The sequence below is a fragment of the Oncorhynchus masou genome, chromosome 5, assembly GCF_036934945.1.
Source record: "Oncorhynchus masou masou isolate Uvic2021 chromosome 5, UVic_Omas_1.1, whole genome shotgun sequence".
In the NCBI taxonomy this organism is placed as follows: Eukaryota; Metazoa; Chordata; class Actinopteri; order Salmoniformes; family Salmonidae; genus Oncorhynchus; species Oncorhynchus masou.
The window spans coordinates 69,785,782-69,929,960 of NC_088216.1; the positions used below are offsets into that span (position 1 = coordinate 69,785,782).

Below are 144,179 nucleotides of genomic sequence, written 5' to 3' on the forward strand. Positions count from 1 at the left end.
AACAAACATTGAACTTCAATCAATTTCAAAATAATGGGTGGGTTCTGGCATGTGTCACTTCGCACAGATACCATATGCAGTAAACAGTAGCTATCGCTGTGTAGGCTAGGCTACGCAGTGTAGGCTACTCACCATTAACTATCCAAGACTCAATAGCCAAAAATAAGTCCAATTGCCATTTTCAAGAGACTGTGCATAAAAGAGGATGTTAGCATATTTGCCAAGTTAAATGATATCAGTGATTTTCACTGATTGCATTGATCTAATGGAGGGCCTTAAAGACCGTTTCAATACATGCAGAGACAAATACAGCGTTGTAGTGCTGATAATCTTTTCAACACTTTTTGAAATCATGAAACATGCTTCTCCACTTCAACTTGTACTCTCTTCCTCACTCCGCTAAACATAACCATCAGTCCAGTGAAATTGCAACAACTGGTCTATTAACAGTGTCATCTTGTAGCCTAGCCTCAAGATTTGAGTCCATGTTATTTATAATAAGGGGTAGGCCTACAAGGTGAAAATCAGACCTCTCTGCATGAAACAATATTTCCAGTCAATGTAAATTTCCTATCACACTTGATCTCCCGCGACCGACTGGGAATTGCACCCCCCTAGAACCACTGTTCTAGTCTATATAGGTTATGGCTGCCTATTGTGATTATTACTGTTATAGCAGGGCATTATGTTCTAGTCCCATAGTCTATTAACTATAGGCCTATGGTTTATTGTGTGTAGGTCTATGTGAGTCACATGTTAACTGCAAGAGTCATTGATTTACAAGACTATTTGGTCTGTAATGTGAAATCACGTTAGATGGTTTGTTGTGTGCGATCAATTACATTAGTGTATAGGGTAGGTTTTTATGATAATTGAATGAATATTTTGAGTGCTCAAATTTTTGCCACACCAACATTTTTGCTGTCCCTGCCATCAGCGGATTTCTGCCTACACCACTGGCACGTACTGCAGCATACAAGCCTATGAGTTCTCTGCCAGTTCTCTGCTTCCATTCGAAAGTCTCTGACTCACCCATCCTTTCAGTCCTCCATTATTTTAACCATCTGAGTCACATTGTTCCGTGGCTTAAATTTATGATGAAGAGGTAGTAACCTGACTCTTTCCTTCTCCTCCCTTACTGTCCATCACTCCACTCCTGCTCCATGGGAGGTTTCTGTCCTCCCTGAGTTCGCCTTAGGACACATGCGTTACCGTTTGACAGGTGTACCGCCCCAGTCAAACTCCCCACCTACCACTCTTCTCTCTTATTAAATGTGTACTCGTTCTCAAGCACCCTCTTCCTTCTCTTTCATCCCTTCCACATTTCCTCCTTTGTTCTCCTTACCTTGTTGAGTAGGTCTCGTAGCCCGTTAGCCATGATTCCCTTTCAACGTTGCGGTCAGCGCTGGTGACCCGGAAGGGCTTAGGCCGACGAGACCTGACAAGGAGCTGCTGGGTCATGGAGGCACTGGCACACTGGCTGTCACACACCTGGTGGAGACACATGCAAACACACAGAGTCAAAAACTGTCAAATGTATTGGAAAGTTATGCTGATCTTGACTCTAAATGTGGTCCTCTATAGCTCAGTTGTTAAAGCATGGCGCTTGCTACGCCAGGATAGTGCACTCAGAAAAAACTGTTCCAAAAGGGTTTGGTCCCAGATGGCGCCGACAGAGATGGTCGCCTCGCTTCGCGTTCTTAGGAAACTATGCAGAATTAGTTTATGTATTATTTCTTACATTGTTACCCCAGGAAATCTTAAATCCTATTCCATACAGCCGGGAAGAACATTTGGATATAAGAGCAACATCAACTTACCAACATTACGACCAGGAATACAACTTTCCCGAAGGGGATCCTCTGTTTGGACCACCACCCAGGACAATGGATTGGATCCCAGTAGACGACCCAAAACAACGGAGCTGCAGAAGGGGCAGACGGAGCGGTCTTCTGGTCAGGCTCCGTAGACGGGCACATCGCTCACGAGTATACTACTAGCCAATGTCCAGTCTCTTGACAACAAGGTAGACGAAATTCGAGTAAGGGTTGCCTTCCAGAGAGACATCAGAGTCTGTAACATGGCTCTCTCTCTCACTGTTTCACAGAAACATGGCTCTCTCGGGATATGTTGTCAGAATCGGTCCAGCCACCGGGCTTCTCCATGCATCGTGACGACAGAGATAAACACCTCTCTGCGAAAAGGAAGGGCGGTGTGTATGCTTTACGATTAACAACTCATGGTGTGATTATAACAACAGACAGGAACTCAAGTCCTTCTGCTCACCCGACCCATAATCCCTCACAATCAAATGCCGGCCATTCTACCAACAAAGATAATTCTCGTCAGCTGTGTACACCCCTCCCCTCAAGCAAACACCAAGTACTTCACTCAACTTTATGTAAACTGGAAACTATATACCCCGAGGCTGCATTCATTGTAGCTGGGCATTTTAACAAAGCAAATTTGAGATCAATGTTACCTCAATGTTATCATCATATTGATTTTGCGACACGTATTGGCTAATACTCTCGACCACTGCTACTCTAACTTCCGCGATGTATGCAAAGCCCTCCCCCGCCCTCCCTTCAGCAAATCCGACCACAACGCTCATGCCGGCTTATAGGCAGAAACTCAAACAGGATGTACCAGTGACGAGAACCATTTAACGCTGGACTGACCAATCGGAAGCCACACTCCAAGATTGTTTTGATCCCATAGACTGGAATATGTTCCAGAGAATGATATTGATCTATACGCTGACTTGGTGACTGAGTTTATAAATAAGTGCATTGGAGATGTTGTAAGCACTGTGACTATTAAAACCTACCCCAACCAGAAACTGTGTATGGATGTCAGCATTTGCAAAAAAACTGAAATCGGGATCCTCCGCATTTAACCATGGGAAGAGATCTGGCGATATGGCTGAATATAAACAGTGTACTTATTCCCTCCGCAAGGCAATCAAACAAGCGAAATGCCGGTACAGGGACAAGGTGGAGTCGCAATTCAACGGCTCAGACATGAGAACGATGTGGCAGGGTCTAAAGGAAATCCCGGACTACAAAAACAGCCACATCATGGATGCCGACGTTACGCTTTCAGACAAACTAAACATCTTCCTTGCCCACTTTGAGGATAATACAGTGCCACCGTCGCGGCTCGCTAACAAAGTCTGTGGCCCCCCCTCTTCTTCTCAGTGGCTGACGTGAGTAAAACATTTAAACATGTTAACCCTCGCAAGGCTGCTGGCCCAGACGTCATCCTTAGCCGCCTAATCAGAGCATGTGCAGACCAGCTGGCTGGTGTGTTTACGGACATATTTAAATCGCTCCCTATCGCAGTCTGTTGTCCTCAGATGCTTCAAGATGGCTACCATTGTTCCTGCACCCAAGAAGGCAAAGATACCTGAACTAAATGGCTACCGCCCTGTAGCCCTCACTTCCATCACCATGGTGCTTTGAGGAGTCTAGTCAAAGATCATATCACCGCCACCTTACCGGCCACCCTAGACCACTTCAGTTTGCATACCACCCCAACAGGTCCACAGATGATGCAATCACCATCGCACTGCTCACTGCCCTATCCCATCTGCGGCATCAGGCACTTACTTGGAGAGAAAAGCAGAGGACAGGAGACTGAGGGACTTCATGGCATTATCCATCCTTTGGATCCACTGCTACCAGGATCCACCGCTAACAGCACCAGGGGATGAACAGGGAACAATTCACCAATGTAGTCTTTACACTGCAGTTACAACAACATCAGCAGCAGTGAAGGCTACCATCACACTGACTGAACACAATACTGGGGATCTTTTTACAAATATTTAAAACATTTGTATGAGAGAAACATGACTGACAAAGACAAGCAAACCATAATTACAGCTCCAAACAGCAATATTTCTGGATAGAAAAGGCAACCCTTAACAGCCCACTAAAAGACAGAATACGTCTTGTCACATACAATGGACACTTGAAATATCAGTATCCTAATGTATCCGACCACAGACAACACTTCATTATAATAGTCTCGTGACTGTCTGTCCAAAAGGAATACATTTTTACAAAAATAATGTATAGTAATTATTCACTATATACACACAATTAAATAAAAATGGTGCTAATGAAATCCATTTAACATTCATACATTCACAGCTATAATGTTATGTCATTAAATCTCCTGTCTACAGTCGTGGCCAAAAGTTTTGAGAATGACACAAATATAAATTTTCACAAAGTCTGCTGCCTCAGTTTGTATGATGGCAATTTGCATATACTCAAGAATGTTATGAAGAGTGATCAGATGAAGTCCCTCTTTGCCATGAAAATGAACTGAACCCCCCCCAAAATGGCCTGGTGTCAAGAAGGGCAGCAAAGAAGCCACCTCTCTCCAGGAAAAACATCAGGGACAGACTGATATTCTGCAAAAGGTACAGGGATTGGATTGCTGAGGACTGGGAAAAAGTAATTTTCTCTGATGAATCCCCTTTCCGATTGTTTGGGGCATCCGGAAAAAAGTTTGTCCGGAGAAGACAAGGTGAGCACTACCATCAGTCCTGTGTCATGCCAACAGTAAAGCATCCCGAGACCATTCATGTGTGGGGTTGCTTGTCAGCCAAGGGAGTGGGCTCACTCACAATTTTGCCTAAGAACACAGCCATGAATAAAGAATGGTACTAACACATCCTCCGAAAGCAACTTCTCCCAACCATCCAGAACAGTTTGGTGACGAGCAATGCCTTTTCCAGCATGATGGATCACCTTGCCATAAGGCAAGTGATAACTAAGTGGCTCGGGGAACAAAACATCAATATTTTGGGTCCATGGCCAGGAAACTCCTCAGACCTTAACCCCATTGAGAACTTGTGGTCAATCCTCAAAGAGGCGGGTGGACAAACAAAACCCCACAAATTCTGACAAACTCCAAGCATTGATTAAGCAAGAATGGGCTGCCATCAGTCAGGATGTGGCCCAGAAGTTAATTGACAGCATGTCAGGGCGGATTGCAGAGGTCTTGAAAAAGAAGGCTCAACACTGCAAATATTGACTCTTTGCATCAACTTCATGTAATTGTCAATAAAAGCCTTTGACACTTATGAAACGTTTGTAATTATACCTCAGAATTCCATGGTAACATCTGCCAAAAATATCTAAAGACGCTGAAGCAGCAAACTTTATGGAAATTAATATTTGTGTCATTCTCAAATCTTTTAGCCACGACTGTATATTGAGTTTTGGTTACCTTTTCTGCCACGCTTCTCCGTCTCTGTGAAACACAGGTCCAATTTCTGACAATTTAATAATCGACGGATCCTTGATTTCACTGTCTCCCTTTTTGCTCCCTCTCTTTCCTACATCACTGGTTCTTTTACTTTGGTTTTAATCTGTCGACTGTATACAGTCAGTTATATTCAGGAACTCTCTCAAACTACCAAAAATAAAATGTAACAAATCCCAGTGCTGAATCAATAGATGGCAATAGTAGTGGGCCTACTGATGTCAGTCCAACCGTGGTGTTGTTTTCTGACCGATGTCTCATACACATCCCTTTAATAACACATCATAGAGTGGGAGTGCCCTGCCTTTTAACTTCTATCAGACAATCCACATTGCACAACCAGGATTATATCCACACCCCTGATCATTGATCTGACCAGGCCTGAGCAAAAAATGTATCATCTTCAACTGAGAATAGCAGCACACTAGACACGCCCACCGTGGCTTTCACGTGTTACAGAATTTAAAAAATACATTTCACAGAGCACAGTGTCAAAACCTCCTGCAGTCATTTAGTTTGGTGAGAATTTACTCTTTCACAATTTATTCTCTGTCTGTGACCCTCTAGCTTTGACATACATAAATGCCCCACAGCAATACAGAACATTGACAAGCTCTCTGGACCACAGGAACATTAACAACATACACACTCAAATGAAAAACACAATTCAACTGCATATCAAATCTAAAAGACAAGCAAACCACACATCCACCCACACCCCCTCTGGGAGCCAGCCAAATAAGGAAAGTGCATAAACAGATTAAGGACAGAGGGATAAAATGCTTAAATGCACTACTGTTTATGCAGTCACAACTCACACATCAGCATGCAAGACTGAGGCACATTATTAAACACAGTGGCATTACAGGATCATCTTCACTATTAACCCTGACTCAGTAATACTGCTAGGGTAAATCGGATCAACCTCACAGTACCAGGTTACCACTTGCCTTCTTGCAGAGGGTCAAAAATAGGTCAAGTGCCAGGGTCAGGACAAGACAGAGCTCGACAATGTAAGCTACAGTACATTAGAAGGGGTGCCAATGGCATCATGGTTGTGTGCAGATGCACAATAAGACAAATTTAATTATATACACACACAAGGTCAAACTCAGGACAATGTCCAGTACATTCATGTTTCAACTCACACCGTGTCCTAGTCACATAAAGAGGCAATGCCTTCAATCGAGTAGGCAAAGCCACGCACATTTATTTACACAGAATAAACTAAACATCCCTTGTTTGTCACACATGTTGAATACAATTATATTTTAACTGACTCTGTCGATTGATTGTCTGTGGTGTTGGTCAATCAGCTGGTTGAACATTTTGTCAAACTATGTGCAGAAATGTATTATTAAACGGACTTCAAAACGTGGGTCTATGTGTGTGGCAATCAAAATGTTTGCTCATGACTGAAGGCACTTGGACAAGATGCAGAGTACACGCAAGCATACTAACAGGTGTTTACATGGTTTTTCCCATGTGCCAGGTCAACGTCAGTAGCAGCATTCTAAAAAGTCGGGACAATAAAACTTTTCTGTGTATATTTTGTCTTAAATTTTGAGATTCTGAGGTGACCAACCAAACAGACAATCGGTAGAGTAATTTTATTCAACATTTTGGCTTATAAAAAGGTACAATTGCACGGTTTTGCAGTGGTTTGTTTAAGACTGTATACCAGTCAAAGTCTGATTTATTAACTGTGGTGAAGTTAGCTTTATATTAAAGATTCGGATTTTGCTCTTCAATACTTCAACTGAACATGACAGGATGATGGAAATGTCATATTCTAAATCAGCTGACGATAACGAACAAGTTATACCCCTTGTTTTTCCAATTCTGTGCTATATTTACTTTTTGGAGGGGAATGTAGCTTAAACGTTGCGCTCCTAGTGTTAAAGGGCCATCTTAAAACTGCAACGCCTACGATTGCATGTTAATTAAAAAAAAAGTCAGTACCTTCTCAAAACAATTGACGTTGTTCAGAGAGACTTCTTCTCTCATATCAACGGCAATTAGTATTTTTATTTACTTGATATTTTCCTTTTATTCACTTTACAAAAAAATACTGCCAAAAAATGTCAATAGCTTCAACCTCATTTCACTTTCATGATTACAACCAACTGTTATTGCTTCAGGGACCTCATCCTTCCAATCAAAAGCAGTAACTTTGTATTTTTTACTCTTTAAAAAACGATTTTAATTGAGTTTACGTTGAAAGTAAAGTAAACGGGCACTCAGAGTCTAGAGATGGAGCGCGGTCAATAGGTCCACAGTTGGGAGAACGACTGCCCCCCGTAACTTCACTTCCTGGAGTAGCTGAAACTGGGCATGTTATGTCTCCATGAGTCACCATCTTAACCGACTTCATTAGGCTACAATGCACTATCGAGTCTTTACATAGGAAGGAATGGTGTCGTGATCAATGGCTTTGTCCATTCTTTTATACACATTGTTAGGAGTGTATAGTGGGGACTGAACCTTGTAACCTGTTGGAGGTTACCAGGTTCAGAGAGCGTGCTTGGGACACCAGATGCCTGTGGTTCCTGGCAGTGGGTCTATAGAGGTCTTAGTGGTGGGGGCTTAAGTGTGGGTGCCCCGATTCGTGAGGATCTGGAGGTGAATGAGACTGACTGGAATGCAGTTATGGGTAATGTCCAGGGAGAGGGGTGTTGCCTGTGCAGGAAGAGTACATGTGTAGGTCTGGAGGTCCAGGGAATAAGCTAGACTCTCAGCCCCAGAGGGAGGGCAGGCAGAAAGGGCAGGGAGTGTAGGTCCTGGAGATCTGGACTTAGATTGTGGAACTCCAGTGTAAGGAGTGGAGCTCCAGAAAGGGTGAGGCAGCAGTGAGGGCCAGACAGGGGTGGCTTGACTGGGGGAATAGGTCACCTGGTCAGTGGGGGACTTTCTGGTCCTCCAGAGTGGACCGAGGAGGGTGAGGCAGGAGTGAGGCCCTGACAGTGGTGCCTCGAGTCACAGAGAGGTCACCAGGTCAGTGGGGGCCTGACTGGAGGTCAGGTAGGCCCCAAGGGGAAGGCTCATTTGAGAAGGTGTTATGTGACACCTTACTCAGTGACACTGTCCTTCCGGGCAGACTGGCGACATTAAATTCTTCCGCTGCTTGGTCATTCGCTAGTTACTTTAGTCTGAGACTGCCATCATTGAAGTCAGTTGTGGTGACGTGGGGCATGAGGGATGTTGTACAAAACAAAGTCATCAGCGATTGGATAATCTCTAACCAATTAGAGTATCAAAGCTAATGACATTTTCAGAGTACAGATTTACCCATGTGTGCTCTGGCTCTGGCCCAACCTATCAGTTCCTGGACCAATCAGATGACCTTGAACGTGTTCGCATTCAGTGAAGGGTCAGGGAGATACTCCGATCCAGACTCATTGCGGAGAATAAAATGAACGTCCTTGGGCATGGCATAGCGTTTGGCCGGAGCAAGGAGTCTGGGAAGCCAGGCAAGTGTGAAAGGGTTGGCTGAGGCCTACGGTAGGTGACGGACACTGTCCTTCTCGGGTGCAGAGCAGGGTTCCTTGGGTGGTCCCCCAGTGCTCCCTGGCACTTTCCCTGGGGCAGGGAGCTGGCTGGAATAGTGACCCTGGCATCCTTGGCTGTGAGTCGCCCCCTCCCCTCCCTGGGTGGCCCCAGCCCTCCCTGGCTCTCTCAATTTTTTTTCATGTAAATTCAATTAAAATTAATTTCAAAAAATTGACAAAGTAAAAAAACACTCAAGTAATTGCCTTATTAAAGTTGGTTTGAGAGTTCTCTCATGAGATTTCAAAACTGTTGAAATTTCAGTCAACATAGGGATCAAATTGCACCTTTCAGATGGTCCCTAAACTGCAGTACAAGGACAATCTGCCATTGAAATGACTTTGAAGATCACTTTTTGTAAACAGAACTGTACTACCGGTGTAGCTTCTTCGCTATCGTCAGCCGATTCAAAATGCAATTTATACCATCCTGGCATGTTCTGTTGAAGAGGTATTGATGAGCAAAGTCTGAATTTTTAATATAAAGGTAACTTTACCGTAGTGATTTACAGGGCAAACGAGGTCCCAGCTCCATTAGGCCTACTACTTAGAAATATTCAATGAATGTCAGGGGCAAATGTAAATCTACCAATTTACAATGAAAACAAACTTACTTGTTGGTATACCTTTGAGTCAAAAGCCTCTCGTTATGGCTGTCTGCTGAGTGTCATCCACCAAGCCATCATTGGCAGTACCTTTTTAAATCACGTAATAAAACATAATTCCTGTTCTGAATGCTATAAACACTGAAATTCACTAAAGGTGTTCATAGTATTTTTATAATAATGGTATTTTTGCATGGTTTATAAATTGCTCCAATGCTTCATCCAACTTTGTGTGAATAAAGACATCATGTGGAAAAATGATGAATGACCTTGAGACACCCGTGAGGCTGCTGTCGGTCGGGCACGGCATCATTTGGGCAACGAATGAATCCCGTGGCGGTCGAAGCTATCAGATGTGATCTCAAGTATGACCTGTCACAGCACAGAAATTGTTCAATTCACTACTGCTCTGATGCACCTCAGACCCCGTCGGGGTAGTATACAAATGGTAGACCACATGATAAGCTGTCAACTGCGGCTTCGGTTATGCAGGAAAGTGCCCTAGAATTTGGCCCCAGGGTTCAGTGACTCATCTGTATTTTCTTTTCAAATATACATTTCTATTTCTTAAAATAGCTGTTAACTAACTTATGTTGTCTATGTTGGCGGTGTAGTAGTAGTAGACAACAGAAGCCAAATGGGGGAGTGAGACCTTCTTAAATAGTTGGTTCATTAAAGGCATTTATTTTATTCTTCAGAAATATATGATATGGGCCTGGCCAAAGTAATCATACAGATTGTGCTGACAATATTTCTGTATAGCCTATGGTAGGCTATTATAGAAATAAATAAATAAATACACATATATACACTACCGTTGTAAATTACTATTGTAGCTGGAAATGGCTGATTTTTAATGGAATATCTACAGAGGCATACAGAGGCCCATTATCAACAACCATCACTCCTGTGTTCCAATGTCGCGTTGCGTTAATTTTAAAAGGCTAATTGATCAGTAGAAAACACTTTTGCAATTATGGTGGCACAGCTGAAAACTGTTTTTCCTAATTAAAGAAGCAATACAACTGACCTTCTTTAGACTAGTTGAGTTTCTGGAGCATCAGTATTTGTGGGTTCGATTACAGGCTCAAATGGGCAAAAACAAATACCTTTCTTCTGAAACTCATCAGTATATTCTTGTTCTGAGAAATGAAGGCATGCAAGAAATTGCCAAGAAACTGAAGATCTCGTACAACGTTGTGTACTATCCCCTTCACAGAACAGCACAAACTGTCTCTAACCAGAATAGAAAGAGGAGTGGGAGGCCCAGGTGCACAACTGAGCAAGAGGACAAGTACATTAGAGTGTCTAGTTTGAGAAACAGACGCCTCACAGGTCCTCAACTGGCAGCTTCATTAAATAGTGAACAGGCGACTTCGGGCTAAACTTTGAACCTCTTTGGACTAGGGGGTAGTATTGTGACTTCCAGATGAAAAGCGTACCCAAAGTAAACTGTCTGTTACTCAGGCCCAGAAGCTAGGATATGCATATAATTGGTAGATGTGGATAGAGAACACTCTACAGTTTCTACAACTGTTAAAATAATGTATGTGAGTATAACAGCACTGATATGGCAGGTGAAACCCAGAGGAAAAACCATTTAAAAAAAAAATTCAGCCTACCACTGTTTCCAACGGCTATCGTGTTTATTATGAGGTGAAATCCTCCCAGATTGCAGTTCCTAGGGCTTCCACTAGATGTCAACAGTCGTTAGAAAGAGTGTCAGGCCTGTTTTTGGAAAGATTTGCTGGAATTTATAGTTTTTCTAGGTGGCTCCCATTTTGGCTGTAGTGTTTTCATGTGCGTGAATGAAAGCTCGTTATTTGTTGTTTATCTCCGGTAAAGACAATAACAATTCTCCGTCTTACATTTGATCGTTTATTTACATATTAGGGTACATGAGGTTTGATTATAAACGTTGTTTGACTTGTTTGGAGAAGTTCATTGATAACGTTTGGGATTCATTTTGTATGCATTTTGAGGAGGGAAACCGGTGGATTATTGAATAAAGCGCGCCACCTAAACTGAGTTTTTGGGGTTATAAAGAAGGACTTTATTGAATAAAAGGACCATTTGTGATGTAGCTGGGACCTTTTGGAGTGCCATCAGAAGAAGATCTTCAAAGGTAACGCTTTTATTATATCGCTATTTCTGACTTTCGTGGCGCACCTGCTTGGTTGAAAAATGTTTTTCACGCTTTTGTATGCGGGGCGCTGTCCTCAGATAATCGCATGGTGTGCTTTCGGCGTAAAGCCTTTTTGAAATCTGACATAGCGGCTGGATTAACAAGAAGTTAAGCTTTATCTTGATGTATGACACTTGTATTTTCATGAATGTTAAATATTTCTATTTCTGTAATTTGAATTTCGCGCTCTGCAATTTCACCAGATGTTGTCGAGGTGGGTTGCTAGCAGAACGCCTGCACCAGAAAGGTTAAAGACATGATAGATCAGACACATAGTATATAAAGGAGAAATCTGTAGAAAGACAGATTGGCTATGGAAGTTTACATACAGTCAATTAGTATTTGGTGACATTGCCTTTAAAATGTTTAACTTGAGTCAAACATTTCAGGGAGCCTTCCACAAGCTTCCCACAATAAGTTGGGTGAATTTTGGCCCGTTCCTCCTGACAGAGCTGGTGTAACTGAGACAGGATTGTAGGCCTCCTTGCTGGCACACACTTGTTCAGTTCTGCCCACAAATATTCTATAGGATTGAGGTCAGATCTTTGTTTTGGCCACTCCAATACCTTGACTTTGTTGTCTTTATTAAGCCATTTTGCCACAACTTTGGAAGTATACTTGGGGTCATTGTCCATTTGGAAGACCCATTTGCGACTTCCTGACTGATGTCTCATCAGACCAGAGGACATTTCTCCAAAAGGTATGATCTTTGTCCCCATGTGCAGTTGCTTGCAAACCATAGTCAGACTTTTTTTGGTCGGTTTTGGAGCAGTGGCTTATTCCTTGATGAGCGGCCTTTCAGGTTATGTCGATATAGGACTCGTTTTACTGTGGATATAGATACTTTTGTACCTGTTTCCTCCAGCATCTTCACAAGGTCATTTGTTGTTGTTCTAGGATTGTTTTGTACTTTTTGCACCAAAGTACGTTAATCTCTAAGAGACAGAACGCGCCTCCTTCCTGAACGGTATGACGGCTGCACGGTCCCATGGTGTTTATACTTGCATACTATTGTTTGTACAGATGAACGTGGTCCCTTCAGGCGTTTGGAAATTGCTCCCAAGGATGAACCAGACTTCTGGAGGTCTACAAAAATCTCTCTATATATGTGTATATATATTTGTATACCTTTATTGAACAATTGATAACAGGCTATATTTCCTTCATAAACACATTCTTTGATGAACATGATTGTTTTTGTACCATCATCTTAGGCGTTTTGTAGGCCATATTGCCTCACAAACTGCACCACCTGCACACCATCCAGTACTTCCAGGAGTCCAAATGAATGTTTATTTGTAATTTGCTTATGCATTTATCTGAGTTAAGTAATGGTCTGTGCTGTGACTAAAAATTACTCTCAGCATTGCTGCTTTAATTATCCAATTGACTTGGGATCAAGCATTAATCAACGAGATGGATGATCTCTAACAGGGACCTCTGTCTCGGGTCAATTTCCTCCCTGTGCCATAGTCCTGTTATCAGTCTTCTTGTTGGGAATGATGCAGGGTGATATTACTTATCCGTTAGTGCTTTATTGGTTACTGATGCTTGTAATTAATAAACGCCTCTGACGTCAATGCAGAAGAAATAAGCTGTACACAAAGAAATGAGGTTATATTATCTGATTTTATTTTCCAACCTTTCCTTAGTTTGTTACACATACAAATAAAAAAAATAAACAGACTCCAAATGGTTCCCTGCCTATTACTATTTCAGAAGATTATCTGCCCACAAATTATACATTTTGCCCACTGTAGCGGAGACAAAAGACCAGCTTCATCTTATATTTGATGTGACATTTAATTAGCGCAATTTGTTCTATCATTCTTTTTATATAATGTTTCTGTACAGGCAGACAGTGGATCTTTATGGCATAAAATGAGGTAAGAATTATTCAATAGAAATATAAAACAGATAAAGGGCTAAACTAATTAAAGACTTCAAGATGTCTTTTCCTCTAATAACAACCCTTCCTTCCCATAACCTATCCATCCCTTAACCTGATTTTGAAAACCCACCCTGGTGAGTTGAGAATTGCCCCCCTTAGCCTTTGCCCATACGACCCCATCCCTTATTTCCTTTTCCCAATGCGTGCCATCAGCTCTGCATTGGCAGCAGCCTTGGCTCTCATGTCGTGGTTCTTGGCAAGATCTATGAGGACACTGAGGATGCTGGTGGGGACATCCAGGGACAGGGTGAAGCGGGACCCTTGCTGGGCTCTCTTGGAGACCTGGGAGGCCGGACGTGGGACTCTGGTCTGCCGGGGTGTTGGATGGAACTCTGGGGGGAGCAGAGGGCCCAGGATGCCACTGCGATTTACGAGTTTGACAGCCAACAGGTCTCCCGTGTCTTCTTTTCCCAGCTTGGCACTGGCAGAGTCCGTTCTCTGGCACTGGTTGCACCATGGCAGCAGCAGAGCCAGACACAGACTTAGATGCATTCCTCGCATGGTAAGCACACTTGATCTGAGGGAGGAAAGGCAGAGAGAAAACTTTTTATAGTGAAAATCATACAATTTTGAAGCAGATTTGTTAATTTGCTCTAAATATAGCATGGTTCCCTCATGGTCCTTGTAATGATGGCATGGCACACCATTAATGTTTCCTCAACGGTATGTAATTGCCATGACTAATGGTTACCCACTGTGATATATTTACATATCAGTGGTTCTAATAGATTACTTAACTCCCGAACATTCTTGACTTAGTACACTACTGGTCCAAAGTTTTAGAACACCTACTCATTCAAGGTGTTTTCTTGATTTTTACTATTTTCTACATTGTAGAATAATAGTGAAGACTTCAAAACTATGAAATAACACATATGGAATCATGTAGTAACCAAATCAAAATATATTTTACCTTAATATAACTAGGCAAGTCAATTAAGAACAAATTCTTATTTTCAATGACAGCCTAGGAGCAGTGGGTTAACTGCCTTGTTCAGGGGCAGAATGAGAGATGTTTACCTTGTCAGCTCAGGTATTCAATCTTGGAACCTTTGGTTACTAGTCCAACGCTCTAACCACTAGGCTACCTGCCACCCCCAGATTCTTCAAATAGCCACCCTTTGCCTTGATGACAGCTTTGCACACTTTTGGCATTCTCTCAACCAGCTTCATGAGGTAGTCCCTTGGAATGCATTTCAACTAACTGAACATGTGTGCCTTCTTAAAAGTAAATTTGTGGAATTTTCTTTCCATCTTAATGCGTTTGAGCCAATTAGTTGTGTTGTGACAAGGGGGGGGATACAGAAGATAGCCCTATTTGGTAAAAGACGAAGTGCATATTATGGCAAGAAGAGCTCAAATAAGCAAAGGGAAACGACAGTCCATCATTATTTTAAGACATGAAGGTCAGTCAATATGCAAAATTTCAAGAACTTTTAAAGTTTCTTCAAGTGCAGTCGCAAAAAAACCATCAAGCGCTATGATGAAAATAGCTCTCATGAGGACCCCCGCAGGAATGGGAGACCCAGAGTTACCTCTGCTGCAGAGGAGAAGTTCGTTAGAGTTATCAGCCTCAGAGATTTCAGCCCAAATAAAAGCTTCACAGAGTTCAAGTAACAGACACATCTCAACTTCAACTGTTCAGAGGAGACTGTGAATCAGGCCTTCATGGTTGAATTGCTGCAAAGAAACCATTACTAAAGGACATCAATAAGAATAAGAGGGCTAAGAAACAAGAGCAATGGACATTAGACTGGTGGAAATTTGTCCTTTGGTATGGAGTCCAAATTTGAGATTTTTGGTTCCAACCACCGTGTCTTTGTGAGACACGGTGTGGGTGAACGGATGATCTCCGCAAGTGTATTTCCCCCCATAGAGCATGGAGGAGGGGGTGTTATGGTGTGGGGGTGCTTTGCTGGTGACACTGTCTGTGATTTATTTAGAATTTAAGGCACACTTAACCAGCATGGCTACCACAGCATTCTGCAGCGATACGCCATCCCATCTGGTTTGCCCTTAGTCCCACTATAATTTGTTTTTCCAACAGGACAATGACCCAACACACCTCCAGGCGGTGTAAAGGCAATTTGACCAAGAGGGAGAGTGATGAAGTGCTGCATCAGATGTCCTGGCCTCCACAATCCCCCGACCCCAACCAAATTGAGATGGTTTGGGATGGTTGGAACGCAGAGTGAAGGAAAAGCAGCCAACAAGTGCTCAGTATATGTGGGAACTCCTTCAAGACTGTTGGAAAAGCATTCCAGGTGAAGCTGGTTGAGAGAATGCCAAGCGTATGCAAAGCTGTCATCAAGGCAAAGGATGGGTATTTGAAGAATCTCAAATATAAAATATTTTTGTAGTTACTACATGATTCCATTGTGTTATTTCATAGTTTTGACGTCTTCACTATTATTCTGCAATGTAGAAAATAGTAAAAACAAAGAAAACCCTTGAATGAGTAGGTGTTATAAAAATGTTGACCTGTAGTGTATAAATGTTGCTTTGGTCTTCAAACTCTATTTCAGGCGTACATCTGACCATTCAACATTTGTCCAATTGATAATTAAAGACATTATGGTTCCTTAAAGTTTCTTTCACAATCACATTTACTATGAAAGTTGTGGATCATACTTGGAAAGTATAAAACATGTAATCATCAGTAATAAGGCCTTACCCAATGTCACAACTTAGGAGTGGTAAGGTCCCCAAAAGGCACTTATCCTGTTCCTCTTAGATGCAGGGTGGTGGTAAAGTATTTTTCTTCTGGTTCTCTCTGTATCTCTCAGTCAGTCTTTGCCTAGCAAGTAGAGAAGTGACCACTGTAATGCAAGCACAGATGTTCAACTGGACTTCTCTCTCGTTACCTAAGACTCTTATCGTCCTCCCTCTCTATCGTCTGAGTGTTAGTGCACCGTCACATACAGCTCTCCCCTACTCTCTGTTTATCTTGTACATCTCTCCATCCCTTGCCCTCCCCTCTCATCTTGTCTCATTTCCCTTTCTGTCATTGTTTGCTATCACCCTCTTCGTCTAAAAATAACATGATGGTAAGTGCAATTTTGTCTCTGTCTAGATTAGATATTACCCCCATCTTCACTCACAAAGAGATAATAAATACATATTTTCCCATGCTTTAGACATGCTAGATTATTCACATGCATTTTGAGTTTTCTTGATCAGTATGAGAAAAACATAATGGAAAAAACATTAGGTCCACCTGTATCAAGTAACAACACTATGGTTGTGGTTGTAACATCTGGTTCAAATTGGTGAGCAGATCCCTATATCTGATTTTGAAGTTATCATGATTAACTTTTTGCCTATGTGATTGTCTAATTTTCAGAGTATTTATTATTTATTATACTCAGATCAGATTGACTTCACATGAAGGGCCATTCACCTGTCACAGCACTTCGCCTGCCACTCATGATCATGGTGTTGTTGAGTGCTGTGACCGCAAAGCCGTTCTATTGACAGATTCCGTCTGTCAGTCCTGCCAACAGTATACTGGAGGGTGTATGCAACTAGACTTTCACTGTAGCTGAATTAATCAATTTATCAATGAGATCAACTGATCAATTACCAATGTCTTCTGTGTGTGTTCAGGACGTGTTGACCCATTTATCATCCTTGTCTTGAACTGCACCAGTACCGATAACACGTGAAGAAGAAAGACGAGAAACAAAAAGGCAGTGGCTGCGAATACGAAGTTTTCATATTGTATTGGAGCAAAAATAATCTGTTTTATGTGATGAGTTAGTCTCATTTTTGTAGTTGCTACCATAGTGTAGCCATTAGCCAGAGTTGCTGAAAAGGGACATTATTACTTTGACTGCCTGTCTGCCTCCTGCTTAGCCATTGTGACGACTAGAAAATAACATTACATGGCTAATTAGACTGTCTTTGTCTTGTTTGTGTGTGATATGCTGCATGTAACTCCCCACTTGAGGTTTGTATTACGGTACGAACATGTTGATCATGTCTTTTGTGGGGGCGGAGCTAGCATGTTGGAGTGAACGGCTGTGCGTGAGAGGCTCCTGCAACTTTTTTGCGAAATAATCTAATTTAACCTACTTTATGGCACTTTTTACAACAAACATTTCTTTCTAATACAAGATTGTAACTTTTTATATGAAAATGCCGAGTAATAAGCGACCAAAGGACAATAAATCCACAGCGGAGGCCTACTCCCCACTAAACAACGAGACAGACATGGCGGGAGGCACCTGCAACAACGTGACACTTACAGAACTTACCCGGGCTTTGGGGGAGCTACGTGTTGCTATAGCTTTTTTGGCATCGGCCAGACAATGTGTTTATTATTTTTATTTTTTATTTTATTTTTCTCTCCTGTCTGTGCATGCCTGTTAAATATGGGTTGATGGGAGGGTAAGTGTTGGGGAAATTAGGGGAACAGGGTGGGAAGTAAAGGTGCTTGCAGGGGGGGAGGGGTGGGTTGGATACTGCTCGGGTGTAGGTGCTACATATGCTCATCGTGATGGTTTGGTGCGCTTTCTTAACTTTTTATCAAGTTACATGGTATGCAGGCCACCATAGGAACTACAAACGAGAGGAGGGCGGGGCTTACATTCACTTCCTGGAATGTCAAGGGTTTAAACGAACCAATTAAGAGGGGCAAGGTCCTAGCCCACCTGAAAGCACTCTCGTCTGATATTATATTTTTGCAAGAAACCCATCTGAAGAATAACTCTCATAGCAGACTTAAGTGTAGGTGGGTGGGGCAAGTGTATCACTCTAACTTATCTGCCAAAACGAGAGGCACAGCGATTCTGGTACGGAAAGGAATTCCCTTTCTACATAAAACCACCCTTGCGGATAAAGAGGGTCGGTATGTGATCGTAATAGGAGAAATCCACTCTACCTCAGTAACTCTACTAAATATCTATGGGCCAAACATTGATAACCCCTCTTTTTTCAAAAGAGTCCTTGCCCTGATTCCAGATATCTCCCATACTAACCTGGTCATTGGAGGGGACCTTAACTGTGTGCTAGACCAGTATTTGGATAGATCCTCTACCCGGCAAACCCCTACCTCCTATTCAGAATTCGAACTTATTTGATATATGGAGGATCGCTAACCCTACGGGTAGGGAATAATCCTTTTACTCTCATGTTCACAATGTTTACACTCGAATTGACTACTCTTTGTTGGATGCTAGACTACTCCCCTATACCTGTAATGTGAGGTATCATGATATTATAATCTCGGACCACAGTCCACTCACCTTCTCCCTGAGATTGGGTGACATTGTACCAAACAAGAGGGTCTGGAGGTTGAATCCTCAGCTCCTCACAGAACCAACATTCTGTGAATATCTTAAAGACCAAATTACATTTTACTTAGATACCAACAACAACACAGAGACCTCCCCAGCATTATTGTGGGGTACACTGAAGGCTTATCTGAGAGGCTGTATTATCTCCTTTCAGGCTGCCAGGAGTAGGCGAAACAGAGGAAAACTGGAAGAACTGGAGGGACAAATTCACTTACTGGATAGGGAGAATGCTAGCCACCCATCTATGGAGAAACATAAAAACAATACCTCTTTAAAATTTGAATATAATCAGATTCTCTCAGCTAAAATTGCTAAATCTTTTCTCTATGCCAAGCAAAAATATTTTGAGTTTGGTGACAAACCACACAAATTACTCGCCAGACAACTTCGAAAAAATGTGAGTGACCGAATGATTCACAAAGTTAAATCTGCATCTGGGGAATTACTCTCTTCCCCCAAAGACATCAATGACAGATTCCGGCAGTTTTATGAGTCTCTATATACATAACCCCTTAATTATGCAAACATTTTTGGAGGACTGTAATCTTCCTGCCCTGAACCAGGAAGTTTCGAACTTCCTGAATAAGGAAATATCTCTTGATGAAATTTTAGAAACAATTAAATCTCTAAAGAGTGGCAAGACCCCGGGCCCAGATGGATACCCTGGTGAATTCTATAAAACATTCAGCAACATGCTCTCTCCCTACCTGCACAAAATGTTGGTTCAGGCCAATGAGGATGGAGCTCTCCCTTCTACTTTGGACGAAGCGTTTATTACAGTTATACATAAGAAGGGTATAGATCCAGAAGAGGTAGGGTCATACAAACCAATATCTATCCTTAATACAGACCAAAAGATTTTAGCAAAAACTCTGGCTAACAGGCTTAGCACTTTAATTGGCAAATTGGTCCATTCGGATCAGACCGGCTTTATCCCTAACAGAAACTCATTCTTCAATCTCAGGCGCCTCTTCAATATTATGTATTCTCAGAGGTTACTCAACGTGGACCTTGCCGTCATATCTCTTGACGCCGAAAAGGCCTTTGACCAAGTTGAGTGGCCCTATCTATTCAAGGTCCTACAGAAATGTAATATTGGAGATGAGTTCATAAATTGGATCCAGCTTTTATATAGGAACCCCTGTGCCAGAATACTCACTAACCAATCATTGTCACCCCGATTTAACCTTAACAGGGGGACAAGGCAGGGTTGTGTGCTGTCGCCTATGCTCTTCGCCCTAATTATCGAACCCCTCGCTCAGACGATTAGATCTCATGCAGCAATACACGGCTATAATACTAAAGATACTCTAAATAAGATTTCCCTATACGCAGATGACATCCTTCTCTATGTAACAGAACCCCAGGCTAGTATCCCAGCTATTCTTGATGTGATCAATTTGTTTGGTACCTTCTCGCGATACAGAATAAATTGGAACAAGAGTGAATTAATGCCCATACGGTCGCACAACACCTCCTGGCTACAACATCTCCCATTTAAGTTATCTTCAGAAAAATGTACCTACCTAGGAATTGTAGTTACCAAACAATACTCCTTACTATTTAAAGTAAGGAGTTTGAATTTCCCCTCTCTGATACAAAAACTCAAAGCAAACATACTATTTTGGAGAACTCTCCCAATTTCTCTGCTCGGAAGAATTAATGCCATTAAAATGGTCTTCCTCCCACAACTGCTCTACCTATATCAGAACATCCCAGTATTCATACCTAAATCCTTTCATAAACAACTGGACTCAATTATCAATCCTTTCATCTGGGATTATGAAACACACAGGATAGGTAAAAAAAACACCTCTGTAAAACCAAGATGGAAGGAGGATTTTATATTTTATTACTGGGCCGCTAACCTCCGCGTTGTTACGTTTCTGCTGGATGACACACTTCCGGCATCCACCTGGTTTACTATGGAGCGTGAGGAGTGTCACCCCTTCTCTATTGGCGCTGTGATTTTGTCGCCTGTCAATCTGGAGATGTCACTTTATTGTAACAATCCTATTATACATAGCACAGTCCGAATCTGGAAGCAAATTAAAGTCCACTTTGAGCTTGGACCAATGTCATTCATGCTCCCTGTCGCCAGGAATCCCTCCTTTGCCCCCTCTAACCTTGATAACACTTTTGAGCGATCGGGAGAGCTGGGGATAAGTACCATAGGGGATTTATACAAGGGACCTTTGCTTCCTTTGAATTGCTGAGGGAAACTTATAATCTTCCCAGAAGTAATTTTTTCAGATACCTACAAATTAGAGACTACGTTAGAAAACACCGCGTCTATATGATGCTTTTCAATCTGTTAGCACACCTTCTACAGATGCCATCAAGGCAAAATGGGAGGAAGAACTAGGGACTGACATTTCTGTGGCAGACTGGGAAGAGAGCATGGAGTATATCCACACATGCTCCATTAATTCCAGACATTGTCTCATACAATTCAAGATATTACACAGATTACACTATTCCAAAACTAAACTGCATAGGATATTTCCTGATACATCCCCTACATGTGATAAATGTCAGGCTGCGCAGGGTACACTACTCCACTGCTTTGCCCTATGCTCTAGCTTGCATGGTTATTGTTGTGGAATTTTTGGGATCCTCTCTGAAGTTTTGGAGACTTCAATAGATCCAGACCCGCTTCTGATAATCCTGGGAGTATCTGAGTCCCTAAACGGATTAACCAACCCCCAAAAACAACTAATCTCGTACGGTCTCATTTCGGCAAAAAAACTCATCTTGTTGTTTTGGAAAAGGAGGGAAGCGCCCTCTACCAAATTATGGCTCAGTGAATTGGCAAACATTGTACACTTAGAAATAATTAGATATATTCTGAACAATAAATGATCAACATTTGATCAAATCTGGCAGCCTTTCCTCTCCTACTTGGACGAGTCGGCACTGTGAATTTGTACTTATTAACGCACTCTCAATTGTAATATTTTAATCTACCTTTGGGCAGCATGTGCTAGCCCTGCCACCCGAGCAGTTGGGGGGGAATAAGTGTGTATGTGTGTGGGGGGGGACACACATCTTCCCTCTTTCTTTCTACGTGTCCTTGTTTTATATGTCGTGTTTTGTATTATTTGTTTTGCACCCAGGGCTCTGGGTCTTGCTGTTCCTGAATGCTCTTTTATGTTTAGATAAGAATTGTATACCTGTCTTGTATACCTATACACCATTCTTGTGTGTGTTTAATAAAAAATATTTGAAACAGATCATGTCTTTTGTGCACAACATATAAAATAAAGGTAACTGCCAAAATAATGGAAACACTTGAGTAAATGAGGGATAAAAAGTATATAGAAAGCAGGCAAGCACCACACTGGTGTGGTTCCTGAGTAAATGAAGCAATTAGCATCTCTTCATGCTTAGGGTCATGTATAGAAATGCTGGGCAGGCCATTATTTTGGCTCCACAGCTAAGCCCCCATAGGATGACAATGCCCCCATCCACAGGGCAGGAGTGGTCACTGAATGGTTTGATGAGCATTAAAACAATGGAAAACATATACTATGGCTATCTCAGTCACTAGATCTCAACCCAATTGAAGACTTATGGGAGATTCTGGAGTGGCGCCTGAGACAGTATCTTCCACGGCGGCACCACCATCGACAAAACACCAAATGATGGAATTTCTTGTGGAAGAATGGTGTCACATCCCTCCAACAGAGTTCCAGATGTGTAGAATCTTTGCCAAGGTGCATTGAAGCTATTCAGACTGATGGTGGCCCTATGCCCTATTAAGACACTTTATGTTGGTGTTTCCTTTATTTTGGCAGATACCTGTAACTGCATGTAGCCTTTCTCCTGAAAAAAGAACATGAAATTGCGCTTATGCTTAATAGCCTACTGAGGTATAGAATGCAATAGTTTGAACATATCGTCCCTGTCCTTTGTGCACAGCATGAAGTTTGTAGGCTACACCAGACAAAGACGCTCATCTGCGAAGCAGCAGCAGCACCTGCATGCGCACATGAGCAGAAATCTATCTTTAGCGACTGCAAGTCGGTTTCCAGAAAGTCTGGAACCACTCCAAAAAAAGAAATAGGGATAGAGAGAAGAGCCGCTGGAGAGAAAGTCCTCAGGAAGAGGGAAAAGGGAAATTAGCTGTCCACCTCGGAAGTAAGAGAGGAAGATAAGCCTCTCTCGTTTCCTTTGTGACGTCTAGCCCATCAACCCATTATCCTCATCTGGCTAATGATAACCATGGTCTTACTTACACAGCCTGAGCCAAGGGACTGGACCCTGAGGGCCACAGAGACAAGGCCCCGCCTCAGTCAGTGACCCCTGTATGGGGGTCATGTATGCATCATACACCGTAGTCAGATAAGTGGAGGCGATACATAAGCTAGCCCCTAGTCTCTGTACCTACAGAAAGGGACAGCCTGAAATAGAGACAACTTGAACCTAATTCTAAAACCCAGAAAGAATATCTTGAGTTCCACCAGCAGACCTAGTCATAGATCAGCGGTTCCCCACCTAAATGTAGTCAATTTTATCAGTGACTATAACAGATTAAAGGTGTTTTATTATTATTATTAATATAAACTATAGTATTTGCATTGTAAAAATGAAGGTAAAATTGCTTACACCGTTAATACTAATACTCCCAACTGTTATTGTTTGAAGAGACAAATTCTTCAAAATAAAACATTTCTAAAATAAATGATGGAGCACCTGTCGAACTCCGGTTGACCACAGATTGAAAACCACAGTCGTAGATAAGAGCATACTTTATGTCGCCCTCATAAGGATGTGAGATTATGTCACGATGTCCATATCATTCAGGAGCAGATTTGTGTGTCCTTACACAGCTCGGGGTTTGACAATGATGCTTTAAATGGGCTTTATTCATGGTTATGTCAAACAAGATAACCCCAATGAGCTGTTTGCCTGCAATTTGTCCACAACTCATCAGTAATGAATTCATTTCTCTGACTAACCATCCAGACATGTTCTGTTCCTGGAGATGACTGATTTGAAGAACATGCTCACAGATTACATGCTGATATATTTTTGTGTGCATGGAATGGTTAGGTTGCGTTAAGGGTTCATTAAGTCACATTCTGTTAAAGGTCCCCAAAGCACACACATCCCTGGGTCGCTCCTATTTTCAGTTTGCTGCAGCTAGCGACTGGAATGAGACTCAATCATGGACACTGTTACTGATAGTTGTGGCTGCTTTGTGTGATGTATTGTTGTCTCTACCTTCTTGCTCTTTGTGCTGTTGTCTGTGCCCAATAATGTTTGTACCATGTTTTGTGCTGCTACCATGCTATGTTGTCATGCGTTGCTGCCTTGCTATGTTGTTGTCTTAGGTCTCTCGTTACATAGTGTTGTGTTGTCTTTCTTGCTGTGATGTGTGTTTTGTCCTATATTTATATGGTATTTATTTTTCCTTTTTTCACCCCAATTTCGTGGTAACCAATTGGTAGTTACAATCTTGTCTCATCGCTGCAACTCCCGTACGGACTCGGGAGAGGCGAAGGTCGAGAGCCATGTGTCCTCTGAAACACAACCCAACCAAGCCGCACTGCTTCTTGATACAATGCCCATCCAACCCGGAAGCCAGCCGCAACAATGTGTTGGAGGAAACACCGTACACCTGGCGATGGTGTCAGCGTGCACTGCGCCCGACCTGCCACAGGAGTCGCTAGTACGCGTTGAGACAAGGATATCCCTGCCGGCCAAACCCTCTCTAACCCGGAGGACGCTGCGATGCAGTGCCTTAGACCACTGAGCAACTCGGGAGACCCCTATTTTTCATTTTTAATCCCAGGCCCCTGTACCCGCAGGAGGCCTTTTGCCTTTTGGTAGGCCGTCATTGTAAATAAGAATTTGTTCTTAACTGACTTGCCTAGTTAAATAAAGGTTCAATTAAATTAGATAAAAATAAAAAGGGTTCAGGTATTGTTTAGTCATACAGCCAGTCATGTCTGGACAGTGAGAACGGTAGATTTACTGTCTCAGGAGCAGGTAAATCATGGTCCAATAATGTTGACCTTACCTAGTGGTATGTACAGTATAAGGAAAAAGGGGATAAGGGAGATACAGTTAGGGAGGGGGAGTTGACACACACATAAAGGGAGAGGAGATGAGGTTAAGAGAGCGTGTTTGTGCATCTGCATTTCAGTTTCCTCTTTTGTTTCGCCAGTAGCAATTGGGTAAAAAAACAATTTATACTGCATCAGGGGACATATCAAAGGATGTCGACATAGCCAACTATGGTCCTCTGTAAAGAAGTGTTGTACAACAGAAACATCTCCGGTCCTGACATGTCTCCATCCGTCTGATCCTGCCCAAGCTGATGGTATTTGGGTGTTAAGTAGACAGTGCATTTGGAAAATATTCAGACCCCTTAGCTTTTTCCACGTTGTTACATTACAGCCTTATTCTAAAATGGATTAAATACTGTTTTTTCCTCATCAATCTACACACAATACCCCATAATGACATTTATAGAAATAATTTTATTGAATCCATTTTAGAATAAGCCTGTAATATAACAAAATGTAGAAAAAGTGAAGGGATAATTTCTGAATCACTGTATAACAGTGGAGGTCGGTGCTGCTTAAAACCTGTTGGGATAGGGGGCAGTATTTTCACGTTCGGATGAAAAGCATGCCCAGAGTAAACTGCCTGCAACTCAGGCCCAGAAGCTAATATATGCATATTATTAATAGATTTGGATGGAAAACACTCTGAAGTTTCTAAACCTGTTTGAATGATGTCTGTGAGTATAACAGAATTCACATGGCAGGCAAAAACCTGAGAAAAACCAACCAGGAAGTGGGAAATCTGAGGTTTGTAGTTTTTCAAGTAATTTCCTTTCGAGTATACAGCGCAAATGGGGTCATTTTGCACTTCCTAAGGCTTCAACTAGATGTCAACAGTCTTTAGAACCTTGCTTCAGGCTTCTACTGTGAAGGAGCGAATAAGAGCTGTTTGAATCAGGTGTCTGGCAGAATGCCTTGAGCTAAGTCACGCGCGTGGCCGTGAGAGCGAGCTGCGTTCCTTTTAATTTCTAAAGACAAAGGAATTGTCCGGTTGGAATATTATTGAAGATGCTATGATAAAAACATCCTAAAGATTGATTCTATACATCGTTTGACATGTTTCTAGGAACTGTAATAGAACTGTTTTGACTTTTCGTCTGGACTGCCCGCGCCTTGTGAATTTAGATTGGTGAACTAAACGCGCTAACAAAAAGGAGGTATTTGGACATAAAGATGAAATTTATCGAACAAAACAAACATTTATTGTAGAACTGGGATTCCTGGAAGTGCATTCTAATGAAGATCATCAAAGGTAAGTGAATATTTATAATGCTATTTCTGACTTTTGCTGACTCCACAACGTGGCGGGTATCTGTATGGCTTGTTTTTGTGGTTTAGCGCTGTACTCAGATTACTGCATGGTGTGCTTTTTCTGTAAAGCTTGTTTGAAATCTGACACAGCGGTTGCATCAAGTAGAACTATATCAGTAATTCTATGCATAACACTTGTATCTTTTATCAAAGTTTATGATGAGTACTTCTGTAAATTGACGTGGATCTCTGCAAATTCGCCGGGTGTTTTCTAGGCACAACATTACTGAACATAACGCACCAATGTAAACTGAGATTTTTGGATTTAAATATGAACTTTATCGAACAAAACATACATGTATTGTGTAACATGAAGTCCTATGAGTACCATCTGATGAAGATCATCAAAGGTTAGTGATTAATTTTCTCTCTATTTCTGCTTTATGTGACTCCTCTCTTTGGCTGGAAAATGGCTGTATGTTTTTCTGTGACTCGGTGCTGACCTAACATAATCGTATGGTGTGCTTTCACTGTAAAGCCTTTTTGAAATCGGAAATGATGAAGTTAAGCTTTAATTTGATGTATTGCACTTGTGAATGTGTGAAAGTTAAATATTTAAAAATATATATTTTAGAATTTTGCGCTCTGCCATTTCAGCGGATGTTGTCGAGGGGTTCTGCTAGCCTTAAGAAGTTTTTAAGATGAGAGAGGATATCTTTTGTTTATGAACATGGCCTTATTTCTATTATTTAACTTTAATACAGTATATTGGATGACAGTCATTCATATTCCATTCACCCAGCTCAATGTAACATCAATAGATTTAGGCTATTACATGACATTAAAAATGTTCCTATACCCGTCATGAGGTTGCTACTGTATAACCTAGCCTTCAAATGAAAGTTTACAATGTAGGTGCACAGGTTGAGAGAAATGTGAATAGTCAAGGTGACAGACAGTGACACATTCAATACCGCCTTGCACACTCTTGCCTGCATCTTGCTGATTTAGGGTGTAATCATTCGTCCAACAGTTTGAAACAAGAGTTTCTATTGGACAAATTCAGATATGTTTAATCCCGTTTTGTTCTGTTTGCTTCTGTTTAAGAAAAGTTTTTCAACAGAATCGACAAAATTAATACACCCCTAATTACCGCAAACACAGTTCACTTTCATAGCAGTCACATCAATGGTGACCGTCAATCAGGGCACCTGTTTTGAAAAAAACCCTTGAATGAGTAGGTGTGTCCAAACTTTTGACTGGCATTGTATATGTGTATACATTTTATTATCTATCTCTCACTTCTCCTTAATTTTTTTGCCTCTAGACCAACTATAGGTGCTGTTATTGTGAAGTGGAAATGTCTAGGTACAACAACTGCTCAGCAGCGAAGTTGTAGGCCACACAAGTTCAATGAACTGGACCACCGAGTGCTGAAGCGCATACCACGTAATAATCGTCTGTCCTATGTTGCAACACTCACTGCCGAGTTCCAAACTGCCTCTGGAAGCAATATCAGCACAAGAACTGTTCGTTGGGAGCTTCATGAAATAGTTTTTCATGGCAGAGCAGCCGCACAGAAGCCTAAGATCACCATGCAAAATGCCAAGCGTTGGCTGGAAAGGTGTAAAGCTCGCCTCCATTGGATTCTGGAGCAGTAAAAACATGTTCTCTGGAGTGATGAATGTTGCCTGTCCTAATTCATAGTGCTAACTGTAAAGTTTTGGTGGAGGAGGAGTAATGGTCTGGGGCTTTTTTTTTCATGGTTCGGGCTAGGCCCCTTAGTTCCAGTGAAGGGAAATCTTAATGCTACAGCATACAATGACATTCTAGACGATTCTGTGCTAACACCTTTGGGATGAATTTCAACGTCAACTGCGAGCCAGGCCTAATCACCCAACATCAGTGCCTGATCTCACTAATGTCCTTGTGGCTGAATGGAAGCAAGTCCCTGCAGCAATGTTCCAACATCTAGTGGAAAGCCTTCCCAGAAGAGTGGAGGCTGTTATAGCAGCAAAGAGAGGGACCAACTTCATATGCCCATGATTTTAGAATGAGATGTTCAACGAGCAGGTGTCCACATACAAAATGCAAAATGCATAATACAATAACTGAAATCACATTTACATAAGTATTCAGAACCTTTACTCAGTAGTTTGTTGAAGAACCTTTTTGCAGCATTTACAGCCTTGAGTCTTCTTGGGTATAACGCTACAAGCTTGGCACACCTGTATTTGGGGAGTTTCTCCCATTCTTTTCTGCAGATCCTCTCAAGCTCTGGCAGTTTGGATGGGGAGCGTCACTGCACAGCTATTTTCAGGTCTCTCCAGAGATGTTAGATAGGGTTCAAGTCCAGGCTCTGGCTGGGGCACTCGGACATTCAGAGACTCGTCCCGAAGCTACTCCTGCGGTGTCAGGTTTCCTCCAGATGTGACGCTTGGCATTCAGGCCAAAGAAGTCAATCTTGGTTTCATAAGACCAGAGCAGCTTGTTTCTCATGGTCTGAGAGCCCTTTAGGGGCCTTTTGGCAAACTCCAAACGGGAGGAGTGGCTTCCGTCTAGCCACTCTACCATAAAGGCCTGATTGGTGGAGTGCTGCAGAGGTGGTTGTCCTTCTGGTAGATTCTCCCATCTCCGCAGAGGAACTCTGGAGCTCTGTGACCATCAGGTTCTTGGTAAATTTAATACATTCTAGAATAATTCGGCAATTCTAGATCACCAAGGACAACAACCACCCGAGCCACTGCCTGTTCACCCCGCTATCATCCAGAAGGCGAGGTCAGTACAGGTGCATCAAAGCTGGGACCGAGAGACTGAAAAACAGCTTCTATCTCAAGGCCATCAGACTGTTAAACAGCCACCACTAACATTGAGTGGCTGCTGCCAACACACTGACTCAACTCCAGCCACCTTAATAATGGGAATTGATGGGAAATTATGTAAAATATATCACTAGCCACTATGCTACTTAATATAATGTTTACATACCCTCATTTATCACTCCAGTGTTAATCTGCAAAATTGTAATTATTCGCCTACCTCCTCATGCCTTTTGCACACAATGTATATAGACTCCCCTTTTTTCTACTGTGTTATTGACTTAATTGTTTACTCCATGTGTAACTCTGTTGTCTGTTCACACTGCTATGCTTTATCTTGGCCAGGTCGCAGTTGCAAATGAGAACTTGTTCTCAACTAGCCTACCTGGTTAAATAAAGGTGAAATAAAAAAAATAATAATAATAATTCATCTCATATGTATACGTATATACTGTACTCTATATCATCTACTGCATCTTTATGTAATACATGTATCACTAGCCACTTTAACTATGCCACTTTGTTTACATACTCATCTCACATGTATATACTGTACTCAATACCATCTACTGTATCTTGCCTATGCCGCTCTGTACCATCACTCATTCATATATCTTTATGTTCATATTCTTTATCCCCTTACACTTGTGTCTATAAGGTAGTAGTTTTGGAATTGTTAGCTAGAATACTTGTTGGTTATTACTGCATTGTCGGAACTAGAAGCACAAGCATTTCGCTACACTCGCATTAACATCTGCTAACCATGTGTATGTGACAATTAAAATTTGATTTGAATAAGGCTGTAACGTAACAAAATGTGAAAAAGGCAAAGGGTCTGAATACCTTCCAAAGGCACTGTATTGAGGTAGTTTTGTACCTACCCCCCAAAAAGACATAAAATGTGTGTAAATATATAAACTCAGCAAAAAAAATGTCCCTTTATTAGGACCTGGTCTTTCAAAGATAATTTGTAAAAATCCAAATAACTTCACAGATCTTCATTGGGTTTAAACACTGTTCCCCATGCTTGTCCAATGAACCATAAACAATTAATGAACATCCACCTGTGAAACGGTTGTTAAGACACTAACAGCTTACAGACGGTAGGCAATTAAGGTCACAGTTATGAAAACTTAGGACACTAAAGAGGCATTTCTATTGACTCTGAAAAACACCAAAAGAAAGATGCCTAGGGTCCCTGCTCATCTGCATGAATGTGCCTTAGGCATGCTGCATGGAGGCATGAGGACTGCAGATGTGGCCAGGGCAATAAATTGCAATGTCTGTCCTGTGAGACGCCTAAGACAGCGCTACAGGGAGACAGGATGGACAGCTGATCGTCCTCGCAGTGGCAGACCACATGTAACACTTGCACAGAATCGGAACATCCGAACATCACACCTGCGGGACAGGTACAGGATGACAACTGCCCGAGTTACACCAGGAATGCACAATCCCTCCATCAGTGCTCAGACTGTCCGCAATAGGCTGAGAGAGGCAGGACTGAGGGCTTGTAAGCCTGTTGTAAGGCAGGTCCTCACCAGACATCACCGGCAACAACGTTGCCAATGGGCACAAACCCACCATCGCTGGACCAGACAGGACTGGCAAAAAGTGCTCTTCACTGACGACTCGCGGTTTTGTCTCACCAGGGATGATGGTCGGATTTGCGTTTATCACCGAAGGAATGAGCGTTACTCCGAGATCTGTACTATGGAGCGGGATCAATTTTGAAGTGGAGGGTCCGTCATGGTCTGGGGCAGTGTGTCACAGCATCATCGGACTGAGCTTGTCATTGCAGGCAATCTCAACCCTCCCCCTCATGTGGTACCCTTCCTGCAGGCTCATCCTGACATGACCCTCCAGCATGACAATGCCACCAGCCATACTGCTCATTCTGTGTGTGATTTCCTGCAAGACAGGAATGTCAGTGTTCTGCCTTGGCCAGCGAAGTACTCGGATCTCACTCCCATTGAGCACGTCTGGGACCTGTTGGATCGGAGGGTGAGGGCTAGGGCCATCCCCCCAGAAATGTCCGGGAACTTGCAGGTTCCTTGGTGGAATAGTGGGGTAATATCTCACAGCAAGAACTGGCAAATCTGGTGCAGTCCATGAGATGTTTTGCCGTACTTAATGCAGCTGGTGTCCACACCAGATAGTTACTTTTAACCCCTCCCCCTTTGCTCAGGGACACATTATTCAATTTCTGTTAGTGACATGTCTGTGGAACTTGTTCAGTTTATGTCTGTTGTTGAATCTTATGTTCATACAAATATTTACATGTTAAGTTCACTGAAAATAAATGCAGTTGGGAGGACATATTTATTTTTGCTGAGCTTTCTTATATCAGTCACTTAAACCTTAATCCAAAAATAAATGGTCTTTTCTTTGCAATTCATGTTATTCAATGTGTTTGTGGGATTTGGTTCAAAAGGCCAATTTCAATATCGTATCTAATGTTTTATATATTTTTTTACACCAAAAGGGGTTCTAAAATGTAAAATCAAATAGCTAAATGATGCATGGTTTGACAATCTGAAAGCAATTTTGTCCGTTTATAATCCCTTCCCCCCTTTTTAAATGCAATGTTCCAAAGTGGCGCATTGGTGGCTTGTAGGCCTGGAGATGCTAAACATGTTTGTCAATTACAAAACAAGGATATAACATATTAAGTCTTACTAATCTAATTATGTGTGTGGGACAATGACTCAAAAACAAAGTGTTTTACAATGTTTTATTTCAATTTGTCGGAATGAGAGCTTCTGTTATGTACAATAGGACAGAAACAAAATACTACATCAATTCATAAATACTTCTGCTCTAGATTAACTGGTTGTACAGTGCCCTGATTTTACTGTATATGCATGTATCACTGAATGTCTTCAGGTGTTCCCCTCTCTTCCCCAGAACAGTACCAGGTGCATGAAAAGGCTCAGTGACATTAACAAAAATCTTCTGTATTACAATCTTACTCGAACAAGTCATTATTGATAATTACAGGGAAACAGAACTCAGAACTTATTCACCCCCTCAACAGTGGTTCTCTCCCTCATAACCAACTAAAACTAACATAGCAGGAAGAGCGGTGAGAGCGAGAGATGGAGGGGGAACTTTGATGGAGCCGATACAGATCTGTGCTGATGAGCTGAGGCAGTCCTCAGTTCCTCAATCTTGCAGTGATGGGAGAAGTAAGGGAGTGGAGGAGAGTGAAAGGAAGAGCAGACATTGGACATGCAGAGAGCAACACTATTGGGTTCTTAGAAGCGGAGCCAGTACATGGCACTGCGCATTCTGTTGTAGTCAGGCAACTGCTCAATGGGGCCTGTGGAACAGAGAGAAAGACAGCAAGACGAGATGAGAGAAGGATTGAGGAATAAGAACATTACCAAGCTAGGTAGCCACTAGCTGGACTTTTAGACTATATGCTATCTTTATCCTGGACAAGAGGACTAAGGTGCAAAGGCTGCTTGGAAGGAATACTGATGTATGGTAACTTACCAACAGCAGACACAGCGGGACACTTGTCATAGATATATTTGGAGCAGACGTCACGCACCATCCTGGGCGTCACAGCCTGAGGGGGAGAGGTGGTGAGAAATGTGGGGTGAACGCAGTAAGGGGTGGGGGGGGAGAACGCCGGGTGAGATCAGAGAGAGACAGAAAAAGCACCCTCTAGATCAGTGGTATTCAAAGTCGGGTCTGGGGGAAGTGTCTGTAATAAAGCCCGTTTTGGGGGGAGGGAAACATATTCTTATTGACTGTGCCTGGCTCGCCAGTGGGTGGGCCCATGCCCTCCCAGGCCCACCCACGGCTGCGTCCCTGTCCAGTCATGTGAAATCCATAGATTAGGGCCAAACTGTTTTTCTTCGATTGATTGATTTCCTTCTATGAACTGTAACTCAGTAAAATCTTTGAAATGGTTGCATGTTGCGTTTATATTTTTGCTCAGAATCTATTTTTTTAATATAAAAATTAACCGTACAGATTATTGTATGGGACAATATATTAACGTTGAGAAAGATGATTATAAAAATGGCATTTTATTGAATATAAGTATTTCTTTGTTAAAACACTTTTTTAAAGAGATGAAAATGCAATGAATTAAAGGTTAATGGGGGGGGGGGGTTGAATACATCTGCTCTAGGTGGTAGAGGAGGGTGTAACAGCTGTATGTGTGGTGCATGGAAGGCGGTTGTACTCACATCGATGCGGGCGTCCCACTCAGCCAGGGGGATACGGCGGCCGTAGTTCAGGACGTGCCTGCCAATGTCATCACATATTGGTGTCGTTCCTACACAAGAGCAGTACGGCAGTGTTAGTGTTGAACAGGGAAAGGTATTTGTGTGTGTGTGTTTAAGTGTCTGACAGGCTACATGAGGAGATGGAGCTCTTACCGTCGAGCTGTCCCACCAAGCTGGCCTTGAGGGCGTTCTTGGCTCTGGCAACATCACTCTCTGTCACTGTGGTGCACAAGTTCATCCTTCAGGGAAAGAGAAAGAAAACGAGGGAGGTCAATACTATCAAATGAAATATGTAAAATGACACAGGCTGAGGATAAGTATCGGACCAGGAGTGTATCCATGTTTTGTGTTTGTGAGTGTATGTATTGGAAATCACAACTAACCATGCGTTCTGTGACCAGTGCATCATATCATCGATGTGGTGTTTGTCGGTGACAAAGTAGATGCCAAGCAGACCAGTATCGCTGTAAGATGAGTGGAAGGCCTGAAAGCTGTGGCACAGACTCTCCTCTGAGGCCAGACGAGCAAGACGGCTGCTCAGGTGCTTTCCACCACCAAAAGTGATGTCATAGCTGCCAATGATGGAGTTGGCCACCATGAGAGGCACAATGTCTGGGCTGGTGGCACTGGCACCCTCCACTGCGATAGCAATATGTGCAAGGGGGATATCATCATCACGCATGCGGATCTACAGAGGGCGAGAGGAGACGACAACAGGGTTAACCATATTAACATTCCAAATAAAAAGAAAATGGGATACCTGTGTCCTTGTTCAAACATCTGTCAATTAGGACACACTGAAACAGGGGCGCTCCTCACCTCGCTGCCAGAGAAGCGGCAGGGGGACAGAACAGGCACGGCATCATCCTCGTACTCAAAGGAAACTCCGCTAAAGTGCTGTTTGGCCAACCCAACCAGTTCCTCATGAGTCACACCTACACAGGAGACAGGTAGTGAGCCATTACAAACAGACAACAATTACACTCAAATAAAATAAAATAAACTTTCAGGGCCAGTTGGTATTGGCATGTAATACCTCTATATACAGCCTTAACATTCCAGTGCTAATGTATGGAAGACATACCTCCAGCAGCTGCCAGCACCATGCGGGGGGCCTTGTAGTGGCTCCTGATGAAATCTACCAGATCCTGTCGACTCAAAGTCCTGAAGGGAAGAGACAGACCTTTACTGCTCAACTAACTGGGAGTGTTGTGAAATGTAACAGGAGTCTATAATATGTACGAGTTTCCCTGGTGTTTGGGTTTGGCCTAGCTTGCTCTGACCCAATAGAATTCCCTGGTAGGCACTGTGTGTGTGTGTACCTGGCGTTTTGGGACGGTCCCAGCACACTGTGTCCCAGGGGGGTACCCTGAAAAGCTGTGGCGTGCAGCAGGTCCAAACAGACGTCCTGTAGACTGCCCTCTACCTCCTCCAGCTCTCTCAGCACCACACTCCTCTGCTGCTCAATGTCAGCCTCACTCAGGACATTGCTCTGCACTACCTCTGACAACAGCTCCACCGCTGGAGAGCGTGAGAGTGGCACTTCAGTATACATAGCAATTGACAAGAACTACTGGAGACCATGGGAATGGAAGTTCAACACAGGCATGAGAAACTAATTCACAAAAATGAAACAGGAGCTTTACAACTAGATACATAAACACTCACTCAACCTCTGTGGAATTAGAAGGGCTTATAAGAACCCAACCCATTGTACACACACTTGAATTGTCATATCCCCTTATAAACAGCCTCCATGCCTTATTTCTGCCTCATTGAAGTGTCTGCTAATCTGGGTAGGTGGTTTGGTTGGCTCACCTTTGGGCAGATCTTTGGCCATGGTCTTCATGTAGTAGGCAGTGTGCTCCCGGGAAGTGTATGCACTCAGGTGAGCACCCATGGACTCCACCTGCTGCTCCAGGGCCATCTGGGTGTGCTTTTTTGTCCCCTGGGGAAAAGAAACATGGGAAAAAAGGGGGGTGGAAGAGAAACCATGTTGGGCCAGTCTGGTGCAGTAGTAAAGTAAGTGTGAAGTCCCTTATGAGACTGAAGGTAGGTTGCATAGATGTTAGGGCTGTTGTGTACCTTGAAAGCCATGTGCTCCAGGAAGAACCCAGCTCCATTGTTCTTCTCAGTCTCATAGCGACTTCCACAGCCGATCCACAGCCCAACCTGAGAGACAGAGGTGGAACTTAGCTAGATACCATGACACGCCAAACAAAGTCAGGTTCATCTGAAATGTGACTACGTGAATGTCTGCACTAGGCAATGTTTCCCAAATCCATCAAGATGACTGCTTGGATTGTATGATCAATGACACAGCAGGTCCTTACAGTGCATGTGCTGTGTCCGGTCTCCTCCGATGCGATCCTCAGGCCATTGTCCAGGGCAGTGAGACGGGTCTCAGGAGCTCCCAGAAGGCTCTGGGCGTAGGTCACCGTAGCCTGACCACGCCGCAGAGACAGCAGGATGGGCTGGAAAGAGAGGATAGTTAGCCTACAACACTGTGACAAGAGATTCTACAGCAAATAAACTCAGCAAAAAAAGAAACGTATCTTTTTCAGGACCCCGTCTTTCAAAGATCATTTCTAAAAATCCAAATAACAGATCTTCATTGTAAAGGATTTAAACACTTTCACACACTTGGTCAATGAACCATAAACAATTAATGAACATGCACCTGTGGAACGGCGTTAAGACACTAACAGCTTACAGACGGTAGGTAATTGAAGTCACTGTTATGAAAACTTAGGACACTAGAGAGGCCTTTTTATTGACTCTCAAAAACACCAAAAGATGCCCATGGTCCCTGCTCATCTGCGTGATCGTGCCTTAGGCATGCTGCAAAAGAGGCATGAGGACTGAAGATGTGACCAGGGCAATAAATTGTAAATGTCCGTACTGTGAGACAGTGCTACAGGGAGACAGGACAGACAGCTTTTCGTCCTCGCAGTGGCAGACCTCGCAGTGGCAACAACACCTGCACACGATCGGTATATCCGAACATTCCACCTGCAGGACAGATACAGGATCGCAACGTCAACTGCCCGAGTTACACCAGGAACGCACACTCTCCATCAGTGTTCAGACTGTCCGCAATAGGCTGAGAGAGGATGGACTGAGGGCTTGTAAGCCTGTTTGTTGTAAGGCAGGTCCTCACCAGACATCACCGGCAACAACGTCGCCAATGGGCACAAACCCACCGTCGCTGGACCAGACAGGACAGGAAAAAAGTGCTCTTCACTGATGAGTAGCGGTTGTGTCTCACCAGGGGTGATGGTCGGATTCGCGTTTATCGTCAAAGGAATGAGCGTTACACCAAGGCCTGTACTCTGGAGGGGGATCAATTTGGAGGTGGAGGGTCCGTCATGGTCTGGGGCGGTGTATCACAGCATCATCGGACTGAGCTTGTTGTCATTACAGGCAATCTCAACGCTGTGTGTTACAGGGAAGACAGCCATGTGGTACCCTTCCTGCAGGCTCATCCTGACATGACCTTCCAGCATGACAATTAGAGGTCGACCGATTATGATTTTTCACCACCAATACCGATTATTGGAGGACCGAAAAAAGCCGATACCAATTAATCTGACGGTTTTAAAAAAAATGTATTTGTAATAATGACAATTACAACAATACTGAATGAACACTTATTTTAACTTAATATAATACATCAATAAAAATCCATTTAGCCTCAAATAAATAATGAAACATTTGGTTTAAATAATGCAAAAACAAAGTGTTGGAGAAGTAAAAGTGCAATATGTAAAAGTGCAATATGTGCCATGTCAAAAAGCTAACGTTTAAGGTCCTTGCTCAGAACATATGAAAGTTGGTGGTTCCTTTTAACATGAGACTTCAATATTCCAAGGTAAGAGGTTTGAGGTTGTAGTTAATATAGTATTAATAGGACTATTTATCTCTATACATCTGTATTTCATATACCTTTGACTATTGGATGTTCTTGTAGGCACTTTAGTATTGCCAGTGTAACAGTATAGCTTCCGTCCCTCTCCTCGCCTCTACCTGGGTTCGAACCAGGAACACATTGTCAGCAGCCACACTCGAAGCAGCGCTGCCCATCGCTCCACAAAAGCCGCGGCCCTTGCAGAGCAAGGAGAATAACTACTCCAAGTCTCAGAGCGAGTGACATTTGAAACGCTATTAGCGCGCACCCCGCTAACTAGCCATTTCACATCGGTTACACCAGTCATTAGGCTTGAAGCCATAAACAGTGCTGTGCTTGCGAAGAGCTGCTGGCAAAACGCACGAAACTGCTGTTTGAATGAATGCCTACGAGCCTGCTGCTGCCTACCATCGCTCAGTCAGACTGCTCTATCAAATCATAGACTTAATTATAACATAACACACAGAAATACGAGCCTTTGGTCATTAATATGGTAAAATCCGGAAACTATCATTTCGAAAACAAAACGTTTATTATTTCAGTGTAATACGGAACTGTTCTGTATTTTACCTAACGGGTGGCATCCCTAAGTCTAAATATTATTGTTACATTGCACAACCTTCAATGTTAAGTCATAATTACGTAAAATTCTGGCAAATTAGATCACAATGAGCCAGGCTGCCCAAACTGTTGCATATACCCTGACTCTGCGTGCAATGAACGCAAGAGAAGTGACACAATTTCACCTGGTTAATATTGCCTGCTAACCTGGATTTCTCTTAGCTAAATATGCAGGTTTAATAATATATACTTCTGTGTATTGATTTTAAGGCATTGGTGTTTATGGTTAGGTACAGTCGTCCAACGATTGTGCTTTTTTCGCAAATGCGCTTTTGTTAAATCATCCCCCAGCATTGCATCGATTATATGCAACGCAGGACACGCTAGATAAACAAGTAATATCATCAACCATCTGTAGTTATAATTAGCGATAGATTATTTTTTATAAGATAAGTTTAATGCTAGCTAGCAACTTACCTTGGCTTCTACTGCATTCGAGTAACAGGCAGACTCCTCGTGGAGTGCAATGAGAGGCAGGTGGTTAGAGCGTTGGACTAGCTGTAAGGTTGCAAGCTGACAAGGTGAAAATCTGTCATTCTGCCCCTGAACAAGGCAGTTAACCCACCGTTCCTAGGCCGCCATTGAAATTAAGAATGCGTTCTTAAGTTTGCTGAAAATAACCGTAGTTGACAGTGAGAGGACGTTTATTTTTTTTCCTGAGTTTGGTTGATTTTGTTGTGTTGATAGTTCTGGTGTAAGAATATGTATGAAATTGCTAAAATAATCTGTAGTAATTGAATGAAGAGACATTTGGCAAAATATTATGCATTTTAGAAATTTATGATCGCCTCTGTCATTGTTAGGAGCTAGTATTTCACTGCATCCACTATATCTGTTAAACTGTGTACGTGGAAGTGAAAGAAAAGCACACCTGTTTAGGTGAGGTGCTGGCTAGCAGAGTAAAATACTTGGAAAAGAAAAAGGAGAGCCGCACACTAGGAGCTCAGATACAATAACTGAATAACCTCATAACCAACGTTGACAGACGAGCTGTCTTCATCAGGGTATAATGACAAACACTGCGGGTCACTAGTTTATATACTGTCAAAGGACACACACAGGTGTCTAATCTTGGCCAGGTGTGGCCTGATATCATTGGTTAATTCTCAGATATAAACAGAACACAGAAAAAACATGAATGGATAGCATATCATCATAGATACAATTTGGCTACATAGGTCTACAAACATCCTGAGTGGTGCAGCAGTCCAGGGCACTGCGTCGCAGAGCTAGAGGTGTCACTAATGACCGGGTTTCGAACCCAGGCTGTATCACAACCGGCAATGATCGGGAGTTCCATAGGGCAATACACAATTGGGCCAGCATCGTCCGGGTTAGGCCGTCATTGTAAATAAGAATTTGTTCGTAACTTCTTTGGGACTGGGGGGGCAGTATTGAGTAGCTTGGATAAAAAGGTGCCCAGGGTAAATTGCCTGCAACTCAGGCCTAAAAGCTAGAATATGCGTATAATTGATTTGGATAGAAAACACTCTGAAGTTTCTAAAACTGTTTGAATGATGTCTGAGTATAACAGAACTCATATGGCTGGCGAAAACCGGAGAAAAATCCAACCAGGAAGTGGGAAATCTGAGGTTTGTAGTTTTTCAAGTGATTGCTTATCCAATATACTGTCTCTATGGAGTCAGATTGCAGCACTTCCTAAGGCTTCCACTAGATGTCAACAGTCTTTAGAAGTTGTTTCAGGCTTCTACTGTGAAAGGGGAGCGAATAAGAGCTGTTTGAACCAGGGGTCTGGTTGAAAGCCTTTAGTTTAGTCACGCGTGCAGCCATGAACACGAGCTCCGTTCCCTTTCATTTCTAATGACAAAGGAATTGTCCGGTTGGAATATTAGGATAAAAACATCCTCAAGATTGATTCTATACATCGTTTACAGTTTGTAGAAACATGTCAATGGAACTTTTGACTTTTCGTCTGGACTTAGTGCCCACGCCTTGTGCATTTGGATTACTGGACTAAACGCGTGAACAAAAAGGAGGTATTTGTACATAAAGATGAACTTTATCGAACATTTGTCTAACATGGAGACCTGGGAGTGCCATCAGATGAAGATCATCAAAGGTAAGTGATTAATTTTAACACCATTTCTGACTTTTGTGACACCTCTCCTTGGCTGGAAAATGACTGTCTGGTTATCTGTGGCTAGGCGCGGACCTCACATAAATTGCATGGTGTGCTTTTGCCGTAAAGCCTTTTTGAAATCTGACACAGCGGTTGCATTAACTTCTTGGTGACAGGGGGCAGTATTTTCACATTTTGGATATATATATTGATGGAATTAATCGAACAAAAAGGACCATTTGTGATGTTTATGGGACATATTGGAGTGCCAACAAAAGCAGCTCGTCAAAGGTAAGGCATGATTTATATTTTTATTTCTGCGTTGTGTCGCGCCTGCAGGGTTGAAATATGCTTTCTCTTTGTGTTTACGGAGGTGCTACCCTCAGATAATAGCATTTTCTTTCCCCGAAAAGCATTTTTGAAATCTGACATGTTGGCTGGATTCACAACAAGTGTAGCTTTAATTTGGTATCTGACGTGTGATTTCATGAAAGTTTAATTTTTATAGTAATTTATTTGAATTTGGAGCTCTGCATTTTCACTAGCTTTTATCCCAGAGAGGTTAAGGAGAAGTTTATTTTATCGTATGTTAAACACTTGTATCTTAGATCAATGTTTATGATGAGTATTTCTGTAATTTGATGTGGCTCTCTGCACTTTCACCGGATGTTTGTTTGAGACAATGCATTTCTGATCATAACACACCAATTTCAAATGAGGTTTTTGGACATAAAGATGAACTTTATCGAAGAAAACACACATTTATTGTCTAACATGGAGTCCTGGGAGTGCCATCTGATGAAGTTCAAAGGTTAGTGATTAATTTAAATCGCTATTTCTGACTTTTGTGAGCCCTCTCCTTGACTGGAAAATGGCTGTATGGTTCTGTGACTAGGCGCTAACCTAACAATCACATGGTGTGCTTTCACAGTAAAGCCGTTTTGAAATCGGACACAGTGGTTGGATTTACAAAAAGTTTATCTTTAAAATGGTGTATAATACTTGTATGTTTGAGGAATTTTAATTATGGGATTTCTGTTTTGAATTTGGCGCCCTGCAATTCCACTGGCTGTTGTCGAGGTGGTAATGTAACAATAGCGAGACTATATACAGAGGGTACCGGTACATAGTCAATGTGCGGGGGCACCGGTTAGTCGAGATAATATGTACATGTAGGTAGAGTTATTAAAGTGACTATACATAGATAACAGAGTAGCAGCAGTGTAGAAGAGGGGGGGGGTGGCAATGCAAATAGTCTGGGTAGTCATTTGATAAGATGTTCAGCAGTCTTATGGCTTGGTGGTAGAATCTGTTTAGAAGCCTCTTGGACCTAGACTTGGCGCTCCGGTACCGCTTGCCGTGTGGTAGCAGAGAGAACAGAGAGAGAACCATTTTTTAGGGCCTTCCTCTGACACCGCCTGGTGTAGAGGTCCTGGATGGGAGGAAGCTAGGCCCCAGTGATGTACTTGGACACTGTGCCAACAAACCTCCAAACGAGCTTCAATGCCATTCCACACTCCTTCCGAGGCCTCCAACTGCATTTAAATATGTAAAACTAATTGCTTGCTCTTTAACCGATTGCTGCCCGCACCCTCCCATCCGACGAGCATCACTACTGGACGGTTCTGACTTAAAATATGAGGACAACTACAAATACCTAGGTATCTGGTTAGACTGTACACTCTCCTTCCAGACTCACATTACACATCTCCAATCCAAAATTAAATCTAGAATCGGGTTCCTATTTCACATCAAAGCCTCCTTCACTCATGCTGCCAAACATACCCTCGTAAAATTGACTATCCTACCGATCTTCGGCGATGACTTGACTTGGGCGATGTCATTTACAAAATAGCCTCCAACACAGTGCCATCCGTTTTGTCACCAAAGCCCCATGTACTACACACCACTGCAACCTGTGTGCTCGTTGGCTGGCCCTCACTACATATTTGTTGACAAACCCACTGGCTCCAGGTGATCTATAAGTCTATGCTTGGTAAAGCCCCGCCTTACCTCAGCTCAAAGGTCACTATAGCAACACCCACCTGTAGCACGCGCTCCAGCAGGTATATTTCACAGGTCACCCCCAAAGCCAACACTCCATTTGGCCACCTTTCCTTCCAGTTCTCTGCTGCCAATGACTGAAACTAATTGCAAAAATCATTGAAGCTGGAGTCTCCCTATCTCCCTTTCTAATTTTAAGCATCAGCTGTCAGCGGAGCTTACTGATCACTGTACCTGTACACAGCCAATCTGTAAATAGCACACCCAACTACCTCATCCCCATATTGTTACTTGTCCTCTTGCTCTTTTGCACCCCAGTATCTCCACTTGCACATCATCATCTGCACATCTATCACTCCAGTGTTAATGCTAAATTGAAATTATTTCACCTCCATGGCCTATTTATTGCCCTACCTCCATTCTCTTCTACATTTGCACACACTGTACATATATTTCTCTATTGTGTTATTGACTGTACGTTTGTTTATGTGTAACTGTTGTTTTGTCGCACTGCTTTGCGTTATCTTGGCCAGGTCACAGTTGTAAATAATAACTTGTTCTCAACTGGCCTACCTGGTTAAATAAAGGTGAAATGAAATAACATTTAAAAAACTGGGCCGTACGCACTATCCTCTGTAGTCCGAGCAGTTGCCATACCAGACAGTGATGCAACCCGTCATGATGCTCTCAACGGTAAAGCAGTTGAACTTTTTGAGGATCTGAGGACCCATAAATCTATTCAGTCTCCTGAGGGGGAAGAGGTTTTGTCGTGCCATCTTCACGACTATCTTGGTGTGCTTGGACCATGTTAGTTTGTTGGTGATGTGGACATCAAGGCACTTGAAGCTCTCAACCTGCTCCACTACAGCCCCGTCGATGAGAATGGGGGCGTACTTGGTCCTTTTCCTGTAGTCCACAATCATCTTTGTCTTGACCACGTTGAGGGAGAGATTGTTCTCCTGGCACCACACAGCCAGGTGTCTGACCTCCCTAGAGGCTGGCTCATTGTCGGTGATCAGGCCTACCACCGTTGTGTCATTGGCATTGGCCGTGCCATCATGAGTGAACAGGGAGTACAGGAGGAGACTGAGCACGCACCCCTGAAGGGCCCCTGTGTTGAGGATCAGCACGTTGAATGTGTTGTTACCTACCCTTACCACCTGGGGGCGGCCCATTAGGAAATCCAGGATCCAGCTGCAGAGGGAGGTGTTTAGTCCCAGGGTCCTAAGCTTATTGATGAGCTTTGAGGGCACTATGGTGTTGAACACTGAGCTGTAGTCAATGAATAGCATTCTCACATAGGTGTTCCTTTTGTCCGGACAGGAAAGAGCAGTGTGGAGTGCAATAGAGATTAGAAGTCGACCGATTAATTGGAATGGCCAATTAATTCGGGCTGATTTCAAGTTAACAATCGGAAATCTGTATTTTTGGACACCCATTTGGCAGATTTTTTTTTTTTTTTTTACACCTTTATGTAATCTTTTGTAGCTCACTAAAGAACTCTAAAGCCAAAGATGTGATTGTAGTTTTTAAGAAAGGTAGAGTCCAGCCCAAAGAGTCACTCATTGGCCCAATTACTATGGTCACCAACACATCTATTGGTCTCGGGGTGTTTCCAAGGGTATGGAAGTGGGCCATAATTAACGGCCATCTTTAAATCAGGCGACTCTGCTGACGTGAGCAACTACAGGCCCATTCGTATACTACCTGTGGTGTCAAAGGTTGTTGAAAAGTGTAGCAGAACAACTGAATGGCCATCTCAACAACAGCCCCTTCACATTACACTCGATGCAGTTTGGCTTTAGAGCGAAACACTCCACAGAAACGGCCAACTGCTTTCTTCTGGAAAATGTGAAGTCCAAGATGGACAAGGGGGGTGCTGTTGGGGCTGTGTTTCTGGACCTAAGGAAGGCTTTTGATACTGTTAACCATGAGATTCTCATCACAGAATTGTCCAAGTTCAACTTTTCCCCCTGATGCCTTGAGATGGATGAAATCATACCTTGAAGGCAGAACTCAGTGTGTCAGAGTGAGCAATGAGCTGTCGCCCACTCTTAGCTATGATGTGGGTGTGCCCCAAGGGTCAATACTGGGGCCCCTCCTGTTCAGCCTGTACATTAACCTCTTGAAACTCTAGGGGCGCTATATCATTTTTGGATAAAAAGACGTGCCCGTTTTAAGCGCAATATTTTGTCACAAAAAGATGCTCGACTATGCATATAATTGATAGCTTTCGAAAGAAAACACTCTGACGTGTCCAGAACTGCAAAGATATTTTCTGTGCGTGCCCTAGAACGTGAGCTTCAGGCAAAACCAAGATGAGACGGCATCCAGGAAATGAGCAGGATTTTTGAGGCTCTGTTTTCCATTGTCTCCTTATATGGCTGTGAATGCGAGAGGAGTAAGTCTGCCCTTTCTGTCGTTTCCCCAAGGTGTCTACAGCATTGTGACGTATTTGTAGGCATATCATTGGAAGATTGACCATAAGAGACCACATTTACCAGGTGTCCGCCCGGTGTCCTGCGCCGAAATTGGTGCGCAAAAGTCAGCTGCAAGTATTTTTCCACAGAATTCAGAGGAGAATGCAGGCTTCCACGAACGATATATCAATGAAGAGATATGTGAAAAAACACCCTGAGGATTGATTCCAAACAACTTTTGCCATGTTTCGGTCGATATTATGGAGTTAATTCGGAAAAAGTTTGACGTTGTAGGTGACTGAATTTTCGGGTTCGTTTCGGTAGCCAAATGTGATGTACAAAACGGAACGATTTCTCCTACACACAGACGCTTTCAGGAAAAACTGGACATTTGCTATGTAACAGAGTCTCCTCATTGAAAACATCCGAAGCTCTTCAAAGGTAAATGATTTTATTTATTTGGTTATCTGGTTTTTGTGAAAATGTTGCGTGCTAAATGCTACTCAAAATGCTAAGCTAGCTTAGCATACTCTTACACAAATTAGTGAATTGCTATGGTTCAAAAGCATATTTTGAAAATCTGAGATGACAGTGTTGTTAAGAAAAGGCTAAGCTTGAGAGTAGGCGCATTATTTTCATTTTATTTGCGATTTTCAGAAATCTTTAACGTTGCGTTATGCTAAGGAGCCTGAGGCTTTATTCACGATCCCGGATCCGGGATGGGGAGTTTCAAGAGGTTTAATGACCTGCCTTCTGTCTGAACTGGGTCTGAAGTTCAAATGAATGCAGATGATACAGTGATATATGTGCATGCAAACAACAAGCTGCACAAGAACTCACTACTGTAATGGTCCAGGTTACAAAGTGGCTCAGTGACTCGTGTTCGCATCTCAATGTGAAAAAAACTGTTTGCATGTTCTTCACAAAGAGGGCAACAGATGCTACTGAGCCGGTGTCAGGGGAGAAGCTCCAGGTGGTATCTGATTTTAAGTACCTTGGCATCATACTTGATTCCAACCTCTTATAAAAAGCATGTGATAAAAGGTAATTCAAATATCCAAATTCAACCTAGCTAATTTCCGATTTATACGAAATTGTTTGACTACAGAGGTAGCAAAACTGTACTTCAAATCTATGATACTCCCCCACTTAACATACTGCTTGACTAGTTGGGCCCAAGCTTGCTGTACAACATTAAGACCTATTCAGTCTGTCTATAAACAGGCTCTCAAAGTGCTTGATAGGAATCCCGATAGCCATCATCACTGTTACATCCTCAGAAAGCATGAGCTCCTGAGTTGGGAAAATCTTGTGCAATACACCGACACATTTCTTGTATTCAAGATCTTAAATGGCCTGGCTCCCCCTCCACTCAGTATTTTTGTTAAACAGAAAAACCAAACACATGGCAGCAGATCCACAAGGTCTGCCATGAGAGGTGACTGTATAGTTCCCATAATGAAAAGCACTTTTCACCTTTGACTCAGAAACCTCCCTTAGGTTGAGTGTCATTCACTAGCACTGAGCCCAAGAAACCAGTGGAGGGGTTGTGTCAGTACCCTGACAGAGTCAATAAAGTAGGAATTGAAGACAACTGCTATTTCGACTGCATCCTGTGTTAGATTGTTACTCACCATGATTTCTAGTCTTTTTGCAGTGTTACTATGGTCTTTCCCTGTTAACTTTTTTAGATTCTCCCAGATCAGTTTAGAATTTCCCTTTGCTTCACCAATTATGTTAATACAAAAGTTTGCCTTGGCCTGTCTGATTTCTTTCATCACCTTATTTCTCAACATGGTAAACCTACGTCTGCCATGCTCTAATTTGGATCTTAGAGCTATTTTTAGAGTATAATCTCGTTCTTTCATCAATTTCCAGATTTCTCCATTTAGCCAAGGAAGAGTGCTCTTTTGGCCAGGTTTAGATTTGATTTTCTTTAGGAAACCTTTTATTGTAGTCTGGATTGTGGATAGAAAAACTTGACTATCAGCCTCCACGTCTGTATAGGGCAAGAGATCGTTCCAGTTAATTCCCTTAATTACGTTTTCAAAATAGCTTAATTCATTCAGTATTGTTGTAATTGTCATTATTAAAAATAAATAAATTGGACGATTAATCGGTATCGGCGTTGAAAAATCATAATCGGTCGACCTCTAAGAGATTGCATCGTCTGTGGATCTTTTAGGGCGGTAAGCAAATTGGAGTGGGTCTAGGATTTCTAGGATAATGGTGTCGTGAGCCATGACCAACCTTTCAAAGCACATCATGGCTACATATGCGAGTGCTACGGGTTGGTAGTTATTTAAGCAGGTTACCATAGTGTTCTTGGGCACAGGGACTATGAAGGTCTGCTTGAATGATGTTGGTATTACAGACTCGGACGGGGAGAGTTTGAAAATGTCAATGAAGTGACTTGCCAGTTGGTCAGCGCATGCATATAAGTAGTTTTGCTCGTCTGTTAGGCAAGATCATCCCAGAGGCCGTAAAAAACCTTCTCGCGGGCCGGATGTGGCCCGCCTTGTGACATATGTGGTATCGTGTGTCACATGCAGGGATATAAACTGGTGAGGGCCCAAAAAGGTGACACTTTAGCACTCACCTCCGTCATCATGAAGTGCTTTGAGAGACTAGTCAAGGACCATATCACCTCCACCCTACCTGACACCCTAGACCCACTCCAATTTGCTTACCGCCCAAATAGGTCCACAGACGATGCAATCTCAACCACACTGCACACAGCCCTAACCCATCTGGACAAGAGGAATACCTATGTGAGAATGCTGTTCATCGACTACAGCTCGGCATTCAACACCATAGTACCCTCCAAGCTCGTCATCAAGCTCGAGACCCTGGGTCTTGACCCCGCTCTGTGCAACTGGGTACTGGACTTCCTGACGGGCCGCCCCCAGGTGGTGAGAGTAGGTAACAACATCTCCTCCCCGCTGATCCTCAACACTGGGGCCCCACAAGGGTGCGTTCTGAGCCCTCTCCTGTACTCCCTGTTCACCCACGACTGCGTGGCCACGCACGCCTCCAACTCAATCATCAAGTTTGCGGACGACACAACAGTGGTAGGCTTGATTACCAACAACAACGAGACGGCCTACAGGGAGGAGGTGAGGGCCCTCGGAGTGTGGTGTCAGGAAAATAACCTCACACTCAATGTCAACAAAACTAAGGAGATGATTGTGGACTTCAGGAAACAGCAGAGGGAACACCCCCTATCCACATCGATGGAACAGTAGTGGAGAGAGTAGCAAGTTTTAAGTTCCTCGGCATACACATCACAGACAAACTGAATTGGTCCACTCACACAGACAGCATCGTGAAGAAGGCGCAGCAGCGCCTCTTCAACCTCAGGAGGCTGAAGAAATTCGGCTTGTCACCAAAAGCACTCAAACTTCTACAGATGCACAATCGAGAGCATCCTGGCGGGCTGTATCACCGCCTGGTACGGCAACTGCTCCGCCCTCAACCGTAAGGCTCTCCAGAGGGTAGTGAGGTCTGCACAACGCATCACAGGGGGCAAACTACCTGCCCTCCAGGACACCTACACCACCCGATGTTACAGGAAGGCCATAAAGATCATCAAGGACATCAACCACCCGAGCCACTGCCTGTTCACCCCGCTATCATCCAGAAGGCGAGGTCAGTACAGGTGCATCAAAGCTGGGACCGAGAGACTGAAAAACAGCTTCTATCTCAAGGCCATCAGACTGTTAAACAGCCACCACTAACATTGAGTGGCTGCTGCCAACACACTGACACTGACTCAACTCCAGCCACTTTAATAATGGGAATTGATGGGAAATGATGTAAATATATCACTAGCCACTTTAAACAATGCTACCTTATATAATGTTACTTACCCTACATTATTCATCTCATATGCATACGTATATACTGTACTCTATCATCGACTGCATCCTTAGGTAATACATGTATCACTAGCCACTTTGTTTACATACTCATCTCATATGTATATACTGTACTCGATACCATCTACTGTATCTTGCCTATGCTGCTCTGTACCATCACTCATTCATATATCCTTATGTACATATTCTTTATCCCCTTACACTGTGTATAAGACAGTAGTTTAGGAATTGTTAGTTAGATTACTTGTTGGTTATTACTGCATTGTCGGAACTAGAAGCACAAGCATTTCGCTACACTCGCATTAACATCTGCTAACCATGTGTATGTGACAAATAAAATTTGATTTGATTTTTTGTGTGCACTGAAACATGCAAATAAATCCCTGCTAGGGGGAAATGCAGGTTAACAAATTAAACAAAGAATATGATCTACATGATCAGTCTCTGTAAAATAAAGTGGTTAATGTGAACCTAACTCAAAGCTAAAAAAAAATGTAAAGAAAGCAAATCAATGTTATTTGTTGCCGAGACTTTACTGCAAATGACAAGTCTTGAGAAAAAAAAAACAATACACTAACATTGCAGTTAGCCATGACAGCCTTTATAATATAGCGCTTGTGACCACACACAAATATTGCACTTGGGGAAAAAAACATCTAAACTTCTTACGGATCATTGGGCGCTACCGTCCCACCTGGCCAACATCTGGTGAAATAGCAGAGCGCCAAATTCAAATTACAGAAATCGTATTTTCATGAATGTTTAATATTACAAGTGTCATACATAATTTAGAAGCTTAACTTGTTGTTAATCCAGCCGCGTTGTCAGATTTCAAAAAGGCTTTACGGCGAAAGCACACCATGCGATTATCTAAGGACAGTGCCCCGCACACGAAAGCATTACATACATTTTCCAACCAAGCAGGTGCATCACGAAAGTCCGAAATAGAGATAAAATAAATCACTTACCTTTGAAGATCTTTATCTGGTTGCAACCACAAGGGCCCCAGCTACATAACAAACGGTCCTTTTGTTCGATAAAGTCCTTCTTTACTTCCCAAAAAAGTCTGTTTCATTGGCGCGCTAGACTCAGTAATCCACCGGTTTCCCTCATTCAAAATGCATACAAATTAATCCCGTAAATTACCAATAAACTTCTTCCAAACATATCAAACAACGTTCCTAATCAATCCTCAGGTACCCTATTATGTCAATAAACAATAAAATTCAAGACGGAGAATACCGGAAAACATTACGGGAGATAAATAACGAAGTACGCACATGCCCCGGAAAGCGCTACAAACACTACAGCCAAAATGGGAGACACCTAGAAAAACTACAAATTCGAGCTCATTTTTCTATAAAACAAGCCTGAAATTCTTTCTAAAGACTTGACATCTAGTGGAAGCCCTAGGAACTACGATCTGGGAGGACCTTTTATATTCCCATTTCCAGCCATTGTAATAAGAGGTGAGCTGAAAAAAAAAAACATTTCTGGATGTTTTGTCCTCAGGTTTTCGCCTGCCATCAGTTCTGTTATACTCACAGACAGTATTTTAACAGTTTTGGAAACTTTAGAGTGTTTTCTATCCAAAACTACCAATTATATGCCTGAGTAACAGGCAGTTTACTTTGGGCACTTCATTCATCCAAACTTCCGAATACTGCCCCCTAACCCAAAGAAGTTAAAGTAGAAATAGAATGAAACAAACAGGCATTCTATTTTTTGGCTCTATTATAGTGGCCACGATAGACAACGATCAAGTACACAAGGCTACATGTGTGCAAAAATAACATTCACTGAGTAAAATATACAATCCCCCCCCTCACACATTACTCCCCTCACACATTACTGTCAAGTTCAACATAACAAAAATCATGTATTTCAACTACACATTATTACATTGTACACTTTCTGCCCGTAGACATGTACAGGCAATGTGCCAGCAAAAGTGAGAAAGATAGAAAGTGTGTGGTGTTCCTTTCACCTCTATAGGCATCCAGTTTAAGCTAGGCCCATCTCCAGCTACACCTGATCCCTGAATTCACTTGTTTAACACCCCATTTTAATCTTAATTCTCTCATTCTGAAAAATAACCACATACTATAGAGGGAAAACATGAGTTAACATAGTGGTTAGTTCGTTAGCTAGTTAACATTTAACACAGATTGCCAGGGTCCAGTAAGCAAATAACGCGTTATAATTTGCAAAACGGTGCTGTGTCGAAAAACTTCCCGTCAGAATTCTCCCACCATTCTAATTTCCTTAATGTTGTGGCTAGAGTCAAATACGTTCTGTGGCACACATCAGAGACAAATACTTTCTATATAAACAAACTTCACGTCAGGCTAGGAAACCGAAATGAATCATTAATGTAGACTAGACTAATACAAATCAGTATCAGGTTCAGGTATGGGCAGCATCTTTCCCGGGGCGGACGCGGGCGTTGCAGGGGGGTTCGCACAGGGTGCCATATTGAAATAAATAGCGAAAACTGCAGACAAAAATGCTTTCTGCTACTAAGATCAGTGAAATGTAGGCTAAACTGACAACGGAGTGAAGAGCAGAAATCTCAACATTCAAGCAAGTCGCAGCAATGAAGGCGGCGAATGTGGGGATAATTCTGACGGGGAGATTTAGAGTCGTATAATAGCGAATTGGTTAGGTTACTAATGTTAGCTCATCTGGTGTTGTAACGTTTGATAGCTAATGTTTGCTGTCTGACTATTAGCAAGCTATTTTTGACGCCATAAACTCAATTATTTGATCAGATATGCTGAGCAACATTAGCCAACTTTTCTCTGGCTGGAGAATTCGGAGAATTCGATCTAGCGAACAAGACAGTTAACAATGCTAATACTTTCTCCCTCCCCTCAAACTTTCCGAATGCCAGTAGTTTTTCGGTTACAGCTCATGAAGTACTACGCTTCATCACCTTCTCACCCCCGTCTCCGTTGTCAGGCTTCTCACCTAACGTTACCTCTTCGTTATCGTTCAGGGGACGCGCTGCTGTAACTGGCAAGTTGCCTTTCCAGAGCGCGCGCTGAGGCTGTAACTAGTAAATCCGTTGTCTCTTCTCTCTTCAGTCGCGTGCGCACTGCATTCTGTTTTGTAAACGATTGGCTGAGCCTTGGATACAGCAGCCAGCATTGCTCCAAACGCGTGTCACTTGTCTGTTTACAGCCAGTAGTGATCCAAACACCCCGCCTCTCCCAAACTTTTTTCATCGGATCTACACGAATCACGTAGGATTCAAAAACGGCGAATTTCGCCGAAATGTGACTAGTTTGCATCCCTGTACTGTGAGAGGATCAGGGAGAAGATCAAGATATTCAATAATAGAGATCATACTGCTGGCGTCCTTTACAAAACTGTGTATGTGACCAATGATTTGATATCATGACCAAGAAAAAGAGAGAAAGTGGTTGTGGGGTGATCTGCTGACTGTTGATCCCACACAACAGTGACAGCCACCAATTCACACATACCACCAGTCGACCTTAGCTAGCTAATAAGTTGGAGGTAAGGAGGGGCTATTTTTATCTTTACTGAGGGTCCATCAACAACACTTCACCAGCTAGCCAAGCAGCCCAACACCACAGTTTAAGTCAAACGACTCAAAGGAAACACACTTTCAAGTTCACTGAGGTCACACAATTAACGACTAACTACGTAGAGAGTTCAATTTAACATAGCCACGCATCCAGTTGGACAAGACAGAGGTAGGTAGCTAACCAGTTACCTAGCTAGCTAACGTTAACGTTAGGGCAAATAGAACGCGGAAGTATGGTCAAAATGACCTTGTTAGTTTTAAAAAGCGAATAAGGCAACGCAGATAGAGGTTGACTAAAGTGTTAAACATGGATGTCAAAATGCCCACTCATGTCACGGTTTTTTACAGTGAGACATTGCGCCTTTGCTGACAGTGAGTTGACCTTGCGCTAACTCCAAGCTAATGCTAACCGCCTAGCCATCACTGTGCTCTGGTTACACAACGTTACCAGTGTTAGCTACATACCAATAAGATAGCTAGGACTACGAGCTAACGAACTACAGGAGGCCTGCTTCTCGGTAAAAGTTGCCGACGTGAAGGAAATGCAGATCCCAACCAACAACCCAATTATTCTTACAGACCCCTGAAATACCAATATGTTGCTGAATACTTACGCTACGGGATTTGGCGAGGGCTCTACCCACAGAGCTCCCGACTCGGCACATGGACGCTGCCATCTTTTCCTGTCGAATACAGAAAACTCAGCTGCGCGCACGTTCCCCAACGTGGATGCCCAAGACGTACATAAAAATGTGACGTCAGCGCATGCTACCCTTCACTCATGCAGCAGTACCAACAAGTTCAGCCTGGTCTCATAGACTAGACGTAACATAGTAAAACCAGGACACTCTAATTAGTATGGTGTGTTATGTTTGGTATATTACATAAGACAGATGGTTACTTAACCTGTTGAAACTCTAGGGGCGCAATTTCATTTTTGGATGAAAAACGTTCCCGTTTTAAACAAGATATTTTGTCACAAAAAGATGCTCGACTATGCATATAATTGATAGCTTTCGAAAGAAAACACTCTGACGTGTCCAGAACTGCAAAGATATTTTCTGTGCGTGCCCTAGAACGTGAGCTTCAGGCAAAACCAAGATGAGACGGCATCCAGGAAATGAGCAGGATTTTTGAGGCTCTGTTTTCCATTGTCTCCTTATATGGCTGTGAATGCGAGAGGAGTAAGTCTGCCCTTTCTGTCGTTTCCCCAAGGTGTCTGCAGCATTGTGACGTATTTGTAGGCATATCATTGGAAGATTGACCATAAGAGACCACATTTACCAGGTGTCCGCCCGGTGTCCTGCGCCGAAATTGGTGCGCAAAAGTCAGCTGCAAGTATTTTTCCACAGAATTCAGAGGAGAATGCAGGCTTCCACGAACGATATATCAATGAAGAGATATGTGAAAAAACACCTTGAGGATTGATTCCAAACAACGTTTGCCATGTTTCGGTCGATATTATGGAGTTAACTCGGAAAAAGTTTTACGTTGTAGGTGACTGAATTTTCGGTTCGTTTCGGTAGCCAAATGTGATGTACAAAACGGAACGATTTCTCCTACACACAGACGCTTTCAGGAAAAACTGCGCATTTGCTATGTAACGGAGAGTCTCCTCATTGAAAACATCCGAAGCTCTTCAAAGGTAAATGATTTTATTTATTTGGTTATCTGGTTTTTGTGAAAATGTTGCGTGCTAAATGCTACTCAAAATGCTAAGCTAGCTTAGCATACTCTTACACAAATTAGTGAATTGCTATGGTTCAAAAGCATATTTTGAAAATCTGAGATGACAGTGTTGTTAAGAAAAGGCTAAGCTTGAGAGTAGGCGCATTATTTTCATTTTATTTGCGATTTTTATAAATCGTTAACGTTGCGTTATGCTAATGAGCCTGAGGCTTTAGTCACGATCCCGGATCCGGGATGGGGAGTTTCAACAGGTTAAGGCAAGTGTGAAAGTAGGGCGTTTGGTCGCGGTACAAAAACGAACATCTAGCAAGCCAAAGGTTGCTAGTCATCATGGAAAACTTTAGCATTTTAGCTACTTTGCAACAACTTAGCATTAGCTAACCCTTTACCAAACCCTATCCTTAACCTAACTCCTAACCTGAAAAGAGGAGCGACCCAGGGATGTGTGTGCTTTGGTAATACCCTCTTGAAGCTAGGGGGCACTATTTTTATTTTTGGAAAAATAACATTCCCAAAGTAAAATGCCTATTTCTCAGGACCATATGCTAGAATATGCATATAATTGACAGCTTTGGATAGAAAACACTAAAGTTTCCAAAACTGTAAAAAATATTGTCTGTGAGTATAACAGAACTGATAATTGCAGGCGAAATCCTTACAAAAATCCAATCAGGAAGTGACACTTATTTTGAAACCCCTGTGTTTCTATGCATCCCTATTGCCCATTGAAAGGGATATCAACCAGATTTTTTTTCTGTGGCTTCCCTAAGGTGTCTACAGTCTTTAGACTTAGTTTCGGGACTTTATTTTAAAGAATGAGCGTAAACGTCCACATTGATAAGTGGTCAGTTGTTGGCTCTGTGTGATTTTTGCGCTAAACAGAGAGGTAGCCATTTTTCCTCCCGGTCCTAGTGAAAAACCAACTGTCCCGGCTGATATACACTGCTCAAAAAAATAAAGGGAACATTTAAACAACACAATGTAACTCCAAGTCAATCACATTTCTGTGAAATCAAACTGTCCACTTAGGAAGCAACACTGATTGACAATACATTTCACATGCTGTTGTGCAAATGGTATAGACAACAGGTGGAAATTATAGGCAATTAGCAAGACACCCCCAATAAAGGAGTGGTTCTGCAGGTGGGGACCACAGACCACTTCTCAGTTCCTATGCTCCCTGGCTGATGTTTTGGTCACTTTGAATGCTGACGGTGCTTTGAGTTTGAGTTTATTTTTATTTTTACAGGGACAGTGCACATTAATCAACGTTTCAGTAAAAGTGTCGGTTTTAGCCAGCCGGCTAATTTTCAACCGCAGTCCCTGGGCAGGTTATTAAAAACAATTACAATATAGACAATAGCAACATAGAACAAGCAAGACATAGCATACAGACAGAGCAACATAGGACAAGCAAGACGTAGCATACAGACAGAGCAACATAGAGCAAAAAGCAGCAAGACAAAATTCATAAAAGCAACAAAGTGTTTCCACACCTCACAAGCTACAGACAACATGGAAAGCGGCAACACACAGCTAGGGACCATGTTCACAAATCTGATTGACCTTTAGCCATGTCTTCAAGAATTTTGTGAAAGTGTGATATGTGGTGCAGTTATGTGTGTCTGATGGCAGTGTATTCCAGACATGGGAAGCTCTCACAGAGAATGCAGATTTACTAAAGGTGCTTTTCCTTAGGGGAACTATACGGTCACCTCTCATGGCAGACCTTGTGGATCTGCTGCCATATGTCTGGGTTTTCTGTTTAACAAAAATATTGAGTGGAGGGGGAGCCAGGCCATTAAGGATCTTGAATACAAGACATGCGTCGGTGTATTGCACAAGATTTTCCCAACTCAAGAGCTCATACTTTCTAAGGATGTGACAATGATGATGGCTATTGGGCTTCCTATCAAGCACTTTGAGAGCCTGTTTGTAGACAGACTGAATAGGTTTTAATGTTGTACAGCAAGCTTGGGCCCAACTAGTCAAGCAGTATGTTAAGTGGGTGAGTATCATAGAGTTGAAGTACAGTTTTGCTACCTCTGTAGTCAAACAATTTCATATAAATCGGAAATTAGCTAGGTTGAATTTAGTTATTTGAATTACCTTTTTCACATGCTTTTCAAGTATGATGCCAAGGTACTTAAAATCGGATACCACCTGGAGCTTCTCCCCTGACACATAGACATCTGGCTCAGTAGCATCTGTTGCCCTCTTTGTGAAGAACATGCAAACAGTTTTTTTCACATTGAGATGCAAACACGAGTCACTGAGCCACTTTGTAACCTGGACCATTACATTAGTGAGTTCTTGTGCAGCTTGTTGTTTGCTCTTTGCATGCACATATATCACTGTATCATCTGCATACATTTGAACTTCAGACCCAGTACAGACAGAAGGCAGATCATTAATGTACATGCTGAACAGGAGGGGCCCCAGTATTGACCCTTGGGGCACGCCCACATCATAGCTACGAGTTGGCGACAGCTCATTGCTCACTCTGACACACTGAGTTCTGCCTTCAAGGTATGATTTCATCCATCTCAAGGCATCAGGGGAAAATGTTGAACTTGGACAATTTCGTGATGAGAATCTCATGGTTAACAGTATCAAAAGCCTTCCTTAGGTCCAGAAACACAGCCCCAACAGCATCCCCTTTGTCCATCTTGGACTTCACATTTTCCAGAAGAAAGCAGTTGGCCGTTTCTGTGGAGTGTTTCACTCTGAAGCCAAACTGCATGGAGTGTAATGTGAAGGGGCTGTTGTTGAGGTGGGCAATCAGTTGTTCTGCTACACACTTTTCAACAACCTTTGACACCACAGGTAGTATACTAATGGGCCTGTAGTTACTCACGTCAACAGGGTCACCTGATTTAAAGATGGCCGTTATTATGGCCGACTTCCATACCCTTGGAAACACACCGAGACCAATAGATGTGTTTGTGACTTTAGTAATGGGGCCAATGAGTGACTCTTTGTAGTTTAAAAAAAAGGTAAGAGTCCATCCCAAACACATCTTTGGCTTTAGAGGTCTTTAGTGAGCTAATCACCTTGTTCACCTTTGACTCAGAAACCTCCCTTATGATGAAGACAGGTTGAGTGTCATTCACTAGCACTGAGCCCAAGAAACCAGTGGAGGGGTTCTGTGTCAGTGCCCTGACAGAGTCAATAAAGTAGGAATTGAAGGCTATTGCTATTTCGACTGCATCCTGTGTTAGATTGTTATTCACCATGATTTCTAGTCTTCTTGCAGTGTTACTATGGTCTTTCCCTGTTAACTTTTTTAGATTCTCCCATATCAATTTAGAATTTCCCTTTGCTTCACCAATTATGTTAATACAAAAGTTTGCCTTGGCCTGTCTGATTTCTTTCATCACCTTATTTCTCAACATGGTAAACCTACGTCTGTCATGCTCTAATTTAGATTTTAGGGCTATTTTTAGAGCATAATCTTGTTCTTTCATCAATTTCCAGATTTCTCCATTTAGCCAAGGAAGAGTGCTCTTTTGGCCAGGTTTGGATTTGATTTTCTTTAGGAAGCCATTTATTGTAGTCTGGATTGTGGATAGAAAAACTTGACTATCAGCTTCCATGTCTGTATAGGACAAGAGATCATTCCAGTTTATTCCCTTAATTGCTTTTTCAAAATAGTTTAATTCACTCTTAGGTATTCTGAGTTGATCCGGCTTTCTAACAGTAGAGAGGTTAAACCTGCTCTTAGACAGCTTTCTGGCTATAAGTGTCAGATTATGATCAGACAGCCCAGTAACCATATTGAATGATTTAGTCACTCTCTCTGGTTTATTACTGAACACCAAATCAATCTGTGTTTTAGAGCAACAAGTCACCCTGGTTGGCCCTTTAACTAGCTGTGTAAGGTCAAAGGTATTAGTGATCCGTTTGAGGGTTTTCCTACAACACTTGTCTTCATAATTCATGTTAAAATCTCCCATTAAGATGACCTCTTTCCAAAATCACATTCCCTAAGCATGATATTAAACTGATCAAAAAACACACTTGGTGGAAGGTGGCCTATACATTCCAATGAGGGTAAAAGACATTTGGGGAGACAGTGTAACGTTCAGGCCGATACATTCTAGTTCATTATCACATGACCACTCAATTTGTTTACATCGGATATGTTCTTTAATGTAAATCATCACACCCCCTCCTCTTCCTTCAATCCTGTCTCTCCTGAAAACATTGTAGCCAGGCACAATCAAAGCAGCATATGGAGAGTGTTTATGGAGCCATGTCTCTGAGAGGCAGAGAAAGTCAAGGTTGGAGTCTGTGAGTAGATGTTGAATTTGATCACTTTTTGGAATGACACTACGAATGTTCAAGTGCCCCCCTAGTCGTCCCTTGGGTTTAGCTCGTGGGTCCCACATGACTCGAGAGTGATTGACACATTGAAAAAAGTTAAATTTTCTGGATTGAGTTGTACATCCCCGGAGAGCAGGAGGGTAGTGAACAGGTAGTTTAACAGTTTCCGATAAATGTTGGACTTGTGTTTGTTACGCCTAAGCGGTTCAGTAGAATAAGGAGCGAGGTAGACTTGGCCATTATTCAGAACATTATGGTATGCTGTGTACTGACCGCTCCCGTGGAACGGTGAACCAATGTGTTTGGTGTTGATATTCTCCTGTAGTAGACTGATTGTGTCATCCCAGCAAGGACGCACTGAGATTATCAGTAGAGCAGCTACATAACTGACAATCATGGCAGAGTACTGGAGATAAAACACATAATTGCGCTTTAACTCTTTGCATGAGTTACTTAGCTGGGATCGGCGTACACCTGATGGTTTAGATAAAATTACAGCATTCGAATGAGAAGCGGCACTTGCCGCACCACCCTGTCTTCCGTCCGCCATTTTTCCGGTTGTGAGGAGCTACCTCCTTGCTACCTCAGCCTAGTGGAAGCATGAGATGGAGTCTACAACCCACACAAGTGGCTCAGGTAGTGCAGCTCATGCAGGATGGAACATCAATGCGAGCTGTGGCAAGAAGGTTTGCTGTGTCTGTCAGCGTAATGTCCAGAGGATGGAGGCGCTACCAGGAGACAGGCCAGTACATCAGGAGACGTGGAGGAGGCCGTAGGAGGGCAACAATCCAGCAGCAGGACCACTACCTCCGCCTTTGTGCAAGGAGGAGCAGGAGGAGTACTGTCAGAGCCCTGCAAAATGACCTCCAGCAGGCCACAAATGTGCATGTGTCTGCTCAAACGGTCAGAAACAGACTCCATGAGGGTGGTATGAGGGCCCGACGTCCACAGGTGGGGGTTGTGCTTACAGCCCAACACCGTGCAGGATGTTTGGCATTTGCCAGAGAACACTAAGATTAGCAAATTCGCCACTGGCCCGCCCATTCCCCAGACCTGAATCCAATTGAGCACATCTGGGACATCATGTCTCGTTCAATCCACCAACGCCACGTTGCACCACAGACTGTCCAGGAGTTGGCGGATGCTTTAGTCCAGGTCTGGGAGGAGATCCCTCAGGAGACCATACGCCACCTCATCAGGAGCATGCCCAGGCATTGTAGGGAGGTCATACAGGCACGTGAAGGCCACACACACTACTGAGCTTCATTTTGACTTGTTTTAAGGACATTACATCAAAGCTGGATCAGCCTGAAGTGTGGTTTTCACTTTAATTTTGAGTGTGACTCCAAATCCAGACCACCATGGGTTGATACATTTGATTTCCATTGATAATTTGTGTGATTTTGTCGTCAGCACATTAAACTATGTAAAGAAAAAAGTATTTAATAAGAATATTTCATTCATTCAGATCTAGGATGTGTTATTTTAGTGTTCCCTTTATTTTTCTGAGCAGTGTATTATTGAATAGATATTTGAAAAACACCTTGAGGATTGATTATAAAAAACATTTGCCATGTTTCTGTCGATATCATCGATATAATTTGGAATTTTTGTCTGTGTTGTCGTGACTGCTATTTCCGGTGGATTCCTAGGCATTACGCATCAAACTGAGGTATTTGGATAAAAAATAGCTTTATGGAACAAAAGGAACATTTGCTGTCTAACTGGGAGTCCCGTGAGTGAAAACATCCGAAGCCCATCAAAGGTAAAAGATTAATTTGATTGCTTTTCTGATGTTCCAAGAGGTTTTAATAGAATGTAACTAGAAGAATGGGTGTTGTATGTGGAGGATGAGGGCTGCAGTCGGTATCTCAGGGGAGAAAGAGGGCAAAGAGAGTTTTATAAATAAGCATCAACCAGTGGGTCTTGCTACGGGTATACAGAGATGACCACTTTACAGAGGAGTATAGAGTGCAGTGATGTGTCCTATAAAGGAGCATTGGTGGCAAATCTGACGGCCGAATGGTAAAGAACATCTAGCCGCTTGAGAGCACCCTTATCTGCTGATCTATAAATGATGTCTCCGTAATCTAGCATGGGTAGGATGGTTATCTGAATCAGGGTTAGGTTGGCAGTTGGGGTGAAAGAGGAGTGATTACGATAGAGGAAACCAAGTCTAGATTTAACTTTATCCTGCAGCTTTGATATGTGCTAAGAGAAGGACAGTGCACCGTCTAGCCATACTCACAAGTACTTGTATGAGGTGACTACCTCAAGCTCTAAACCCTCAGAGTTAGTAATCACACCTGTGGGGAGAGGGGCATTCTTCTTACCAAACCACATGCCCTTTGTTTGGACGTGTTCAGAACAAGGTTAAGGGTAGAGAAAGCTTTTTGGACACTAAGAAATCTTTGTTGTAGAGCATTAACACAACATCCAGGGAGGGGTCAGCTGAGTATAAAAGACTATCATCTGCATATAAATGGTTGAGAGAGCTTCCTACTGCTTGAGCTATGTTGTTGATGTAAATTGAGAAGAGTGTGGGGCCTAGGATCGAGCCTTGAGGTACTCCCTTGGTGACAGGCAGTAATTGAGACAGCAGATTTTCTGACTTTATACACTGCACTCTTTGAGGTAGTTAGCAAACCAGACCAAATACCCCTCAGAGACACCAATAATCCTTAGCCGGCTCACAAGAATGGAATGGTCTACATATCAATAGCTTTGGCAAAGTCAATAAAAATAGCATCACAACATTGCTTAGAATCAAGGGCAATGGTGACATCATTTAAGACCTTTAAGGTTTCAGTGACATCCAGATTGCATAATATAGACATCAAGAAAGCCAGTCAGTTGACTATTGACAAGTTTTTCCAACACATGCCTATAACAGTCAGGCTCAGCTTGATCTCCCCCTTTAAATAAAGGATGAACCGTTGCTGCCTTCCAAACAATGGGAGGAGAGACAGGCTTGGCAATGATAGGGGCAGCAACCTTAAAGAAGAAAGGTCTAAACCATCTGTCCCAGATGTTTTTTTTGGGGTCAAGTTTCAGGAGATCCTTTAGCACCTCAGACTCAGTGACTGCCTGCAGGGAGAAACTTTGTAGCGGGGCAGGGGAAAAAGAGGGAGAAGCATCGGGGAATTCGCATGAGAAGGGGTGGGAGATGAGGAAATGTTGGAAGGGCAAGGAGGCATGGCTGGGTCAAATAGGAATCCTGACTTAATGAAGTGGTGATTAAAGAGCTCAGCCAAGTGCTTCTTGTCAGTAACAACCACATCATCAACATTAAGGGACATGGGAAGCTGTGAGGTTTTATTCTCCAGGTCTTTAACTGTTTTCCAGAACTTCTTGGGGTCAGACCCACAGAGAGAGAACTGCTCCTTAAAGTAACTAACTATGGCCTTCCGGATAGCCTGAGTGCACTTATTTCTCATTTGCCTGAACGAGAGCCAGTCAGCCTGAGTATGCATGTGCTGAGCCTTTCGTCAAATGCAATTCTTGAGGTGGAGTAACTCTGCAAGATCACGGTCGAACCAGGGACGGAACCTGTTTTAATTCTCATTTTCTATATGGGTGCGTGTTTGTTAACGATACCACTGAAAATATAAAAAAATAGACGGTCCAAAGCATCTTCGACAGAGGGGATCAAGCTGATTCTATACCATTTTACAGAGGCCAGTTCATGAAGGAAGGCTTGCTCATTAAAGTAAATAAAAAATAAGCATCTGTGACAAATCAGGACAGGTCGTTTAAATGAGCAGCCATTATGTACACAGGCTGTAAAACAGTGATCAATAAGGTATTTACAGAAAACACCAGACTGATACCTATCAGGATTATTTGTGAGGATAACATCGAGGAGAGTAGCCTTTTCTGGCTGTTTGTAGTCATACCTTTTGGGATTGGTAATAATCTGAGAAATATTATGCATACAATATGATAACCATCTCAGATTTCAGTACAGAATAACACAAAATGCTCTGAGACCAGGTTGCCAAGTTGGACAAAAAAGACTACAGCACACAGTTATCTAAATAAATCAGTATAAAGGGAAAAACATACCAAGACTGAAATTCTAAGTGGATACAATACTGACTTTATTATGATGAGGTAGGCCTACAATGGCTGGGTGCAAAAAGACAGCTTTCAAAATCAGGCAGTGTCAGTGAATGGTTCAATAACCGATCCATGTCACGAGCTCTTGTGAGTTCCTCTCCCTACACATGTGGTCCTGATCACCCTACGATGGAGGTTCTGTTGCCTGAAAAACTTCTGGAACCTGAACTCAGCATGTTGGACCAGAGGAGTGGGCACAAGCAGGGCACTGGGCTCCCTGTCTGGGTCTTGAAGGCTGATGACCTCCAAGGGAAGGACAGGGCCTTTGTAGATATCAGGGGTAGCAAAGGGGCGTGCTCGCCCTGACCAGGGCACAATAACCTGGGGTCTCCGCCAGCAGTCCATAGAGCGTGACTGGGCCCTGGGGGGCAGCTGGAGGGAGTCAACCAGGCCCAGACGCTGCAGCCTCCAGGGAGCCCCAGCCAGATGCCTCTCAGTAGAAAGTGGGGTTTGGACTCTGAAGCCAGAGAAGGTAAGGTGTCGTACCTCAGACTTCAGACCCTTCTTAGAGGGGGCTGGCTTGGGTTTCTCTGCCACAGCCTCGTACTCCTGGCTTTGAGGAGGGCGTCTGGGCGCTGGTTGGTTGGTACGACCCTTAGAGGGTTTGGAGGCTTTTTGAGGAGGAGGGCGGGGCCGTCTGATCTGGGAGCCCTCAACAAGCAGGTTGACCCCTACATACTGAGGCACCTCCACTGCTGCCTATAGACAGAGACAGAGAGATGACATCTGTACAACCTCTTATTCAGGGGTACATTAAAACTTCCCTTTCCTAACTTAAAGGCATACACAAACACACCTCACCTGTTTGTATATAAGCTGAAAGCCCCCAGTGTGTGCCCCTCGGTCCAACCGACGGTCCAGGACCACCCGTAGAGTGTCCTCCTGCACGGCTGCACACAGGCGTGTTGTCACTGCTGTAGAGGGGGCCATGGTGGGGCTGGCATTGATCTCTATCAGCCATGGCCTCAGGTCACGACCTTTGGAAAAGAAGATGTCCCACCATATTAGTATCTACCTATTTATCCTGCTACTGGTCACTATTACTCCTGTTTACATGTACAGTGCCTTGCAAAAGTATTCAGACCCCTTGGATTTCTTCACATTTTATTGTTACAAAGCGGGATTAAAATGGATTTGTCTTTTTGTTTTGTCAACAACAAAATACTCTAATGACAAAGTGGAAGAAAAATCAGTTTTTGTAAAAATATATATTTTTTATGAATAACTAAAGATTTTCAAGCAGATTAACTCAGCCACTCAGGAACATTCATTGTCTTCTTTGTAAGCAACTCCTGTGTAGATTTGTGCTTTAAGTTATTGTCCTGCTGAAAGATGAATTCATCTCCCAGTGTCTGGTGGAAAGCAGACTGAACTTGGTTTTCCTCTAGGATTTTGCCAGTGCCCATCACCATCCCATTCATTTTTTATTCTGAAAAATTCCCTAATCATTAACGATTACAAGTATAACCATAACATGATACCGCCACCACTATGCTTGAAAATATGGAGAGTGGTACTCAGTAATGTGTTGTATATGACTTGCCCCAAAGATAACACTTTGCATTGCCACATTTGTTGCAGTATTACTTTAGTGCCTTGTTGCAAACAGGATGCATGCTTTAGAATATTTGTTATTCTGTTCAGGCTTCCTTCTTTTCACTCTGTCAATTAGTTTATTAATGTGGAGTAACTACAATGTTGTTGATCAAACTCTGTAACTGTTTTAAAGTCACCATTGGCCTCATGGTGAAATCCCTGAGCGGTGTCCATCCTCTCCGGCAACTGAGTTAGGAAAGACGCTTGTATCTTTGTAGTGACTGGGTGTAATGATACACCATCCAAAGTGGAATTAAAAACTTCTCTATGCATTAAAGGTATAGTTTTTTTCTTACCCATCTACCAATAGGTGTTCTTCTTTGCGAAGCATTGGAAAACCTCTCTGGTCTTTGTGTTTGAAACTCAAGTATCCCTGTACATTGTAAATGTGGAATTGGCACTGACCCTGTATTTAGCTTCCTCTCTTATCTTTGTTTTCTTTACCTTTGGAAAGTATTCACACCCCTTGACATTTTCCACATTTTATTGTGTTACAGCCTGAATTTAAAATGGATTAAATAGTGATTTTTTTTTTGTCACTGGCTTACACAATACCCCATAATGTCAAATTGGAATTCTTTTTTTCATTTTTTCAAACAAATTCATTAAAATTGAAAAGCTGAAATAACTTCAGCCAATAAGTATTCAACCCCTTTGTTTGTGTTTTAGTTTGTTTTTCCAATGCCTCGCAAAGAAGGGCACCCATTGATAGATGGGTAAAAAAACAAAAACAACAATCAGACATTGAATATCCGTTTGAGCATGGTGAAGTTATAAATTGCACACTTTGTATGGTGTATCAACACACCCAGTCACTACAAAGATACAGGCGTCCTTCCTAACTCAGTTTGCCGGAGAGGAAGGACATCGCTCTAGGATTTCACCATGAGGCCAACTTTAAAACAGTTACAGAGTTTAATGACTGTGATAGGAGAAAACTGAGAATGGATCAACAACATTGTCAATTAGGTTACTATTGTGGAGTAACCACAGAGTGAAGAGAAACATGAATCCTGTTTGCAACAAGACACTAAAGTAATACTGCAACAATAATTGGCAAAGCAATTCACTTTTTGTCCTGAATTTAAAGTGGTACAGTGCATTCGGAAAGTATTCAGACTCCTTGACTTTTTCAACAATTTGTTACATTACAGCATTATTCTAAAATTGTTAAAATATATTTCTTTACTCATCAATCTACACACAATACCCCATAATGACAAAGGGAATAGGTTTTTTGACATTTTTGCTGTTTCCATTGATTATCCTTGATGTTTCTACAACTTGACTGGAGTCCATCTGTGGTAAATTAAATGGTCTATATAAGGTCTATATAAGGTCCCACAGTTGGCAGTGCATGTCAGACAGAGCAAAATCAAGCCATGAGGTTGAAGGAATTGTCCGTAGAGCTTTGAGACAGGATTGTGTCGAGGCACATATCTCCGGAAGCACCTCACCAGTCAGGCCTTTATGGGGGAGTTTCCAGACGGATGCCACTCCTCAGTAAAAAGCACATGACAGCCTGCTTGGAGCTGGCCAGAAGGCACCTAAAGGACTCTGACCATGAGAAACAAGATTCTCTGGTCTGATGAAACCAAGATTGAACTCTTTGGCATGAATGCCAAGCGTCACGTCTGGAGGAAACCTGGCACCATCCCATCGGTGAAGCATGGAGGTGGCAGCATCATGCTGTGGGGATGTTTTTCAGCGGCAGGGACTGGGAGACAAGTCAGGATTGAGAGAAAGATTAACGGAGCAAAGTACAGAGAGATCCTTGATGAAAACCTGCTCCAGAGCGCTCAGGACCTCAGACTGGGGACAACACAGGAGTGGCTTCGGGAAAAGTCTCTGGATGTCCTTGAGTGGCCCAGCCAGAGCCCGGACTTGAACCCAATTCGAAATCTCCGGAGAGATCTGAAAATAGCTGTGCAGCAATGCTCCCCATCCAACCTGACAGAGCTTGAGAGGATCTGCCGAGAAGAATGGAATAAACTCCCCAAATACAGGTTTGTCAAGCTTGTAGTATCATACCCAAGAAAATTTCAGGCTGTAATCGCTGACAAAGGTGCTTCAACTAAGTACTGAATAAACGGTCTGAATACTTACAGTTGAAGTCGGAAGATTACAAACACTTAGGTTGGAGTCATTAACTTGTTTTTTGACCACTCCACAAATGTCCTGTTAAAAACTATAGTCTACTTTGAGTAGTTTTGGAGGTGTACCTGTGGATGCATTTCAAGGCCTACCTTCAAACTCTGTGCCTCCTTGCTTGAAGGTACCATGTTCATCTGTACAAACAATAGTATGCAAGTATAAACACCATGGGACCATGCAGCCGTCATACCGCTCAGGAAGGAGACGCATTCTGTCTCCTAGAGATTAACGTACTTTGGTGAGAAAAGTGCAAATCAATCAGAACAACAGCAAAATATCCTGTGAAGATACTGGAGGAAACCGGTACAAAAGTATCTATATCCACAGTAAAACGAGTCCTATATCGACATAACCTGAAAGGCCGCTCAGCAAGGAAGAAGTCACTGCTCCAACACTGCCATAAAAAAGTCAAACTATGGTTTGAAACTGCACACGGGGACAAAGATCGTACTTTTTGGGGAAATGTCCTCTGGTCTGATGAGACATCAGTCAGGAAGTTAAAGCTTGGTCGCAAATGGGTCTTCCAAATGGACAATGACCCCAAGCATACTTCCACATTTGTGGAAAAATGGCTTAAGGACAACAAAGTCAAGGTATTGGAGTGGCCAACACAAAGCCCTGACCTCAATCCTATAGAAAATGTGTGGGCAGAACTGAAAAATTGTGTGCGAGCAAGGAGGCCTACAAACCTGACTCAGTTACACCAGCTGTCAGAATGAATGGGCCAAAATTCACCCAACTTAATGTGGGAAGCTTGTGGAAGGCTACCCGAAACGTTTGACCTAAGTTCAACAATTTAAAGGCAATGCTACCAAATACTAATTGAGTGTATGTATACTTCTAACCCACTGAGATTGTGATGAAAGAAATAAAAGCTGAAATAAATCACTAATATTATTCTGACATTTCACGTTCTTAAAATAAAGTGGTGATCCTAACTGACCTAAAACAGGGAATTTTGAATAGGATTAAATGTCAGGAATTGTGAAAAACTGAGTTTAAATGTATTTGGCTGAGGTGTATGTAAATGTATAATTTCAGTTTTTATTTTAAATAAATGAGCAAAAATGTCTAAAAACCCATTTTTGCTTTGTCATTATGGGGAATTGTGTGAAGTTTGAGGGGAAAAAAAACTTTCATCCATTTTCGAGGCTGTAAACGTAACAAAATGTGGAAAAGGTAAAGGGGTCTGAATACTTTCAGAATGCACTGTATGTTTGAGGCAAATCCAATACAACACATTACTGAGTACCACTGTCCATATTTTCAAGCATAGGGGTGGGTAAGGACGGGGGTATTTTTCATGATAAAAAATAAACGGAATGGAGATAAAGCACAGGTAAAATCCTAGTGGAAAACCAGGTTCAGTCTGCTTTCCACCAGACACTGGGAAATTAATTCACCTTTCAGCAGGACAATTATCTGAAACACAAGGCCAAATCTACACTGGAGTTGCTTACCTAGAAGACCGTAAATGTTCCTGAGTGGTCAAGACTTGAAAATGGTTGTTTAATAATGATCAACAACCAATTTGCCAGAGCTTAAAGAATTCTTAAAATAATAATGGAGAAATGTTGCACAATGTGTGGAATGCTCTTAGAGACTTACCCAGAGAGACCCAGAGAGACTCACAGCTGTAATGTTCTTCTATAAAGTATTGACTCAGGGGTGTGAATACTAATGTAAATTATGTATTTTTTTGTATTTAATTTTCAATAAATTTGCTAACATTTTGAAAAACATGTTGTCACTGCCATTATGGGGTATTATGAGTAGATGGGTGAGATTAAAAAAAATATTTAATCCATTTAGATTTCAGGCTGGAACACAAAAAATGTGGAATAAGTCAATGGGTATGAATACTTTCTGAAGGAACTGTATGTATGTATATATATATATATAAAATTGTATTTTTTAAATAAGTTATACTATTTTGATATTCATTGATTACTGCACTTTTGGGTAGAGCTTGCAAGTTAAGCATTTCACTGTACTTGTGCATGTGACAATAAAACTTGAACTTCACTGCCAATAACAACAAATACTGATGCCACTGACATCATTCACACCTAGCATGAAGTCGGCTCCGTAGAGTTCAAAGCTCCCTCGGCGTGACTCCACCAGGTCTTGGGCAGTCTGCAGGGCGTGGACCACAGCCTTCTTCATCCCTGGGACCACCACAGACCACCACTGTGCTGCTCGGCCCTGTCCAGACAGGAAGGCCTGGAACTGGTCACATGACCACATGTTGTCCTCAGGCACCTCTGGGTGACGCTGCTGGGAGGGCTGAAAGTGCTTCTGTATGGAGTTGTTACACAGGTGGATAGAACTGGAAGAAGGGGGATATAGAGGGGAACAAGAGAGATAAGACCATAGGAAATTAGCAACAAGGTGAAATGTGGAATCAACATGGTAAAATGCCAATAACAACAGGGTAAAAATGTCCTCCTTACCTGTCCAGTGTCTCAACTGAGTAGGGCTGGGTGGAGAAGCGTAGGTAGCACTTCTTATAAAACCAGACAGTGAGAGGGTTCCAGTCAGTCACCAGGAACCACTGACGGAGGTCGAACTTGGTGCCGTGGACCAGCAGGGGGCGCTCCAGGTACTTCTGCACCACCCACTTACTGTCCTTGATCAGGGCTGGGTCACTGTCCACCAGCCTCAGGATGTCATCCAGCCGCTTGGCACACATGATGCCTGCACAGGTGGAGGGACATGGAAGACACACAAAAACAAAGTTAGTGTAGGCCTACACTATAAGCAGCATTAAATAAATATTATAGATAAATACAGCATAAGGATAGAGTTAAATAAAGTACTACTACACTTGTCTCTTCTACCCCTCTTGGAACTCACCTCTGCCTCGGGACTTGGCCCCAGGTTTGACTATCCAGATGTTGTGGATGCCGTCTGTGTCTAGCTGTGGATTGACATCACGAAGCTTCCGCAACATAGCCTGACAGCTGTTCAAATAGTGAAAAGTCTCCTCTATCTCTACACCATCACTGAGAGATAGGGAGAGAGTAAAAAGTGCCACTGAGATACACTGACAAAGAGATGCGTGTTCTGACATGACAGAGACACATAATGATCATACTATATGGAGTACTCACTGGACAACCAGGTAGTAATTGTGGATGAACTCCAGCCACTCTTGTTCTGTTAGGGATGGTGGTGTTTCCAAGGCAATGTCTATGTCATTGTGTTCCAAGCTGTCCAGGAAGTCCTGGCAAACTTTTAGTGCACTGTCAATCATTCTGGAGGCCACCAATGAGATGGCTCGACGCTTGCATGCTTTTTTCTGACCTAAGGGATTGGACAAGACAATGAAGCCTGTAGCTCTGGTTGACCTAAATCGGGGGGATTGAGGGGGTATGCCTCTTTTTGTGAGAAATACCTTACTTTGACATGATTGGTGAGTTGATCCAGCTGTGCCACCTCCCTCTCCCTCACCTCGCTCACCCCGAATCCTCTCCACAACACACTGTATAAGGCTGGTGCATGCTGTCCTCCTGTAGTCCTCTATAGAGAGAGACAAAGACACAGAGAGGGAGAAATAAAGCAAGTCAGAGAGGTTGCCACAGGAAGGTTGCCCCCCCACACCTAAAAGTATGGAAAATGAAAGGGAAGGAGAGGCAGTACTGTAAATCCCCCTAAGACTATAGAAGTGAGGCATTCCGATAGAGAGGGGGGGAAATAGGCAGATCAGAACGCGTGGTGTGGAAAGAGACCGGTGAGGATTCTGACCGATAAAGGCATGTTTCTCATCCTCTGCCCCCAGCCTATAGCAGCGTGGGAAGAAGGAGTCAAGGTCTGCAGCATCAAACCAACGCAGGTTCCTCAGGTTCACACACAACCCAACCTGAGACAGAAATGAGAGAGATGGAGAGAAGACAGGCATAGCCTACATAGGTGTGGTGAGTATAAAAATGATCAACGACTGTGAAAAGGTAGAGTTCGTTAATTTCAGAGTCTCCCATGTGAAAGCCATCAAACCTTGGTGGTGAAGGTGCCTGCTTTGGCATAGTGATTGGTCATCTGTTCCTTTCGCAATGAGCGGTTGTCCACTGTCTCTCTACGCGTCGTCCAATAGAAATATGACGTTTCGTTCCTCACCATGCGAGACTGTAAGATAGATGGGCAGGGGAAAGACATAAAAACTGTGTGCCCCCCCCCCCCCCACACACACACACACACTTCCGTTCTATTACCATTAGGTCATACAAGTCATCTGGGTCTTCCTCTCTGTCGTCTGGGCTGTCTAAGCAGAGCATAGAGGGAGATTACAATCTAGGATTTAGGTTAATGGTCAATGATAGTTAAAATCAATTACTACAAGATTTGCAGTGGCCTTCCTGTCTCACCATTGTCATCATCACTGTCATCAGCATCATTCCCATCATCTCCACGGCACCGGCTCCAGTGCTGGTTTGGCCGAGGCAGGCGGCGCTCTACCCAACCCCTCGCCTTCAGGGCAGCCCGAACCACAGGGTATGGACCCTGTATGGAGAACACCATACGCATCTGAGAGAAAACGACACACAGAGAGAGAGATATATAAAATAGTATCTACATGACCTTAAGTATAACATATATAGACGGTTGTCCTATTTTAGATTCTTACCTTTACAGCTTTGTCAACCAGTACTTTTGCTGTCCGCAGTCTCTCTGGGTTGATGATGGGCAGGTTGAGCAAGTTGCGCCTCACTCTTCCCTCACCTGGTGGTGCTGATATACACACATACATAAACACACAGCTCAGATACAGCGGTGGTAATAACCACTTTATAAACTACGCATTCAAGTCAAACTGTATTCTCATCTACTGTTAGTTGATGGTACTGTTATAAGTGGTACCAAAGCCAAGTCCATGTTTAGTATGACTGGTTAGTCAGTGTTAAGTGTCTGAAGGTTGTGTGTGTAGGATTACATGGTATTTGCTGTAGGCCCTTCTCTGTGGTGAGGTTCAGGAACATTTGAGTGTGTTGTTGGCACAGGGCTTTGCTCTGCCGGTCTTTACTGGGGTCTCTCTCTCCTAGAGGTTCTGAATATGAGGAGCGAAAACACAACTACATCCATCTACATGGGGTTTGGGGTACATATAGTAATACAGTGTTCTAGCAAAGGTGAGCAATGTTCTGTATTCAGTCACACCAATACACGTTGCTGTGACAATGACGTTGAACAGTTAGCATAATCTACGAACAAGTAAGTAACATGACATACTAGACACTTTTTTAAGGGAAAAACATAAGAACATCATTACATCCCCATGTAGGCCTAATGCAGATAAATATGCCATGAAGTTCACAAACCCTTGGGAGTGTAATTGAAGCCTATACCTTGACTTCTTCAGCCCAGCATCGAAAGAGCAAAAACACTGCATTTTAATGCCTGGCCTCTGTATTCAAACATTTGATAATCTAACATTTTAGAGTGGGACCTCATGACTAATTCAACACTCTTCATACATACATAAACTACCATTCAAAAGTTTGGGGTCACTTAAAAATGTCCTTGTTTTTGAAAGAAAATTTAAAAAAATGTCCATTAAAATAACATCAAATTGATCAGAAATACAGTGTAGACATTGCTAATGTTGTAAATGACTATTGTAGCTGTAAACCACTTGTTTTTTCTGGAATATCTACATAGGCGTACATAGGCCCATTATCAGCGACCATCACTCCTGTGTTCCAATGGCATGTTGTGTTAGCTAATCCAAGTTTATAATTTTAAAAGGCTAATTGATCATTAGAAAACACTTTTGCAATTATATTAGCACAGCTTAAAACTGTTTTTCTGGTTAAATAAGCAATTAAACTGGCCTTCTTTAGACTAGTTGAGTATCTGGAGCATCAGCATTTGTGGGTTCAATTACAGGCTCAAAATGGCCAGAAACAAAAAGCCTTCTTCTGAAACTCGTCAGTCTATTCTTGTTCTGAGAAATGAAGGCTATTCCATGTGAGAAATTGCCAAGAAACTGAAAATCTCGTACAACGCTGTGTACTACTCGCTTCACAGAACAGCGCAAACTGACACTAACCAGAATAGAAAGAGGAGTGGGAGGACCCGGTGCACAACTGAGCAAGAGGACAAGTACATCAGAGTGTCTAGTTTGAGAAACAGACGTCTCACAGGTCCTCAACTGGCAGCTTCATTAAATAGTACCAGCAAAACACCAGTCTCAACATCAACAGTGAAGAGGTGATTCCGGGATGCTGGCCTTCCAGGCAGAGTTGCAAAGTAAATGCCATTTTGAGCCTGTAATTGAACCTACAAATGTTGATGCTCCAGACACGCAACCATAAAGAAGGCCAGTTTTATTGCTTCTTTAAAAATCAGCACAACCGTTTTTAGCTGTGCTAACATAATTGCAAAAGGGTTTTCTAATGATCAATTAGCCTTTTAAAATTATAAACATAGATTAGCTTACACTACGTGCCATTGGAACACAGGAGTGATGGTTGCTGATAATGGGTCTCTGTATGCCTATGTAGATATTCCTTTTTTTTTTATCTGCCGTTTCCAGCTACAAGTCATTAACAACATTAACAATGTCTACACTGTATTTCTGATCAATGTTATGTTATTTTAAATGGACAACATTTGCTTTTCTTTAAAAAACAAGGACATTTCTAAGTGACCCCAAACTTTTTAACGGTAGTGTATATACATTCGTTCGTTGTCTTTGGCTGACAGATGATTACAGCTGGCTTCCCTCACCACTGTCAATGCGCGGTGTTGGGCTTCCATCAGCTCCCCGATCTCCCTCCTCACTCTGCCCCGGCTGGACACACTTTGGGGGCTTGGCGGCCTCCATAGAGACAATGGCCTTCACTGGCCAAGGGACCCCTGACCTCTACTCCCTATATCATGTCTCTAGCTGTGCTCTTCTTTTAAGTTGTTGCTGTTTGGCTTGATTAGTTCGCCATAGTAACTGTAAAAATAATTCACAAGTTATTGTGAGGTTTCAATTAAGGATAACTATAATATCCAATGCATGATTACAAGCACATGTCATATCTGTGCAAATGTTTGCATTCACCGTTTATCTAATGCCAGACCGTTTATTGTAGCATGCACTGTGTGTGTCCTGTTAGTGCTGTGGGTTGTTATTAGATGCAGTGTACTATAAAGTGGATCAAATTGCTGAGCAGAGATAGCTTGGCTACACCTGTCACGTTTCTTACACCCTGGACAGGGCAGTGTTACACCTAACTTGCTACCTTCTTCAGACAGTGGAGCACTGGCCCCGTTCTAAATAGCTTAGCTATAGGATATCTGTGACATTCACAGAACAACACAACAGGAGGATACTTTAGCTAAGGGACTGACCAAAAATCCCCAATGACAAAAAATAACATTGTCATTGACCAGGCAAACACAAAAATAGACTACCTCTTTCTCATACCAACACTTCCGTATTCGTGATTTTGCTGTTCGTTTACAAGACACCCACGCTTCTAAAGACACCTGCATCGACTGCACTGACTGTGACGCCACAATGATCAAAGTGATTGCACGACTGCGCGTAACATTTTCCCAGGAATATATTTCGCAATTCCTCGCAAATTCTCTGCTTATGCGGTGGAGGGACTATTTGTCATACCGCGATTTCTAGGGTATAGGTCTACTTCACTCACCTCATCGGATGTGGTGCGTTCTCTCGTTTGCAGGGTCGCACCTGCGCAATCTTCACATTGCCATTTCTCTCTGCTGCCTGTTTAGTGTCTCCATACCAACGGTGAATAGGACCGAAATGTGAAGAGTTTTGACTAGAAGGGATACATTTTATGTCAGAATTGACTTTTAGTTGCAGGTTAAGAGAATTTACGCTGCAGGCTAGGATAATTAAGTTTAGTAAAATTATTAGGGTTAGCTAAAATGAACAAAAATGCAACTTGTAGACGTCAATTTGACATAAACTGTAGCCCTTCTAGCCATGGCCCACGCGAAGGCAGTGGGAGGGCTAGGTTACATAGGCAAACGTTTTGCTCAAAGCGGGATATTTCATTCATTCAGATGAAATTACCTCAATACATCATTCAATTAAATTTACTGCACGACCCTGCTTGTCTCATCATGAGTGGTTAATTCATCTATGGAAATCTAGAAAGTAAGAACTGATATTTCTGATGCGTAGCATTCTGCTCTTGAAATGTTGTTGGATTGTCTATAGTGAACAAAAAAATCGCTTGTTACAATGTTGCAATATTTTAAACTGTAGCAAAAACGTGTCAGATTTTGATGTATGTTTATGACCACTAGGTGGCGGTCAATGCCCGTATATGAAAAAAAAACGCAACGGAATATAATCTGGTTCAAAGAAACAAGCACTACAAACATGTTTTATTTCTGGGGTTTTTGTACACCATGCATTGATATCTATCCATATCTCAACCATGTTTAACGGATATTTATTTAATCAGGAGAATCCCACTCCCACGGCCAATTGCTCCCTGTGGGATATGTCATATGACTGTGCAAGGTCATGGTTCTCATCCTATGGATCCAGGGACATGTCAGGGCCTAACTCCCATAATGCAGCTGGTGAAGTAGTATTTAGATTTTTACCATAACATGAGATACTGCATAATACTAGCTATTTCAAATACAGCATTGGCAGTAGACCTACTGTATCTACTTGTATATGAGGCAACTGGTAGCCTACCTGGAGACCAGGAGAGTAGAGAAACTGAAATCTAGCCTTATGGCCTCTATTACCTAACCACCATCATGTAAAGCTTGTAAATCTGCTATCTGGGTAGTCCTATGTTCTGTAAGAAAATGCAGAATGCTAACGGCCATCATGTAAGCTTTAAAAACAGATGGAGTCATTGAATCCTATTCATTGAATTAGATGGCTTTTTCATCACAAAACCATTTGATGTTGTAGGTGAATGAGAGCCTGAATAGATATTGGAGGCCAAAAACACAGAGTTTCTAAACCTAGAGGTGCAAACCTAGAGGCACGACACTTCCGGGAATGCTTGCGAAACAGACCAAACAGACCAGGCCTGGGTTTGGGGTTTGAGAAGTCAATGAGAGAAGTTAAAAATTCTTTATTAGTTCTCTAAATCTAAAGGCACAACCTAGATTCAAGCCATTTCCTGAAGTAGTTGAACCTGTTATTACTTCATCCTCGTGAAAGTGCCAAACTGACATGTTTTGATTATCCTCAAAAACAACTTTATATGGGAGTGCCTTTGATTTGACGGCCTGCACATGCGCAGTTCAGCACGAGAGACGACCGTTAGAACCAATCATGTGTTTCTACGTATGAACTTAGCTAGCCAACGTCACCATGACATCACCTACAGGGATTTCTATTGGAGAAGCAGTTTTAGCCTATGTTCATTCTCTAGTCTTTGCCCTAAGCCTGGGTGGATTGTACCATAGAAATAGAATGAATAGGAATGGGATTTCCATTCAATTCAATGATGGCATAATGGATAGACTGGCAGCCATTTTGAGTGTAAAAACTGGTTGAAATGTTTCCACGTCATTTCAACAACAAAAACAATTGTATTTTTTTTACACAACTTTTAACCTAAATCCAATGACATGGTGACATTTTTTGTTGATTTCACCGTTAGTTGACAACTCAACCAAATGTAAATCAAAACTAGACATTGTACTGATATCTGTGCCCAGTGGGTTTCAATCTGTGCTGTGATTTGCTGAGTCAACGAAAATACACACTTAGAAAACAGGGTTCCAAAAGGGTTCTTTGGCTGTCCCCATAGGATAACCTCCAGAACCCTCTTTGGTTCCAAGTCAAACCCCTTTGGGTTCCATGTAGGACCTTCTGTGGAAAGGGTTTTTACATGGAACCCAAAAGGATTTTTGTCTGTAACCAAAAAGGGTTCTCCTATGGGAAAGCTGAAGAACCCGTTTAGGTTCTAGTTAGCACCTTTGTGTGTACCATGGAAATTATTGCACCACAATACCAGGCAGCCATTGCTGTGTACCAATGAGTTTATCAGTCAGGGTTAGAGCTTCTCAGCCTGTTCTATTCATTCTATTTCTATGATTGTACTGTGTGCTTTGTCCCGTGTTTTCTCATTAAACATGAACAGAAGGCAGGTGAGCTTTGTGTTGATTCAGATCTCAACTCATACACATTTAATGATGCACATCCACTGTTTGCACAATCACTTATTGAGTTGCTTTAAATGCTGGTCAAACTCATTTTTCTAAACAGGTGGTTGTACCATGTCATGAATCTTCATGGTCATAAGTTTACCGTCCCTCACACCAGAACAGATATCCCTTCTTCTTCTCAATGTGTTTGTGAAATTCAGATTAGTAGTGAGTGTATCCCCTCCTCTCTGTTATGGCCAGTAAACCTTTATGGGTGTTTGAAGAGTATAGCACTCCATTTGGAGGGTAGAGTAAACACTGATCAGCTCCAGAGGTTTATATGGTAAAAAAGGAAAGGAGGTTTATATGGCAAGGAAGGGAAGGAAGCAAACAGTGGGTACAGTGTGAGGGTAGTGGGGGTGTTGAAGAAAGGATGAATATATTATGTACTGTGTGTGTGTGTGTGTGTGTGTGTGTGTGTGTGTGTGTGTGTGTGTGTGTGTGTGCGTGTGTGTGTGTGTCAACATGTGCCTGCATGTGTCTCTATAGAGAGAGGGGCTCTCTGTCCATTGGGCTATTGTCTTTGAGTCTGTGCAAGCCATCTCTTTCTCTCTGTCTCTCTTCCTACTCCACCTCCATCCCTGCGTTCCAGAGTTTGTGGCAAACAGAGAGAGGGAGTGGGGTGAAGGCAGTGAGACACACAGCGGTTCAGACAGCTGCTGTGGTCCTTCCAGTGTGAGGAGCCTCTGTCCAGCTAGGCCACGCCCCCGCTTCTCTGCCTCACAGAGCTCCATTGTCCCCACCATGACTGCCTCTACTATTGTGATGTCATAGTTTATCATTCCCATAGCTGTGCGGCTGCTGCTAGGGTAAACTGCAATTCACATTTTATTCGGGAGGGAATAATCACTATTACACATGTTGACACACACGCACACACACGCACACACACACACACTTGTTTTCTTGTCTTTCTTTCTAACCAAGAGGAGATCCAGGTTCTCATATCAACTAGTACTCTCTGGTTCATAATCTTTTCATGTGGATGAATCTCTGACTCATATGTCATGGCAGACATAAACATACTTTCTGTAACCTCACCCTTTGACCCACACTTTATCATCCCTCATTTGAATCCATTTGCATGGCAGTTGGTGCTCCCTATGTACCCCTGCTGAGTTTGACAGCACATGCAAATCAAAGTTTTTCTTTCTCATCCAGCCCAGGTGACTCTGGCTCATCTTAAACCAGGGTTGTTAAAAAAATGTGGGGCAGTAGGGCGGGGGTCTCCCCCACTTCCCCTCATTGGGTGCCTAAAGCCATTAGGGGGTCCGGGGGCATTCTCCCCTGCAAAAAAGAAGAAGGAATTTCAACAGCTAAATGCATGAATTTGGTACACTTTGAGTAGAACATTGAGAGATATTTTTTTAGGTAACTTCCCACCTGCCACAGCAGACACTGCCAGCACTTAATTACAGTTGCCACTGTGGGTTTCTCTACTCTGGAACACTCTCTATTCTGGAACAGAGCATTGCCAAAAAAAAACACTCAACAACTTTAAACATAGACTCTGACCTGTCCAATGAGCAAAACTGATTAAAAAATGCCAAAGTATCCAAACACCCTCTCTATCTCTCTCTCTCTCTCTCTTGCTCTCTCTCTGTCTCTGTCTGTCTCTCTCTCTCTCACATGCACACACATACACACACACACACACACACTAATTCTGTGCAATGTCTGGCATGCGTTTACCGTGAACACGGGGTCTGTACTCACTTGAAGTTACACTTTTAACAGTGGCTGTCACGCCCTGACCTTAGATATCCTTTTTATGTCTCTATTTGGTTTGGTCAGGGTGTGATTTGGGGTGGTTATTCTATGTTCTATTATGTATTTGTATTTCTATGTTTTGGCCGGAACAGGTTCTCAATCAGGGACAGCTGTCTATCATTGTCTCTGATTGAGAACCATACTTAGATAGCCCTTTTCCCACCTGTCTTTGTGAGAAGTTGACTTTGTTTAGGGCATATAGCCTTTGAGCTTCACGGTTTGTTTTTGTAGTGTTTATTGTTTTGTTCGTTGTCATTTGGATTGATAAAAGAAAATGTACGCTCACCACACTGCACCTTGGTCCTCCTCCAACAGCTGTGACAGTGGCCAAGTAGGCTAGTCTGGATAATTGATCATAATGTAGGCCTACAAGATTGGCCTACCATCAAAACTGTTCCATAACTTATTTAAAATAAATATTTTTATTTCACCATTATTTAACGAGGTAGGCCAGTTGAGAACAAGTTCTCATTTACAACTGTGACCTGGCCAAGATAAAGCAAAGCAGTGCGATACTACAATCAACACAGAGTTACACATGGGATAAACAGTCAATAACACAATAGAAAAAATCTATACACAGTGTGTGCAAATGTAGTTAGATTAGGGATGTAAGGCAATAAATGGGCCATAGTGGCAAAATAATTACAATTTAGCAATTAAACACTGGAGTGATAGATGAGCAGAAGATCAATGTGCAAGTAGAGATACTGGGGTGCAAAGGAGCAAAAAATAATAAGGTAGTTGGGTGGGCTATTTACAGATGGGCTGTGTACAGGTGCAATGATCGGTAAACTGCTCTAACAACTGATGCTTAAAGTTAGTGAGGGAGATATAAGACTCCAGCTTCAGTGATTTTTGAAATTGGTTCCAGTCATTGGCAGCAGACAACTGGAAGGAAAGGTGGCCAAATTAGGAGGTGGCTTTGAGGATGACCAGTGAAATATACCTGCTGGAGCGCGTGCTGCGGGTGGGTGCTGCTATGGCAGGGCTTCACCTAGCAAAGACTTATAGATGACATGGAGCCAGTGGGTTTGGCGACGAATATGAAGCGAGGGCCAGCCAATGAGAGCATACAGGTCACAGTGGTGGGTAGTACAGTGGGGCAAAAAATATTTAGTCAGCCACCAATTGTGCAAGTTCTCCAACTTAAAAAGATGAGAGAAGCCTGTAATTTTCATCATAGGTACACTTCAACTAAGACAGACAAATTGAGAAAAAAATTGAGAAAATCATATTGTATGATTTTTAATGAATTTATTTGCAGATTATGGTGGAAAATAAGTATTTGGTCAATAACAAAAGTTTATCTCAGTACTTTGTTATATACCCTTTGTTGGCAATGACAGAGGTCAAACTTTTTCTGTAAGTCTTCACAATGTTTTCACACACTGTTGCTGGTATCTTGGCCCATTCCTCCATGCAGATCTCCTCTAGAGCAGTGATGTTTTGGGGCTGTTGCTGGGCAACACAGACTTTCAACTCCCTCCAAAGATTTTCTATGGGGATGAGATCTGGAGACTGGCTAGGCCACTCCAGGACCTTGAAATGCTTCTTACGAAGCCACTCCTTCGTTGCCCGGGTGGTGTGTTTGGGATCATTGTCATGCTGAAAGAACCAGCCACGTTTCATCTTCAATGCCCTTGCTGATGGAAGGAGGTTTTCACTCAAAATCTCATGATACATGGCCCCATTCATTCTTTCCTTTACACGGATCAGTCGTCCTGGTCCCTTTGCAGAAAAACAGCCCCAAAGCATGATGTTTCCACCCCCATGCTTCACAGTGGGTATGGTGTTCTTTGGATGCAACTCAGCATTCTTTGTCCTCCAAACATGATGAGTTGAGTTTTTAACAAAAAGTTATATTTTGGTTTCATCTGACCATATGATATTCTCTCAATCTTTTTCTGGATCATCCAAATGCTCTCTAGCAAACTTCAGACGGGCCTGGACATGTACTGGCTTAAGCAGGGGGACACGTCTGGCACTGCATGATTTGAGTCCCTGGCGACGTAGTGTGTTACTGATGGTAGGCTTTGTTACTTTGGTCCCAGCTCTCTGCAGGTCATTCACTAGGTCCCGCCGTGTGGTTCTGGGATTTTTGCTCACCGTTCTTGTGATCATTTTGACCCCACAGGGTGAGATCTTGCGTGGAGCCCCAGATCGAGGGAGATTATCAGTGGTCTTGTATGTCTTCCATTTCCTAATAATTGCTCCCACAGTTGATTTCTTCAAACCAAGCTGCTTACCTATTGCAGATTCAGTCTTCCCAGTCTGGTGCAGGTCTACAATTTTGTTTCTGGTGTCCTTTGACAGCTCTTTGGTCTTGGCCATAGTGGAGTTTGGAGTGTGACTGTTTGAGGTTGTGGACAGGTGTCTTTTATACTGATAACAAGTTCAAACAGGTGCCATTAATACAGGTAACGAGTGGAGGACAGAGGAACCTCTTTAAGAAGAAGTTACAGGTCTGTGAGAGCCAGAAATCTTGCTTGTTTGTAGGTGTGGACACCTATAAGTACCTAGGTGTCTGGCTAGACTGCAAACTCTCCTTCCAGACCCATATCAAACATCTCCAATCAAAAATCAAATCAAGAGTCGGCTTTCTATTCCGTAACAAAGCCTCCTTCACTCACGCTGCCAAGCTTACCCTAGTAAAACTGACTATCCTACCGATCCTCGACTTCGGCGATGTCATCTACAAAATTGCTTCCAAAACTCTTCTCAGCAAACTGGATGCAGTTTATCACAGTGCCATCCGTTTTGTCACTAAAGCACCTTATACTACCCACCACTGCGACTTGTATGCTCTAGTCGGCTGGCCCTCGCTACATATTCGTCGCAAGACCCACTGGCTCCAGGTCGTCTACAAGGCCATGCTAGGTAAAGCTCCGCCTTATCTCAGTTCACTGGTCACGTTGGCAACACCCATCCGTAGCACGCGCTCCAGCAGGTGTATCTCACTGATCATCCCTAAAGCCAACACCTCATTCGGCCGCCTTTCGTTCCAGTACTCTGCTGCCTGTGACTGGAACGAATTGCAAAAATCGCTGAAGTTGGAGACCTTTATCTGAGCAGCTAACCGATCGCTGCAGCTGTACATAATCTATTGGTAAATAGCCCACCCATTTTCACCTACCTCATCCCCACAGTTTTTATTTATTTACTTTTCTGCTCTTTTGCACACCAATATCTCTACCTGTACATGATCATTTATCATTCCAGTGTTAATCTGCAATATTGTAATTATTTGCCTACCTCCTCATGCCTTTTGCACACATTGTATATAGACTCCCCTTTTTTTCTACTGTGTTATTGACTTGTTAATTGTTTGCTCCATGTGTAACTCTGTGTTGTCTGTTCACACTGCTATGCATGATCTTGGCCAGGTCGCAGTTGTAAATGAGAACTTGTTCTCAACTAGCCTACCTGGTTAAATAAAGGTGAAATAAAATAAATAAAATAAAAAGGTGACCAAGTACTTATTTTCCACCATAATTTGCAAATAAATTCATAAAAAATCTGACAATATGATTTTCTGGATTTTTTTCTTTCTCATTTTGCCTGTCATAGTTGAAGTGTACCTATGATGAAAATTACAGGCCTCTCTCATCTTTTTAAGTGGGAGAACTTGCACAATTGGTGGCTGACTAAATACTTTTTTGCTCCACTGCATATGGGGCTTTGGTGACAAATGGCACTGTGATAGACTACATCCAATTTGCTCAGTACAGTGTTGGAGGCTATTTTGTAAATTACATCGAAGTCAAGGATCGGTAGGATAGTCGGTTTTACGAGGGTATGTTTTCCAGCATGAGTGAAGGATGCTTTGTTGCAAAATAGGAAGCCGATTCTAGATTTAATTTTGGATTGGAGATGCTTAATGTGAGTCTTGTAGGAGAGTTTACTGTCTAACCAGACACCTAGGTATTTGTAGTTGTCCACATATTCTAAGTCAGAACCGTCAAGAGTAGTGATGATAGACGGGCGGACGGATGTGGGCAGCGATCGGTTGAAGAGCATGCATTTAGCTTTACTTGCATTTAAGAGCAGTTGGAGACCACGGAAGGAGTGTCGTATGGCATCGTCTGGAGGTTTGTTAACAAAGGGCCTGAAGTATACAGCATGATGTTGTCTGCGTAGAGGTGGATGAGAGAATCACCAGCAGCAAGAGCGACATCATTGATGTATACAGAGAAAAGAGTCAGCCTGAGAATTGAAGACGGCTGCACAGTATTGTCTTTTATCAATGGCGGTTATGATATCGTTTAGGATCTTGAGCGTGGCTGAGGTGCACCCATGACCAACTCGGAAACCAGATTGCATAGCAGAGAAGGTACGGTGGGATTCAAAATGGTCGGTGATCTGTTTGTTAACTTGGCTTTCGAAGACTTTAGAAAGGCAGGGTAGGATAGATATAGGTCTGTAACAGGTCTAGAGTGTCTCCCCCTTTGAAGAGGGTGATGACCACGAAAGCTTTCCAATCTTTAGGGATCTCAGACGATACAAAAGAGAGGTTGAGCAGGCTATTAATAAGGGTTGCAACAATTGCGGCTGATAATTTTAGAAAGAAAGGGTCCGGATTGTCTAGCCCAGGTGACTTGTAGGGGTCCAGATTTTGCAGCTCTTTCAGAACATCAGCTATTTGGGTGAAGGAGAAATGGGGAGAATTGGGCAAGTTGCTGTGGGGGGTGCAGAGCTGTTGACCGTAGTAGCAGCCTACAGTAGCAGCCAATGTGTGGTGTTCAATGTATGTCTACATTCCATGTGTCTTTTGAAGTAAAATATGCAGGATTTGACATAAACCTGTCTATACACTTGTCCTTCAGACAAGGAGGTGACTGAAAATGTTGTTGTTTGATGCAAGAAACCACTTTACAAAAGATTATGCTAACATATATGGACGCAAGCCGAACGTCTCAAAATACAACACTGCCACTTCAAGAAATAAAATAAAGCTCTTTACCTGACTCGCTTTTTAAAGATGGCTAGGAATGCACACATTTTTTGCTCTTGTAGGAAGCAATCACTCCTCCATTGTTGACGAGAAATTAGTTATAACTGGGCTAACAACTCAGTAACTAGCAAAGAATATGAACAAATGTACACAGGTGGCTTCATGCAGCTCTCGCTCTGATCTCAAAACAAGCCAACAACCCCATCCTGTAAACTAAGTCCAGTTCAAAGTGAATGTCACAGATCCAAATTTGTCAATGGCTATTTGCATTTAGGTCTACTGCAACTCTGATTGGTTATAGAGCACCGGTCTGTGTAGAGCAGGTATTCCCAAACTGGGTACACACAATGCTGTTGGGGGTATACCAAATAAAAATGTGATTCACATTAAAAAAATATATGTAAAATATATACATATATATTAAAAAAATTATTATAATAATCTTCACATTGTCAAACAGTCAATTTATATTTTCCAACGGGGCTATACATTTGGGTGAGGTTTTTTTCTCACCTGAGTAGTCTCATTTCACTGCCAAAAATAAAAATAAACCATCTAGTGTTCAGCAAAATAAAAACACAATGTCAAATACAGGGAGCCTAGTCAAATAATTAACATCCAATCACACGAACCATTACTCTCTAACGGACCATGTGTAACTAAACGTAGCTGCTGCTCATTTTGTTTGCTCGAAAATGGATAAATGGTTATAAAAAAGTAAGGCTTGCGTCCATAGAGACACATACCAGCTCTACTGGTAATAAAGCTAATACCAGCAGTACTACACCTGCACCTGTCGACGACACAAGTTGTTCTCCTTCCACAAGCACATCCAATGCTAGCATCAGTAATTCTACATTTGTTGTTAGCCCAGCTAGCATGGACACTGACAGTTGTGAATCTGATGCAGCCAAAGAGCTACTGCCCCCTTACCCGGGGAAGCACCGAACAACAGACAGGGACGTTGTACAATCGAAACTGCGCGATATGATGAGAACTACATTGATTTGGGGTTCACTCATATTGGGAGTAATGCCTTTCCTCAGCCACAGTACTATCGCACAACTCGATGAAACCTTCACTCTTGCACAGACATTTAGAAACAAAACATGCCAATTTGAAAAAAAAACACAGGAGTTTTTTGAGTGAGAATTAAGATGACTTTCGAGGAGTAAGACATGTATAAAACCAACAGATACCATTAATAAGAAGGGTCTAGAAGCGTCTTACATGGTGAGCTACCGAGTGTCTAGGACAGGCAAGCCCCAACCTATTGTGGAGGACTTAATTCTTCCTGCTGCCGCGGATATGGCTGGGACAATTCTGTGGGAAAAGGCCCAAAAACCTATACAGACAATTACTTCATCAAACAACACTGTTTCACAACGCATTGGTGACATGGCAGGAGATGTTTTGAAACAATTACTGCTTCGCATATAAGCCAGTGAATTATATGCATTACAGCTGGATGAGTCAACAGACGTGGAGGGCCTGGCACAGATCCTGGTATATGTCCTTTACGTTTATGGGGGGTCAATTAAGGAAGACATCCTCTTCTGCAAACCACTGGAAACCAGGACAACTGGAGAGGATATTTTTAAAGTACTGGACAGCTTTGTGACATCAAACGGACTTTGGTGGTCAAGATGTGTTGGTATCTGTACTGAGAGCACAAAAGCCATGGCATGGATACATAGTGGAGTGGTAACGCTCGTGCAAGCAGTTGCTCCCAACGCCACTTCGCAACACTGCAGCATCCACCAAGAGGCTCTTGCTGCCAAGGGAATGCCTGACAGCTTGAAAGATGTTTTGGACACTACAGTGTACCTTAACTTTGTTAACTTCTTAGGGACTGGGGGGCAGTATTGAGTAGCTTGGATGAATAAGGTGCCCAGAGTATCTTGCCTCCTACTCAGGCCCAGTTGCTAATATATGCATATTATTAGTAGATTTGGATAGAAAACACCCTGAAGTTTCTAAAATGGTTTGAATGATGTCTGTGAGTATAACAGAACTCATATGGCAGGCAAAGACCCGAGAAAAAAATCCAACCAGGAAGTGGGAAATCTGAGGTTTGTAGTTTATTGCCTATCGAATACACAGTGTCTATGGGGTCATATTGCACTTCCTGAGGCTCCCACTAGATGTCAATAGTCTTTAGAACCTTGTTTGAGGCTTCTACTGTGAAGGAGGGGGGAATGAGAGCTGATTGAGTCAGGGGTCTGGCAGAGTGCCATGAGCTGATCACGTGCGCTCACGTGAGAGTTTGCGTTCCATTGCATTTCTACATACAAAGGAATTCTCCGGTTGAAACATTCTTGAAGGTTTATGATAAAAACATCCTAAAGATTGATTTTATACTTTGTTTGACATGTTTCTACGAACTGTAACATGACTTTTCGTCTGAACTTTCGCCTGGACTTGCCCGCGCCTCGTGAGTTTGGATTGTGTATTAAATGCGCAAAACAAAAAGGAGGTATTTGGACATAAATGATGCACTTTATCGAACAAATCAAACATTTATTATGGAACTGGGATTCCTGGGAGTGCATTCTGATGAAGATCATCAAAGGTAAGTGAATATTTATAATACTATTTCTGACTTCTGCTGACTCCACAACCTGGTGGTTATCTGTATGGCTTGTTTTGTTGTGTGAGCACTGTACTCAGATTATTGCATGGTATGCTTTTCGGTAAAGCTTTTTTGAAATCTGACACAGTGGTTGCATTAACCTTTCTAGCACAGGCATTCCGCTAGCGGAACCCCTCAACAACACTCCGTTGAAAATTCAAAAATATTTTTTCGAAATATGTAACTTTCACACATTAACAAGTAAAATACAGCAAATGAAAGATAAACATCTTGTTAATCTACCCATTGTGTCCATTTCAAAAATGCTTTCCAGCGAAAGCACCACATATGATTATGATAGGTCATAGCCAAGTCGAAAAAACACAGCCATTTTTCCAGCCAAAGATGTAAACTGAGATTTTGGGATATAAATATGCACATTAACGAACAAAACATACATGTATTGTGTAACATGAAGTCCTATGAGTGTCATATGATGAAGATCATCAAAGGTTAGTGATTAATTTTATCTATATTTCTGCTTTTTGTGACTCCTCTCTTTGGCTGGAAAATGGCTGTGTTTTTCTGTGACTCGGTACTGACCTAACATAATCGTTTGGTGTGCTTTCGTTGTAAAGCCTTTTTGAGATCGGACACTGTGGCTAGATTTACAGCAAGTTTATCTTTTAAAATGGTGTAAAATACTTGTATGTTTGAGGAATTTTAATTTTAGTTTTGAATTTGTTACCCTGCAATTTCACTGGCTGTTGGCGAGGTGGGACGCTACCGTCCCACATATCCCAGAGAGGTTTAGGTAAGGCCCCTTGAACTCTTGTGTATTTTCTGCACTATGCAATGATATGGGCAGCGACCATGTAACGCTTTACAACATACAGAAGTGCACTGGTTATCAAGGGGGGAAAAAAATTGAGAGACGAGCTTAAGATTTTCTTAACTGACCATAATATTCACTTGTCTGACCGCTTGCACGACGAGTTTCTCACACGACTGGCCTATCTGGGTGATGTTTTTTCTCGCCTGAATGATCTGAATCTAGGATAACAGGGACTCTTCGCAACTATATTCAATGTGTGAGACAAAATTGAGGCTATGATTAAGAACTTGGAGCTCTTCTATGCCTGCATTATTAACAAAGACAACACACAGGTCTTTCCATCATCATAGCATGATTTGAACTCAATCTTACGGACAATGTCAAATGTGATATAGCAAAGCACCTGAGTGAGTTGGGTGCGCAATTACACAGGTACTTTCCCAAAACGGATGGCATAAACAACTGGATTAGTTATCCCTTTCATGCCCTGCCTCCAGACCACTTACCGATATCTGAACAAGAGAGCCTCATCGAAATTGCAACAAGCGTTTCTGTGAAAATTGAATTTGAATCGCGCTGTTAAAACACTGATGCCCTTTGCAACCATGCTCTTATGTGAGTGTGGATTCTCGGCTCTTTCTGGGCTCTTTCTAGCATAAAAACTAAATACAGGCACAGACTGAATGATTTAAGAATGATTTAAGACTGAGACTCTCTCCAATACAATCCAACATAAAATTTGATTTGAATATTGCAGGGTTATGAGCATCCTTTCAAGCATACCCTTCTCATTAACCTGTGGTGGGTTATTCACAATGTTCTATTAACAAACAAGGTTTATATGTAAGATGGTTAAATAAAGAGCAAAATTATTGATTATTATTATATTATTATTTTTGCCCTGGTCCTATAAGAGCTCTTTGTCACTTCCCATGAGCCGGGTTGTGACAAAAACTCATTCTTATGTTTATAAATGTATCGTATAGTGTGTGTGTGTGGCATGCTTACAATAATGACGAAAAACAACATTTGAAAGTACGCTGACCCTGGTACGAGAGGAGGTATGCAGCTGGAGGTTGAATGTTTGAAGGGGTATAGGACTATAAAAGGTTTTTGAAAAACTAGTGTAGAGTATGGGCCTGAGTTGTGCCTGTCAATGCAATAGAATCCAACTCCAATGTGCTCTGCCTACAAAAAAATCTCTTGCACAGTTAGTTTTGTTTCAGTATTTTACATTGAAAGTGACTAAGATTATGTTGATTCAAACACAATTCCCACAGAGCAAAATGTTGATAGTGTTAACTAAAGGGGAAAACTCTAGAAAGTTGATTGATAATTTTTCTTCTGTGCGGCTGTCCAAGGGGGGCTGAGCACCCGCATGCCTGCAGCTTAGAGGGAACATTGCTCACCCATCCTCTGCCTCTCTCCATCGCTTTCTCTGTGTCATCTGTTGCTGACTCTTAGTATTCTATGTTGCTGTCAATTGTTTTAATAGTAATTTTACAGGACTTTTCACCTCACCTGCATATTCTTTGTAAAACATGTTTTACTTTTTCACTGTCTGTATTTCACCTCTTGTAATTTGTGCTAATTAATAAAACAAATTAGAATCTATAAAGCAGCTTCAAGTGATACAGTCGACTGTGTGTTCAACCCACCTCTGTTCTCTTTCCATCTGCCCTCTTCTACATCACTTTCTCTGTTTTGTCTGTTGCTGTCTGTGTCTTGTCTGTTACAGTCTCAGTTTCTTGTTTGTTACTGTCTCCTTGTCTATCCTCTTCTGTTATGGCCTGTTCTGTTCTTCCAGTGTCTCTCTCCATCATATCCTATTCTTCTGTTGCTGTCTCTGTGTTGTGTCTGGTGTGTCTCTCTACATCATATCCTATTCTTCTGTTGCGGTCTCTGTGTCTTGTCTGGTGTGTCTCTCTCCATCATATTCTATTCTTCTGTTGCTGCCTATGTCTTGTCTGGTGTCTCTCTCACTTCATCATATCCTAAATAATAGGTTACACTTGATTTAGGCTACATTATTACATGCTAAATGTTTCTGATTAGTGAACAAATAAATGAGCAAGCACTTCCACTTGTCCAGCCAGAGATCATATAACCAAATATACAGACAGAGATTCAGTGAAACAAAATCAAATTGATTAATAATCAGACAAAAAACAGGCTTTTGGTCAAGAGTAGGCCAGGCTACTACGTGAGTGAAGAGCAAAATTCACTTGTATAACTAGCATGCCTGGATCATCTAAATCATCCTCTTCCCTACCATTTGCCCCTGGCTGCTGCGGTACTAAGTTCTCCACTGGCCTGCTGTTCTCATCCGACCTCCTCCTTGGCCTATCTGAAAGGTAGCAAGGTAGAGGTGCAACATGTTATTAATTCAACGTTTCCCAAACTAAGGGTCGTGACCACATGTAAGGTCTCTTGAATTGAAAATGGTGTCGTGAGAGAAACAAAAAAAAGTGTAATAATAATTGCGCTTGGTTCATAGAACCGGGGTTACGTCAGTTGTAATAAACAGAGCGGTTTCTCTTTTCTTCCTACATATGTGTCTCTTTCTTTCGAACCGTTTAAGCTAAAAAAATATTATGATACCATCACTGACAGATAAGACTCTCAGGAACATGTACGCTAGAGGTGTTACTACAGATGGTGGGACTTTACTTTACGTGGGGCTTTACTTGGTTCATTGCGCTCTAGCGACTCCTTGTGTTGGGCTGGGTGCCTGCAGGCTGACCTCGGTTACAATTTGAACGGTGTTACCTCTGACACATTGGTGCGGTTGGCTTCCGGGTCAAGCTGGCGCGGTGAGGCGGGTCATGTTTCGGAGGACGCATAACTCCACCTTCGCCTCTCCCGAGCCCATTAGGGAGTTGTAGAAATTAGACAAGATTGAGAAAAGGGGGTCAAATACAAAAAAAGTACATAAAAAAATAAAACAGAGTGGACAAGACCAGGCACTAAATCAGACTGGGGAAAAATAACAGAAATTAGCTTCAGACGACTGGTGGGCGATCTGACTTAGACTTTGGATAGCCTGTTTCTGGAGCTCGTTAGGGACCATCAATAAATTACACAAGGTAAAAGAGACAATATTTCATCTTGCACACCTTTTAGTTTTCTCATTGACATAAAAAAAGAACTAAGGTCAGGACGTGACAGCCGTTATGACCACAAGTCTCACAAAACTCTGTTTTGGACGAGACTGACTTTATGACCAAAATTATTATTTTTACACTTTGTAGTCAATTTTGATTCATATGGATGCCACGTGGCTTGAGAAGTTGCTTTTATAGGGGAAGTTGCTTTTTAAAGTTACTGTATGCTGACACGAACAAGGCAACATAGCCCCTAGGCTATATAAATATAAAGAGACATGAGCCCATCAAATGTACATGCATAATGGAATAAGTTAGAAGATCTTTATGATTAATTTAATTTTGTCAGTTCTACCAGCTAATGTGAGATTTCTAGATTACATAACATTTGAGGACAAATCATTTAAGGGCTTATGTATTTTCTATGTTTTGTTCACCTACAATCTAACCACAAAGCTGACCATATTTTCCCCTCTCTTTCTGGCTGCCCTCCCCCTTCCCTTCTAAGTTCAGGTTTGTTTATTTGTGATATACACATGATATAAGGTGCCGTGAACAAGTATTTGCCCCTTTCTGACTTTCTCTATTTTTAAATATTTTTGATGCTCAACGTTATCAGTTATTCAACCAAAACAGAATATTAGATAAAGAGAACCTGAGTTTACAAAGAGCAACAACAAAAAATTGACATTTATTTTATTTTATTAACAAAGTTATGCAGCACACCATTCCCCTGTGTGAAAAAGTAATTACCCTCTTACACTCAATAACTGATTGTGCCACCTTTACCGGCAATGACTGCAACCAAATGATTCCTGTAGTTGTTAATCAGTCTCTCACATCGCTGTGGAGGAATTGTAGCCCACTCTTGCATGCAGAAATGCTTTAACTCAGCAACATTTGTGGGTTTTCAAGCATGAACTACTCGTTTCAAGTCCTGCCATAACATCTCAATTGAGATTAGGTTTGGACTTTGACTAGGCCATTTCAAAACTTTAAATTTGTTGCTTTTTAACCATTTTCATGTAGACTTGAATGTGTGTTTTCGATCATTGTCTTGCTGTATGACCCAGCTGAGCTTCAGCTTCAGCTCAGACAGATGGCTTGAAATTCTCCTGTAGAATTCTCTACAGAGCAGAATTCATGGTTCCTTCTATTAAAATCGAATCAAATCAAGTTGTATTGGTCACATACACATATTTAGTAGATGTTATTGTGGGTGTAGCGAAATGCTTGTGTTCCTAGCGCACACAGTGCAGTAGTATCTAACAATTCACAAGAAAAGAGAATGATGGTCAAAAGATAAAGGAAAAAGAAAAAGTCAAAATAAAACATAATAAAAGTACATTTGAATGACACTAAGTGGCAGTGTTTTTACAACTAATGCCGGTTTGCCTGAGGCTGTTTGTACACATGCATATACACACACTCTCATTCAAATAAACACATACAAGAACATACACATGCATGTAATAGTGCCAGACATGCACACAAACATATAAAGTAGGCATTGCTGTTATGATTTCAGTTGTCCTTGATGTCATTTGTTTTAAATGTATTATTAAAAAAAATGTTTTTGCATTGTTGTTTGCTGTTTTCTTCTGTCCTTTCCTTTTTTCCGCTTTGTTGCGGAAAGACTGATACATGTTTGATAGTGTCTTGTATTGTTTGTCCTTCATGTACTAATACTTTAATGTTACCCCTTCCTGGTGTTTTTTGTAATAAATAGTTGTAAAAATAAGTAAATAAGTAAATAAATAAAAAACAATTCACAACAATACACAAATCTAAAAAGTAAAAGAATGGAATTAGGAAATATATAAATATTAGGACAGGCAATGTCGGAGTAGCATTGACTAAAGTACAGTAGAATAGAATACAGTATATACATATGAGATGATTAAAGCAGTATGTAAACATGATTAAAGTGACTAAAGTTCCTTTACTAAAGTGGCCAGTGATTCCATATCTATTTATATAGGGCAGTAGCCTCTAAGGTGCAGGGTTGAGTAACCGGGTGGTAGCCGGCTAGTGATGGCAATTTAACAGTCTGATGGCCTTGAGATAAAAAATTTTTTTACAGTCTCTCGGTCCCAGCCTTGATGCATCTGTACTGACCTCGCCTTCTGGATGATAGCAGGGTGAGCAAGCCGTGGGAAGTCGTCCAGGACATGAGGCAGCAAAGCATCCCAAAACCATTACACTACCACCACCATGTTTGACCGTTGGCATGAGGATCTTACTGTGGAATGCAGTGGTTGGTTTTTGCCAGACATAATGGGACCCATTTCGTCCAAAACGTTGAGTCAAGTTTTCTAAAAAGCACCTGGAAGCACCTGGAGGATCACCAAGACTCCTGGAAAAATGTTCTACTGACAGATTAGTCAAAAGTACAACTTTTTGGACGACTGTAGGATGAGATTGTACATCAAATCAAATCAAATCAAATGTGATTTGTCACATACACATGGTTAGCAGATGTTAATGCGAGCGTAGCGAAATGCTTGTGCTTCTAGTTCCGACAATGCAGTAATAACCAACAAGTAATCTAGCTAACAATTCCAAAACTACTACCTTACAAGTGTAAGGGGATAAAGAATATGTATATAAAGATATATGAATGAGTTATGGTACAGAGCGGCATAGGCAAGATACTGTAGATGGTATTGAGTACAATATATACATATGAGATGAGTATGTAAACAAAGTGGCATAGTTAAAGTGGCTAGTGATACATGTATTACATGAAGATGCAGTAGATGATATAGAGTACAGTATATACGTATACATATGAGATGAATAATGTAGGGTATGTAAACATTATATTAGGTAGCATTGTTTAAAGTGGCTAGTGATATATCTTACATCATTTCCCATCAATTCTCATTATTAAAGTGGCTGGAGTTGAGTCAGTGTGTTGGCAGCAGCCACTCAATGTTAGTGGTGGCTGTTTAACAGTCTGATGGCCTTGAGATAGAAGCTGTTTTTCAGTCTCTCGGTCCCAGCTTTGATGCACCTGTACTGACCTCGCCTTCTGGATGATAGCGGGGTGAACAGGCAGTGGCTCGGGTGGTTGTTGTCCTTGATGATATTTATGGCCTTCCTGTGACATCGGGTGGTGTAGGTGTCCTGGAGGGCAGGTAGTTTGCCCCCGGTGATGCGTTGTGCAGACCTCACTACCCTCTGGAGAGCCTTACGGTTGTGGGCGGAGCAGTTGCCGTACCAGTCGGTGATACAGCCCGCCAGGATGCTCTCGATTGTGCATCTGTAGAAGTTTGTGAGTGCTTTTGGTGACAAGCCGAATTTCTTCAGCCTCCTGAGGTTGAAGAGGCGCTGCTGCGCCTTCTTCACGATGCTGTCTGTGTGGGTGGACCAATTCAGTTTGTCTGTGATGTGTACGCCGAGGAACTTAAAACTTACTACCATCTCCACTACTGTTCCATCGATGTGGATAGGGGGTGTTCCCTCTGCTGTTTCCTGAAGTCCACAATCATCTCCTTAGTTTTGTTGACGTTGAGTGTGAGGTTATTGTCCTGACACCACACTCCGAGGGCCCTCACCTCCTCCCTGTAGGCCGTCTTGTCGTTGTTGGTAATCAAGCCTACCACTGTTGTGTCGTCTGCAAACTTGATGTTTGTGTTGGAGGCGTGCGTGGCCACGCAGTCGTGGGGGAACAGGGAGTACAGGAGAGGGCTCAGAACGCACCCTTGTGGGGCCCCAGTGTTGAGGATCAGCGGGGTGGAGATGTTGTTGCCTACCCTCACCACCTGGGGGCAGCCCGTCAGGAAGTCCAGTACCCAGTTGCACAGGGCGGGGTCGAGACCCAGGGTCTCGAGCTTGATGACGAGCTTGGAGGGTACTATGGTTTTAAATGCCGAGCAGTAGTCGATGAACAGCATTCTCACATAGGTATTCCTCTTGTCCAGATGGGTTAGGGCAGTGTGCAGTGTGGTTGAGATTGCATCGTCTGTGGACCTATTTGGGCGGTAAGCAAATTGGAGTGGGTGTCAGGTAGGGTGGAGGTGATATGGTCCTTGACTAGTCTCTCAAAGCACTTCATGATGACGGAAGTGAGTGCTACGGGGAGGTAGTCGTTTAGCTCAGTTACCTTAGCTTTCTTGGGAACAGGAACAATGGTGGCCCTCTTGGAGCATGTGGGAACAACAGAATGGGATAGGGATTGATTGAATATGTCCGTAAACACACCAGCCAGCTGGTCTGCGCATGCTCTGAGGGCGCGGCTGGGGATGCCGTCTGGGCCTGCAACCTTGCGAGGGTTGACACATTTAAATGTTTTCCTCAAGTCGGCTGCAGTGAAGGAGAGTCCGCATGTTTTGGCTGCGGGCCGTGTCATGCACGGCAGCATCAGTTTAGCTAATGTTAGCTAGCTTAACTATCTTCTCCCGGTATGAGGCAGTCAAGACAGGGGAAAGGGGGATACCTTGTATCAGTTGTACAACTGAATGCATTCAATTGAAATGTGTTTTCCGCATTTAACACAACCCCTCTGAATCAGAAAGGTGCATCGTCGGCGCACGGGGAACAGTGGGTTAAATGCCTTGCTCAGGGGCAGAACAACAGCTTTTTGCCTTGTCAGCTCAGGGATTCGATCCAGAAACCTTTTGGTTACAGGTCCAATGGTCCTACCTGCCAGGCTACCTGCCGCCCCAGGTACTACATAATCATATTTGATGAAAAATAACCTACACTACATGTCCAAAAGTATGTGGACACTTGCTCATTGAACATCTCATTCCAAAATCATGTGCATTAATACAGATTTGGTCCTCCCTTTGCTGCTATAACAGCCTCTACTCTTCTGGGAAGATTTTCTACTAGATGTTGGAACATTGCTGCGGGGACTTGCTTCCATTCAGCCACAAGATCATTAGTGAGGTCAGACACTAATGTTGGGCGATTAGGCCTGGCTAATGGGGTTGTTCGATGGGGTTGGGGTCACGGTTCTGCGCAGGCCAGTCAAGTTCTTCCACACCGATCTCGCCAAACCATTTCTGTATGGACCTCGCTTTGTGCACGGGGTCATCGTCATGCTGAAACAGGAAAGGGCCTTCCCGAAACTGTTGCCACAAAGTTGGAAGCACAGAATCATCTAGAATGTCATTGTATGCTGTAGCATTAAGATTTCCCTTCACTGGAACTAAGGGGCCTAGCCGAAACCATGAAAAATAGCCCCAGACCATTATTCCTCCTCCACCAAACTTCACAGTTGGCACTATGCATTTGGTCAGGTAGCGTTCCCCTGGTATCCGCCAATCCAGATTAGTCCGTTGGACCCCCAGATGGTAAAGCGTGATTCATCACTCCAGAGAACGTGTTTACACTGCTTCATAGTCCAATGGCGGCAAACTTTACACGAGCCAACACTTGGCATTGCACATGGTGATCTTATGCTTGTGTGCAGCTGCTTGACCATGGAAACCCATTTCATAAAACTCCAGACGAACAGTTCTTGTGCTGACGTTACTTCCAGGGGCAGTTTGGAACTCGATAGTGAGTGTTGCAGATGATTTTTACACATTACGCACTTCAGCACACGGCAGTCCTGTTCTGTGAACATGTGTGGCCTACCACTTCGCGGCTGAGCCGTTGTTTCTCCTAGACGTTTCCACTTCACAATAACAGCACTTACAGTTGACTGGGGCAGCTCGAGCAGCGCAGAATTTGGATAAACTGACATATTGGAAAGGTGGCATCCTATGACGGTACCACATTGAAAGTCACTGAGCACTTCAGTAAGGGCCATTCTACTGACAATGTTTGTCTATGGCGATTGCATGGCTGTGTGTGCATGATTTTATACACCTGTCAGCAATGGGTGTGGCTGAAATAACCAAATTCACTAATTTGAAGGGGTGTCCACAAACTTTGTAAATATAGTGTAGCTATGGCAGCTACTAGTCTACTATAGCGTGAGTCAGCTTGGTTGGTTGCTGTCTCTCGTCTCTCTCTCCCTCCTCTTTGCTTTCGTGTCACTCTCCACAATACGGCCCTTCCCCCAGCCTGCTCGGGTGACACCTCTCTCTCCCTTCTCTCACACTTTATCAGCTCCGGTTAAAACCTCTCTGGGATAGGGGGCGGTATTTTCACATCCGGATGAAAAGTAAACTGCCTGCTACTCAGGGCCAGGAGCTAGGATATGCATATTATTAGTCGATTTGGATAGAAAACACTCTGAAGTTTCTAAAACTGTTTGAATAATGACTGTGAGTATAACAGAACTGATTTGGCAGGCAAAACCCAGAGCACAATCCCTTCAGGGAAAGTTGTTTATGAGGTCAATCTGTTTTCCATTGGTTTCCTATGGCAAGCCTGTTTTAATAGAAATATGCTTGCATTTCCTATGGCTTCCACCAGATGTCATCAGTCTTTAGAAATTGGTTGATGTTTTTCCTTTGAGTGGTGAAGAAGTATCCCTTTCCTTTCTGGGTGTATAGCTAAGTGTACTCTTTTGTTTGGGGAGCATGACCTGAAGCTCGCTCCATTTTCATTTTATCCTCTCCCGTCTTAAATTTGATCGATTATTTATGTTTTGAAATACTGAAAGTTGGATTAGGAAAGTTTTTTGGAATGTTTGGACAAAGTTTACAGGTAACTTATTTGATATTTTGTAGTCATGCTGAGCGAGTAGGAACCTGTGTTTTTCTGAATCAAATAAATTGACATTTTGGGGATATAACGACGGAATTAAACGAACCATTTGTGATGTTTATGGGCATATTGGAGTGCCAACAGAAGAAGATCTTCAAAGGTAAGGCATGAATTATATAGTTATTTCTGAGTTTTGTGTCGAGCCTGGCGGGTTGAAATATGATTGTCTGTGTTTGTTTGATGGGGCGCTGTCCTCAGATAATCGCATGGTTTGCTTTTGCCGTGAAGCCTTTTTAAATCTGACACGGTGGCTAGATTAACAAGAAGTTAACCTTTCATTTGGTGTATTGCACTTGTGAATGTATGAAAGTTAAATATTTCATTTTTTTTTTAATTTCACGGTCTGCCTTTTCACCGGAAGTTGTCAAATCGATCCCGCTAACGGGATTTGATCCATAGGAAGTTTCAATGAGGTAACTTAGCCATTTTTTTCCCCCTCACTTGGATCGGACCGGTTCTGGATCTGACCAGGTCTATACAGAACTGGTTTAGTTGTCCTCTGGTCAACTCTGATGCTGTTGCACTTTGGCTTTCTGGCTGTTCTGCCTTCTCCACCTCATTCACTGATGCTTCAAACTGCTCAACATTCTCGCTTTTTTTTATACTCTTTCAGAAGTTTCAAACATTCATATTTGCTCTGTGCTATGCTGCAAACTCCGATGGAGTGACAGGCATTTGGCTGAATGATTACATTGACATCTAACAGGTGCTGTTGGGGTGGTGTCAAGGGAATGAAAGCTGTTCACTGGGTGGTGAAATATTGACCAATCACAGCAGGCACCACTTTACTCCAGGGGCTTTTTGCAGTGCCTACTACTGCCTAGCACATCATATTGTCTTTTAATTTTTTTGGTCATAAAATGTGTCAGTAAACTTATTTAAAAAAAATACTGCATAGTGCAAGTGATGTGTGGTTATTGAAACCTATATCAGACTGACCATTAAAAGGTTCGGGCTGGATCAAAAACACCCCGACCTAATGACATGACATCCTCCTCAGGACCAAGTAACACCAGAGGCTATTCACTCTTACAGGATCAGGCGAGGAAACAAGAGTTGACATGCGAACAAGACAAAGCACTCCTGTTTACTTTGTAGGCTGTTGTTGGTGCTTTTATCAACAGCAACTAAGACTGTTTATTGAACTGTCTGCTGTAGATATGGATAGAATAAAGTGTCTGGAACGTTTGCTGCACTATGCGTTGCATCATTCCACACTTCATGGTGACACATTTGATGTTGGACACACCTTGAGAATACATGGATGTTGCTCTGGCAACGGATACAAGTGAGAGAATCATTATTTTTTAAATATTATTTTTATTTCACCTTTATTTAACCAGATAGGCAAGTTGAGAACAAGTTCTCATTTACAACTGCAACCTGGCCAAGATAAACAAAAGTAGTGCGACACAAACAACACAGAGTTACACATGGGATAAAGAAACATACAGTCAATAACACAATAGAAAAATCTACGTATATACAGTGTGTGCAAATGTAGTAAGATTAGGGATGTAAGGCAATAAATAGGCCATAGAGGCAAAATAATTACAATTTAGCAATTAAACACTGGAGTGATGGATGTGAAGAAGATGAGTGTGCAAGTAGAGATACTGGAGTGCAAAGGAGCAAAAAATAAATAACAATATGGGGATGAGGTAGTTGGGTGGGCTATTTACATATGGGCTGTGTACAGGTGCAATGATTGGTAAGCTGCTCTGACAGTTGGTGCTTAAAGTTAGTGAGGGAGATATGGGTCTCCAGCTTCAGTGATTTTTGAAATTTGTTCCAGTCATTGGCAGCAGCGAACTGGAAGGAAAGGCAGCCAAAGGGGGAGTTGGCTTTGGCCAGTTATATATACTTGCTAGAGCGTGTGCTACGGGTGGGTGCTGCTATGGTGAAAAGTGAGCTGAGATAAGGTGGGGCTTTACCAGAGTTTACTGTCTAACCAGACACTTAGGTATTTGTAGTTGTCCACATATTCTAAGTCAGAACCGTGCAGAGTAGTGATGCTGGGCGGGCGGGCGGGTGTGGGCAGCGAACGGTTGAAGAGCTTGCATTTAGTTTTACTTGCATTTAAGAGCAGTTGGAGGCCACGGAAGGAGTGTTGTATGGCATTGAAGCTCGTCTGGAGGTTTGTTAACACAATGTCCAAAGAAGGGCCAGAAGTATACAGAATGGTGTCGCCTGCGTAGAGGTGGATCGGAGAATCACCAGCAGCAAGAGCGACATCATTGATGTATACAGAGAAAAGAGTCTGCCTGAGAACTGAACCATGTGGCACCCCCATAGAGACTGCCAGAGGTCTTGAGAACAGGCCCTCAGAGTTCATTGTGTCAAATCGATCTGAGAAGTAGTTGGTGAACCAGGCGAGGTAGTCATTTGAGAAACCAAGGCTGTTGAGTCTGCCCGAAATAATGTGGCGATTGACTGAGTCGAAAGACTTGGCCAGGTCGATGAAGCCACTAGCACAGTCAGTATAGTCAGCTCCGCTATCCCCATTGAGACCGTGTCTATGCCTCGATCTAGGTTGGGCAAAACTAAACATGGTGGTGTTCGCCTTAGCAATCTCACTGGAATAAAGACCTCCTCCATTCCTGCCATTATTGAATGAGATTGCGATATCTCACATCTCAAAATAGGGCTACTTAATGTTAGATCCCTCACTTCCAAGGCAGTGACAGTCAATGAACTAATCACTGATCATAATCTTGATGTGATTTCCCTGACTGAAACATAGCTTAAGCCTGATGAATTTACTGTGTTAAATGAGGACTCACTTCCATGTTACACTACTGACTATATCCCCCGCGCATCCTGCGAAGGTGGAGGTGTTGCTAACATTTACAATAGCAAACTTCTTGTCATGAAATCTATGCAGCCTACTCAATCACTTTTTATAGCTACTGTTTACAGGCCTCCTGGGCTATATACAGCGTTCCTCACTGAGTTCCCTGAATTCCTATCGGACCTTGTAGTCATGGTAGATACAGTTGAAGTCAGAAGTTTACATACATTTAGGTTGGAGTCATTTAAAACTCGTTTTTAACCACCACAAATTTCTTGTTGACAAACTATAGTTTTGGCAAGTCAGTTAGGACATTTACATTGCATGATACAATTATTTTTTCCAACAATTGTTTACAGACAGATTGTTTCACTTGTAATTCACTGTATCACAATTCCAGTGGGTCAGAAGTTTACATACACTAAGTTAACTGTGGCTTTAAACAGCTTGGAAAATTCCAGAAAATTGCCATGGCTTTAGAAGCTTCTGATTGACATAATTTGAGTCAATTGGAGGTGTACATGTGGATGTATTTCAAGGCTTACCTTCAAACTCAGTGCCTCTTTGCTTGACATCATGGGAAAATCAAAAGAGATCAGCCAAGACCTCAGAAAAAAATGGTAGACCTCCACAAGTCTGGTTCATCCTTGGGAGCAATTTCCAAATGCCTGAAGGTACCTCGTTCATCTGTACAAACAATAGTACGCAAGTATAAACACAATGGGACCACGTAGTCATCATACCGCTCAGGAAGGAGGTGCGTTATGTCTCCTAGAGATGAACATCCTTTGGTGTGAAATGTGAAAATCAATCCCAGAACAACAGCAAAGGACCTGTGAAGATGCTGGAGGAAACGGGTAAAAAAGTATCTATATCCACAGTAAAACGAGTCCTATATCAACATAAACTGAAAGGCCGCTCAGCAAGGAAGAAGCCACTGCTCCAAAACCGCCATAAAAAAGCCAGACTACGGTTTGCAACTGCACATGGGGACAAACTTTTTGGAGAAATGTCCTTGGGTCTGATGATACACAAAATGGAACTGCTTGGCCATAATGACCATAGTTATGTTTGGAAGAAAAAGGGGGAGGCTTGCAAGCCGAAGAACACCTTCCCAACCGTGAAGCACGGGAGTGGCAGCATCATGTTGTGGGGGTACTTTGCTGCAGGAGGGACTAGTGCACTTCACAAAATAGATGGCAGGAAAATTCTGTGGATATATTGAAGCAACATCTCAAGACATCAGTCAGGAAGTTAAAGCTTGGTCGCAAATGGGTCTCCAAAATGGACAATGACTCCAAGCATACTTCCAAAGTTGTGGAAAAATGGCTTAAGGACAACAAAGTCAAGGTAATAGAGTGACCATCACAAAGCCTTGACCTCAATCCAATAGAAAATGTGTGGGCAGAACTGAAAAAGCTTGTGCGAGCAAGGAGGCCTACAAACCTGACTCAGTTAAACCAGCTCTGTCAGGAGGGATGGGCCAAAATTTACCCAAGGCTACCAGAAAAGTTTGACCCAAGTTAAGGCAATGCTATCAAATACACTCAATTAGTATGTCAACTTCTGACCCACTGGGAATGTGATGAAAGAAATTAAATCTGAAAAATTATTCTCTATTCTGACATTGTACATTTTTAAAAATAAAGTGGTGATCCTAACAGACCTAAGACAGGGAATTTTTACAAGGATTAAATGTCAGGAATTGTGAAAAACTGAGTTTAAATGTATTTGGCTAAGGTGTATGTAAACTTTCGACCTCAACTGTAATATTGTAATTTTTGGTGACTTTAATATTCACATGGAAAGGCCACAGATGCACTCCAAAAAGCTTTCGGAGCTATCATCAACTCAGTGGGGTTTGTCCAACATGTCTTCGGACCTACAGTCATACTCTGGACCTAGTTTTGTCCCATGGAATAAATGTTGTAGATCTGAATGTTTTTCCTCAAAATCCTGGAATATCGGACCACCATTTTATTACGTTTGCAATTGCAACAAATAATCTGCTCAGACCCCAACCAAGGATCATCAAAGGCTTTGCTATAAATTCTCGGACAACCCAAAGATTCCTAGAAGCCCTTCCAGACTCCCTCCACCTACCCAAGGAGTACAAAAATCAGTTAACCACCTAACTCAGGAACTCAATTTAACCTTGCGCAATACCCTAGATGCAGTCGCAACCCTAAAAACAAAAAACATTTGTCATAAGAAACTAGCTCCCAGGTATACAGAAAGTACCTGAGCTCTGAAGCAAGCTTCCAGAAAATTAGAACGGAAATGGCGGTACACCAAACTGGAAGTTTTCCAACTAGCTTGGAATGACAGTACCGTGCAGTATCGAAGAGCCCTCGCTGCTGCTTGATCATCCTTTTTTTGCAACTTAATTGAGGAAAATAAGAACAATCCAAAATGTATTTTTGATACTGTCGCAAAGCTAACTAAAAAGCAGCATTCCCCAAGAGAGGATGGCTTTCACTTCAGCAGTGCTAAAATCATGAACTTCTTTGAGGAAGAGGTCATGATCATTAGAAAGCAAATGACGAACTCCTCTTTAAATCTGCGAATTCCTCCTAAGCTCAGTTGTCCTGAGTCTGCACAACTCTGCCAGGACCTAGGATCAAGGGAGACACTCAAATTTTTTAATACTATATCGCTTGACACATTGATGAACATAATCATGGCCTCTAAACCTTCAAGCTGCATATTGGACCCTATTCCAACTAAACTACTGAAAGAGCTGCTTTCTGTGCTTGGCCCTCCTATGTTGAACATAAGAAACATCTCACTATCCACCGGATGTGTACCAAACTCACTAAAAGTGGCAGTAATAAAGCCTCTCTTGAAAAAGCCAAACCTTGACCCAGAAAATATTTTTTTCAACTAAATCGGCCTATATCAAATCTCCCATTCCTCTCAATTCTTTTTGAAAAGGCTGTTGGCTGCAACTCACTGCCTTCCTGAAGACAAACAATGTATACGAAACGCCTCAGTCTGGTTTTAGACCCCATCATAGCACTGAGACTGCACTTGTGAAGGTGGTGGCGTCAGACCGAGGCTCTGCATTTGTCCTCGTGCTCCTAGACCTTAGTGCTGCTTTTGATACCATTGATCACCACATTCTTTTGGAGAGATTGGAAACACAAATTGGTCTACACTGACAAGTTATCTGTTGGAAAGATATCAGTTTGTCTCTGTGGATGATTTGTCCTCTGACAAATCAACTGTACATTTCGGTGTTCCGCAAGGCTCCGTTTTAGGACAACTATTGTTTTCACAAAATATTTTACCACTTGGTGATGTCATTCGGAAACACAATGTTAACTTTCATTGCTATGCGGACGACACACAGCTGTACATTTAGATGAAACATGGTGAAGCCCCTAAATTGCCCTCCCTGGAAGCCTGTGTTTCAGACATAAGGAAGTGGATGGCGGAACATTTTCTACTTTTAAACCCGGACAAAACAGAGATGCTTGTTCTAGGTCCCAAGAAACAAAGAGATCTTCTGTTGAATCTGACCATTAATCTTGATGGTTGTGCAGTCGTCTCAAATAGAACTGTGAAGGACCTCGGCGTTACTCTGGACCCTGATCTCTCTTTTGATGAACATATCAAGACTGTTTCAAGGACAGCTTTTCCATCTACGTAACATTGCAAAAAATCAGAAACTTTCTTTCCAAAAATGATGCAGAAAAATTAATCCATGCTTTTGTCACTTCTAGGTTAGACTACTGCAATGCTTTACTTTCCGGCTAACCGGATAAAGCAATAAATAAACTTCAGTTAGGGCTAAACACGGCTGCTAGAATCTTGACTAGAACCAAAAAACGTGATCATATTACTCCAGTGCTAGCCTCTCTACACTGGCCTGTTAATAAGGTAAGGGCAGATTTCAAGGTTTTACTGCTAACCTACAGAACATTACATGGGCTTGCTCCTACCTATCTTTCCGATTTGGACCTGCCGTACATACATACATACATACACGTACACTACGGTCACAAGATGCAGGCCTCCTTATTGTCCCTAGAATTTCTAAGCAAACAGCTGGAGGCAGGGCTTTCTCTTATGGAGCTCCATTTTTATGGAATGGTGTGCCTATCCATGTGAGAGACGCAGACTCGGTCTCAACCTTTAAGTCTTTATTGAAGACTCATCTCTTCAGTAGGTCCTATGATTGAGTGTAGTCTCCCAGGAGTGTGAAGATGAATGGAAAGGCACTGGAGCAACGAACCCTTTCTCCACTGGGATTATCTGACACAAACCCTATTACAGGGGCTGAGTCACTGGCTTACTGGTGCTCTTCCATGCCATCCCTAGGAGAGGTGCGTCACTTGAGTGGGTTGAGTCACTGACGTGATCTTCCTGTCTGGGTTAGCGCCCCCCTTTGGGTTGTGCCGTGAGGAAGATCTTCGTGGGCTATACTCGGCCTTGTCTCAAAATGGTAAGTTGGTGGTTGAAGATATCCCTCTAGTGGTATGGGTGCTGTGCTTTGGCAAAGTGGGTGGGGTTATATCCTGTCTGTTTGGCCCTGTCCGGGTGTATCATCGGACAGGGCCACAGTGTCTCCTGATCGCTCATGTCTCAGCCTCCAGTATTTATGCTGCAATAGTTTATGTGTTGGGGGGCTAGGGTCAGTCTGTTATATCTGGAGTATTTCTCCTGTCTTATCCGGTGTTCTGTGTGAATTTAAGTATGCTCTCTCTCTAATTATGTTTCTCTTTCGCTCTCTCTCTTCTCTCTCTCTTCTCTCTCTCTCTCTTTCTCTCCCGTATGACCTGAGCCCTAGGACCATGCCTCAGGACTGCCTGGCTTGATGACTCCTTGCTATCCCCAGTCCACCTGGTCATGCAGCTGCTCCAGTTTCAACTATTCTGCCTGCGGCTATGTAACCCTGATCTGTTCACCGGACGTGCTACCTGTCCCAGACCTGCTGTTTTCAACTCTCTAGAGGCAGCAGGAGCGGTAGAGATACTCTGAATGATCGGCTATGAAAAGCCAACTGACATTTACTCCTGAGGTGCGGACCTGTTGCACCCTCTACAACCACTGTGATTATTATTATTATTTGACCCTGCTGGTCATTTATAAACATTTGAACATCTTGGCCATGTTCTGTTATAATCTCCACCCGGCACAGCCAGAAGAGGACTGGCCACCCCTCATAGCCTGGTTCCTCTTTAGGTTTCTTCCTAGGTTTTGGCATTTTTAGGGAGTTTTTCCTAGCCACCGTGCTTCTATACCTGCATTGCTTGCTGTTTGGGGTTTTAGGCTGGGTTTCTGTGCAGCACTTTGTGACATCAGCTGATGTAAGATGGGCTTCATAAATTCATTTGATTGATTGATTGAAGACCGCTGCACACTATTGTCTTTTATCGATGGTGGTTATGATATCATTTAGGACCTTGAGCGTAGCTGAGGTGCACCCATGACCAGCTCGGAAACCAGATTGCATAGCTGAGAAGGTACGGTGGGATTCAAAATGGTCGGTGATCTGTTTATTAACTTGTCTTTCGAAGACTTTAGAACGGCAGGGTAGGATAGATATAGGTCTGTAACAGTTTGGGTCTAGAGTGTCTCCCCCTTTGAAGAGGGTGATGACTGCAAAAGCTTTCCAATCTTTAGAGATCTCAGATGATACGAAAGAGAGGTTGAACAGGCTAGTAATAGGAGTTGCAACAATTGCGGCAGATAAGTTTAGAAAGAGAGGCTAAAGATTGTCTATCCCAGCTGATTTGTAGGGGTCCAGATTTTACAGCTCTTTCAGAATATCATCTATCTGGATTTGGGTGAAGGAGAAATGGGGAGGCTTGGGCAATTTGCTGGGGGGGGTGCAGAGCTGTTGACCGGGGTAGGGGTTGCCAGTTGGAAAGCATGACCAGCCGTAAAAAAAATGCTTATTGAAATTCTCAATTATCATAGATTTATCGGTGGTGACAGTGTTTCCTAGCCTCAGTGCAGTGGGCAGCTGGGAGGAGGTGGTCTTGTTCTCCATGGACTTTACAGTGTCACAGAACTTTTGGGAGTTTGTGCTGCAGGATGTAAATTTATGTTTGAAAAAGTTAGCCTTTGCTTTCCTAACTGCCTGTGTATATTGGTTCCCTGTAAAGATGCATATCACGGGGTCTATTCGATGCTAATGCAATATGCGACAGGATGTTTTTGTGCTGGTCAAGGGCAGTCAAGTCTGGAGTGAACCAGGAGCTATATCTGTTCTTCGTTCTACTTTTTTTGAATGGGGCATGCTTATTTAATATGGTGAGGAAAGCGCTTTTAAAGAATCACCAGGCATCCTGTACTGACGACATGAGGTCAATATCCTTCCAGGATACCTGGGCCAGGTCGATTAGAAAGGCCTGCTCGCTGAAGTGTTTGACAGTGATGAGGGGTGGTCGTTTGACCGCGAACCCATTACGAACGCAGGCAATGAGGCAGTGATCGCTGATATCCTGGTTGAAGACAGCAGAGGTGTATTTAGAGAGCAGGTTGGTCAGGATGATATCTGTGAGGGTGCCCGTGTTTACGGATTTAGGATTGTACCTTGTAAATTCCTTGATCATTTGTGTGAGATTGAGGGCATCTAGTTTAGATGATCCAGAGATAACGACCAAACGCTGAATTATCAGTTCATATTTACTGTCTGTATCTTTTCATTGTTGTTCTTCCTAAGTCTCACCCACTGTTAAAATTCTCCTAGTCCACTATATATCCTTATCAGCACATAATAATCATTAAATCGCTTCCCCCTTCTGCTCTGGACCTATGAGAGAGCCCCTTGAACTGACAGGGTTGGTTGGTTGGTTGGATACTGTTTCCACTACAGAAGAGCAGCTGTTTGTTAGAATCACTATGGGAGGTAAGAGCGATAGATATCCTGAGGGTGCCACATTAGAGAGCTGTTTGTCTTTCACTGTATTTGGACAGCAGAGGTCAAAGCTCTTGAGAGAAGTCTTGAGAGAAGTCTTGAGTGACAATGGAGATAAGGCCTGATATGAGACGTACATGGAGAGCAACTTTAAGTTCAGTGAACTCAGATAAGCAGGCTATAAAATTCCCACACGCACACACACACAGATGTGCAAACACACACACAAGCTAATTTTTGCATATAAATGAAACAATTATAGTCACCATAGGGTGCCTAAACAATCCAGGAGGTGGAACAGAGTGGAGATGCCTGTCAAGGGGGCAGTAGAAGGACCCATGAGAGGCTGATAATACGTGCCCTGTACTGACATTCTCCATCCCACCAGGCCACTGGGAGAGACAGCACACTGATGGGGATTTTGATGACAGCCGTTGAAGAGCTCCCAATATCCCAGCTAACAACAAATATTCCCAAAACATTAGTGAACGTTCCCTTTACAGTCTCATTAGATCATTAACTAACATTTTCATAGGAATGTTCTTGTGATGTACAAGGAAAGTTTCCAAGAGACCATTCCCTTAATGGCAAATAGAACTTACTCAGAACATGGTTACCATGTTCTCAGAACATCAGATATGAATATTCTATACACATTTCATGGGAACATTGCAAGAACATTCATGTGTTCAGTTTTCTGTTTGGGTTAGGAGAATATTCCATCAACCTTCCACCAAACATACACAGAACATGAATAAGTCAAGGGTTTTAAATACTACCTGAAGGCACTGTACATATTTACCTCAATTACCTCGTACCCCTGCACATTCTTAGCAATATATGTCAATGTTATTATTTGGCAACAGTTACAACTAATTAGATCAGATGGGTGTGTTGTCACTGTTGCCAAATATTGACCTGATGTTCTGCTAAGAATGTGAAAGTGGTGTGAATCCCCTAGCGGGACTCGAACGCAGGCCATCCATACCAATGTCGAACACCCTAACCACTGTCTCAATAAGGGTTCTCTCTAGGACATGTACTTATTGGGCCAGTATTGTTAATAATATGCTGTCCAGCAGAAACACTACCCCTTCTTCCATACACACTTGTGTAGATCTGAAACAACTTGATATGCACTTTGAAGTAAATCGCATCTCTGTTAAAAGTACAGTACACTCAAAAAACACTTTATTTATCATAGTGATTCAGGAGTATTATTAAAACAGGTTAACAAGCCCCACCAACATTAGATAACTATTCTGAAAGCGCTTAAATTGCTAAAATAAATAAATCAAATCACCGACGAGAATTGTCAGAATAACCAACACATGTCTTGGACATGGTGGTGTGGCAGGAAGATTGGCATACCTTGGACCGAGAGGTTGTTAGTTCAAATCCTAGGTGAGAACTGTTGACTACTGTAATAATTAGTGTATAAATGAACATGCACAATGAGCACAAGTGTGAAATTGAAAAGTAAGTTGAAAACACTGTTAAAAGTGCTGTGTGACTATCCCTAACCTTGCAGAAAAAGAGCTATGAATGGACATGGTTCACCAATCAGGGCCTTGATTGGTTTGGCAACAGTAATAATATGTAATGAAACCATTTTTGGGGGGGATAACATTTCTTTGATTGCATCCGGCGATGTCCTGACATCTGATACACAGAAACGTTCTTGCAACTTTCTCCATGAAACGTGTCTAGAACATTAATATCTTATATTCTGACAACATGGCAACTATGTTCGGTGTCTGTTCGGTGGGACGTTGATAGAATATTCTCCCAACCCTCAGAAGACTGGACACTTGAACGTGCATGAAACATGAATAGAACATGACTGTTGTATATTCTGAGAACATGGTAACCACGTTCTGTTTGACATCAAAGGAATGTTCTCCTAACTCTAACGTCAACATGCTAAAACAGTTCTCAGAAGGTGTTTGCTAACATAGAATGTTCCCCTAACTAACGGAAAACTGGACACTCAAACATTAGGGGAACATTACGGGTAACATTACAAAAACGTTCTCTCTTCCTAGAATTGTAGGCTGGGATGTGAGGCACAGTGACACCCACTGTGACTATCTCTCTCCTCCTCCTTTCTCTCTCTCACACTATCTGCCTGCTCTGTTATTATCAACAACATTATTATTCTCCCTCTCCCCTCTGTTTTCTGGGAGAGAAAGGCCTGCCTGCCCGCCCACATGGCTTTGGTGGGATTCCTGACAGCAGCAGAGGGGAAAAAGAGACAAGAGGCTCAATAATGTCTGTCTAAATATAGAGGCTTAAGGCCTTTTTTCTCTCTCTTCTTATAAAGAGCTGTGGTGACTCTGTGTGGAATATACTCCTCATTCCTGAGAGAGCAGAGCAGAGTGCTTCACCTCGGACTGGAAACACTGCCACACTGCCGATGCACATGATTTTCTGTCAAAACATGTCTTAACAGAGTTTTTATCTTTACCTGAGAGAGCAAATAATATTAGGCGGAACATACTGCACTAAAATAGGAGAGGTTGAAAGGGAGAGTGAAAAACAATTAAGAAAAATAAGGGAGGGGGGTGAGGAGTTATGCCTCACAGAGGAAGATACTGTGGCAGATTAGGAGGTGGCCTTCAGATGAACTTCTGTCCGTGAATACTGACCAACTATCTTTGATTCTATAGTCATGTTTGATCCTTTCTTATCTAATTTTTTATGACCAAAACACCTTTGTCCCCTTTCTCCTTATTGGTTTCTTTCTCCCTGCCTCCCTCATTTGAGGTCACTTTGACTTTCCCCTTGTAGAATCTCTTGAGATTGAATCTAAATGGACAAATCTCACTTATAACACAGAGTTCTTGAGATAGTTGCACAAAACAGGTGAGAGTGACTAGATTTAGACTATAACCCCCCTCTCATCTTCACTGTTCCTGTCTCTCAGTCACTTTGATCAGTAATTGACTGCCCCGTTTTCCTCCGCCAGCTGTAGCATGGTGCCACTGTCAGCATGCAGCTGCTCTGTCGCACCAAACAGTTTTATCTCAATCATCATTAATAACACAAGTGCCTCCTCGCTTATCAGCAGGATGAAATAAACACACACACACAGACACACAGACATATTGACACTTACATAGTGAAACAGATATTCATATACAGTACATGCCTTTACAAACTAACAAAGATGCAATATGGCTGGTAGGTACCAACCTTACCTGACTCACAAAATACAACTCTTCATGTTGTTTCCAAGTGTGTTAGTTAACAATTGGCCATCTCTACAGCTGTCTCCATATGACAACAATGACAGCAAGGGGCCAAGATTCAGAAGTCATGGATGGACAGAGGGAGAGAAAATGCGTCATTGTGTGTTTAACATCCCCCTTACAGCTGTTGTCTGCTCTCTCCTGTGGAGTGGCCACACACAATGGCCCTTATGAGAACACAAATACTGTAGAGCCTTCAAACATGGAGGGAAACTGAGTGTGGAGCTTCCCACACGCCCACTGGGCAAAAACAGGTTGAATCATCTCTGTTTCCAAGTCATTTTAACAAAAAAACTCAATGTGAATCAACTTGGAAAACCAAACGGATTTGAAAAAAGTAATCAACGTAAAGGAATTTAATATTTTTATTACCCAACTTTTAACCTAAATCCAATGAAATTGTGACCATTTTTGTTGATTTCACGTTGAATTTGTGTTAGTTGACAACTCAAACAAATGTAAATCAAAACTAGACGTTGAACTGATGTCTGTGCCCAGTGGAGAACACACACACACACACACACACACACACCTCATGCTGATATTGTACTGGCCATCTGAAACAAGATCAGTTAGAATGCTTCAAAGGCCGGCCCTGGGAGGCTGAATAACATCCATGCAGAGCAGATAACAGAGACTCACCGTTACATAAACAGCCATTCCCTTCCACACTAACAACTCCACAGCACAGCCAGTCAATGTCAAAGTGTGTGTGTGAGACAGAGCAAGTGTGTATGTGCATTTTCTTTTTATGTGTGTTTGTGGATGTGTTAGGGTGTCTGCTTGTACGAGTACATTTATGCTTGTGAGTGTGTGTGCGTGTGGGCACACATCCCTGTTTGTGGCTGTGAATGACACACTGAATGAGGAAGCTCAGCTGTCAGAAGGCATCAGGCTTTCAGGCCTCTCTGTCTCTGTAAGTCCAGCCACAGAGCCTCTCCTCTCTTCCTTCTTCTCCTCTCCCCCCAAATAGTAGCTCTCTCTGGGGTGCTGCTGCGGGTTAGGGCAGTGGCCCAGCCCTGGGTGTCTGCATGCTGACTAGAGATAAGGAAATCTAGCTTAAAATCAAGGAAACCCCCGTGTGGAGGAAACCCTCTCACATTGTGAGTGTGTGGCACGGTATGGTTTGATCCTTAGCAGTAGAGTGTCATGTTTGGGGTGGGGGTGGGGAACGGGGGTTAGGAAGAAGCAGAGAGACACGTGTTCTCTGATTCAGAGGGGTTGTGTTAAATGCGGAAGACACATTTCAGTTGAATGCATTCAGTTGTATAACTGACTAGGTATCCCCTTTTCCAGTTTGTTAAAAGCGAAACTAACAGTATCAGTCCATCCCCCCTCACTCTAATCCATCTTCCCTCCCCCCTCACTCTCTACTCTCACCCTAACCTTCAAGCCTCCCCCTCACTCTTTACTCTCACCCCTACTCACCCTAACCCCCCCCACTCTCTACTCTCACCCTAACCTTCAAGCCTCCCCCTCACTCTTTACTCTCACCCCTACTCACCCTAACAATTCCTCAACCCCTCCTATCATAAACGTTCACACAACCACACACCCACCTCACCTCACCCTCTCTTCTCATCCCTCCTCACGCTAACCTTTCACCTCTCATCTCCCCTCACCTTGTCGCTATGTGATATCACCAAGAGGAGTGTAAGGTCCATGTCCTGTATGTTAGCAGGCTGGCCCCAACCACACATCGCTGGGGAAAGTATGTGTGCTCAGTTCATTCTACTGAGAGAGTGTTTGTGTGCATTGCTGAAGCCCCCTCTCCTCTTCTCTCCAGAGCATGTATAGCTGAGAAGTAAGTGAGTGAGTGAGTGAGTGTGAACCATTCAGGGCAGGTGAACAGTGCATATAGACTGGCGTGGTGTAAACAGAGTAGTGGACAGGGGAAAGATATGAAGATAAGAGGGTTTTGCATTCTTCGCCAGGCCTGGCCTGTCTGTCTGTCTTCTGGAGACTGAGACAATGATTACACACTGATCCTGCCTGCTATCCCCAAGCTCTAACTGAGTGAGACAAACTCAGATCAAATTACAGGCCTGAAGACATGGAGGACCTGAAGGGAGAGAGAGAGTAAAACACAGACTCCACTACAAGGGTGATGGAGAGCGCACACACACACTACCTCTCTCTCTTTCTCTCTCTCGCTCTCTGTCACACACACACAGAAATATATTTCATTGCTCTCGCTCACACTTCCTGTAAATTCGCACATATTCACACTCCCAGGGCACAATCTGCAGAAGCAACAGTCTGTAATTAGCACCAAGATAATGTATATGTCCCAGTGCATCATAGATCTAGAATAAAACACGCATGACCTAGCAAACACCCTGCAAACACACAAACACCAATTAACCAACCTCCACTGCCATTTAGTTTAACAGCCTTTAATGCACATGACTGACAGTATCAGCCTGCCTTAGATACTCTGAATAGTAACTGTCTTCATTATCACCACCCACCCATGCCTTTTAATGGCTCTGAGTGTGAGAATCACACAGAGGTCCATTAGACCAACTGATAGGGAGCAAGCCTGATTTTTGGGAACACACAATAACCCGCCACCTTCCCACTTAACGCTCTGCAGCCCCCTCTCCACAGCAACCTATCATCTCCTTTCTAGATTATGTCCATGAAAGCAGGCTGCTCAGAGGGACATAAAACCTCTCTGCCTTCCCAACAACCCCCTGCCTGGCTGCCCTCTCCCTCTATGCCCCCATCCCTATCCCCTGTTCCCAATACCGTACCACATATCAGCCCTCTGCCCCATCCGTCTATGTTCCACATACCTATCCCCAACACTCTACCCAACTCCAGACATGTCCATGTAATCTCTCTGTGCCGGCACGGGAAGATGACACAGGTCAGGGCTGAATACTCAGCTCCCTCTAAGAGAGTGGGTAAATATAGAGCTGACCCTATCTGAAATGGTTGCTGATATTACCCAGGCCCCAGCAGGACCACTTCAGATTGTCACACAGGGCCACAGATACAGCTGGGTGGCGAGATGGACAGAGGGCCAGAGAAGCTGAATTTTTGTTTGGGGGAGGTGTGTTTACAGAAGAAACAGAATACAGAGTTGGAGTAGATGGGTCCTTTTAATATTGCAACATTGCACAACATTCCAGTAGTGGTACACAATAGGATATACCAGAATGTCCACATTTTCCTGAGGAGTTTCCTTCAATCCATACTGTTCCATCATGAAGACAGTTAATAAAAATGTATTTAACAGAATACTGTACACTGAGTGTATAAAACATTATGAACACCTGCTCTTTCCATGACATAGACTGACCAGGTGAATCCAGGTGAAAGCTATGATCCCTTATTGATGTCACCTTTTAAATCCACTTCAACCAGTATAGATGAAGAGGAGGAGACAAGTTTATTATGTGTATCAACAATGGTCCACCACCCAAAGAACATCCAGCCAACTTGACACAACTGTGGGAAGCACTGGAGTCAACAAAAGCCAACAACCCTGTGGAACGCTTTTGACATCCTGTAGAGTTAATGCCCAGACTAATGAAGACTGTTCTGAGGGCAAAAGCAAGGGGTGGTGGTGTGCAACTCAATATTAGTAAGGTGTTCATGTTTTGTACACACAGTGTACATCTCTGACTCTTAAAAGCCCAGTCAAAAACTTGATTTTCCTGTGTTTTATATTTTCACACTGAGGTTGGAATAATACTGTGAAATTGTGAACACTATGATAATGCCCTTCGAGTATAAGAGCTGTTTGAAAAGGCCGCCTGAAATTTCAGCCTGTTTTGGTGGGATGGAGTTTTCGCCGTGAATTAGTTAATAGACCAAACCTCTGGCAATAACAGCTAGTTTTCAGTTTTCCCCTCAAGAAAACTTGCAAGAGGCATCACAGAGAGTTATAAAAGGTGTCTTGAGGGATGTTGTGGAAATTCACCTCAACATGAAAGATCAACACAGTGAAACCAAGAGGGGTGAAGTGACTGAGCCAAGTGGAGAAAGTCTTTTAATTTGGAGGTATGATGAAAGTGTAGCTGGGGGCTGACAGGACTGAGGAATCCCTTGACGTCAGAGCACGACTCAGATTAGAGAATGTGGAGTTAGATTTGAGTGTGCAGAGCAGCCTGCACTGTAGAATGTGTGTGTATCTGAGGCCTGGTGGTGACTCAGCAAAACATGCTCCTCTGGGCCTGTATGACCTTGTTCATCAACCTGACACTTGGCTCTGTTCTCCCCTTATGATTCAGTGAGAGACAGTGAGAAGGTGAAAGAGGAAGGGTAAGAATGAGACGGAGAGTGTAAGATAAGAACCAGTGTGATGAGGAAAAACAGAGGCAATAGGAAGGAGAGATAGAGGGGAGGGAGAGAGATGGAGAGTTCGAAGGCTGAGAATGAAAATGGAGAGAGACAAGAAACTGTGAGGAGAGTGAGGGAGCCAGATGATTGGTAGGAGATAGGGAGAGCAGGGAAAACAATGAGACATGCATACATACATTCACAGCACTAACTCAGTGCTCTCCAACACAGTAATGTCACCTCAGACCACACACTGGCCATAAACACCTGATTCAACAATTTAACTGTAACCTCTGAGACATCTATTCCATTACTGAAGATTGCTTATTTAAATATGTATGAACCAGTACTGTTAAAATGTCCAGCATACTGCAAGAAAGCCATCTGGTATCCCTCCGCACACTTTAAATATACACATGGTCCTTCCTCAGATATACCTTCATAAGCCATGCCAGTGCTGCGTCACAACCTTGTACTTTAGTCTGCGGGTACAATAAAACACCGTGTTGAGGCCTCACGATATGCAGAAACCAAACAAGTAAACCTTTTGACAGATAGTGCTTTTAACCACATCCCTCCCCTTCTGGTTCTACAGTTCCAAGTTTCTCATCTCCCCAGCAACAGTGTGTGTGTTGGGTCTGGGAACACCCCGTGCCCCTGGCATGTTGTAGTGTTGTGGGCTGATAAAGCATGTGCCTCCTGCTCCTGACCCCCACCAAAGCAGACAGCACAGAACTGGGATAACAAACACGTCACACACATTAGCTACTGAACCCCCTCACCCCAAAAGGAGCTAGTTTGAAGCTCTTTGTACACATTGGAAGTGACTAAAGGAGCCCCCCTAGAGATTAAGAACCCAATTTCTTTATATTTCTATGGTGAGAATATGGCAAAGTATTTGTAAATGTTCTGCTCTTCATGAAGCTATCAAGTTTGAAAATGTTGCAAGTAAATCTCAGTAGATCAGGAAAGGAGTAAACTTTTTTTTATAAATACAAATTCTTTATTTCAAGATTTTTTTTGGTATGGCTTCTTTGAAGGGACTGGAAATGACATGTTTCTGAAAGTAACAGAGTCTGATCCCAGCCTGCAGCCGGAGAAACTAAAGCAGCTAGAGTTGTGCATACAGGAAAACCCAATGGGTTCCCAGGAAAAATGGAAAACAAAAAATGTCCATCAAATGAATAGACACATTTGTGGATTTGCACATACACTTACCAAGTTATAGGACTTCAGTGCTGCAACTATTTAGACCAAGTTACAAAAAATGATTAACTTAGAATTTCCTATAAATACCTAAACATAAATATAGTATAATAAATGTACTTGATAATGGAAACATTTAAAAATACTGTACATGAATGTCCTTTGAGAGATCAACATTTGACAATCTTCGATGAACAGTTAGACAAAATAAACAGGTAGTGGGTATCAGCTACCTTGCACATCAACACCCAATGCTCTTTGACCCCTCCTCCCACTTCCTGCATATGACTATCTACTTCGGTCTCCAATAATCAAGTCAAAGTGAGCCAATAGACTACAAGAGCGTCTGGTATAAATATGAAGAGCCCAGGCCATGTGAAAATGAGTAAGGACTCTCCCTGTTAGCTCTGAGTTAAGGGGTTAAAAGGAAGTGTTGTATAAACAGGAGTTAAGGCCTCTTTAATAAAAAAGAAATGTAGTCCTGACTTAACAATTTCACAGTCTCAGAGAAGGGGGGGGGGGGGATCCCAGAATCTCCACTCTCCATTTAGTCCTTGATGACCTCTGAAAGACCCAGAGAACCACGACCACCCATGGTGTCAGACCAGTAACACTGGGGATGTATCAGACAGCTGAGTCCTCGCCTCTGGTGTGGATGGAAACAGTTGGCACTGTGCCTCTCACCCAATGCCCAACCACTATGTATCCAAGTAGCAGTGCCTTCACTTAACCCATGCCCTGGCAAAGACGAGGGGGGTGAGGGGTCAAGGTCCAGGTAAGCCCCCCCTTCGCTCTCTTCAAATACAAGTATGTAGCATTTTTTTGTTGAAACAAAATATAATAATTACATTGATAAGATACTAACACTGATACAATAAAGATAGACAATAATAAAAAATAAAAAAAAATCAAGTGTCTGCATCTGGAAGCCCTCAGTGACCGCACGTTTAATTCTAGCCTCCCATCCGGTCATCAAAACCCTCCCAAGACCCATGAGGGGGCTCATCCTGATGGTACCATGCAATAGTCCCTCAGCCCATTCCCTGAAAGCCCTGGCTGTGGCATGGGCAGTCCAGGGTGACGCCCCAGGCCTATAGGACTCCTTGCATCCTGCCTCTCCTCACTGCATGCGGTCTGGCTGAACGTGCTGCTGGGGGGCGTACTGCAGGAAGGCGGGTGCTGGGCCTGCCCCTGTGGGGAGGGTCTGGTGAATAGTGGCTGGGGCGGAGGCCTGGGAGGGGGCGGTGGCAGGGCTGGGAGTGTAGCCGTAGCCCAGGAACCCTGGGGAGGCGGCGTAGGGGTAATGCTCGAATGCAGCCTGGGCGTACTGGGTGTAAGCAGCACTGTAGTCCAGGTAGGGGGAGCTGACGGAGGAGGACACCTGAGAAGGGAGCACCAGGCTGGGCTGAAGGTAGGCCTGGGGGTACACATACTGCTGGGCCAACCTAGAAAACAAACAGGACACAAGTTACATACTGGAAAACACAATGAACAGGAGCAAATAAAGCCAAGGACTGGATTCTGTCATTTACATTCTCCGGTAGGGTTAGCAGGTCTTAAATATACATTAGAGTTGTGCTGTGTATCCACAGTAGTGGTGGTGGGCAAGACACTAGCCAGATTCCACACCACCCACGAAACGTGACAAAGCACGAGGTAGTGAGAAGAGATCAACACCTCTCATCAGTTGAAAACCGACAGAACCTGTTAGGTAGGGCCCCCAGAGAGAGTGGGGAGGGGGGGAGAAAGCCGTTACTAGCAGGTTTTCAAGCCCAGACATCAAGTGTTTTAACAGCTGCTGCGCTTCACTCGCTGAGTACACACACAGGAAGTGTGATGACAGTAGCAGAGTTGTGGTTCCTGTTTTGTGCGGAAGTTACATTGGATATCAGTGGTAGAGGGCCTATCAAGGCAGGTTGCTAGCCAGTTGGGTGTGCTGTGCTCAAAGCCCTCTCGTACTAGTGATATGGAGTATGGGGACAGCTCATTCTCCCCAGTCTGATGGCAGAGGAAGAGTTAGGGACCCCCCCTTAATACTGCAGCTGGAGGGGAACAAACTCCACTCACTGCAAACATGAACCAAAAACAGAGCGAGGGGAACTTTGTCACCCCTCTCACACGGAGAGTCTGGTAGGAAAAGGCAGTATGTTCGGTGAAAGAATATCAAGACATTGAAGTCACAGCAGACAAAATCAACACTTCTCAGCTGGGTTTCAATACTCTGATGGCTTCCTTTCCTTGTCTTCAACTTCACGGCCACTGATGGGTGAAAGGACCGGATGGGTTACCACCATGTTGTGTTTACCAGTTTCCATTCAGATCAATGGCCATGACAGAAGACAAAGGAATGAAGCAATGGAAGACTATTGAGTGGTGTCAACTCAAACACAGCAAAAAGGGAGAGTGCAGGGGTAAGTGGTGACAGGACCGACGCACAAAATCCAATTGCAACCTGCTTAACACATACCACACACTTCAGCCCCACACTGGAACATTAAACAGCAACAGAAGTCACCACTGCAAACCCCAAACCATGCCATAATAGGAAAGAGAGGCACTAATCAGCATAACCTGGCACTCCAATCCATTGCTGCACTCTCAAGCCATTGCTGGCACCTTAGAGAGGGGCGGGATCAGTCACAGCTGCCTGCTACCCTCCTCCTGGGAGCCTCCAAACAAGGCAGCACGAAGCCTGCACCTCGGGTATCTTCACTCCCCCCTCCGGCATACTGTTCAGCTGGGAGTACAGAGCAACCATGAGGGGGTTGGGGAGGATAGTGGGGGTTAACAATAACATTCATTCATTATCAGATTCCTCATTAATACTATATTGGAGACGCAGCACGAGATGGCTCCATCATGTGAGAGTGAAGCTAGTGGCTAAGCTTTTTCACAACGTCTAAAGACATTATGCTGATATGATACAGCAGTCTGTTGCCTGGGTCCACTCACATAGCAAGTATTTATTTGTGTCGGTAGGCATGGAATAGTTAGGACACTGTAGCCCGCTGAGTGGTATACACTAACAAGAAGTATATGATCGCTATAAATGAAGGTAATCAGAATCAGGAGCCCGTGGCAGAGGGTTGATACGCACGGTCTACAACTAATGGTCAGTTACTCACAAAGAACCATTCAGACACCCCCCGCAGACAGATGACCATGCAAGACTGAGGCATACGCAGATTACAATACAGATGAGCCTCTTTCTGTGGCCTTGTAATAGTGTGGCCACAGGACTCTAGCTCTGACCTCTGGTTGAACTTGAAGCACATTAGGTGGTACAACAAAATATGGGTCAACGCTACAATCATCTTGATAGAAAAGTTAATAAAAATGACTAAAAGAGGATGAGAAGTACAGCAGATAGAAAAGGGAGAGAAGAGATGAAACAGGGAAGCAGAACAGAGCAGTGAGCTCTAACCTAACTCCGACATCACAGGGCCTATGGGGGTCTGGGGGACAGAGGGATCAGAGGTCAGCTGTTTTTTGGATGACGGCCAGCGGGTGTGACAAGTACCACTCGGCGGATGGTAGGGAGGTGGGGCTGGTAGAGCAGACAGACTGACTTCCTCTAGCATCACATTTAAGTCATGGTGAACAAATACAAGGTCTTCATCAAGTCAAGCTAAATGTAGCTATACGTTTGTCCAGGTTAAAACGACTGGATAAAACAGCAAAAGGAAACTTTGATGGAAAATAAATCCACTGCCAATTAGTAGTTCCTACCTACATATGCAGAGGCTATTTTTCCACTTGTATTTTTCACCACATACCAGAACAAAAGGCTACAGGTTAAAACAAATTCTACAAAAAAGGTCCTTATGGAATCCCAAATTCTGACCTGGAAGAACAATATAATATAGAAAAGCAATCATGAATATTTTAAGAAAAAAAACATGCGAAAGCTGCAGGAGGTTTGGCGCCTGGTGAAAGCACAGCGTCATTAAGCACAATGCCTCTTCAGAGAAAGCCATCGCCCCGCCTCCCTTAATGTTCCCTGGGACTGCAGAGCAGAAGAAATATCAGCGTGCGCAGAGAATCACGAGATTAGAAAGTTGAATGAAGTTCAGAGTTTTCCCCCTTAGCACTATCACCTTTCCTTTTACGGTGAGAATTGTGATAGAATAAACACAATATTAGCAACATACTGAAACAAAACAAACTATGCAAGAGATTAAGGGGATGCATTTTCTCCATACTTTAAAAAATAATTTTTAATGGTAGGCCACTGATAGGGCTACATTATGATCAAATAGCCACACCCAACCATTCCACCACATGCAGTTTAAGGGTCTGAGCGGAAGGCTGAAAGAACAAGCGTGTGCTCTCCACCTTGGAGCAGCTTGTGTCTGTCACCAGCCCATATAGATCTCGGATCTCTCCCACTCGCTGGGGCTGCAGTCAATCACAGGGGATTAGGGGGTGTAAAAGGCTGTAATAAGAGCCAACACCTGTTAGACATGCCCACAGAGCAGGGCCCTGCCCTGCCCGTTACTAAGCAACAAGCACATGAACAGAGGGGTGATTCTAAGGACCCAAAGTCCATGGACAGGATCTTATATTATTACATGCATGTAAGGGCTTGGACTTCTGGCTTAGAGTAATTAAATCAAATCTCGGACTTGAGGGGTGGGGGGCAGTGGTGTCTAACCCATTTCAGTGACATGGCCATTAAATGCCCAGCGGAGTGAATGTCCTGGACACCCGTCACTGACTGGCCTCCCTCGAGGCTGTTTCTACAGACAGACACAGCCCTGGAGCCTCTCAGTGAGAGAGCCCACTCAACCAGGTAGAAACTGAAGGGTCTAAAGAGGGGGTTGAGAGTCACATGTCCATGAAAAAGTGAAGTTGTCCAACATCTGTAGAACGCTCACATAGATGTGCATGTCAGAGGTTAACTGACATGCACGTTAAACAAGAGACCTTTATTTGGCAAAGTATGTGTAATTCAGAAGATGCATTACTGTGGTATGGAGGGCACAAAGAAAGAGTGCCCACTCACTCACCCATACTGCCTCTGGATGAGCGCTGGGTGAATAGGCTGAACTCCAATGGAAATGCCTGGAAGAACGAGAAAACGACCCGTCAGACATTTGCAATGCATAGGAGGCAGCGAGACTAGAACAGTGTGTAACTCAAGCAACATGCTAATGATATAGAACACATGCAGAGATGGCAAATTACACAGGTGTCTCCCCTCCCCCCAAAATTACCCAGTCCCCAAATATATACAGTTGAAGTTTACATACACTTAGGATGGAGTCATTAAAACAGTCATTAAAACTTGTTTTTCAACCACTCAAATTTCATGTTAACTATAGTTCTGGCAACTCAGTTAGGACATCTACTTTGTGAATGACACACGTAATTTTTCCAACAATTGTTTAGACAGATTATTGCACTTATAATTCACTAGATCACAATTCCAGTGGGTCAGAAGTTTACATACACTAACTTGACTGTGCATTTAAACAGCTTGGAAAACTCCAGGAAATTGTCATAGCTTTAAAAGCTTCTGATTGACTCAAATGATGCCAATTAGCCTATTAGAGGTGTCTCTGTGGATGTATTTCAGGGCCTACCTTCCAATTCAGTGCCTCTTTGCTTGACATCATGGGAAAATCAAAAGAAATCAGCCAACACCTCAGAAAAAAAACAAACATTTGTAGACCTCCACAAGGCCAATTCATCATTGGGAGCAATTTCCAAACGCCTGAAGGGACCACGTTCATCTGTACATACAATAGTATGCAAGTATGAACACCATGGGACCACGCAGGCATCATACCGCTCGGGAAGGAGGCGCGTTCTGTCTCCTAGAGATGAACGTACATTGGTGTGAAATGTGCAAATCAATCCCAGAACAGCAAAGGACTTTGTGAAGATGCTGGAAGAAAAAGGTACAAAAGTATATATATCCCCAGTGAAACAAGTCCTAGGAAGAAGCCACTGCTCCAAAACAGCAATAAAAAAGACAGACTACGTACGGTTTGCAACGGCACATGGGGACAAAGACTAGTAACCGAAAGGTTGCAAGTTCGAATCCCCGAGCTGACAAGGTACGAATCTGTCGTTCTGACCTTGAACAGGCAGTTAACCCACTGTTCCTAGGCCGTCATTGAAAATAAGAATTTGTTCTCAACTGACTTGCCTAGTAAAATAAAGGTAAAATGTAAAATTAAATTAAATTTAATAAAGGGCATACTTTTTGGAGAAATGTCCCCTGGTCTGATGAAGCAGAAATAGAACTGCTTGGCCATAATGACCATAGTTATGTTTGGAGGAAAAAGGGGGAAGCTTGCAAGCCGAAGAACACCTTCCCAACCGTTAAGCACGGGGGTGGCAGCCTCATGTTGTGGGGGTGCTTTGCTGCAGGAGGGACTGGTGCACCTCACAAAATAGATGGCATCACAAGGGAGGAAAAGTACGTGGATATATTGAAGCAACATCAAGACAGTCAGGAAAATAACTTGGTCACAAATGGGTCTTCCAAATCGAAAATGACCCCAAGCATACTTCCAAAGTTGTGGCAAAATGGCTTAAGGACAACAAAGTCAAGGTATTGGAGTGGCCATTACAACGCCCTGACCTCAATCCCATATAACATTTGTGAGCGTGTGCAAGCAAGGAGGCCTACAAACCCGACTCAGTTACACCAGCTCTGTCAGGAGGAATGGGCCAAAATTCAACCCGAAATGTTTGACCCAGGTTAAACAATTTAAAGGCAATGCTACCAAATACTAATTGAGTGCATGTACACTTCTGACCCACAGGGAATGTGATGAAAGAAATAAAAGCTGAAATAAATCACTACAATTAAACTTCCGACTTCAACTGTATATAGAGCAAGAAAGTGAATCCAGATGAATTTAAATGTTTGTACATTTCTGTACGATATGGCATGAGTAGCATATGAGATTTCTGAATGACCATTTACCAGCAAACATTTGCCTAAAACATGCCAATATGGTGTGTGACAAGTGTAGTGTTGGTGTATCCGGTGGTTGTACTCACCCCTGGTCGGCTCACCTATCTGCATACCGCGGGGCTTGGCACCTATGTAAGCCAGGTTTACGTTGGCCTTGCGCCCGTCAATGATGGGGTTGGGGTCTTTACAGGCCCTCTCTGCTGCTCCCTGATCTAGCATTGTCACCTGACACAATCACAGACACATATACATATATGGCATCCAAGCTATGAAAAAGTATTTCAAGATTAGGGCCACGCTAACCCTATAAGCAGAACAACCCCTACTGGTCTGCCATCACAGAAATCTCCCTGTCCACCTTCCACCGCTTAAATTTCCCTTTCTGAACAGAGGAAACTGCACACAAAGCACAGTGATTATCACTTAGAAAAGACACAGAACACTTGGTCAGCAGCTCAGTCAGAGAAGTCTGCTGAAATATGAATCAGTAATGATTAAGGGCTTATCCAATTAGGCAATAGAGAATAAGGAGATTGTTAGAATCTACCCCTCCCTTCCTCTCCTTTGAAGGCATTAGACAGCATCAGTCTGCTTTGATTATTTTGGTCTTCTGCCAATTCAAGATCTCAGATGACTACATATTTGGGTTTTATCTGAGTTATAGATCTATTCTAGCCTGTTGAGGGAAGCATACCTCTTTAGACTAGAGAAGACGTTCTAAGCCCACTCCAGGCCATGCGTTGTGAACACACATGAGCATTGAGGCTGTGTTGACACTGCAACTCTATTGAAGGGGGTCTACTAATCCACCTTTGGAGTGTGTTTAAAGGTAAGCCTGGCTTTGGAGCCATTTTTCTCCTCCTGCTACTGAAGCAGTGAGCAACAGGATTGTCAAGTTAGCCCTGTTGGGAAACCGCAACTGCCCTCTGCTGCATGCAAGGTGGCAAACACCTCTTTCCCAACCTGGAACACCCTCATGCCTGAGCCAGTCAGACCTGAAACACCAGACTCAGCAGCAGTAACCGTTTATGACTGAGACCCACTGTTTTTTTTGGCCACCGCTGATGTGTAAACAGAGTACCATTGTCTTACAGTTTTCAACTGGATGAGGAGTAAACACAGCCTCTATTAGAGACACCAGTTTTCCATTCCATCTTTGGCCTGTTAAATGTTGATTCACCTCTCCAAATTTGTGGTAAATATTTGCATTTCTGCTGTTCCTGTTCATTGTAACTATGAGAAGGTGGGTTTCTTTTTATCTGCATCATACATACTTTGTTAATCTTTCCTGCTTGCAATGGCTGATTACCAGAGGGTCGTTAAAAAAACCTGGCAGACATTCTGAATTTCGTGAGGAGCTGAAGATTTATAAAACAAAGTTACTAGAACCATTTATGGCGATAAAACCCCTCTGTGGTGATTGAAGCTGGAGACTCATATCTCCCTCACTAGCTTTAAGCACCAGCTGTCAGAGCAGCTCACAGATCACTGCACCACTTATACATAGCCCATTTGTAAATAGCCCATACAACTACCTCATCCCCATACTGTATTTATTTCTCTTGTGCCATTGCACCCCATCATCTCTACTTGCACATCTATCACTCCAGTGCTTAATTGCTATATTGTAATTACTTTGCCACCATGGCCTATTTATTGCCTTACCTCCCTTATCTTACCTCATTTGCACACACTGTATATAGACTTCTACTGTATGTTTGTTTATTCCATGTGTAACTGTTGTTGTATGTGTCGAACTGCTTTGCTTTATCTTGGCCAGGTCGCAGTTGTAAACTTATTCTCAACTAGCCTACCTGGTTAAATAAAGGTCAAATAAAATAGGGAACGTTGACACACTGGAGGGGGGAAGTGCATCAAACTTCCATCTGACAGTTACTACCACAACAAGGTGAGGTGTGTGTCATGGTTCGGGATCTGCACTCAGGCAGTGAACAGCAATCCATCTTGGGATACAAAAGAACGACTCCAACAGCAGTTATGATTCTATAAACACCACTTGTAAAGCCTGAGTGCTTCGGTTCTTTACAATGGGAGGAGGGTCTTGGAGAGTCCCTACCGCGCCAAAATCACCATATAAAGCAAGCGAGGACAGCAGCTCGCACTTCCGTGAGTGCCCTTGCCGCGCTCATAAGTGATAAAGGCTAGGTCGTTCATGGGCCAGCGCTGAGGGGTTGGTGGGGAGACAGCATGTGGTGTGTTCGTTCGGGGGTAGGCAGAGGGACATTAGACATGTGGGGATATCTTATCCGTCAACTAATGTGATCCCTCATCCTGATTAAAGCTGTGATACAGTCAGCAAGGCAAAAAATAATACTGCATGTGTTTAAGCAGCACATTATAGGAAAGGAATCATTTGACATGCGTGTAAATGACCGCAATACGCAACTTTGGCGACAGCATTTTATTCTGCATGCAATATTTCTAATTAAAAAGACACTTGGCGCAGCATCAAGTATTCTTGTTTTCCTCTAGACAAATAAGTCAGTTACATGGAACAACTTGGTGGTGGGAGGAAACGTGGCGTGCATGTGCCCAGAGACAACAGCACAGAAAACAAATAGTAGGCTATACCAACCATTAATATTATAGGCAACTCAATTTCTAGGGCTGCCTATTGAGAATTATTCTCAAATTAATGCATTGGTAAGAAGCACGTGCTGCCACTGCAAGATGTAGGCTAATTGCATTACCGACAAGTGTCAGAATGTTACTTACAAAGCCATATCCTCTGGATTTTCCCGTCTGTCTGTCCGTTATCACCACCGCCTCGTCGATATCGCCGAAGGCCTCAAAATACATTCTCAAGGAAGCATCGTTAGTGTGGTAGGGCAAACCACCAACGAAAATTTTTGTAAAAGTAGTGTCTTTTTGAATTGCTGTAGAATGCATCACTTCCAGGCCTCCGTTCATGAACTGATGCAAAAGCATTGGCGAGCGGGTAAAAAAATTGGCTAAAGACTAGTGAACAGTTAAAAGGTAGTTGGTTAACCAACTATTGATATTTGTCCAGCATTAAATGACTACGCAGCTGTTCGGTTCAAGCGATGTCTTCAAATAGGCAACAGGCGTCTGTTCTCGCTTGTTTCTCCTTCCGTGATTCAGTCTTTTAACTTCTTGTTACATCTATATTTCAGTACATTGCTTGCAATTATACACTCTGTTCTTATACACCTTTAACTTGTTTGCTTCACTTGCCGCTACTGGAAAAAAAAATCCGGGAGAGATTTTATACTCGCCAAGCCTGATCACGCCCATTTTATATTTCTGGCCTATAGGCAATGATTCAGGATGACATTTTTTTCTCATGTAGTCAAGCCCTCCCATTCGCCCGACCCCACGCGTTCTTCCTGCACCTGCTTTTGTCCTTTACTACACAAAGACAAGTCACTACTGTACAGTAGTCACATGTGACATTGTATCACTATCGTAATAATAAAGAAACAACTAGGCCTTTAACTCGGCTGTAACATACCTTCAATTTGAAACAATGGTGACATTTTCTATAATTACGTGGCGCATGTGATAATGATTTTAAACGCTCAACAATAGGCTTGCTGAAACACATGCATTATGTACACACAGTATAACAGTTCCTCGTGTCATTCTCGAATCTAGATACTTTTCATATAGTCATAAATGCCACATATTCATTGCTTGGGCAATCCCCAGTTAGGTCGCAAAAATCTGATATCAACTTTGGAGGGGACAATTGCATGAATTTCTCTCAAGAGCAATTCCTGAGGGGGACACCAAAAGTAGTGCTGTAACACATAGCCTACGTTATAATATGTTAAATGTATATTGAGGAATCATAATTACTACTACTGGATAATTGATAGTAGTTAACTGAAGGGTTGTCCCAATTTGTTCAAATGTTTAAATCATTATAATACTACTACTACTAATATTTATAGCAGTGTTCCTTATCAGTCCAGTATGTACGCATGTATTTGTATTTACAACCAGTAATACCAAGAAAAGCCAGTAGGTGGCAATGGTACTGTACACTGTGATTTATTTTATTTTTTATTTCACCTTTATTTAACCAGGTAGGCAAGTTGAGAACAAGTTCTCATTTACAATTGCGACCTGGCCAAGATAAAGCAAAGCAGTTTGACACATACAACGACACAGAGTTACACATGGAGTAAAACAAACATACAGTCAATAATACAGTAGAAACAAGTTTATATACGATGTGAGCAAATAAGGTGAGATAAGGGAGGTAAAGGCAAAAAAAGGCCATGGTGGCAAAGTAAATACAATATAGCAAGTAAAACACTGGAATGGTAGATTTGCAGTGGAAGAATGTGCAAAGTAGAAATTAAAATAATGGGGTGCAAAGGAGCTAAATAAATAAATAAATAAAATAAATACAGTAGGGAAAGATGTAGTTGTTTGGGCTAAATTATAGGTGGGCTATGTACGGGTGCAGTAATCTGTGAGCTGCTCTGACAGCTGGTGCTTAAAGATAGTGAGGGAGATAAGTGTTTCCAGTTTCAGAGATTTTTGTAGTTTGTTCCAGTCATTGGCAGCAGAGAACTGGAAGGAGAGGCGGCCAAAGAAAGAATTGGTTTTGGGGGTGACCAAGAGATATACCTGCTACAGGTGGGTGATGCTATGGTGGCCAGCGAGCTGAGATAAGGGGGGACTTTACCTAGCAGGGTCTTGTAGATGACATGGAGCCAGTGGGTTTGGCGACGAGTATGAAGCGAGGGCCAGCCAACGAGAGCGTACAGGTCGCAATGGTGGGTAGTATATGGGGCTTTGGTGACAAAACGGATGGCATTGTGAGAGACTGCATCCAATTTTTTGAGTAGGGTATTTGAGGCTATTTTGTAAATGACATCGCCAAAGTCGAGGATTGGTAGGATGGTCAGTTTTACAAGGGTATGTTTGGCAACATGAGGGAATGATGCTTTGTTGCGAAATAGTGCATGGGTGCAGTTTTCGTAAATACAATGAACATGGTGAGATCTCATCTAAAATAATCTCCATTGAGAACCATCACAAAGTTGCTCTCAGTATTGAATTGACCTTATTATTGTACTTTTTCTGATACATGTATCTAGTCATTAAATATGTACCACTTTCCTGAGTCTGTTACAATAGCTTTACAAGAACAAAAAGATCAAAATGAGTACAGTTCTAAAAGCGAAATAACTACTTCAGTGAATAACACAAATAAATCAACCAAAATATCCTTCTAAAATACTTATTTATTGTTCAGTCAGGGTCTCAACACTTCAAACAACAGCTATGGACAAGTATGTCACACAAATTAAGCAATTTTAAATAAAATAACATAAAATAAATCATTAGTAAGTGTACCGTCATGTACTAAAAACTGAAAATGACTAAACAAAATAACAAATATCTTACTATACAGCAGGTGTTCTCAAACAGGGGTCCCTGGTGTAATTGCAAGGGGTCTGTGAAATAAAAAAGTGTAATGAACGTATTCAGTACGACAAGGTTTCCAGTAACTTTACATATAATATAGAGGGGGTGGGGGTCCCTGAGGACCACTCAAAACCTTGCCTGCCTTGCCTCAAAATATGTAGGGTTCCAGTACCACAAAAAAGTTGAGAACCACTGCTATACACACTACTGAACAAATGAACAAAAGATCCGAACATATGTTTGCGGGTTTCAATGGATACAACAAATTGCTGGCAGATATTTTCCCTCTTTAGACTGTGCAGACTGAGTTTATGTACATTACAGACAACTACGCCGTTCAGTCTCTCTTGGCCCATACTAGCCTGTAGCCAAGTCTTTAACCTGCGGAGTGCACTGAAACTCATCTCAGCCTCACATGAAGACACTGGCACCACAAACAAAATTCTGATCAGCACCTCAACTTGGTCAAACAAACCCCGCACCTCCACTGGAAGCCTCCTGACCTCTGCTGCCTCTCCACTGCTGCTACAGGGGTATTTGTTGCGAAAGAGAGGCAACTGCACTGAAAGAGAATCTATGTTCAGCTCAGGGTACACCACCCTCACTGACTCACACTCTGTCTCCTAGAAAATAAACAAGATGTTTGCCATACTCCTAACTACCGGTACCCAAAACTACACAATTCATCACAACAGCAATACAATTTCCTTAAACAAATCTTGGTTCAGTCACCAGGTTAAGTTGAGAGTGGGGGTATCCATGGCATTGTCCAATTATGTCCATATTTTACAAGTCTAAAAAAGAGAGAACCTTTCATAATGTTGCCAAACAAAGACTCAACAAACTTACCTGAGACTCTCTGTCTCTGCCAGTTTGTCCCTGCCTATCTGTCCATCGGTTTGATCGCTAGCTCTGCAAATTCAGCTATTGTGTATGTGAACCCTGCCAACATAAAACAAAATTGCTATGGTGCGATTGACTGGATTAACCTCATGTTAGCTACATGCACTGAGTGCCTTTCAGATGGTAGACACGAACACTCTGTTACCTTGCGAGCTAAGGAACACTACATTGCATTGCTGGCTTCTCTCATTGACTCGAATTCAAACAGCTGCAAACACTGGTTGATGTTACTGTAGCTAGCTAGCAAACGTCAAACATAAAGAGTGATCTGTAATTCAATGCAGCGAAAATGAAGACTGGTGACGGTTATACATGTGTTTTATTGTATTGAGTGGTAGAAGTGAAGAAATGTCTAATATATCCTTTGTTTGAACTACTACTTACTGGAGGTCAGCCACCAACGACAGACTGTCAGATTCCCACACATGCACTGTACCTGCATCATGTGCGACTGCAGGTACTACAAAGATCAATGTATCAAAATAAATGACAAAATACTTATATTTTGTAATTCATATAGTTAAAATATTTTTATAAAAACAATTAAATACAAAAATATATTTGCAAGTAGCCGGCCCAGACCGCAGCAACATTCTCAGTAAAGGTTACCTAAACGTTTTACTTGCTATGAATGTTATATGTTGTTGTTATTTTCTACATTGTAGAATAATAGTGAAGACATCAAAACTATGAAATAACACATATGGAATGATGTAGTAACCAAAAAAGTTTTAAACAAATGTATATTCTATTTTAGATTCTTCAAAGTAGCCACCCTTTGCCTTGATAATGGCTTTGCACACTCTTGGTATTCACTCAACCAGATCACCTGGAATGCTTTTCCATTAGTCTTGAAGGTGCTTTTGCTTCACTCTGCGGTCCAACTCATCCCAAATAATCTCAATTGGGTTGAGGTTGGGTGATTGTGGAGACTCTTGGTATTCACTCAACCAGATCACCTGGAATGCTTTTTCATTAGTCTTGAAGGTGCTTTTGCTTCACTCTGCGGTCCAACTCATCCCAAATAATCTCAATTGGGTTGAGGTTGGGTGATTGTGGAGGATAGGTAATTTGATGCAGCACTCAATCACTCTCCTTCTTGGTCAAACAGCCCTTACACAGCCTGAAGGTTTGTTGGGTCATTGTCCTTTTGAAAAACAAATGATAGTCCCACTTAGCGCAAACCAGATGGGATGGCGTATCGCTGCAGAATGCTGTGGTAGCAATGCTGGTTAAGTGTGCCTTGAATTCTAAATAAATCACTGACAGTTTCACCAACAAAGCACCCCCACACCATCACACCTCCTCCTCCATGCTTCATGGTGGGAACCACACATGTGGAGATCCTCTGTTCACATATTCTGCATCTCACAAAGACACAGCGGTTGGAACCAAACATCTCACACTTGGTCTAATCAGAACAAAGGACAGATTTCCACCAGTTTAATGTCCATTGCTTGTGTTTCTTGGCTCAATCAAGTTTCTTCTTATTATTGGTGGCGGTCCTCATGAGAGCCAGTTTCATCATAGCGCTTGATGGCGTTTGCGACTGCACTTGAAGAAATTTTCCGGATTGACTGACCTTCATGTCTTAAAGTATTGATGGACTGTTGTTTATCTTTGCATATTTGAGCAGTTCTTGCCATAATATGGACTTGGTTTTTACCAAATAGGGATATCTTCTGTATACCAACTCTACATTGTCACAACACAACTGATTGGCTCAAACGCATTAAAAAGGAAAGAAATTCCACAAATTAACTTAACAAGGCACACCTGTTAATTGAAATGCATTCCAGGTGACTACCTCATGAAGCTGGTTGAGAGAATGCAAATAGTGTCCAAGGCAAAGGGTGGCTACTTTGAAGAATCTCAAATGTAAAATATATTTTGATTTGTCTAACGCTTTTTTGGTTACTACATTATTCCATATGCGTTATTTCATTGATTTGATGTCTTCACTTTTATTCTGAAATGTAGAAAATAGTAAAAATAAAGAAAAACCTTTGAATGAGTAGGTGCGTCCAAAATTTTGACTGGTACTGTATGTGAAAATGGACACACCAAAATGAAATGCAAAGCACATTGGATATTATTATTGTCTTTATTTCAGGACTGAACTAATTAGAATAATACTCAGCATGCTTTGGAACTGTTCATTTTTAAATATACATTCAGTTCACTTAGCAGTCGCTCTTATTAAACAATAGTGCCATCAGACTTCTCATACCAATGTAGGGTGAAAGGGGGCTACGTAATTGAGAACCGTTGCTGATCCTCAACATGGGGGCCCCTCAGGGGTGTGTGCAGAGTCCCCTCCTGTACTCCCTGTTCACTCATAACTGCATGGCCAGGCACCACTCCAACACCATCATTAAGTTTTCCAATGAAACAACAGTGGTAGGCCTGATCACGACAACGACTAGACAGCCTATAGGGAGGTCAGAGACCTGGCCGTGTGGTGCCAGGACAACAAGACAAAGACAAAGGAGATGATTCTGGACAACAGGAAAAGGAGGACCGAGAACACCACCATTCTCATCGACGGGACTGTAGTGGAGAAGGTTGAGAGCTTCAAGTTCCTTGGTGTCCAACAAACTAACATGGTTCAAGCAACAGCAAGACAGTTGTGAAGAGTGCACGACAAAACTTGTTCCCCCTCAGGAGACTAAAAAGATTTGTCATGGGTCCTCAGGTCCTCAAAAGGTTCTACAGCTGTACCAATGAGAGAATCCTGACTCCATTATGATATAATTGATTGTACAGAGGAACAAACATCAGTTAGGGCTGACTAGGGTCCGGAGAACATGCCAGGGCAAGTACAATTGGACTGAGTGTGGGTCACCACCTTTACCCCTGAATAAAACATGACTTTGCCAGTATATTTATAGCACCTCTAATTACTACAGGAGCATGGTACAGCCTATTGACTCCTATGAATAATTGACATAATGAAAATCACATGGATTTATGAAAAGATGGCGTGGAGAGGGTAATGAAACGTTGGGTTCTAGTATTTTTGTTGTTGTGTTTTATTAGGATCCAAATTAGCTGTTGCTGACACAGCAGCTACTCTTCCTGGGTTTAACAGTCCACACAAAACATAGAACATGACAATACAGAACATCAATAGACAGCTCAAGGTCTGAACTAAAAATAAGAACAGAACCAAATAAGATCCAACTTGACACCACACGGAGAGAAAGAGACCCATTACTCTAGGCCTACATCCAAACATGTTACATCTCCATTTTTATGTTACATTTACATTCTGTAGTATCAATCAGTAACACCATTACATACATCAGTACATATTCTTATGCCTACGAGTTCCAAATGATGGATTGTGGCCTGTGTGGCTGAAAACATTGGTTTGTTTTAAAACCAAAGCCCTTTTGAGGCAAGTACACAACAGTTTGTGAGGAGCCAGTGGACAGTAACACTAACTTCGCAACCTCGGTGCATTGGCGCATATCTGCTAAGTACCTAGGCCCTGGCTGGCAGTGAGGTGACACTCAATAATGACCACAATAAAATGCATTTCATTCACACCTTCACCATGACCAATCCATTTTTCACACGTGGCCTTTGTAGCTCCACACCAACACATTCATATCCAACTGATAAATCCTCAATCCCAGGCTCCTTTACCACTCAAAGCACTCACCTGATGAATCAAACCACTAATTTGATCCTCAACTGACCTCCAAACCTTTCTTTGTCTCTGTCTGGATCACCATAGGCAAAAAGGCAGAACACTCCACCTAGTGGCCACTTGGATTAAAGCACAGACATAAAAGAGCATCATGGTCATGTTGGTTCCACTTTTTATTTGATTATTTATTTATTTTTATTTAACTTTTATTTATTTAACTAGGCAAGTCAGTTAAGAACAAATTCTTATTTACAATGACGGTCTACAAAAAGGCAAAAGGCCTCCTGCGTGGACAAGGGCCTGGGATTTTAAAATATTAAATAAAAAATACAATGTAAATATCGGACAAAACACACATCACAACAAGAGAGACAACACTACATAAAGAGAAACCTAAGACAACAAAATAACAGTAAAACAGGACAGTACAGCATGGTAGCAACACAAAAACATGGTACATTATTGGGCAAAGTCATCAGCACAAAGGTCAAACTGATAAAACTGAGATAAAACTGTCAGTTTGAGTGTTTGTTGCAGCTCGTTCCAGTCGCTAGCTGCAGCAAACTGAAAAGAGGAGCGACCTAGGGATGTGTGTGCTTTAGGGACCTTTAACAGAATGTGACTGGCAGAACGGGTGTTGTATGTGGAGAATGAGGGCTGCAGTAAACATCTCAGATAGGGGGGAGTGAGGCCTAAGAGGGTTTTATAAATAAGCATCAACCAGTGGGTCTTGTGACGAGTATACAGAGTATACAGAGAGCTGGTCACGGGTGTACCTCAGCCACGCTCAAGGTACTAAACAATATCATAACCGCTATTGATAAAAGACAGTACTGTGCAACCGTCTTCATCGACCTGGCCAAGGTTTTCGACTTTGTCAATCACCGTATTCTTACTGGCAGACTCAACAGCCTTGGTTTCTCAAATGACTGCCTCACTTGGTTCACCAACTACTTCTCAGATAGATTTCAGTGTTTCAAATTGGAGGGCCTGTTGTCCGGACTTCTGGCAGTCTCTATGGGGGTGCCACAGGGTTCAATTCTCGGGCCGACTATTTTTTCTCTATATATCAACGATGTCGCTCTTGCTGCTGGTGATTTCCTGATCCACCTCTATGCAGACGACACCATTCTGTATAAATCTGGCCCTTCTTTGGACACTGTTAACAAACCTCCAAGCGAGTTTCAGTGCCATACAACACTCCTTCCGTGGCCTCCAACTGCTCTTAAACGCTATTAAAACTAAATGCATGCTTTTCAATCGATCCCTGCCCGCACCCACCCGCTGACTGTCATCACTACTCTGGACGGTTCTGACTTAGAATATGTGGACAACTACAAATAACTAGGTGTCTGGTTAGACTGTAAACTCTCCTTCCAGACTCAATTTCGTGCTCTGCAATTTCACCGGATGTTGTCGAGGTGGGGCACTAGCGCCCCACCTAGCTCAAAGAGGTTTTTAAACATCTCCAATCCAAAATTAAATCCAGAATCTGCTTCCTATTTCACAACAAAGTCTCCATCACTAACGCTGCCAAAGATACCCTCGTAAAACTGACCATCCTACCGATCCTCGACGATATCATTTACAAAATAGCCTCCAACAATCTACTCAGCAATCTGGATTCAGTCTATCACAGTGCCATCCATTTTGTCACCAAAGCCCCATATACCACCCACCACTGCGACCTGTATGGTCTCATCGGCTGGCCCTCGCTACATATTTGTCACCAGACCCACTGGTTCCAGGTGATCTATAAGTTATTGCTAGGTAAAGCTCTGCCTTATCTTAGCTCACTGGTCACAATAACAACATCCACCCGCCTTTCCTTCCAGTTTCCTGCTGCCAATGACTGGAAAGAATTGCAAAAATCGCTGAAGTTGGAGACTTATATCTCCCTCACTAACTTTAAGCATCAGCTATCTGAGCAACTTAACGATCGCTGCAGCTGTACACAGCCCATCTGTAAATAGCCCATCCAATCTACCTACCTCATCCCCATATATATATATATTTTTTTTTTTTTTTTCTTCTCTTTTGCACACCAGTATTTCTACTTGCACATCATCATCATCTGCACATCTATCACTCCAGTGTTCATTTGCTAAATTGTAATTACTTCGCTACTATGGCCTATTTATTGCCTTACCTCCTCATGCCATTTGCACACACTGTATATAGACTTTTTGTTCTGTGTTATTGACTGTGTGTTTGTTTATTCCATGTGTAACTCTGTGTTGTTGTTTGTGTCACACTGCTTTGCTTTATCTTGGCCAGATCGCAGTTGTAAATGAGAACTTGTTCTCAACTGGCCTACCTGGTTAAATAAAGGTGAAATTAAGGTGAAAAAAAAAAAAAATTGTCACACAGCTGTCATCAATACTGGGCGAGTAGTCTCCTCTGATTGGTCCATGCTCAGTATGCAACACCACTCCAAGGCATAGGTCCAGGTGTTTAGAAAGGCACTGAAAATCCTTCTTTTTCCTAAAAATTCAGTTATCAAATCGAGTCTTCTCCATTCCAGGAAATCACTGACCCTTCATGGGCTAAGGGAGCCTATATGCACAGCATAGGTTAAACCAAAACTGACAGCCTGACTTCAAGTCAGTACACCTGCAACCTCAAAATTAGCACTACGCAGCAGCACTGAAAAAATCTATCACACTTCTTTTAACAGAGCAAAACTAGTGACAGCCTGCCTCCCTGCATTCGAACAGCCATGGGATAGTGATGAAGGTCCCAGCGAGTGTCACAACAGCACTGAGGAAGGGGGGCAGCCCCATCAGGCGACATTGTCTCTGAGGTTACAGACAACAACTGTCCCTCTCTCACCATATCTTGTTCCTCAGCAGCATTCGGCAGGAAAATGTATTTTTTTTTTTTTCTGGGGATTGTAGTATTCATGCTCCTGGGTGTTCAGAGATGACATGAGTTAGCAACTGACTGCATTAGAGTGCTAATACAAACGGGTATAAGACAATACAATAGGCATACAGTAGATTTATTAATTTAGTGTAATCATTAATCTCACCTTTGACCAATCGTAGCTGGAGGCATAGGCGAATATGTTGCTGTTGTTGTGGAAGCAGCAAGTGGTGATTGGAGAGTCCAGCTGCTCTGAGGTCTTTAACTTGGTGCGGGCATCTTTGTCCCAGAAGATGAAGCGTCTGTCAGGTCCCACAGTGGACATTGTACCGTGGACAGGGTGGAAGGAGATAGCATTCAACTGAGAGAGTGAGGTAGAGGGGGAGAAATGGAGGGAGAACAAGAGAGAGAGAGTGGGGGGGGAGTTAAGAAAGAGAAAGATAGAAAATATGGTAGGGAGAGAGATCAATGCTACGTTGTTTAGTTTGAGACTAATTGACAACTACTCATGTAAAGAAAGGAACCATTGCATTACTGAATAAATGACAAGGCAACATACAGTGTATACAGCAGGTCTCGCCAACCCTGTTCCTGGAGAGCTACCTTCCTGTAGGTTTTTGGTCCAACCGTAATCTAGCACACCTGATTCTAATAATTACCTAGTTGATAAACTGAATCAGGTCAGTTACAAATGGGGTTGGAGTGAAAACCTACAGGAGGGTAGCTCTCCAGTAACAGGGTCGTAGGGTAGCAGTGTTGGTGCCATTGGACCTGTGACACTTAAAGATAAAGTTGTCTTTGGATCTGCAACAAAAAACCCATAGACAGGTACATCACAATTCCATAATCTTACTGGGACTTTGAATTCCAAAACTTGAGTCTTCTATGTGGCCACACAGGTTTGAGGGGTTAATGTAGTGGATAGCCATGCGACCCCCAGTGCAAAGCCTGTGTAAAGCCCGCTTGCCTTAAATATTTCCACACAGCAATGCTGTAGAGAATGTTCAACAAGGGCATTCAGAGGTCATTCATGAAGAACCGATGCTGCAAATGCTCAGGATGATGTTAAGATGAACAGTATACAGAGAGAGAGAGAGAGAGAGAGAGAGAAAAACAATACGTGATTAAGAGAAAAGGAAAGGGAAGGCCTCTCTCTGCTATGGACAGCACTGCTATGGGGTACACCACATATGCACACTAGCTTCTCTCTGGCATCTGCAGAGACATTATGGGATTGGGGGAGCATGTGTCCTAGAACTGAGGGGGGGACAAAGAGATGAGGGAAGAAGATCATCACATCCAACATCCTCCTTTTGTAATTAGAACCAATGACTTCAAAAGTGAACTTTATAGCATTCTGAGAGATGACGATTCTCAAATGTTTAGAATGACGGTCTTCAGTGTTTTGTCCCAGCTGCCCGTCATAATACAGCTGTAGTTAGTAGTTTTTATCCAGTGCCATCGTGCTAGAGGGTAAACGTGGGTTTTCATCAAGATAATTTTATCATCATCCTTACGTTATTAGTCTGTTGGGGCAACATGGTTGAAAAGAGAGAGGAGGTTGTTACCTGTTCAACCTGGTTTTATGTTCAGGTCCCACATCTTAGTTGTCTTGTCACAGGAAGCCAACAATACTTTGTTTCTATCATGTTTAAACAGAAAAGTGTATAATCAGACCCTGGAATCCAGGTATTTATTATTCCCATTTCCAAGACACCGACATAGCATTGTTTCTCATTGCTCATCCAGCATCTTAAATGTATTGTAGTTATAAGGCAGTAGCTGTGTGAACAATAGTATGTTCATAATTCTCTGTGCTTGCAGCTCTAGTGTGTTATGCCAGGCTTACATCACTCCAGCAAATGTCCAGTACATGACCAGTGTGCATCTACTGGGCCACGGAACCCAAACCGGCTGTGCACGTGCGCCACCGTGCGCTATGTATGTTGTCCCCCTACACCAAATGCAATCACGACATGCAGGTTAAAATATCAAAACAAACTCTGAACCAATTACATTCATTTGGGGACAGGTCGAAAAGCATTAAACATGTATGGCAATTTAGCTTAGTTAGCTTGCAATTTCTAGCTAATTTGTCCTATTTAGATAGCTTGCTGTTGCTAGCTAATTTGTCCTGGGATATAAACATTGAGATGTAATTTTACCTGAAATGCACAAGGACCTCTACTCCGACAATTAATCCACACATAAAACGGTCAACCGAATCGTTTCTAGTCATCTCTCCCCCTTCCAGGCTTGTTCGTGTTTGAACTTAAATGGTGATTGGCATCTACACTTTCATAGTATTACCTCAACAACCGGCAAAACAGTTCATCTTTCAATCACCCATGTGGGTATAACCAATGAGGAGATGGAACGTGGATACCTGCTTCTATAAACCAATGAGGAGATGAGAGAGGCAGGACTTGCAGTGCAATCTGCATCAGAAATAGGAATGACTTCAATTTTAGCCCTCGGCAACGCAGATGCTCGTTGGGGCGCGCAATCATTTAATAAAATATATTCCTAAATTTATTTTTGCAACGCTCGCGCACGCGATACGAGCGGTGTAGTCAGGGTATTAGGGATGGTCGGCACATTGTCCTGTACCTCCCAGCACTGCACCTTTGGTTAGGGCACACAGAGAGCAATTAAGACAGCGGTCATCAACCATGGTCCTGGAGAGCTGTGTATACTGTTGTTCCAAACCAGGACTACTTCCAACCTGATTCAACTTATAGTGACAATCACTCACGTCATTGGACCAGGATCCTTGAATGTGGAAGTTTCCTGGCATGGTGGGAGGAATGAAATCCATACAGCTGATGCTGTCATCAGGTGGCGAGGTGACCTCAACGTCCTGTAGCAGAGATAATGCAGCTAGAATTTAAAATAATTGAAAAGATGACGTCAACAGAGAGAGCTGCCTCGCTTCTAGTTCTTATGAAACTTTGCAGTACTTTGTTTTTTTAATGTATTATTTCTGTTACGGATACCAGTATCCTGTGTGTGTTTTCTCTCCTTCTCCCCTCACAGGTGAAAATCATCACTCCCCAATCAGTCACCATTCAATCATCAATCAGAAGACACACCCCCTCCTGTTTTCCTACCCTATCACAGTTCCTTTCCCTTGGTTTAAAAACCCTGTCAGTTGTTTGCTCTAGAGCTCAATCTCTCTGTAAATGCCATGTCTGTAGGTCACTCTCTCGTTGTGTATTAACCTCTCTTTTGTTTGAGCACCTCCATAGCACTTTCATCACCTGTGAGTATTGTTTTGGTTATGGTGTTTGTGTTTGATTGCTGGTGGGAAAAGGGGATCCAAGACAAGTTGCCCATGGGCATACACTACCCGTAGGTAGACTTTGTTAAATACACTAGTTAGAACTGGGCGGACCACCCACTGTATTTTTGGTTAGTTAGCTGTTGTTAAAGTAGGCTAGTTTAGCTTAGGGGGTTTTTGAATACTTGTTTCTTTCCTTGGGTCCAGCTCAGCCCCATTTCCTGCTCTCCCCCATTACTGTGTGTTTTTCAAATAAACCTTGAGTTTGACGGTAGATTTCAGTTGTCCTGGTTATTTCGTATTCACTTTCACTTTGTCACAATTATAATTTGCATGAGTTATGTTACGGATCTCATTACCCCCCCCCCCCAGACTGTCGGGCCAAAAGGGATTCGTAACGATTTCTTACATTGTTAGCTCAGAAAATGTTATTACATACAGCCGGGAAGAACTATTGGATATCAGAGAGGTGGTAACTCACCAGCACTACCAGCATTATGACCAGGAATACGACTTCCCCGAAGCGAGTCCTTTGTCCGTACCACCCAGGGCAACTAAACTGATTCCAGTGGCCGATACAAAACAATGCTGGCGAAGGAGAAGCTCTCAGAGCGGTCTTTTAGTCTGACTTAGGAGGCACGAACCCCACCCGCCACTTCCGAGTATATTACTCGCTAGAGTAATTACAGACTAGAGCAAAGGATCCTAATTTCAAACTCTCCAAAAAAGTGTTTTAAATTCTAAAAACGGGCAATATTTATAGTAACTGAAAAAGGATCTTATTAGTTTGTTGCAATAACCCTCTGACTTTAAAGAATGTTTATATTAAAACTGATTCCTAAAGAAAATTGTCTGGAGATTTGTCCAGCTATACCATAAGGACCTCTTCTTCATGGTCTGTAAAGTCATTTACTTTTGATATATTGTTTGCATAAATCTATCACCATGGTCACAACCGTAAACTCCATCTCCCTGATAGATTAAGGTATAATATGAATAGTCAAATATGTTAATTTCAATTAGGTTTTAAAGTCTGAATGCAACTGAGGAAAAACAAAATTGCTACTGTGTATACCACTTAAATGAAGATGAAAAATGTGGCAACAACATAAAACAAACTCCGTCAGATTAGATTGAATGGTTATATTTTTCTTGGATTTTCAAATTAAAAATTCTCTATTTTATAAATGTTTGTATTGAACATGTATTTTTAGAGGCTAAAATATGTCTGTTTTTGAGTAGGCCTATCAGTTGTCATCTGTCACTGATGCTAACCCCCATAAAATATTTTTTCTGAATATTAATCAAAAAATATATTTTATCAATCTTCTGCAACATATGGTTGAATTATTGAAGTATTTTCTGTGCAGGATGTTAATTTGATAAATGTTTTATGTTCTGAATCTAGAAAAACATGCCAAAATGCTAACGAGTTACATTTTTTCTTCAGAAAATGCAACTATGTACTTCAAAATATTTGTGAAACAATAGTTGAGCTTGTCTTGTCTTTTTAAGAATCCCTGAGGGGTGGAATCTCAGAATAAATGTGTAAAGTGATAAAAACAAATGTTGTGCAAGACATTTTATAGATAAATACAATATGCTACTTATCCTTTTAACTGTGTGCATGCTTTTCTCCTTAGAGAAAACAGCTGATTCAAAGGGGGTGTGGCGGATTTTAAAACACTTCCGTGTGAGGTTAACCTAGTGCATCCTCTGTCAAAGTAGGTAATTGAGGAGGGGAACAGACTTCTTTCTTCGCCTACTAACGAATTGACACTCCTCAATCTCTCAACCACTTAGCGGTTTCAGGGTCACGGAGAAGGACATCGGGGGTTGAGATGACGGACTTCTGTCCAATTGATAATCTTCCATGGTCTATTTGATAATGCTAACAAGTAACGTTACTGAATAAAAAGCGCTAGCACCAGCTACGGTGAACACCTTTCTTACAGAGCTACACTAGGAAGATTTTATCTGACACCCTATAATTAACTAATTTACATGACCCCATATAGACATATTTCGCAACAATAGATGTATGACTAATAGCCATGCTATGGAAATGTGACACATGTGTGGTCATTGTTAGAAGGGATGCAGCTAAGTCAAAGTGACATCAAAAGTTGCCTGTCCGAGTCATGTCTTGGAGAATTCATGTATTTTAGCTTTTCTGAACCTTAATTAACCTAATGATGCTAACCTGCTACGAAAAGACACTTCTGACATTAGCTGCATCCCTTGTAGTCAAAACCCACCTGTGCCAGTACTCAACTTCAACTGTCGCAGACAGATGATATAAGGTTTTGCATGTTGTATTATTCATAGAAATTAAAATAATTTTGTTTTGCAATGCCCCCATACTATCAAATTATCAATATTATTTATTATCATTTAAAATGGAAACTGCATGCAATGATGCAAACCTCTGATTGGAAATCTGACTGACAGTTTAGGCTACTTGGTTTTTAAATGTTTTCAGAATTTTCCCAAATTACCTGACACTACTAACATGGTGTTGGGTTGAGGATTACATTCTATTAATTTCAATTTAATATGACTATAATATCAGTAATATAACTGCTATGGGTGGGTTTTGGGAATCCTGGACACCCACAACATACTTTTACAGAAGTAACAGAATAACAACTTTTCTCAGCATGTGATCACAGAATAAAAAACTCAAGGTGCACATCTAAAGAGAAACCTAGGCGATAAACTTGCTCTAGCTTGCCCATTTCACATGTGAATCAAGATCAAAAGGGAAGTCAATGTGCTTCAATTAATATTATAATGCAACATGTTTCCCCTCAGCTTTTTTGCCACGTTTACATGCTATCAGAGTTATCACAAGCTCCTAGTTCCCAGTGGGAAATTTCACTTGAACGACCCTCCAAGTCGGAATTATTAGTGGGAAACTCTGAGAAAATGTTGTTACCTGAGGTGCCAAGTTGTGACGTTTCACCACTGTTCTTTTACCTTTTCAACAAAAAGATGACAACTCAGTTTTTTGACAGTTACAACGTTTTGACAGTTACAACGTTATCAATATGGAGAATGTAGCTAGTTTGACATATGTCAATGTTAACTAATTTTATTAGCCATTTTAGCTAGATTATCAAGCTAACTATAATCTTACTGGTTGAAGAATTGTTCCGACTTCAAAGGCAAATGAACACATTCATGTCGGACTTACGACTTCCCACTTCCGAGTTTCCCATTTTCCACGAGCACATGAAGCCACCCTTTGTCTTGGGGTATCGCCCTCCCCAGCATACATGGCATTGATCAAGCAATGGTGTCAACTTTCAATTACCTGCTTTGTTAGATGGCTTCATATTCTGATAGATGGACAGAAGCAACCAATAGAAAGACACCCACCTTTTCTAGATCCAGAACACCATATAAATCAGCATTCAAGCCTTGTAATCTTCACATTCATTGCAGAGACAGACAGACACAGACCCGGAGGATGTCAACTTTTAAGTATCATATTGCAGCAAGGTACAATGGCATTAGCATAACATTCCAATTGTAAGTACCATATTTGATTAAATGTATTTGTCTTATTTTATCCTGTTGACACTTCCGTGAGTAATTCCTCTGAGGTTAGGTTGACATTCCAAATTGTTCCATTGAAACCGATCTGCAGCTGGCTGAAAGGTGTTGCAGTAATACAACTCATTATATGCTCCAAAGGTTCCCCATGATGATGCAGAGACTTTGGCGCAGTGGATCTCCAACATGGGAAAAGATGCCTCTTGGTCTCTGGGTAGACATTCAATATTGGGCTCTGAGAATTTTACAGAGAACTGCTTTTATGTAGTTGACTCAGGATGTAGTTTATGACCCGGTGCCATCCCAACATGCACAGGGAAGCCTAGATTGGATATATCCAATCGGTTAAGTTTTAGAACACCTATTCCTTCAAGGGTTTTTCTTTATATACTATTTTCTACATTGTAAAATAATAGTGAAGACACTATTAAAGGACAACAATAATAAGAAGAGACTTGCTTGGGCCAAGAAGCATGAGCAATGGACATTAGACTGGTGTAAATTTGTCCTTTGGTCTGGAGTCTAAATTGGAGATTTTTGGTTCCAACTACAGTGTCATTGTGAGACACGGTGTAGGTGAACGGATGATCTCTTCATGTGTATTTCCAACTGTAAAGCATGGAGGAGATGGTGTGGGGGTGCTTTGCTGGTGACACTGTCTGTGATTAATTTAGAATTCAAGGCACATTTAACCAGCATGGCTATCACAGCATTATGCAGCGATACGCCATCCCATCTGATTTGCCCTTCGTGGGACTAACATTTATTTTTCAAAAGGACAATGACCCAACACACCTCCAGGCTGTATAAGGGCTATTCTACCAAGAAGGAGAGTGATGGAATGCTGCATCAGATGACCTGGCCTCCACAATCCCCCGGCCTCAACCAAATTGAGATGGTTTGGGATGAGTATGGCCGCAGAGTGAAGGAAAAGCAGCCAACAAGTGCTCAGCATAGGTGGGAACTCCTTCAATACTGTTGGAAAAGCATTCCAAGTGAAGCGGTTGAGGGAATGCCAAGCGTGTGTAAAGCTGTCATCAAGGCAAAGGGTGTTGTATTTGAAGAATCTCAAATATAAAATATATTTTGATTTGTTTAACACCTTTTTGGTTACTACATGATTCCATATTTGTTATTTCATAGTTGTAATGTCTTCACTATTATTCTACAATGTAGAAAATAAAAACTTTTTGACTGTTAGTGTATTTTTGCTGATTTGTGTGCTAATACTCAATGATGTGACCCATAAATCTAAGAAAGTCTAAGAAGATAAGAGTTACGAAAATATTTACTGAATAAACTAAAAAGATAGTAACACAATAAAATAACAATAATGAGGCTATATACAGGAGGTACCGGTAGTGAGTCAATGTGCGGGGGTACAGGTTAGTCTAGGTAATTGAGGTAATATGTACATGTAGGTAGGGGTGAAGGGACTATGCATAGGTAATAAACAGCCAATAGCAGCAGTGTAAAAAAAAATGGGGGCCAATGCAAATAGGCTGGGTAGTCATTTGATTAATTGTTCAGCAGTCTTATGGTTTGGGGGTAGAAGCTGTTAGGAAGCATTTTGGACCGAGACTTGGCAATCCGGTACGATTTGTCATGTGGTAGCAGAGAGAACAATCTATTACTAGGGTGGCTGGAGTCTTTGACAATTTTTAGGGCCTTCCTCTGACACCGCCTAATATATCAAATCAAAATGTATTTGTCGCATGCTCTGAATAAAACAGGTGTAGACTTTACAGTGAAATGCTTACTTACAAGCCCTAAACCAACAATGCAGTTTTAAGAAAATACCTCAGAGACAAGAGATAAGAAAAACAAGTTTTAAATTTTATTTTATTTCACCTTTATTTAACCAGGTAGGCTAGTTGAGAACAAGTTCTCATTTGCAACTGCAACCTGACCAAGATAAAGCAAAGCAGTGTGACACAGACAACAACACAGAGTTACACATGGAGTCAACAATAAACAAGCCAATAACACAAGTCAATGACATAGTAGAAAAATGAAAGTCTATATACAGTGTGTGCAAAAGGCAGGAGGTAGGCAATAAATAGGCCATAGGAGCAAATAATTACAATTTAGCAGATTAACACTGGAGTGATAAATGAGCAGATGATGATATGCAAGTAGAGATACTGGTGTGCAAAAGAGCAGAAAAGTAAATAAAATATAAACAGTATTGGGATGAGGTAGGTAGATTGGGTGGGCTATTTACAGATGGACTATGTACAGCTGCAGCGATCGGTTAGCTGCTCAGATAGTTGATGTTTAAAGTTGGTGAGGGAAATACAATTCTCCAACTTCAGCGATTTTAGCAATTCGTTCCAGTCACTGGCAGCAGAGAACTGGAAGGAAAGGTGACCAAATGAGGTGTTGGCTTTGGGGATGATCAGTGAGATACAGTACCTTGCAAAAGTATTCGGCCCCCTTGAACTTTGCGACCTTTTGCCATATTTCAGGCTTCAAACATAAAGTTATAAAACTGTATTTTTTTGTGAAGAATCAACAAGTGGGACACAATCATGAAGTGGAACGACATTTATTGGATATTTCAAACTTTTTTAACAAATCAAAAACTGAAATATTGGGCGTGCAAAATTATTCAGCCCCCTTTACTTTCAGTGCAGCAAACTCTCTCCAGAAGTTTAGTGAGGATCTCTGAATGATCCAATGTTGACCTAAATGACTAATGATGATAAATACAATCCACCTGTGTGTAATCAAGTCTCCGTATAAATGCACCTGCACTGTGATAGTCTCAGAGGTCCGTTAAAAGCGCAGAGAGCATCATGAAGAACAAGGAACACACCAGGCAGGTCCGAGATACAGTTGTGAAGAAGTTTAAAGCCGGATTTGGATACAAAAAGATTTCCCAAGCTTTAAACATCCCAAGGAGCACTGTGCAAGCGATAATATTGAAATGGAAGGAGTATCAGACCACTGCAAATCTACAAAGACCTGGCCGTCCCTCTAAACTTTCAGCTCATACAAGGAGAAGACTGATCAGAGATGCAGCCAAGAGGCCCATGATCACTCTGGATGAACTGCAGAGATCTACAGCTGAGGTGGGAGACTCTGTCCATAGGACAACAATCAGTCGTATATTGCACAAATCTGGCCTTTATGGAAGAGTGGCAAGAAGAAAGCCATTTCTTAAAGATATCCATAAAAAGTGTTGTTTAATGTTTGCCACAAGCCACCTGGGAGACACACCAAACATGTGGAAGAAGGTGCTCTGGTCAGATGAAACCAAAATTGAACTTTTTGGCAACAATGCAAAACGTTATGTTTGGCGTAAAAGCAACACAGCTCATAACCCTGAACACACCATTCCCACTGTCAAACATGGTGGTGGCAGCATCATGGTTTGGGCCTGCTTTTCTTCAGCAGGGACAGGGAAGATGGTTAAAATTTATGGGAAGATGGATGGAGCCAAATACAGGACCATTCTGGAAGAAAACCTGATGGAGTCTGCAAAAGACCTGAGACTGGGACGGAGATTT

General features: G+C 42.5%; 4 protein-coding genes and 1 pseudogene across 7 annotated transcripts; all 5 read right to left on the bottom strand.

Annotated features, from left to right (window-relative positions):
* Window positions 1-13,689: 13,689 nt before the first annotated feature.
* On the bottom strand, window positions 13,690-14,067 carry LOC135527787 (urocortin-3-like). Its single transcript, XM_064956356.1, has one exon. The coding sequence runs from the start codon at window positions 14,065-14,067 to the stop codon at window positions 13,690-13,692; it is 378 nt and encodes a 125-aa protein (XP_064812428.1).
* Window positions 14,068-31,727: 17,660 nt separating this feature from the next.
* LOC135540162 (cytochrome b-c1 complex subunit 1, mitochondrial-like) lies at window positions 31,728-52,435 on the bottom strand. Its single transcript, XM_064966589.1, has 12 exons — window positions 52,326-52,435; window positions 35,582-35,722; window positions 35,334-35,420; window positions 35,067-35,196; window positions 34,571-34,769; window positions 34,333-34,412; window positions 34,068-34,183; window positions 33,632-33,936; window positions 33,402-33,487; window positions 33,210-33,298; window positions 32,506-32,581; window positions 31,728-32,329 (listed from the first exon to the last, which is right to left on the bottom strand). Exons 1-12 carry the CDS (start codon window positions 52,386-52,388, stop codon window positions 32,265-32,267), a joined length of 1,437 nt encoding a protein of 478 aa, XP_064822661.1. The 5' UTR covers window positions 52,389-52,435; the 3' UTR covers window positions 31,728-32,264.
* A 6,791-nt stretch (window positions 52,436-59,226) lies between these two features.
* Window positions 59,227-73,327, bottom strand: LOC135540163 (tubulin monoglycylase TTLL3-like). Of its 4 annotated transcripts, none has more exons than XM_064966590.1 (15): window positions 73,242-73,297; window positions 72,322-72,535; window positions 70,526-70,639; window positions 70,220-70,323; window positions 69,960-70,119; window positions 69,807-69,856; window positions 69,592-69,720; window positions 69,343-69,457; window positions 68,998-69,117; window positions 68,709-68,901; window positions 68,452-68,600; window positions 68,049-68,292; window positions 67,665-67,924; window positions 62,647-62,822; window positions 59,227-62,544 (listed from the first exon to the last, which is right to left on the bottom strand). In XM_064966590.1, the coding sequence occupies exons 2-15, from the start codon at window positions 72,416-72,418 to the stop codon at window positions 61,921-61,923; spliced, it is 2,535 nt and encodes an 844-aa protein (XP_064822662.1). In that variant the 5' UTR covers window positions 72,419-72,535; window positions 73,242-73,297; the 3' UTR covers window positions 59,227-61,920. The 4 variants fall into 4 exon arrangements, with proteins under 4 accessions (XP_064822662.1, XP_064822663.1, XP_064822665.1 ...); XM_064966591.1 differs by lacking the exon at window positions 73,242-73,297 and adding an exon at window positions 72,997-73,219; XM_064966593.1 differs by lacking the exon at window positions 72,322-72,535 and having other exon boundaries at window positions 73,242-73,327.
* Window positions 73,328-113,825: 40,498 nt separating this feature from the next.
* Window positions 113,826-124,194, bottom strand: LOC135540165 (RNA-binding protein 38-like). Its single transcript, XM_064966594.1, has 4 exons — window positions 123,719-124,194; window positions 121,069-121,207; window positions 119,061-119,115; window positions 113,826-115,496 (listed from the first exon to the last, which is right to left on the bottom strand). Exons 1-4 carry the CDS (start codon window positions 123,929-123,931, stop codon window positions 115,172-115,174), a joined length of 732 nt encoding a protein of 243 aa, XP_064822666.1. The 5' UTR covers window positions 123,932-124,194; the 3' UTR covers window positions 113,826-115,171.
* A 6,184-nt stretch (window positions 124,195-130,378) lies between these two features.
* Window positions 130,379-137,605, bottom strand: LOC135529744 (mRNA export factor-like; annotated as a pseudogene).
* Between the last annotated feature and the right edge of the window lie 6,574 nt (window positions 137,606-144,179).

What these genes read in the sequence shown, in the direction of transcription:
- LOC135527787 (XM_064956356.1), bottom strand. Translation starts at nt 14,067, where the DNA reads ATGCGAGGAATGCATCTAAGTCTGTGTCTGGCTCTGCTGCTGCCATGG.
- LOC135540163 (XM_064966590.1), bottom strand. Translation starts at nt 72,418, where the DNA reads ATGGAGGCCGCCAAGCCCCCAAAGTGTGTCCAGCCGGGGCAGAGTGAG. An exon ending in TGACAGTGATGATGACAATG is followed by an intron (nt 69,857 to 69,959) that starts GTGAGACAGGAA and finishes TGCTCTGCTTAG; the next exon opens with ACAGCCCAGACGACAGAGAG. An exon ending in AATTACTACCTGGTTGTCCA is followed by an intron (nt 68,601 to 68,708) that starts GTGAGTACTCCA and finishes CCTATCTCTCAG; the next exon opens with TGATGGTGTAGAGATAGAGG.
- LOC135540162 (XM_064966589.1), bottom strand. Translation starts at nt 52,388, where the DNA reads ATGGCAGCGTCCATGTGCCGAGTCGGGAGCTCTGTGGGTAGAGCCCTC. An exon ending in CTTGGTGGGACAGCTCGACG is followed by an intron (nt 33,299 to 33,401) that starts GTAAGAGCTCCA and finishes GCTCTTGTGTAG; the next exon opens with GAACGACACCAATATGTGAT. An exon ending in AGTGGGACGCCCGCATCGAT is followed by an intron (nt 32,582 to 33,209) that starts GTGAGTACAACC and finishes TCTCCCCCTCAG; the next exon opens with GCTGTGACGCCCAGGATGGT.
- LOC135540165 (XM_064966594.1), bottom strand. Translation starts at nt 123,931, where the DNA reads ATGCTTTTGCATCAGTTCATGAACGGAGGCCTGGAAGTGATGCATTCT. An exon ending in AATCCAGAGGATATGGCTTT is followed by an intron (nt 121,208 to 123,718) that starts GTAAGTAACATT and finishes TGATTGTGTCAG; the next exon opens with GTGACAATGCTAGATCAGGG. An exon ending in CTCATCCAGAGGCAGTATGG is followed by an intron (nt 115,497 to 119,060) that starts GTGAGTGAGTGG and finishes TTTGTTTTCTAG; the next exon opens with GTTGGCCCAGCAGTATGTGT.